Here is a 144,179-nt window from a genome sequence, read left to right as displayed (position 1 = left end):
CCTTCATGGTAAAAGCCCTACAGAAACTGATAATATAAGGAACATATACCAACATAATAAAGGCTATTTATTACAAACCTACAGCCAACATAATACTAAATGGGGAAAAACTTGAAGATTTTCTGTTAAATTCAGGAACAAGAAAAGGATACACACTGTCCCCCCAACCTTTTATTTAATATAGGACTGAAAATCTTAGCTATAACAATAAGGTAAGAGACACTCACAAAAGGGATACAAATTGGAAAAGGTCAAATTATCCTTATTTGCAGATGGTATGATTCTATGCATAAAGGACCCTAAAGACTCTACCAGCAAACTGTTAGAGCTGATAAACACTTTAAGCAATATAGCAGGATACAAAATAAATACACAGAAATCAGTAGTTTTCCTACATACTAACAACAAGCATGCAGAGGATGTAATCATGGCATGTCTCCCATACACAATTGCCTAAAAAAATAAATAAATAAAGTATCTCATAATAAACCCAACCAAAGAAGTGAAGTATCTCTACAATGAAAATTTTAAAACACTCAAGGAAGAAATTGATGAAGACACTAGGAAATGGAAAGACACCCATGTTCTTGTATTGGAAGAATCAATATTGTAAAAATGTCAATCTTACCAAAAGCAATCTACACATTTAATGCAATCTCCATTAAAATTCCAATGGGATTCTTCACAGAAACAGAAAAAAATCCTAAAAATTATGTGGAAGCACAAAAAACCTTGAATAGCCAAACAATTTTGAACAACAAAAATAAAGCTGGTGGTATCACCATACCCATTTTTAAGCTACATTACAAAACCATAATAATAAAAACAGCATGACACTAGCACAAAGACAGACCCATAGATCAATGGAACAGAATAGAGGAGCTAGATGTTAATCCAGGCAGCTACAGCCATCTGATTTTCGACAAAATCTCCATATACATAACTGTATAGAGAGGGAGAGACTAGAGAAAAGACAACCTCTTCAACAAGTAGTGTTGGGAAAACTGGATATCTATATGTAGAGGGATAAAAATAAATCCTTGTCTCTCTCCATGCACAAGAATCAAGTCCAAATTGACCAGAGACCTTAATATGAGACCTGAAACACTGAAACTGCTTGGGGAAAATTAGGGGAAACCCTTCAACATATTGGCATAGAAAATGATTTTCTGAATATAACCCCAGTTTCTCAGGAAATAAATCCGCTAATCCACTAGGACCTCATGAAATTACAAAGGTTTTATACAGCAAAGGACACTGTGAATAGAGCAAAATGACAACCTACAGAATGGGAGAAAATCTTTGCCAGCTATACATCTGACAGAGGATTAATATCCAGAATATACAAAGAACTCAAAAATTTAAACAATAAGAAATCAAACAACCCAATTAAAAAAAATGGGCTATGGAGCTAAATACAGAGTTCTCAAAAGAAGAAATACAGATGGCATATAAACATCTAAAAAAGTGTTCTACATCTTATCCATCAGGGGAATGCAAATTAAATGAAGAAAAAAACATCCCAAGGTCTTAGCTACCACTGGAGATGTTTGTAAGTCCAGCCACTCAGCTTTAGAGATGGTATTCTGAAGGGCTATGTTTTATTGCTTCTTGATAATGAATCCAGTTCTAAAAAGAAAAGAGTAACTTTGTCCACAAAGTATAACTAAAGTCGGGAGTTGGCATCCGTTGGAGACAAAACAAAGCTGACTTGTGCAAAGTCCTCTCTCTGGGATCCACCTATCACAAAGCTTTACACCAGCCCAACCTTCTTCCTATTCCTCTCTCCATCTGGCTTTCAAAGTCCTGCCCAAGCAACGCTTCTTTACCTGCTGGGCTGTGACTGTCACAGCATCCACAGCACTCAGCTCTGGCTTTTCATCAGCCAGTTTTGACTGAAGCCAGCAGGCAACTTTCTGTGATCCCTCATCTCCCAGGTGTGCTTTGCCAATTTTGGAAAAAAACACCAGAACACAGGTAAGAACAGAGCCATTCAGTCCTCAGTGATAATTTTAAAAATACTTTAAAGAAGTTGGGTTCCAGCTTGGGGGCCCCAGAAGAAAGTACCTTTATTTCACATACAATAGAGACTTGGGTAATGAATGATCCAAAGCCCTCATGCCCCTACAGAAAGTCTTGTTCCTCCTCAATGAGACACAGCATTGAAGTAGAAATGAAACTCTATATCTAATGGGCTAGGAGAATGGAAGAATGTATTTAGGAAACATTTGTTCCTTACAATCCCATTTTTCTGCAGGAGCTGGGCAGAGGGACAGATAGGGGCTTTCTGCTATAGAGGGGATTCTGATTAGCTGTCAGAGCTTAACCAAAGAGTGATAGGCAGGCTCCACATCTCAGCCTTGCCACTTACTATCAAATGACATAGCCTTCTAAGTAAAAATACTTCTTGTACATATTGTAAGATTAAAATAAGAAGTTCTATGCAAACTGGTTATCATAGATTAGCCCTTTAATAAATGATAGCTATTGTGCTGTTAATACTAGTAAGCAAAAAATAGTTAAAGACATGTTTATTCTTTTTGGGGGGAGGAGTGCTATGCAGAGTCTCACTCTAGAGCAGAGTGACCTCAAACTCATAGTGATACTCCTGCCTCAGCCTCCTGAGTGGTGGAACTAAAGGCATGTGTCAGCACACCTGGTTGCCATTTGTCTTTGTTTAATTGACAAGAAAAAATGACAGATGTGCCTGGCATGGTTGGGCACAATTTTAATCCCAACAATCGGCAGGCCAAGGTGGGAGGAACACTGAGTTTGAGACCAGCCTGAGACTACATAGGTCAGGGTTAGAGTGATAATTGCACCTTCCATGTCAGGGCAGGTTAGTTTTGATTGATATACCCTTGGTTGGCTTTATCATTCTTAAATAAGCTGTATTTTGTGGTTGACTTTTGTTGCTTTTGATGTTTCCTGATTTATAGTGCATTTTGTCTTTTTCTTGTGTTAATTCTTCCAGGCAGAGTGTCACTGGGCACCAGGCTGACCTGGAACCCATTATAGACCAGAAATTTCAGCCTCCTAGTTGACAGGATTACAGATGTGGGGCAACACACACACTTGAGGATTTTGATTTCATTAAATTATCTGTTTGTTTTAATCCCAACTCTTGTATAAAAATTCCTTGAGCTGTTTTTGGTTGAGTATATATATTGCTCCACTAAATTTTAAAATTTTCCTATATTTTGCTCCACCCAACCTACTAGAATACTTCAATATCAGGCAAACTCAACAACGAGGGCCACTTCTGCTGTTACTCTGAAAGAAATAGAAAAGGCACACCCGGCACCTTAATCTCCTAGCCTAAAGATATAATGCTTGATTTTCACACCTGAGAATATTGCAAATAATTAGGAAACCCAAATTAATTCATTAATTAATTCTCTACATTATAATACAATAAACACAAAAATACACTATATTTCCACCCAAAATTATAAATTCATCAAAAATGACCTCCAGTAAGACTGATTTAGATGAAATGCATAAGAAAAATTCCAAAAGAATGATTATATCTATGTTCAAAGAACTCAAAGGAATCAAACAAGAAAACCAACTGCTGGGGGAATCCCAAGAGAACACAGGAAACAAACTTAATGAAATAATGAGGTCAATATAAGACATGAGTAAGGAAAGAGAAATAATGAAGAAATAGCAACCAGAAATGCTAGAAATGCAAAACAGAGTTAAGTTAAATATTTCTATTTAACTCTATAGAAAATCTCACCAGTAGAATGAATCAAGGAGAGGACAGAATTACCTAAACTAGAAGTCCAGGTAGAAGATCTAATACAGTCCAACAAAGAGAAAGACAAACTAATAGGAAAGCATGAATGGGAATTTCAAGATATTTGGGATATTATGAAAAGATCAAACATACGAATTCAAAATATAGTAGAGGCAAAGAATTTCACTTCAAAGGCATAGGAGGTATTTTCAACAAAACCATAGAAGAAAATTTCCCCCAAATAGGGAAAGAGATAACAATACAGATACAGGAATCCTCTAGAACACTAAACAGACAGAACCTCTCTTTGCCATATTATAATTAAACTACTAAACACACAAACCAAAGAAAATATGTTGAAAGAAGATAGACAGAAACATCAAGTCATTTAAAGGCAAGTCCATCAGGATCACAGCAGATTACTGAACATAAACTTGAAAAGCCAGAAGGGCTTGGAATGATGTATTCCAAGTTCTGAAAGATAACAAGTGTCAACCAAGATTATTATATCCTGCAAAGCTATCCATCCAATTTGACGGAGAAATAAGAACATTCAATAATAAAAACAGGCTAAAAGAATATATACAATAAGCCAGCTCTACAGAAATACTTGAAGGGATCCTTCACACTGAAGAGAAAGAAAAACATGCACATGAGGAAATAGGGAAAATAAACCATACTCAAATAATAGTTAAGACAAGAGAGTAAAGGAAAACAGGATGCACTACAAAACAAGAATGGCAAGAATAAATACACACATTTCAATAATAGCTCTTAATATCAATGGTCCCAATGCACCAACTAAAAGACATAGACTTGCAGACTGGATTAAAAGGTAGGATCTATCTGTTTGTTGCCTCTAAGAAGCTTACCACTCTGGAATAAAAATTGTTAGAGCCACAGGTTGGGACAACATGTCCAAAAATCATTGCATACCCCCAAAAACTGACAACCCACAACCCCATGGAGAATACATGCAACCCATTAAGGAGGGCCCTCAGTGGAATGGGGACAGGGATGAGGAAAGTGTGGTACAAACACATGATGTATCTATACTAAATATGTCTAATAATAATGATAATGATTAAAAACAGAAGAAATTTTAAAAAAGAAACTCACCTCTCCATAAAAGACAGACACATCTTGGGGTGACAGGATGGAAAATGGCATTTCAAGCAATGGGCCTAGAAAACAAGAAGCTGTTGATATCCTAATATCTGACAGGATACACTTCAAACCAAAATTCATGAGGGAAGATAACAAGGTCACTTTATATTGGTAAAAGGAACACTTCTACAGGAGGATATTACAATTTTAAATACATATGCACCTAACATGGGTGCTCCCACTTTCATAAAACAAACACTATTATACTGAAGGTCACAGATAACACCAAGCACAATTTTGTAAAATTGTAGTGGGTGAATTCAATACCCCACTCTCACCAATTAACAGGTCATCCCAGCAACAAATGAACCTAACAGATTTCTAAGGAACATTCCATCCAGATGTTATAGGATACACATTCTTTTCAGCAGCACATGGAATATTTTCTAAAATAGACCACATATATTTGACACAAGGCAAAATTTAACAAATATAGGAAACTTGAAATAATTCCTTGGACTCTATCTGATCACAATAGGATTAAACTACAAATCAACAACAAGAAAAACTGTGGCACATACACAAAATCATGGAAACTAAACAGTACACTACTGAATGGGGTCATTGAAGAAATCCAGAAGGAAATCGAAAGATGCACAGATTCAAATGATAATTGTTGGGCCTTGAGAGGCCCGGACGTGAGGTCTGGTGGAAATTCCTAAGCCTAGCTAGTTTGGCAACCTGCCTCTGGCCAGCTATGACTCAGCAAGACGCCTAATGGCCTCTGGCCTGCTACTTCTGCATAGAAAGTTAGAGTTCTTGCATGCGCACTTAGAACCAATCATTCCAAAAGTCACGGTATGCTATTGGCCCTTACACCTTATCCCCTCCTGAGATCCCCGCCTTCATTCTCAACATTATATAAACACCTACTTGTTACAATAAAGCGAGTTCCTGCTTTGACAAGACTCCCAGTGGGTGGTATGTTCCTGGCTGTCTACACCTCCTCCTCAACCCCTTGGGAGGAACCAATGGGCCTGGTCCTTCCTCAGTTCTACCTGCTGGGGGAGCCTAGCAGATAATAATAATACAACATACTAAAACCTTTGGGACACGATGAAAGCAGTCCTAAGAGGTAAATTTATAGCTTTAAGTGTCTATATTAAGAAATTAGAAAGGTTGCAATTAAACAACTTAATGCTTCACCTTAAGTCCTTGGAAAAAAGTAGAGCAAGGCAAACCAAAAATCAGTAGAAGAGGAGAAATAATAAAGATTAGGCAGAAATTAATGAAATAGAAACCAAATATATATAGAGATAGAGATAGAGAGAGAGAATCAATGTGGGCTGGAGAGATGGCTTAGCCGTTAAGGCACTTGCCCGCAAAGCCAAAGGACCTCCATTCAATTCCTCAGGACCAGATACACAAGGTGGCACATGCTTCTGGATTTCATTTGCAGTGGCTGGAAGCCCTGGTGTGCTCTCTCTCTCCTTCTCCCTCTCCCCTCTTTCCCTCTCTCAAATAAGTAAATAAGAATGAAATTTTTTAAAAGAATCAATGAAAAAAAGCTGGTTCTTTGAAGGAATAAACAATGATAAAGAGCAAATCTAAGGAACAAATCTGCCCAAAAGAAATAGAAAAGAGACACAAATTAATAAAGTTAGAGATGAAAACAGCATCATTATAGCAGATAACAACAAAATTCAGAAAATTGTAAGGGCATACTTTAAGAACATATGCTCCCTAATGTTGAAAATCTGAAAGAAATACATGATTTCCTAGATTTATATGACCTACCAAAAGTAGCATTTCAAATCAATAGAGAAATGGGAAACATAAACCATTCAATAAAGTATATTTATTCATAGGCTGTGTGGGTGTGTGTAAGCCCATGCTTATGGGTGTGCAGATGCATGTACATATGGAAGCCAAAGGCCAACTTCAGTGCTGTTCCTTAAGTGCCATCTACCTTCTTACTAAAAGAAGTTTTCTCATTGACTGAACTAGCCAAGTAGGTATACTGGCTGGCCAGTGAGCACCAGGTATCTGCCTGACTGCATCCCAGCACTAAAGTTACAAGCATGCCACTTCTTCCAGCATTTTTGTGTTAATTTGAGTTCTGGGGACCATACTCAAGTCTTAATTTTTTTAAAGGCAAGCCTGTTGTCAACTGAGCTATCTCCCCAGTTACTAAACAAAGCTTTTATTTTTATTTAATTATGTGTATTGTGGGTGTGCATTTGCATGTGTGTGCATGTATGGGCTAGCCAGGGTCTCTTTCTACTGCAAATGCAGGCCAGACACTTGCACTGCTTTTTAAGTCTGGTTTACATGAGTGGCTGGGGAATTGAACCCAGGCTAGTCTTTTTAAGCAAGCACTTTTAACCACTAAGCCATCTCTTCTGCCCTTCCATAAAGATATTTAAACATTGACTGGCATGTGAACAAAATATAGCTACAGGCTTCCTTAGTTTACCTATTAAGATGAATTCCTGGTGAATCAATGGTTGAAAGGCAACAAAAAAAGTCAAAGGGTTGAAGAAAACTGCCTGAGTTAACTTATTTCTGTGAGAATGAAGAAACTGCAAAAGTGAACACAAGTGCCATAAACTATACATGAAATATTGAGAACTTAGAACATATATTTATACATTTTATTTCATAATAAATATGCCATAAACAATTTTAATAATAAATTCCAGAAACACAAGTGCAATATATGACATGACAAATGGCCAGCTTTATTAATTAGAAATACCTCACATAAAGTAGTATAAAAACACCTGGCTGGTTAGCTCAGTTGGTTAAAACTACAACTGCCCCGATATAAAGTATGTTTACAGCTGAAACTTCACCTTTAAGGAAAGGCTTTCTGTGGAGCAGCAGAAGGGAATAGGTGGTGCAGAGGCTAGAACTGAGCTAGCAGCTCTGCTTCTATAATTGATAAGCTTTCTACTGTCAGTAAAACCCATTGTCTCATATTCCTCATTCCTCTAAACCAGTTCTAAAGGTATAAGAGGGACATGGTGTGCTACAGTACAATAGAAAAGTAGCATAGGTTTCAGGATGGGTCACTGTTCCAGCCTTGTTCCTTACTAGTTGGTAGAGAATTAGAGAAATGCCCCTGCCTTCTGAGGTAAGAATGAGTATCCCTTAATGCACTTAGCTGCTCAGGTGCTCCATGGGAACCGATCAACTGTGGCCAGCAATGAAGTTGTATGATGGTTAATCTCCATTGTCAACTTGATGCAAGACTAAGGGGTCAACAAGTCTTACTCCACAGTTTCAGAGAGCCACTGTAGTCAGGCAATGTGTAACAGGGTCAGATTCCCTGCAAGGAGCTCTAAGAAGCCACTATGTGAAGTTATGAAGATACAGACTGAGTGGCAATGGAGACCCCTGGATGATGGAGAAGGCAGGACCATGTAACCTCCACAAGGAAAGCTACAGGAACAGCCCAAGTGAGAGGCTATGTGTGCTCCAGACCAGACATACAGAAGTGGGGTAACCCAAGGCCTTTGGAGCCTCAATGATTCCATCACAAGTCTCAAATGCTGGTTTAGTTTTTTGTTTCAAGTCTTAATTTGGTCCACTCTTTTCTTGTTAAGCCTCTGTTCCTTCTTTTTAGATTGGAAATATTCACTCTGTTCAATGGCTGGAAGTATGCAACTTGTTTTTTTGAAGTTACAGGAACTCAGACTTTGCTTGACTCTCTACAGAGACTCTTCACTTGACACTTTTGTACAGAGTTAGAATTATTAAAGACTATAGGGACCTTTGAAGTTGGACAGAATGTATTTTGATGGCCAAGAGCCTATGGGTCTAAGGAGTAGAAGATTATGGCTTCAAAGTGAATGTTTGAGTGTCAAGTTGACAAGAGGTAAACTTGTGATAGCTCATATTGATTGTCAACTTGACAGAATTTAGAACCACTATGGAAACAAATCTCTGGGCATGCTTCCAAAGAATTTTCTAGATTAGGTTAATTGAAGTGTGAAGACCCACTGTAAATATTGATAGTACCATCCCACAGGCAGGGGACCCAGATTAAACAACAAAGAGAAGGTCTGTTGAGTGCTACCTTTCATCCATCTGTGCTTCCTGACTGAAGATGTGATGTGACCCACATTAGAAAGGACTTGGGAAGTAGGTACCCACTTGCTGTATAGGTATCCCCTTACTTTGAGGAAAATTAGGCTGTATCTATCAAAACCTTAAGTATACATTCCCATGTCATGTAATATTCCTTGCAGATATTGTCTCAAATATTTCAAACATATGCCCAAAGATATCCTTTACAAATAAATCACAGTGACTATATAACAAATACATCACATCCACTCAAAAATGGAGAAGGAATAATAGAAGGAAAAGATGATGACATCAAAAATATAAGAGAGGCTGATTGAGAGGGGGAGGGAATATGATAGAGGGTAGAGTTACAAAGGGGAAGGTGGGGGAGGGAATTACCATGGTTTATTGTCTATAGTTATCAAAGTTGTCAATAAGAAAAATAAAATAAAGAGAAAGAATAATTGAGAGGGGGAAGGGATATGATGGAGAATAGATTTATGAAGGGGGAAGGGGGAGAATGATCATGGTTTATTGTCTATAATTGTACAAGTTGGCAATAAAAAAAAATTAAAGAGTAAGTGGCCCTTGGGATTCAGATTCCCTGACTTTGCGCCCCCCCCCCATTATCATAGGCACATTGGGATCACAGGTGTGTGTGCCACTTCGCATCTGGCTTATATGTGGGAGTTAAGAGAATTAAACATGGGCCAGTAGGCTTTGCAACCAAAAAAATGGAGAAGGAATATCTATAAGTACTGATATTTGAATATCTAGGAACCACATCTAGTTTTTTTAAGATGCCACAAAACAATATGGTCATAATACTCTTTTGTATAAATAAAATAAAACAGAAAAATGATAGATAGCTGGATTACAGAATAGATATATACATACATGAAACTCTTTAAGACACTAGAGAACTACTGACAATATTTAATCTTCACAAAGATGAGTGGGAATGGAAGCCAGAAAATTTAACTTCTATACTACATCTTTTTATGCTTTTAATTTTTCTTATTTTTATTTGTCATTTAATACTGATAAATTTATTAGCTCATAAAATTATGTTCATTTTTTCCTTCTACACTTTGGGGACTTTTTGACCAGAAATAACATTATTACTGGGTTAAGGCTATGAAGTCCTTGGGTTTGTACATACATTTGGTAAACATGTGTTGAATAAATAGACCATGTCATTCCAGGGACTAGAGACATCAACACCATAAGATACAAACCATCTATGGATAAGCCTATGGCTTTATTGATAGGGGGAAATGCCCACTAAGTGACTTACTGACTAAAGACACAAACTTCAATCATGGAGGGAATTGTAAAGTATCATGGTGATGAGAAAAATATAGGTTATGTCTACCACCTTGGTTGCTTAAGAAGACACGCATTTACAGAAATTATCCTGTCCTATTAAAAGTGGCCATTTTTATTCCACTGGTTGTTAACCTACACAGTTACCTCAGGAGAAACACCAACAGTCTGGATTGTGGACCCAGGTCAAAAAATCTCTACAGTATTAACTATGTCTTAAAGAATGAGCAGGTTTGTATTAGTCTAAAAAACAAAAGACTAGGCAGCTTAAACAATAAAAATTATTGTGTTACAGTTCTGGAGGTTGGAAGTCAAGATCAAGGTGTGGGCAAGTTTGGTTTCTCTCCTTCACTCTCCTTGACTGGTAGATACTACCTTCTGATAGACTTCCTTATGCATGTCTGTGTTCAACTTCTCTCTTCTTAAAGAGCCATGCTACACAGGATTAAGACTCACCCTAAAGACCTCATTTTAACCTAATCACCTCTTAAAGGCCCCGTCTCCTAATACAGCCATGTTCCAAGGTACAAGGGGGTAGGATTTGAACATATAAACTGGAACTTGGGACAGGGAGGTGCACCACACAAAAAGATATTGGCATAACTAGACAGTGGCCCAGACAAAGGAAAATGGTATCTTAAGACTGCTATTCAAGCTATACTTTCTCTTGACATTTGACAAATCAACTTTGAGCTGTTTCCTATTCAGCATGCTCTATACCTCTTGCAGCAGAGAGCTAAAAGTGGGACACTTTCATACAACCCTGAGCAAGAGTCATTGTCTTCATTTCCCTGCCTAATTCAGAGAAGAGCTCAGCACTTGTCTGGGAACCCTAACTGTTGAATTCTCAGGAAAAGTTTCTGTTCCCATCATGAGTGTCACAGTTGCCACCTCAGTTGGTTCCAATTCCAAGTTAGAAGTCCTGGGTCCAGCCACTTTTGCTTTAGAATCATGGTCCCACCTTGAAAGAACATGATTCCATTCACACTCAAGTCCTAAACAGCTCTTCTCTCAGGTAGTACCCTGTGGTACCCACCCTAAACTACCACCAGTGATAGGCACTGAAGATGCACAGGTAAGGCTCAGCCCTTCATCTCAGGAGTGTCAATCTTCATACAAGACTCTTAACAACAGAGGGAATCAAATTTCCTGGGGATATGGCTATATCTCCAAAAATTTACCTATCCCCTTACAGCAGTTTTTTGAATGGTTTGGTTTGTTTATTTCCCAATGTACACTTACCTACAATTATAGGCCTGCCCTATAACTGAGAGATTCATTTCATCCAACTGCATTTTCCTTCTGCACTTAATAAGGAAGAGGAAGTCAGTGGGAGGCTCCACCTGGCCCTCTCTTCCTCTGCCCATGCATCTGTTCACAGGCTCTACCTCTGTGTGCCCAGGTAAACAATTCCTTAATCCTTTTGTGATTGCACACGAATGAGCTTATCTCCACCAATGATGAAAGCCTGTAAACCCCCAGGTAACTGAGCAGTAAGTCTGGCTTTCACTGGAAACATTCCCATCATGAGAGAAAATAGTAATCCCTACAGGTGTCCCAGAGGTAAGTCAATCCATCCCAACAGGTGTTCCCCCTAAAAGGAACCAATGGCAAGGCAGCTGTGATCTGTGACTAGCTCTTTCCCAAGGAGAACGCAGGTCTGAAATGGTATTAGAAAATAGTATCCAGAGTATGTGTTCCCAGGGTCATTGCCAGACAATTAAGTACAGATCAAGTCTACAAAAGTGATTGTTTTCTTAAGAATTTCTCCAAGGTTGAGTAAAGGCTAGTGAGCAATTCTATGACTGCAGAAGAGTTTCTGAGCTGGTCTCACCATTGCATTTCTGTCCCTTACAAATAATTCTCTAGTAGCAACCTGTACAGTGGAAAACAATGGGCCCTGTTTTTACCCATGGGATCTAAACCCTTCAAAAAGAACCTTCTTGATTTAGAATAAAAGCCAAACTCTCCCAGTCCCAACATCTCCTTGAGCTGCCTTTCTTAGCTTATCCATACCACCAACACCTCACGACCACACAGATTCAAACTTCTTTTGTGTCCAGGAGCAAGTCAAACCCCAGGCTTAGGATCTGCAGCTATCTCTGGATGGAAACCATTTACCAAAGCTTTGCACCAACCTGACACTCTCATGTCTAAATTCCAGCTGCCTCAGAGTTTCCCTTACTCCTAATGCTCACCCACTAATTTCCATCACTAACTCTATTTTTCACACAGCATAGCACCTGCTGCAATCTTGTTTACTGTTACTTATCTACTTGCACTGAATAGGAGGCTTCTTGCCACAACATCAACACTCAAGCAGTGGCCACCACATAGAAAGTACCAGCATTGTTGTACAGAGAGGTAGAGGTAGATGGAAGGGTTGTAGGTAAGAGATAGAATGAAGACCATGTGTCTACCTGTTGCATTTGACAAAAAACTGACTTGTTCTCCAGTTTTGAATTATCTTACTAAGTTTATATCCTCTCCATTTCACTCCACTCTTCCCACAAGCTCAATATTTTTAAATGTGGTCCACATGTGAATGGCAGTCTGGTCTACAGTTGTCATTTCCCCCTCAGGAGTCTACTTTCCCTCCCATTGGCTAGTCCAACTAGAAGTTCTAAGGCATTTATATGGGGTCAGAAGAAATACAGTTATTAAAAGTTTTATTAATAATTTACAACTAAATATGTAACTTCTGCATAATAATTACCTAAGTTCTAGGTACAGCCATCACTAGTTGGTAAATATTAATAGTGTCACTCACAGTCCAGAACACAGTTTCCAAAAATTACCAAGAGAAAATACATTATTTCTTCCACCTTTATTTCCCCCAGTATAAATAGAAATTTGGAATAGATTGAGATCAAAGACCTATACTTAGAATTTAAAGTCTTAAAGCTTTACAGCAAGAATCTTTTGAAGACACTTGGCATAAAAACATGTTTAAATATAACTTGGTAGGCTCCATATATATTAGTTTAACATGTAAGATTTTGAGGTATGCTGGGCATGGTGGTGCACGCCTTTAATCCCAACACTCAAGAGGCAGAGGTAGGAGGATCACTGTGAGTTCAAGGCCATCCTGAGACTACATAGTGAATTCCAGGTCAGCCTGGGCTAAGGCGAGACCCTACCTCAAAGACAAAAAAAAAAAAAAAAAAAAAAAGATTTTGAGGTACAGTTAATTTGGACAACCGTGCTTGTGTTATATTTTAAACAATATCTCCCTCTCTCTCTGTCTATCTCTCTCTCATTCTCTCTCTCTTTCCCCTTTTCCATGCTGCAATAGGCAGCTCAATGTGCCTTGGTCTGTGACTTTATAATTCCCACTACTGAAGAAATCTACTAAACCCCACTACTTCAGGATTTTGATAAGGAATACTAACTACCTCCTCCTCATCAGAGAAACAAAGACATAGCATTCCAAGTCCCACTTCCTTCAAGGAGTTTAACAAATATTACAGATAACTGAACACCAATCAGTGACCATAAAATCTCTATCCAGAGAAAGTGTAACTGCCATCATGTAGGCCAGGGTCACAGGTGTCCAGCTCTCCCTTTCATCACACATGTCCCAGGGAAGGCTCCTCCCTCACAATGCAACACCCTCACCACATATCTTCCCCTATGGGGCAGCTTGAAGCCTCCTTCCCCAAGCTTTGGACCCTGCCATTCTCTCACCTAGTGTTAAGTAAATTTGAGGGCTCTAAGAAACAATTCATCTCAGAGTCCTCTACTGTTAAACCCAAACTTATAGTATCCTAATCTAAGTTCCTGTAAAATCTGGAGAACCAAATAGATCAAATGATTCTGGTTTCATATATTTAACACAAACATCAAGTTGCACAAACACCTTTGCAAAAGAGATCTATCTCTCCACTGTAGAGAGAATTGCAGTGGGCAAGAGGCATTAAGCCTCAGCTCCCTAGGTTCATGCCTAGTCTAGATATCTAATTCCAGCTGGATTCAGAAATTCTGAGATCTTAGATTACCCAGAAAGTCATGCCCACCTTTTTTACATTGGTGCTAGGGATCAAATTCATTTCTTTATCATGCAAGACCTCTTACCCATTGAGCCATCTCCTCAGCCCGGATCACATTCTTTTGACCAAAAAATGAAAACATGTAACAACACAAATCAAAAGGATTAAAGAAAATTAAATCTATAAGATACTCATGATTTACCAGGAGGAAATAGCCTCTCTTTGTGGGCCTCAGCAAAGCCCATCATCTTCCCTTTCATATGGTGAATCTTAAGGAGGGAAACAATAGTGATTCTTGTTCCCTCTTTTCACATGGTATTTCTATGGTGAACAAGTTCTCACTGGTCGTTTTCTTTATCTCCTTTTGTTTGCTATGCAGGGTGGCTGTGTAGCCTGATCCAGGGACCGCCTTAAGCAGGTTCCTATATCTAGGGAAAGGACAGGATTAAGGCAGAAATTGCCTGCTTCTTCTGCAGGTGGCAAGTAGCAGCAGCAGTGGAGAACAGAACACAAGAGCTAACCTGGATAGATCAAGAGTCTACAGACAATAAAGTCATCTAAGGACAGCCAGCAGGAAGCAACAGTCAAGGCATTGAAAGCCCCTCCCCCGGAATCTGGTGAGTATCACTCTCTCACTAAATGTTCAGATAAGCCTCTCTCAAGAACAGATAGCAAGGTCAGGAAGAAGGGAAGAGGTGCCCTTCTTCCAGCATAGAACAGAAAAACATTGTTTCAAAGATGAAGTGGGGATAAAAACTCTTTGTCTTTGTTTGTTTGTTTGTTTGTTTGTTTGTTTGTTTCTTTCTTTCTTTCTTTCTTTCTTTCTTTCTTTCTTTCTTTCTTTCTTTCTTTCTTTCTTCCTCTCTTTAATTTAACTTTTTGCCTCTGGTCCCAAACTTTCCAAGGCCTCTTTCTATTGGTTTCAGGACAGCCTTATTAGATTCAAGATTGACAGAAATCCCCCTGAGCAAGAACTGTGAGGTCCCTCCCCTATCTGCTGAAAGGCACTCAAGTTAATGACATCTACCCTAAAATAGAGGATCTGCTCAGTGAAGAGAACAGACAAGATCAAGCCCCATCTGTATCCTCTGGACAGGAGATCACCATTGTGCCAGCCTTGCTCCCTGGTCATAGACAAATGTCAATTTGTAAAGTCCCACCAGTGATTGAGGAGCCCAGGCAATTTAACTATAGTATCCTAGCCAGGCACTAAGGAGCAAGGTCTTGCTTCCTTCCCGGGTGAAAAAGATCGCTTCCTCACACTCATTCCCAGAAAGGGCTTGGACCACAGCTGCAATCACTAGGATCTAACAGCCTGGGTTTATTGGAAAGTCTTACAAAGCTCTTCAGGAAGTGTGAGGGCATGTATTCAGGTGGCCCTGGGGCTCTACAGCCTTGGCCAGTTGCCATGATATTCCAAGAGCATAGGAGAAACTGAAAAGGGGTCTTCTTCAAGTACCCAGATCTGAGACTAAACAGGCTCAGTTTCCTTGAAAGCTTCAACCTCCAACCCAGAGACAAGTTGAACTATTGAAAGTCCCCTTGAGAACCAGAGCACTACAGTATGAGCTTGTCTCATGGAGGCAGGACCTTGTTGCTTGGCATAATCAAGTTCATGGACCTTCCTGTGACCTCCCAGCACCTCTGGCCTCCACTGAGATAATAACCTCAGGGACAAATGCTGCCCCTGAGGTGGATTCCAACAAAGAGTTGAGGGGCCCCGCTCCTTAAATACCTGTCTAGTTGCCCCATAGGACCACTGCAGTTACAATTTTAGGATCATTCACCCTACCTCACAGAAGTGCATAAGGACAGAGTAAATAGGTGGGTTAGGAAGCAAGACATATCCCTAGCCTCATGGGGTACATTCACATGCCCTCATGTTACCATGGAAGATAATTGGGTCCAGGAGTACCAGAATTATTGCACTTAACACAATAAAGAATTGGCTTCGCCAGCAACCACCTTAACCACTAACCCATTTCTCCAATCCTGGAAGCTTTAACTCAGAAAATAAAAAAGGTGCCTTCCTATATAATGGGTAGATAACCAAGATTAGTCAATTAACAACATAAAATAAATCAGGCCCTCACTCTGTCTACCAAACCAGCCATAGTGGCACTGAGCTACTGTATGTTTTTGAAGCTGATAGGGTCAGAGTCTGGGTGCTGGAAACCCTAACAAGCCAGACTTGACCGCCCATCCTCAACAGGCCAACTAAAGGTAAAATAGGAAACAACAGAAAAAGATGTTTTCAGTGTAACCACATTGGGAAGAGGAACAAATAAAGAGATCCAGTGACTCCTGTCCCCCAGGTCCATTTTCATGGTCCTTACATGAGGATTAGGTTGAAAAGAAGGCAAAGGGTACATGTAACTAAGTAGTCCTAGTCGAAGCATGGTCCCATCCATCACTGACCCATCATTGTCTAGGCTCCAGTCTCTCCTGCAAGGTGATCTAAAAAGGTGCCAACTGTACAAACTCTCTGCAAGACAGGTTTTTCTCTGGCTGAAGCCTTTTCCTTCTCCCAGCATGAGGGTCCTGGGAAAATTTCAATGTCTTGGGGATCATTGTTTCAACATTTCAACAGTCTGAGAGCAGAAAGGAGAGGCACAATGTCTTCATCCCAACTTGGCATAATGTCTTCATTCTTTCCAAGAATGTTACATGCAGACATGGTTCAGGCTGTAAAAAAGCTAAAACTAGTTTGCTGATAGATTGCTAGAGCAAGGTTTGCTTAGGTATCATTATTTTTCTATTTCATTGAAATAATTTTTCTAAACTTAATATGTTTATATTCACTATTAATTTAAGGGCTTATTTCTTGAGGAATATAGTATTTAACTTTTAACTTGTAAGAACCTAAAGAAAATATTTCAAATATATATCCTGGATGTCCCTTTTTGCTAGTTTGTAGAATGTATTTTACTTAAGTCAAAAATAATAGATTAAGGAACATCTAGTTATGATTATAAAACAAAACAAGCTACTTGAAAAATCTCCCCTAAGGACTATTTGCAGGGCTTCTGGGGGAAGAGTAGACATTTTTTTCAGTGGTGTATTGGTTAAGTTGCCCATGAGTCTATAAATAACTTCTCACTCATGTTCCCTTAAGTAATCCTAATTAAGCTCATTTATTAATGTATTAGTTACTTTCTTGTTGCTATGACAAAAGACATGTCCAGAAACAAATTAGGGAAGGAAAAGATTTATATTTCAGCTCACAATTTCAGAGTCCATTATGGTGGGGAAAACATGGAAAGAGCAGGAAAACAGTATCATATCTTCATATGATCATGGAGAAAATGAAGAGGTGTGATGCTCAGCTACCTATTTCCTTTCTATACATAATTAAGGACCTCCAGCCCATGGAATGGTACCATTTATGGTTAGGGGATGTCTTCCCACATTGATTAATCCAACCTAGAAAATCTCTAACATGTCAAGAAATTTGTTCTCATAGTGATCCTAAATCCTGTCAAGTTGACAACCAGAGATTAACTATCACAAATCTATCCCTTTTCAAATTCAAAGTCTCATCTAAGATAGAACTCAATCTCTTCATTATGAGTACCATAAAATCAAAACACAAGTTACATCCTTCTAACATATAGTGCTACAGAATAGACTTCCCTATTCCAAAAGGGCATAGCAAAAATGATCATGCCAAAGACCAAAGCCCAGCAGAGCAAACACCAAATCCTGAAACCGCATGTCCAGCAGGTAGGATTCATGATGAAATCCTCTGGGATTCAAAAGGCTTAGATAACTCTGCCCTTTGGTTGTTATGGCTGTAGCCTCCCTCACAAGCCAGGTCTACCCTGAGCCCACAGGTTTTCTTGACAGATGTCCCATGGTTCTGGCATCACTAACATCCTAAGGTATCCATTGCAAATTAGGGCTCACTTTCAGAGCTTCACACAGTGACTTCATGGGGTCTCCTGGAAGGGATGCCAACCCTGCTTCACATTTCTTGGCCTAAGTGGCCCTCAGGAACCTTGGTGCAACACTCTGCTTCCTATGTCTTTCATTCTTCCAAAACCAATACCATGTGGTTAGTGCTGCCAAGTTGGGATGAAGACTGGTACTAAAATACAACTGTAGCATCCTTTGTGTGCTGACCTTGAGAAGCAGGGAACTCCATTGGCACTTTTCTTTCAGGTCTTTTTTCCTTCAAAAGGGAATTTGCACTCATCTTAGATTGAATCTTCGATGTATTGGGGCTTGCCCTCAGGCCATCTTTCCCATTGATCCAGTGCAGAGCAATTGGCTTACCTTTAACGTTAGTCATCTCTTTAACAATTACAAGCTAAAGAAACTGAAGTTTCTGTGTCTAGAATTTAAAACTTGCTTATATTTCTTCCAGTGCCAAACTTCACATTTTTCACATCATTTCTCTTTATTTTTCTCTCTTTCACTACAGGTCAGAGTAAGAGCAACTAAGAGAAGCCACACCACACAGAGAATATCACATAAATTGCCTCTAGCCCAGTTCCTGATAGTCCTTTTTACCTTCTGTAACCTCATGATCCAAGCCTCAATAGTCTACATTTCTATCATCTTCTGGTTTTCCAAACTCTCACCACAATGGCCCTTTGAGCTATGTTTCTAGTGTTGTAAGGCTTTTCTAGACAAAAGTTACAAGTACTTCCACATTCTTCCTGAAAACCACATGGTTATTTTAATCACAGCTACAACCCCACTTCTCAGTGACAATTTTCTATATCAGTTACTTTCTCATTACTATTATATAACACCCAACCAGAAGCATATTATGGGCTTACAGGTCCCAAGAGTAGAATCCATTGTGGCAGGGAAAGCATAGTAGGGGCAGAAACCAGCATTACATCTTCATATCAGCAGGGAGGAAATAGGACAAGCTGATGCTCATGCTCAGATAGCTTTATCCTCTTTGTATAGTCCAGGATCCCCAGCCCATGGCATGGTGCTACCTGCAGTTAGTGCGAGTCTTTCCACCATAATTTGTCCAATCTAGAAAATCCCTGACATTAAAGAATTTGTTCCCATAATGACCCTAAGTCCTGCCAAATCAATAAGTAGAGGTTAATCATCACAGTTAACAAAAAAATGAGGGATCAGTGTAAGTAAGAATGGATGGAAGGAAAGAAGTTACTGAAAACTTGGAGTGTCTTTGAGAGCAATGGAGTTTTTCCCAGGTCTTAGTAGAGTTGCAATGTGGGAATTAGAATGCCAGAAGCCCCCAGTCACATAAAACTTCCACTGGGTAAATGAATTCCCCAAACCATAGAGGGTAAAGTTTAGAAGTATTTTATTATAGTTTATAAAGCTTAAGAGAAGGAAAAAGTCCAGAGCTCCTCCCCAGGAGGCAAGAGGGGGTTCCCATAAATGGAGAAGTCCACATGGAGGCCCTGATTGGGATCTTTTATGGGACTCTACTCGGTGGAGGCTGAGTTGGTAAATTCAGCCCCATTTCAGGTGTTTAGGTGCCACCAGGTTTCTAAGAAAGAGAATAACCCCATTTATATTCCTAGGAAAGGAAAAGATAAGGAAACACCATATCTCATACTACATGTTGAAGAACCTTATAATCTTATTTACATCCTTATGTCTGGTTTCAAGAGAAGAAGTAGAATTCAATTAGGGAAAAAAAGAGATAAAGAAAAAAATAGATCTTATGCCATATGTTCAGGTGCCTAGTAATCTGATTCATATCTTCCTGTCAGGTTCAAGGACATTTCCTCTTCTAGTCAAGGGAAGATTTATTCACTTTGATGCCCTGTTACCCTCAGCTGCATTAGCAATTTCTATCTCCTGTTCTTTATCAGAAGGAAGAAATAAATGAAGGAAGGAAGAAAAGAGAGAGATCAAATTAGAAAAGGTACTATTTGGAAGAGAAAAAGCAGTGGGAAGGGGATTAGAGAAAGTAATGGGGGGTGAATATGATGACCAAAGTCCACTTATACATGCATAAAATTTTCATAATGAAATCCATAATATATATACTTAACAAAAAATCTTTAAAATACTTTTATTTATTTATAAGCAGAGAGAGACAGAGAGAGGGAGAGAGAGAATGAGTGTGAATATGGGTGTACCAGGGCCTCTGGCCGCTGCAAATAAATTCCAGATGTATGTGCCACTTTGTGCATCTGGCTTTATGTGGGTACTGAGGAATTGAACCCAGGCTGTCAGGTTTTTGCAAACAAGCACCTTTAAATGCTGATCCATCTCTCCAGCCCCATAACAAATCTTTTTGAAAACAGAAAAATCTTCCCAGTGTGGGGACTTATGCCTTTAATCTCAACACTCAAGAGGCAGAAGTAGGATGATCACCATGCATCTGAGGCCAGTCTCAGACAGCCTGGACTAAGGTGAGACTGCACCTTGACAAAAACAAGAGAAAAATCTTCCCAAGACAAACACCAAGAAGCTCTAGATAGGTATATTGAACATCCTGCTAAATATGGAGTTGATTTTGAAGAGAGAGGACATGCCTAGGTTCCCAGAAAGAAAGAATGCAGCACGTATAACAGTTGAAAAGCTGCCGTGTGGGTAGGATAGATGAAATGCCCAGCTGGAATTTTAATGCCTGTGAAAGTCAGCACAGAAGAGCCTAGGCTCTTTCAGTGAAGGGAGTTAGAAATGAATAGCCTAGTTCAAGCCTGTATTCTTCAGAAGTCCTAGACAAAAGTGGCCCCCAGGTTAAGAGTGAAGATGCTTCACTGTGCCATTAAGGGCTATAGATTAAAAGAAAAAATTCCTGCACAACAGAGTAAGCTGTATAACTCACTTGAACCAACAACCTAAAAGACAATAATGAACATAAAAAAATGAATCACAAGTTAGTAACATCCCAAAGCCACCAAGCATGTCCTGAACTTCTATGCAGACATAAGCCCTAACCAGGCTATAGTACTCTCACATTTATCCTGCAGAAATAAACTCACTTTCCAAATCAAAGCCCCACTCTAAATAGTGGGCAGAAGAAAAAATATACAACATATTAAGGCTTCCTAAAATAGTGCAGAGTAGTGGCACATGCCTTTAATAAAAGCACTTAGGAGGCAAAGAAGGATTGCAAGTTTGAGGCCAGATATAGCTGTACAGTGAGTTTAAAGCCATTCTAGGCTACATGGTATGATGCTGTCTCAAAAAAAGTTATAATAGGGCAGAGGAGATTCCGCAGTGGTTTAAGGTACTTGCTTACAATGCCTGACAACCCAAGTTTGATTCCCCAGTATCCACATGAAGCCAAATGCACAAAGTGGCACATGTGTCTGGGGTTTGTTTGCAGAGGCAGGAGGTCCTGGTACACTCATTCTCTCTCTATTCTCCTTTCTCTCTCTCTCTCTCTCTCTCTCTCTCTCTCTCTCTCTCTCTCTCTGTCTCAGTGTGTGTGTGTGTTGAATAAATAAATATTTAAAATAAAAATAATGGGCTGGAGAGATTGCTTAGTGGATAAGCCTAACAACCCAAGTTTGATTCCCCAGTACCCACATAAAGCCAGATGTACAATGTAGTGCATACATCTGGAGTTCATTTACAGCAGCTTGAAAAGCCCTAGTGCACTCAGACTCTCTGTCTATGCCTCTTCTCTCTACCTCTCTCTGCATGCAAATAAATAAAATATAATAATAATAATAAACTCCTAAAATTTCATGTAGTGAAATATGAATAACATTGACATATGAACAAATGGACATAACCAAAAAACTTATTGATATAAATGTATGGAGAAGTATATGTCCTAAGAAAGTAAGTTACAGAAATATATTCTTTTTTATTTTTTTTAATTTTTTTGTTCATTTTTATTTATTTATTTGAGAGTGACAGAGAGAGAGAGAGAGAGAAAGAATGGGCACACAAGGGCTTCCAGCCACTGCAAATGAACTCCAGATGCATGTGCCCTTTGTGTATCTGGCTAATGTGGGTCCTGGGGAATCGAGCCTCAAACCAGGATCCTTAGGCTTCACAGGCAAGTGCTTAACTGCTAAGCCATCTCTCCAGCCCCAGAAATATATTTTTAAATAATCTATTTAGGATGCTTTTTAAAACATACATCTTTCAATGCATTGTACAACTAGCAAAACCCTAAAGGAAATACAAAGAAATAAAAAACAAGTACAAACACCCTGTGATGGTAGGGTTCTCATCACACCAGGGGCATGGGGCCAAGAGACAGACTTGGGGAGTCTGATCAGAGAGCTAGCTGTGAGAAGATGAGATAAAGATAAAGAGATAAAGATTCCAGCCTTAGTGAGGACATGACAAGAAAGGAGGAAAATTCTCACTATAAATTTGAAATCATAAGTTTACCATCACATGCCTAAGCTCACATTCATATTAATAAGCAATATGATGAACAAATCAGACCTTTGTTCTTTTTATATCTCTTTCTTTAGAAAATTTTAAGCCTACAAACAGTGGAAAGATTAGTAGAAAAGAAGGCAAATCTGCTCCTAGACTCACCAACTGTTATTTCACTTCAAGCTCCCCCAGTCCTTCCCCCATGTTTATGCACATGTGCATATACATATATATGTACATGTATACCTACATACATGTGCACTATCCTGCTAACCAAGCAGAATTTTTTTGTGGTCATTGAGACACTGGCCCTACATACTTCAGCTGAGAGCTCTAGTAATAGAGACCTTTCCTCCCTTGTCACCATTAAATATGCATGGCATGGTCAACTGCCCCCAGTGTCTGCTAAAGCATTCCTTATATTATTTCAAAATCCAACTAGATTCTGCCTTCTTTCATTGCAATTGCCTATATGTCTTTAGCTTTTTCTAATTAGCCTGAGCCATTTTGTTTTCTTTTATTTTATATTGATATGTAATGTCTCTTTATCTGGGTCAGATATCTCAAACTCTGTACTATATATACTCTGTATCTAATTGCTTCTTCATATTCATATTCAGGTTAAACATTGCCACTAGACTATTTCACAGGCCATGGTGTTGATATGTGATTGCATCATATTGGGCATGATGTCAGGGACTCCTATTACCACAGATACTAGATCAGAACACCTGGTTAAAATGAGAACCTCCAGCTCTCTTCATTATACTGGGATATTTTCCCCTCAATAATCTGAAGCTATATGATATCATGTTTCCTTTCAATACTTTAATCAATAGTTGTTTTATTTCTTCTACCTTTCCTTGAAATCTAAGGGGAAAAGAAACAAAATATTTTAGACACTAGAGAAAAAGATTGTTTAGCTATTTAAAAAAAAAAACTATTTGAGGGCTAAAGGGATGGCTTAGTGGTTAAGGTGTTTCCCTGCAAAGCCAAAGGATTCTGATTCGATTCCCTAAAACCCACATAAGCCAGATGCACAAAGTGGCACATGCATCTGGAGTTCGTTTGCAGTGACTGGAGGCCCTGGTGTGCCCATTCTCTCTGTCTCTCTGTCTCTGTCTCTGTCTCTGTCTCTGTCTCTCTCTCTCTCTCTCTCTCTCTCTATCTCACTATCTTAAATAAATAAAACTAGGCTGGTGTGGTGGCTCACACCTTTAATCCCAGCACTCAGGAGGCAGTGGTAGGAGGATCACTGTGAGTTCTAGGTCACCCTGAGACAACATAGTGAATTCCAGGTCAGCCTGGGCTAGAGTGAGACCCTACCTCAAAAAAACAAAAATAAATTAATAAATAAAACATTAAAAATGAAAAAAATAAAAAACTTATTTGAGAGTGTGGATTGCTCTGTAATAAAAGAAAGAAGGGAAAAAGGGAGGGAGGGAAAGAAGGAAGCAGGAAGGGAGACAAGAAGGAAGGAAGGAAATAAGGAAGGAAGGGAAATTCATACCAAAAAAATGAGAAAAAATGGAATAACAAGGTTGAAAATTTAAAGGCCCAGAAAGTACTGTGTAAATATTTTGAATATTAGTTTGGATTCAGGAATAGAAGACTCAAACAGTTTCTTGGGCCCAAAGATTTTATTTAATGCCAGATAAGAGAAGGGTTGAGAGCAAGAGGAAAGGGACTCTGAATCACCAAGTAGAGAAAGGAAGTGATTTTAAGTCTCTTTTGCGAAGAGGAAGGAGCACAATCTTATACTGTGCTTCATGGAGTGTGTGGGAAATGACTCAATCCTAAGTGATAAAGTTGTCTGGACCCTCTATTGAACTTTTTCAGGAAGTAAGACTTAGAATGTTTGTTTCTATTCAAAGAGATGGGTGATGACTAGAAAAAGTGGAATTCTTCCTTTCAACCCAGGTGCCCCCCAAGAGACCACTTATATTCCCATGACTCAGTCCTGACACCTCCAATGCCATGTCAGGGGATTCAGAGCTCAGTAAAATGTTGGTTCGGGGAACTTTCACAGCCTGTGGCCTCTATGTGTGCGTGTGTGCTATTGGAGCTGTCATTATGGACTTCCAGAAAGATTTCTGTGTCACTGAAATGTCCATGCTGTCTGATAGGGGAACCCCAGCAGGAGTTTAATGATGTCAATCTTGTTTCTGGGGTTCATTTTTGTGGGTTCTTAGTCTTGTTAGTAAAATAAGTTAGAAATAGGCTCAGATGGAAGCTTAAGGACAATTTTATTGGCATTTTAAAGAAAAACAACAGGGAAGGCATGCTATAAATCTTGGCAGCTACTGGGAGGATGGTGGATCTTAATAGAAATGATGGGAAAACACAGAAGGTCAGGGTAGCAACACAGGCAGCCTGAGACCCTCTGTGACTCACAGTCTCAAGAAACTCAGACCAAGTGTCAAGGAACTATAAGCTAAAACTCAACAGAAAGAACACTGCAAGGCCATGGAAAAGAAATTGAATCATATTTGCACAGCAGTCAGACAGCTAAAAACCTGGTAGGAACCAAAGTATACACAGAAATTTCCATACAGATTCCAAGTCAGACCCAATGCTGGCAAGAGCTTCACAGAGATTGGACCAGTATTCCTGAGGGGACCCTGCCTGAATTCACAGAGAAATAGCCAGATATCAGACGCTGCCTGTAAAGCCAACAAACCTGGACACTTATTGATAATCCTGTAAACCAAAAATAGATTCAGAAGGGAGGATAAAATCATTCATCTGAAAAGAATCCTAGCAGAGGAGTCAATATTCCAGGAGCCAGGAAAGGAACACAGAAAGAGTTAAGAGCCAATAATCAGGCCAGTCAGTTTTCATATCCTATATCTCTACTCAGCTCTCTCTCCCACTACAGCTATTCCATCCTTAATACCCAATGCCATTTTAGCAGGCCAACTTGGGCTGCTACTGTTACCCCCCCTTTTTTTTTTACTATTATTGTTATTATTATCATAATCATTGTTATTAGTTATATCTTCTTTCATTTTGGCTTTTTTGTTTTGTGTCTTCTTTTCACTTCTCTCTCTTCCATTTTACTTTTTCCTCTTCCAAAGGTTATAGTCTAGTCTGATTTGTAGCATCTCCATGCCTCTGCCTCCTAAAAGATGAGACTAGTCTATATTATCTAATAACATATGCTTCTCTCACATATCTCTCTTGTTCTAACTTTAGCCAAAATTCCTTCACCTACCTAGTAACTTTTTGCTCATACAACTGCCACTTCTATTTACATTCCCCTCATCTACTTTCTCAATAGCATCCCAATACTCATTACTAGTCTTTTTATATTTGTTCCCAATTTTTCTTTTTTTCTTCCCATAATACCCACATTATGACACAGACTACTATCATGTCCTTTTACTCCCTAAAATGATTAGCACTTAAGGGTGATTCTTTTCCAATAGACTATTACTCTATGGTTATAGTGGGTCTATTGTTGTTATAAATAGTAGTATATTCTCAGAGAAGGGTAGAGCATGATGCCCTGAACACCAGCATGGTACTGGCACAAAAACCTACATGTAGGTCAATTGAATAAAATAGGGGACTCATATATAAGTTCATGAAACTATAGTCACCTAATTGTTAACAATAATGCCAAAAGTAAACATTGGAGAAAAGATGCCTTCTTCAACAAATCATGCTAGTTAAACTGGAGAGCTACATGTAGGAAAATGAAACTAGATCCTTCTTTCACTCTATACAAAAACCAGCTCTAAATGGATCAAGAACTTCACAATAAGACCTGAAATTGCTAGAGAAAAAAGTAGGATGTTTACTACCAGAGAAAGGCATAAGGAAGAACTTACTGAATAGAATTCTAATCACTCAAGAAATAGGCCAACAACTGAGAAATGGGAACTCGTAAAATTAAAAGGCTTTGGTATAGCAAAGGAAATTGTCAAATGAGTAAAGAGGCAGCCTAAAGAATGAGATAAAATCTTTGCCAGCTATACACTTAGTAGAAGATTGATATCTAGAGATACAAAGAACTCAAAAAACTAAACATAGAGAAAACAAACAACCCAATCAATAAAATGGACTGTGGAACCACTGAACAGAGAATACTCAAAAGAAAAATTACAAATGGCTAATAAGTATTTTTGAGCATTCAATATCTTTAGTCATCAGGTGAATGCAAATTAAAACCACTTTGAGATTCCATCCCACCCCAGTCAGAATAATTGACATCAAGAAAGCAAATGAGGGCTGGAGAAATGGCTTAGTGGTTAAGTTACTTGCCTGTGAAGCCTAAGGATCCATATTTGATCTCTCTCCAGGTCCCACATGAATGTAAGTCAGATGCATAAAGGTGGCACAAGTGCGAGGTCTCACAGGCACACTAGGTGGCATAAGCGTCTGGAGTTTGATTTCAGTGACTGAGGCCCTGGCACACCAATTCTCTCTCTCTCTCTCTCACTCTTCCTAAAAAGAAGACAGAAAGAAAGAAAACAAATGACAAGCAATGCTGATAGGAGGTTGGAAAAGGTGAACCCTTATTGACTGTTGGGAGTGTAAACTGATGCAGCCATTATAGAAATCATTGTGGGGATTTCTCAAAAAGCTAAAAGTAGATTACCATATAACTTGGTTTTAACTCTTGGACATACACCTAAAGAATTCTACATTGTGCAACAAAGATGCATCCATGTTCACTGATGATCTATTGGTAATAGCTAGGAAATGTGATCTGCCTAGATGTCCATCATTGTGGTGGTTTGATTCAGGTGTCCCCCATAAACTTAGGTATCCTAAATGCAAGTCTCTCCAGCTGATGGAAGTTGGGAATTAACACCTCCTGGAGCCAGTGTATTGTTGGGTGCAGGCTTATGACATTATAGACAGTGTCCCCTGGCCAGTGTTTGGCACACTTTCCTGTTGCTATTGTCCACCTTATGTTGGCCAGGGGGTGAGATCCACCCTTTGCTCATGCCACTGTTTTCCTTACCATGTTGGAGCATTCCTTGAGTCTGTAAGCCAAAATAAACCCTTTTTCCCAAAAACTGCTCTTGGTCAGGTGATTTCTGCCAGCCATGTGAACCTGACTGCAACAGTAATGTTGGTAATGAAGAATGGTGTCTCTGTGACTTTTGGCCTTTGGGAGCTGATTTTCAAGAGGAATGTGGATGGATTTGAAATACACAATGGAATTGTATTCAGCTGTTAAGAAAAATAAAAATTGCAGGAAAATAAATGGAACTGGAAAATACTAAACTGAAATAACTCAAGCACGAAAAGACAAATGCCACATGTTTTCTCTCATATACAGATTCTAGATTTAGATTTGTGAATTTAAGTTTTAGTGAGTCCAGGAAATCAAAAGGGGCCATGAGGTCCTATACAAAGAGGTAGAGAAAGAAGTTTGGGAGGGGTGATATAATATATGTTATATGAAGGAAGATTGGGGAATAGTGTGAGAAAAACTTTAAACAGAGATGAGGCAGTAGGCTAGAGGAGAGGATGGGGTGGGAGTTGATTAACCTGAACTAAAGACACAGTGTGGAAACCTGTGACTTAAGCTAATTAATAATGTAATTTTTAAAAAGAGAGAGTTCAGACAGACGGACCCCACATGGGTGGATAATGCTGCTCCCAGAATCCATAAGTTGCTATAGGAAGACCACAATGCCAGGAGTGGGATACCTCCCAGTGAGTTGTTGGTCAGGGAGATCCTTGAGGCCCCCAACACAATAGAGGTTACTGCCACTACTCTTGGTTTTCCACAAAACTAGATGGTGAGTCCCTACTGCTGAAGAAACCACATGCTTCAGTTGCAGAACATATAGAAAGCAAATTGGAATTGAGCTAGAAGCTTTCCTGCTGATGGCTAGCTTTGATAGTGCCAAAAGGTGCTATGCAGGCTTCTGAGGGAGAAAAAATATCAGCATTCTTATCCAGCTGCAGATCCTGCATGCTACACAACCAACCTTCCAGGCAAGTTATGACCACTGGTGTCATAATGATATGATTATTATGGGGTAACCAACTGCTTTCTGATTAGATTTGAGGCCCACCTACCAAAAGGATTTCATGTCTGGTACTATGAACTTGGTCAAAAGGCTTTGGCTGAGAAGGACATAGCCTGAGGCATTCTCCTACTCTTGTTATCCTAAATTGTCAGTTTGCCGAGCTGCCTTCTAAATATTATTTCTATGCCTATAGATTAGTTCTGCTCTCAGTTTCTACCATAGAAATTTCTTTTTGCAATGGGCAGAAGTTAATGCAAAGATGTATATGGGTCCAAAGTATTGAGAATAAGTGACTATTATGTGTCCAGTTTTAAAGGAGACATCTATATCATCCCTTCCAAGGCTCAAGGAACACCCAGGAAGAGGGCATGGAAAGATGTCAAAGCCAGAGGATGGAGAGAAGTTCTTTGGAATGCTGTTACCTACATATAACATAGTCATTATACTTGTGAACACAGCTGTGGTTTCCTGCACAAATTAGAGCCCATCAACATTCCATAATGGATAGGGGATGGGCTCATGATATCACCCATCCCTGAGACGTTATTGACAATTAATGGTTGCAAGGGAAAAGAAAGTCATATTCTTCATAGTCTGGTAACTAAGTTCCCCTATGCTTGTGCAATCATCACCAATTTAACTCAATGGGCCATAAAAAGAAAGACATTAAAGGGAGGAAGGTACTAGTTGGAAAGAAGGGGTTTATCAGGACTGGGATAGGAATAAGAGAGTATAATTGGGGATGAATATGACCACAATACATTATGTACATGTATGAAATTGTCAAAAATAGAATACCAGATATTGGTATTGTCTAGTGCTTTTGTTTTTCTTTTTTGCCATTCTAAACCTGTTTAGTGTTATCTTATTTTGGTTTTACTTTGTATTTCTCTAATAATTAATGAACATCATTTCATGTGCTTTTTTGCTCTATTTTGTTTGTTTGTTTGTTTGTTTTGGTAAAGGGACTAATATTTGGCTCTTTAAAAAATCTTGTTTATTTATTGCCTACCTCAAAAACAGGCTACTTAAAATGCTTTCAGTACCCACAGTTTTCACTTTTTCTGCTAAATAAATACTGAGCATGGTAATAAACTCCAACAATGTATCTCTTCTATCTCAGAGAATGATTTTCTAAATCTATTCTAAATATTAGAAATAACACTAGTTCGCATTTCCTTGAAGTACCTGCCAAGTCCCCATTCTAAGATGTCCTTGGAGAAAATGAAAGATCTCCACCTGGATGACCAGTGTCTGCAGCCGGAAACCAAAGAAGTGGATGGGATCCTCATGTCCAAGATGATAAGTGATAACTGGGACAAAATCTGGAACTTCCAAGCAAAGCCTGATGACCTCCTCATTGCTACCTATGCAAAGGCAGGTGGGTGTGAGGAAGTAGTGGCAGGTGAAGCCACTTTCTCAGAGCTGATTCCTGAAGTGGGCCTCCTATTTCAAAAATCCCAGAGCTTTACCAGGACTGATTCCTAGGAAAAAATGCACACCAGACCTGCCCATGAGTGTCAGTGCCCAAGCTTTCAAGATCCTTCTTTAATTATGTCGCTGGGGGAGAGAGATAGACCAACCATCATAAACCTGAATGAATTAAAAATTGATGTAAGAGCACAGACTGAGAATTATTACAGAATCCTTAGGGTAAAACCTGTCATCCAGGCTCTCCTGAGTATCCTCTATTAACCCTCCTGCATTTCCTGTGCTCTCTACACAGTAAGTGCTCCTCTTGGTGGCCCAAACCAACAAAAGCCCATGTGCTTGTGATGGTGCTAAGAGCTGGGTCAATACCCAGGGCAGGGGGTTCCCTTATCAGTGTCCTATAGAATTAAGAGGAATCTATGAGGAAATGTTCTGGAAAGACAAAAGGCTTATACAAGTGGGACACTCAGGGGATCACCATAGGAATGACAGTGATAAATGACCAATGGACCTCACACATATCTGTTTTCACCATCCCATACAGTGTGACCCAGCCAGGTGAAGAATTATAAACAGTCACCAGTTTGGTCATTTATCTCACTCAGTTAAAGAGACATCATACACCTAGATTGTGCAGGATTTGAGGAAAGGGCCACCTATCAAAGGCTCTGTGGTTTCTGTCCTTAGGTGCTAAGCTGCACCTTGGCCTCTCTGGCTCTAGGGCTCAGCATTTTCAGGATGAAGAAGTTGGATAGGGGCTTCTTCTGGAATCTTCTGTTCCTCAAGACTCTTCATTTCCACCTGGTTTGCATTGGACATGAACTGAAACCTACACTGGCCCTCAGAAATTCTGGTCCCAAACTAACTCTTGCCCACATCTCTTGCCACATATCAGCCTCACATGAAATTATATATATTTTTTTCTCCCTACATGGACTATCCCTACTCCCACCCTTTAAGAATCCCCTCATACTACAATTGGATCCTTAGTACAGTGGGTATTCATTCTATTGTGTTTATACTCTTTATTCCAATGCCATTTTGGTTCTGCTCAATTGAACCTCTTTGACCCTTCATAGTAAATCAGTCTCCCTCCTTTGAACTTCACCCAGCACATTCCTCATCAATATATTTTTTCCTGTGTACTATTTACCTTTGGGCTGTGTATATGCTTCCTGTATCAGTTTGCATCAGGTTTAGCTATAAGACATGGAGCCACCAAAGTTAGTAAAAAAGAAAATGGACAATGAGCATGCTCTGCTTTTTGCCTAACTTTATGTCCATTTTCACTCTTCTCCTGTGTCAGAATTTAGATTAGCTATAAGCATCTAGAGACCTAAAATTAGCACAGAAGAAAAGAGCCTATGTGTTGGTAGTCCAGAGCAGTCCTGGAGTTCCTAACTTTCTACTCTACCATGTTCAGATGTGGCTTTAGATTTTATGCTCCAGTATGACTGCTGGGAGGGCCAGCATTCACATTCACATTCCAAATATAAATAAGAAGGTAGGAAGGAAAGAATGTAGTTATTTGAGCCAAGCATGGTGGCACAGCTTTTAATCCCAGCACTTGGGAAGCAGAGGTAGGTGGATCGCCATGAGCTTGAGGCCATCCTGAGACTACATAGTGAATTCCAGGTCAGCATGGGCTAAAGTGTAAGCCTACCTCAAAGAAAAAAAATACAGTTATGTTGCTATTGCAGATTTTCTTACTGGAAAGCCCTTGTCTTGTGACTAGGGAAAGTTAGCCAAACAGACAATGAGGAATAAGCAAAGCAAAGGAAAGTTTGTGACTCCAGAGAGCAACTGGACCTGCTCACCTGTTCACACAAGGTGTAAAAGCAGCTAGGCAGGAGTTTGCCAAGTTCACCTGCCCTTGATTCCTATTGTCCTCCCATATGGGACTCTGGCCAAAGAAGAAGAGGCACTGGAGAAGGTTTGCTCAAAATTATATGAACTTTGGACCACAGGGTATCTTAGGGTGACAGGGTTTATTCAAGTTTCCTTGTGTCCATCTTGGAATCCTCTGTTCTTTTTTAGATCTCCACAGAAAGAAGCTGAGCCCAAACTATTTCAACCTTAATGCCATCCATCCATTGACATGTCTCCTAAAATATGCTGATGCCCTGTAATCTACTCCTTTTCCAAACTGACCACTACTCCATTGACCCATTTGCCTCTTAGCTTTAGTGCTTCCTGTTCCTTCTTTCTTATTTCCTTCCAGAAATCATCCGCCTCCTCCTCAGTCTAATGTTTTGCTATCTTTTGATTAGAGGGGAAAGCTGAGAGAAATGTATCTTTCTCCTGAAGAAGATGACCAATGACATCAGTGGGACATGCTTCCAACAACTTACCCAGGAGAGGGTATCTCATTCCCACAACCCCTGCTAGAAGTCAGTAAAAAGTATTGATCTAGGCCTGGAGAGATGGATTAGCAGTTAAGGCCTTTGTCTGTGAAGCCTAGGGGCCCATGTTCGACTCTCAAGGCCCCACATAAGCCAGACACACAAGGTGACACAAGCGCAAGATCGCACGTGCACAAAAGGTGGCACACACTTCTGGTGTTCAGTTGCAGTGGCTGGAGGCCCTAGTATGCCAATTCTCTCCCTCTCTCTCTCTCTCTCTCTCTCTCTCTCTTCCTCTCTGTCTCTCCCTCCCTCTCTCTCATTTGCTCTCACTTACTCTCGCTCATAAAAAAATACAAAAATGTATTGATCTATTTTTAATGGCAGCCCAAGCAAAATGACAGCCAGACTTGATTCCAATGTGCACCCAGAGTACACACATAGATTTTGTCACCTGTTGGCTTCTGAACAATGTACTCCTCCACAAAACCAAGCTCCAAAGAAATTTCCCCAATAAGTCATGAAAACAAGCAAGAGGGTGATGTTTTCCTGTGAACTGGATACCAGCACAAAGGGGAAGGAGACCAACGCAGAGAAAAATCAACTCATGAAAACAAATTAAAATAAATTCAATAAACAAAGTACTATGAAAACCCAGAGCCCTCAGGGGAGGAGTGGGAGGAAAAGAGCAAGAGGAAAGTGCTCCATCCTTTATCGCCTCCACTGGCACTGGGCAAAGCCCCCAACACATCCCCGTGTCCGTGAGGGAGAATGCCTCTCTTATTCACCTCCAGAGAAGAGTGTCCTTAGATAGGAATTGGAACCATTAGGCTGCATCTGGAACATCAGGTGTGGGCAGGCTTAGCAGTGAAGATCTGCAAGTAGCTGCACTGAAGGAGAGCCTTCTGGGGATATTTGTATATTACCCCATTAAAGGGATAACTGTTCCTCTTACTTCCTTATCATGTGTTTAGGTGAGAAGTGGGGAGAGATAGTCTCTTGACCAGATGATTGACAGGTACAGTTGGATTAACCCTTAAGGAAAGAGTCAGCAATATGTCTTTGAAGCCTTGTTTTGGATAACTTAGAATGTCATGTCTCCACCTAGAGCCAGGGGCAGAACATATGCTTTATTCCTTTGGCCATGAGGAAGTATCTTTTCCATTAATGGACCTAAACAAAAGCTCTGATACCTCTCTGTTTTTGCCTTTCCTGAAGTATTTTAAATCCTATTGAGGGACAGTCATGATGCTTTCCTGTTTAATGTTACTAAGAAGACAGAAGGTGCTATCCATCCTTCATGACTTCCAAGCCCGCCAATATCTGTCTAGGCACCTAGCATTACCTTCCTCTAAAAACATCTTCCCAAAAGTGATTGGTCTAACTATATCTGACTATAAGAAAGACTAAAAAAAAAAAAAAAAAGTAACCTTTAATACAAGCTAAAAGTTTTTAAAATTTGAGAATCTCTTAATTTGAAAGAGAAGAAATCATCTATAGCCATACCACCCTGAATATGACTAACCTTATCTGGTCAGTGTGGATGGTAGATAGGTAAGAAGCAGTCTCTGGAACATCACCTCCAAAAGCTGTACTGAGCACGAGTGAGCTCACTCATCTTGTCAATCAAGCGTCGCCTTTAAGGAGAAAGCCCTTTCTGAGCACGAGGGGGAAAGAAGAGAAGTGCTATAAGGAACTATACATCACAAGCAGGCAGGGCATAAGAAAGGGCAACCAGTGCTCAGAGGAGAAGCCAACACATCCTGTGGGGTGATCCTAGGCCCTAAAGGTGAGCTAATCCTGCCCAGAATTCAGCAAGTATGAGTGTAGGTGGAAATATTAAGGATGCAAGAAATGGAATCAGTTTGTGCCACAAATGAGCAGGTAAGCTGACCATAACTAATGCTTCCAGGTACCACCTGGACACAGGAAATTGTAGACATGATCCAACATGATGGGGATGTGCAGAAGTGCCAACGGGCCAACACCTTTGACCGGCACCCTTTCATTGAGTGGACTTTGCCTCCACCACTCAACTCAGGTAAGGTTGCCAACTGGGACAAAGGAGACATGATCTCTATGCAAGGCCAGGTTTCACCCAAAAGGAAGATGATCTCTACATTTGCCTTTTAGAAAGATTTCCAACAGGAAACAGAAAGGAGAGTGAAACCACGTGGCCCTTGTGACTTGGCAGCACAAGGCACGCAGCCTGAGCTGTGCTTAAGAATCTGAGTGACATGTAGAACATGGTGAAGGGAAGGGCTATAGTTGGGATCCTAGGCAAACCCAAGTCCACATGGTTAAAGCTTGCTCCTACAGAGGAATGGTGGAGGCAATGGGACTGCAGGAGGTGGAGCTAAGAGGGAAGTCATTTATGATCCTGCCCTTTCAGGGCACAGTGGAATCAACCTCAGCCCACTTTGCTCTCTGTGCCTCTTGCCTCCAGCCATGAGGTGTTTTGCCCTGCCACATGCTCCTGCTGTGATATTCCACCTCACTACAGCCCAAAGCAATAAAGCCAATAGCCACAGACTGAAAATTCCAAAGTTGTGAGCCAAATTAGAACTTTTTTCTCTGCAAGTTGTTGATCTCAGATGCTTATTAAAAAACAGAAAACTAGCTGGGTGTGGTGGCGCATGCCTTTAATGCCAGCACTCGGGAGGCAGAGGTAGGAGGATTACCATGAGTTCGAGGCCACCCTGAGACTACATAGTGAATTCCAGGTCAGCCTGGACTAGAATAAGACCCTACCTTAAAAACAACAACAAAAAAAAAAAAAAAAAAAAAAAAAGCAGGAAACTGACTAACACAGTAGAGTGAGGATATTCAGCAACTAGTGACCTAGAACCATGTTTCTTATACAGTGGAGTAATACTCAAAAAACAAAGAAGGACACTACGTTGAGATAAGTAAGGCACAGAGGAACAAATACTGTATGTTCTTGCTAAGAAGTGGAAGATAAATTTAATTTTACATAAATATAATAGTAGTCACAAAAGGCTAAGAAAGAGAGCCACAAGAAAGTCAAATAACAAACACCAAGACAGGAAGAATGGGTCCTTGTACCCCTATAGCATGTCAGAGTGCATGATTTCATTACATACTGTAATAGAAGAACAGAACTGGTAGAATGAGTATGAATTATAAAGAGGATTTATTAAATTAGTTTACAGCACATGGGTTGGGTATCCAATAATGGCTATCCACAGACTGGACAGTCAGAGAACCCAGTAGCTGCTGCTCATTCCACAAGGCTGGATGCCTCAACTGTCACGATCTGCTACTGAAAACTTGGGGGATTCCTGGAGATCCTCTAGTCTTCAGTCTAGGTTACAAGGTTGTTGAATCTGGGTTCCAATTTCCATGAAGCAGCAACAAGGTAGAGGCATGCACCAGTGAGCACTCAGTGGTCATCCAGGCAAAAGACCTATGTTCTCTTAGAGTTTTTAAATATAGTGTCCACTTCTGGAAGGGCTGCCCACTCTGGGAGAAGGTTTTCTTCATTTGGGGAATCCTCCCTGAAAATGCCTTTATAGACCTGTCCAGGAGACATGTCTCTTATTTGATTCCTAATTGATCAGGTTTACATTAGAACTGAACTTGATCTGGCTTCAAGCTGAGTGGGGTCATCAGGTGTAGCAGTCGGGATACCTCTCTAGTGACTCTCTCTAAGGGACCTTGAAAGTGCATTGGCATTGTGCAAGAAGACAGTCCGGGATAAAAATGTTGGGGAGAAAGAATACAACAAGAAGACAAAAAATCACTGTCCCAATTCCCTAACAGTAATTAGTTATTTAGTCAGAGGGGATAGATTGAGACAGTTTATGGGTGGCAGGGTCCCAAAGTGAATAGCTTCCCCTTGACTAAATGTAGAAATTTTCCCCAGGCCTCTAGGGTAAAAATCTAGGTAATTTCACTTGACCACAGGTCAGAAATCTCAGAAGAACTTTTTCTTATCTCTGCCCCCTTAGAGAACCTTCCATCCCCTTCCACGAAGGTTCTTCCTTGAAAAATTAAGATTTCTGGGAAGATTTCTGTTTCCCAGAAATCTTGACCCCAGATACTTGACATCAAGACTAGACTGGTGAGACCAGGTGCCCATTCAGGGGGCTCACATTTAAAAAAAAAAAAAAAAAACCTAACCTAAGTCTTGAAGTGAGCTTTTAAAAGTTCATCTTGCCCACTTGGAAAAGAGCTATATCTTCTTTCCCTTAAGCTCCCCTTCTCTTAAAGCTCTCCCTCCTAAAGCTTTAAGCCATATTAAAATCTTCTTGAACCTTATCCTCTGGCTTGTAGATTTCATTCACTGAATTGTCAAAGACATCATATATATATATGTATGTATATGCATATATTCATACACATTTCAAAATTGGTCATAATTCTTGCTGTAAAGTAAGTTCAAAAGGAGAAAATGCAAAAATTAAGTTGGAAAAGTTTTTATATAGGAATATGGGGTGTCTTTGAAAGCTACAACGTCATTCCTAGCTCTTAGATAGGCTTTCAACTCAGAAGTTAGGGTGCTGGACACTTACCGCCACATAAAACTTCCACTGAGCGTATGGCCTCCAAGTTCTTACCTCGTGAGTAAGATAAAAAAAAAAAAAAAATCCAGGGACCATAGAGGGTGAGGCATAGAAAACAATTATTATAGCTTTTAAGAGAAGGAAAGAAGACAGAGATTCTGTATAGCAGGAAGGGTCCCCAAAATTTGGGTACCATTAAGCAAGATGTACTTTAGGAAAGAAAATAAAGCAGAAAGTGCATATGAATTGGGGTGTTAGGGGTTTAGGAAAGTCCTTGAATCCCAAACCCTGTGTTCACGTTGGCATTTAACCAAAGAATTGGGACAAATCAAACTGAGAAGGATAATTCTTAAATTATTATATTTTTTGAGAAAAATACAAAACCAAGGGAAGGAAAATAAAAATGTCTGCATAGGGCTGGAGAGATGGCTTAGCGGTTAAGCGCTTGCCTGTGAAGCCTAAGGACCCCGGTTCCAGGCTCGGTTCCCCAGGTCCCACGTTAGCCAGATGCACAAGGGGGCGCACGCGTCTGGAGTTCGTTTGCAGAGGCTGGAAGCCCTGGCGCGCCCATTCTCTCTCTCTCCCTCTATCTGTCTTTCTCTCTGTCTGTCGCTCTCAAATAAATAAAATAAAAAATTTAAAAAAAAAAAAAAGAAAAGAAATGTCTGCATGGTCTCAGAGCTCATGTGGTGGGCCTGGAAAAACCATGGAGACAGAAAAAAAAAAAAAAGTACAAAGAGCTCCTGCCATGTGGATGGCAGGAGTGGGTAAAGAGTCCATGTCAGAAGTTAGGGGATTCTTACCAGAACTTGGAGGTTCACAAGTGGTCAAACAGCCCAGAGAGTTTTCCCTCCCCTCACAAATGTATTTATAACCTTATGGTGGTAGGTTCTACCTTCCGGTGAGCCAGAGGGACAACTGATTGGTCTGGGCTAGAGGCTGGCTCAGGAAGAGTCTGGCCATGACATCAAGTTCTGGGGTCTAAGCTTGACCAACCACAATGTCAGGATTAGGCTTGAATCCTAGAAAAAGACCTCCCTCCCAGGGAAGGGCTCCAATATGGAGAACCTGGTGTAGGGAACTAGGCAAGAAGTCAGATAATCCTTTGATCTCTAGCAAGTGCAGCCCTGCTTTCTACTTACTTTCAGGGGCCACCGTAACTGCCTAACAAAGCTACTTGACTTTCTCACATGAGTTGGGAGGGGACCCAAGTTGGTAATCCACATGTTAACTTGGATCAGTGTTTCTTATAACCTTGGAGATGTAAATTAGGTATCAGGTTGGGATAAGTTTTCTGGTTCCAGTTAAATATATGGCGAGGGCCTTGATTGATTTGTGGGTCAAGGAAAAGCGGGCAGGCTCAAAATAGTAAGGCTTGGAGGGCTCTGGTGCGGCGCTGCTGGGCCGGGTGGCCGAGCTCCGTGCCACGGCCCGTGCGCGGCCTCCGCGGTAGCCCCGGCGGGGTGGACGGTGGCGACGCCCGAGTCCGCCAGAAGCCGCCCTGGCGAGTGCTCTTCTTTGGCACGGACCGTTTCGCCCGGGAGGCGCTGCGGGCGCTGCAGGCCGCCAGAGAAAGCGAAGGAGAGCTGATCGAAAAGCTGGAGGTGGTCACAGTGCCATCGCCATCCCCAAAAGGACTGCCGTGGCATATTGAATGTCCATCCCAGTTGCCTCCCAAGGTGGCGTGGTCCTGCCCCGATAATCCACACGGTGCTTCATGGAGACGCGGTGACTGGAGTAACAATCATGCAAATTAGACCTAAAAGGTTTGACGTAGGCCCAATTCTCGAGCAGAAAACCATTCCTGTGCCTCCCAGGAGCACTTCCAAGGAATTAGAGGCAATGTTGTCAAAACTCGGTGCCGACATGGTACAGTCCCTGCTCTTCCACTTCTTCCCATCATTTACTTATCTCAGTTTTGAAAAATTTGCCTGAAAGTCTGAACAATGGAAGACAGCAGCCAACTGAGGGAGTGACATATGCCCCGAAGATTTCTGCTGGCACCAGCTGTGTAAAATGGGAGGAACAAACTTCCGAACAAATACTGAGACTTTATCGTGCCATTGGAAGTATAGTTCCATTGCAGACACTGTGGATGGAGAATACCATTAAGCTTCTGGATTTGGTCAAAGTTAACAGTTCAGTCCTTGCAGATACAAAACTCCCACGACAGGATATCATTCCAGGATCAGTGGTGTACCACAAACCATCACAGATGCTGCTGGTTTTTTGCAAGGATGGATGGATTGGTGTTCGATCAGTAATGCTTAAGAAAACACTAACAGCTACTGATTTCTACAATGGATATTTGCATCCATGGTTCCAGAAGGATTCCCATGCTCACCCGAGCCAGTGCAGGTTTCAGACTCTCAGACTTCCAACCAAGAAGCAGCAGGGGAGAAAAATTGTTGCCATGCAACAGTACATCAAGTAGCTAGAAGGAAGATGCACACGGAAGCATATTACCTATTTGTAATTTATTTAAAGCCTTACTTATGAGCAACTACCTTGACTTCCAAAGATAATACTTTTGGAGGAAGAGAAGATTGTCAAAAAAGATGGAAGCCTCACTCTACATTTCCTGTGTGTGACAGTAGTTTAAAAGCAACTTTTTCTACTTGAATAACAAAAGAACCTTAAATAATTTTGTATTTATAGGGCCTGGATGTGGTGGCACATGTGTTTGATCCCAGCACTCGGGAGGCAGAGGTAGGAGGATCAGTGTGAGTTCGAGGCTACCCTGAGATTACATAGTGAATTTCAGGTCAGCCTGGGTTAAAGTGAGATACTACCGTGACAAACAAAACTTTGTATTTATATTGTCCAACTCAAGATTTATGTTTTTCCTAAAAGCAAGGGCAGGTATGTGTATGTATGTGTGTGTATGTATGTTCAAATATATAATTTTACATGTGTAAAAAAAAAAAATAGTAAGGCTTTATTGGATAGGGGGATGAGCTGTTCAGTCCACATGCCAGGTCTGATTTCTAGGAAAGGGGAACTCCTTTAAGGAAAAAAGATAAGGAGGGGCTGGGGAAATAGCTTAACAGTTAAGGTATTTGCCTGCGAAGCCTAAGGACCCTGTTTCGATTCCCCAGGTCTCACGTAAGCCAGATGCACAAGGAGGTGCATGCGTTTGGAGTTCGTTTGCAGTGGCCCAAGGCCCTGGAGCACCCATACTCTCTTTCTCTCTGCCTCCTCTTCTGTCACCCTCTCTCAAATAAATAAATTAATTTTAAAAAAAAAGGGGGGGGTAAGGAAAACACAGACTATCCCTTGCAGGACTAAGGACATTTCTTGATTTTAGTCAAGAAAAAAAAAAAAAAGTTCACTTTCAGGGCCCTGCTATCCTAAATTGCCTAGCCAATTTCTATCTCCTGTTCTGCATCGGTTTATTATTCAGTTAATTTAGCAGCTCCTGGAACAATTTTCTTTCACCTTGTGCTGTTTTAAAAATAATATAGCTGGTTATAGTGGCTCCTGCACTTAATCCCAGCACTTGATGGGGGGAGGTAGGATGATTACTGTGAGTTCAAGGCCAGCCTGGGTTACAAAGTGATTTGCAGGTCAGCCTAGGCTATAGTGAGCCCTGCCTCCAAAAAGTAATCCAAACCAAAGCTGGTAATAAATAAGCCAGGCATGGTGGCACATGCCTTTAACCCTAGCCCTAGGAGGCAGAAGAAGGAGGATAGAGTTCAAGGTTAAGGTAGGCTACAGAGTGAGTTTCAGGTCAGCTTGGGCTAGAGTAAGACCCTGCTTCAAAACAAACAAACAAAAAGTATTAAGGACTAATTAGCTTATAGTTAGTAAAGAGTTAGTATTTTTTCAAAATTATACAAATCACAATAGAGTTTTCAGCACTCTTGTTTCTCCATCCAAGGACTGGCATACGAAGTGTTCAAGGCCTGTCATACCAATAGTACAACCCAAAACTGTTCCCAGAAGAGCATGTAGAAACTGTTGTGAAGAGCCATGGAGCATTGCTCAACTCAGGTAGACTTAGTTTAGGGGATTAGAACGCTGGATACTGCTAAAACTCCCCAGCCAGTGGCTCTTGAGTTCATTGTTGCCCAGTTGTATTGATCAGCAAAGGAAGACACAGAAGGAGGGTTTGAAAGCAAAGGTGATTTGAAACAAGTAAAACAAACTCCCCATAGAGGGTAAAAGACTCAAAAAGAGTTAGTAACCAGCACTCAATACTGAAGTGGCTTTTATAGACTTGGAATGAGCCTGAGTGGTGACTCATATGGAAATCAGGCATTGAACAGGTACAGATGTGGTAAGTCTACTGAAACATATCTGTGGGGCTCTGGTTGATGAAGAGGTGAGCCCACCAAAATATCAGGAAGTGGAGAGAACAATGCACAGAGGCTGGTGGTCAGTCAGCATGCAGTTATCAGCCTCTGTCTGGATAAGTCAGAGATTTCTCAGAATTTCAGACCCTGGAATGGAATTGCCTTATTGTCATATTAGTTAGGACATCAGGGCAAATCAGTATATACCTCAAGGCCCATGAACTTAAACTATGCACAATGCAAGCTACCAAGCTCTTAATCTCCATCAGAACAAGCCAATCACCAAATAGCTCATAGTAGCCCAAAAACAAACAAGAAGGCAAAGTTCAACATGCACAAATGAGGGGAAAACTTACCAAGGGTCAAACTTTCTCACTAATCCAAAATAAAGTCCAATTAGTAGTTTTTCTGCTTCATAAAACAGGTTAAAAGCAAAAAGTGATGCTGGCTAAAGCGTAACTATTAAAATGTCACAGAACTAAAAAATTTTTCAGCAGCTGATTGTGACCCTTCAAAATCTTTCTTCTCTATCCAGGGTCAACTTTCTGTGGGTGGCAGACACCCCAAAAATGTGTCTTTTTCCTTGCTTTGGTCCACCAAAATGGTTACTGGAGTTAGAGTCAGAGCCTGTGACCTGGCCTGGCAGCCTTAAGTCTCAGCCACACATCTTCAGCAAGCCAATTAAAGGAGCCAAATTAATAACAAAAAGCAGAAAAGGATGATTTATTTAATTTGGCCACATTGGGAAGAGACAAAAAGATCCATTGACCCCAAACTTCATCTTTTAGGGTCCAGATAAGAGGTTTGGGTTTAAGTAGAGGGCCAGAGGTATACATTGCTAAGTCGTCCTGATCAAGGTGTTTTCCAGCCCATCATTATCTGGGCTTCAGTCTCTCTTATAAGGTGGTCTGACAAGTTGGCAGCACCACATAAAACCTGGTACTAGGCATTGGCTTTTTCTCGCAGCACAGGATACCTGGGGGAGTTTGGGTCTCTTCAGGATCCTCATTTTAATGGCCTAATAGCCAAAGAAAATGGCACAAGTGGCTCTTTAGAATACCTTTCTTCCTGTTCTCACATTTATAGATCATAGGCATACTTCAACATTCCTGCTTTCATGAAGTGCTTGGGATTGAACCAAGGGCTTCATGTATGCCAAGCACTCTACCAACTGAGCTACACCCCCTCAGCCCCATTAAGAACATTATTTTATACAGCAAATCACTGCAGTAGAATAGTCTCAGAGTGAAAAGATATAGACTTTGAAATCAAATAGTCCATCTGGAAATGTTGGTTTGCATCCTTATCTGGCCATGGACAAATTATTAATACCTAACATTTCAATTACTTTTAATAGATACAACCTACCACTAGCACCACCCTACGGAGCAAGGCTCCTTGGAAGGCATTTAAGATACAAACTCTAATTTCTGAAAACATTTCTTCACCTGTAAAATATCTGATATGTATTTTTTTTTATTTTTTTTTTATTATTTATTTATTTGAGAGCGACAGACACAGAGAGAAAGACAGATAGAGGGAGAGAGAGAGAATGGGCGCGCCAGGGCTTCCAGCCTCTGCAAACGAACTCCAGACGCGTGCGCCCCCTTGTGCATCTGGCTAACGTGGGACCTGGGGAACCGAGCCTCGAACCGGGGTCCTTAGGCTTCACAGGCAAGCGCTTAACCGCTAAGCCATCTCTCCAGCCCCATCTGATATGTATTTTAAAAGCTATTACTGAAGTGACTAGCTATTCCAGAAACATTTGCTGAAAGGTTTAGTATTTCTCCCATTGAAACTGGTTTGGCACAGTTATAAAAATCAATTAGCGATGTGTATATATTTCTGGGTTTTCTATTGTACTTTTTTTGTTTTGTTTTTTCGAGGTAGGGTCTCACTCTAGCGCAGGCTGACCTGGAATTCACTATGTAGTCTCAGGGTGGCTTTGAACTCATGGTAATTCACGTACCTCTGCCCTCCCAAGTGCTGGGATCTACTGTATTTTTTATGGTAGTTTTATAAATTTTGAAAAAATATTTCATTTATTTATTTGTTTGCAAGAAGAGAGAAATAGAGAGAGAAGAGAGAGACAGAGAGAGAATGGGCAAGCCAGGACCTCCAGCCTCTGCAAACCAACTCCAAATGCATACACCACTGTGCATCTGGCTTTACTTGGGTACTGGGGAATGAAACTCGGATTGTTAGGCTTTGCAGGCAAGCACCTTAGCTGCTGAACCATCTCTCCAGCCATATAATTTTTTAATGAAACTTATAAGACCCCCCCCTCCAGTTTTTCTTCTTCTTCAGTATTGCTTGAGCTTTTCTAGGATCTTTGCATTTCTATATAAATTCTAGAATCAGTAACCTATTATTAATGTGTTTCCAGTTCCCCTTGTATCTGCTAAGGATTCTGTTTTCTATAAGCGATTGGTTATTTAGTACATGAATATTCATGAAGGTTATATTTGACTGTTATAATGGGGCCTTTTCATCTCCTGTGATGATGCTGTTTTTTCCTCAATGTAGGATCTCACTCTATGCCAGGCCAACCTGGACTTCACTATATAGACTCAGGGTGTTCTTGAACTCACAGCAGTTCTCCTACCTCTGCCTCCCAAGTGCTGGGATTAAAGACATGCACCACCATGCCCAGCTTGATGATGATTTTTTGTTGTTGTTGTTAAATAGAAACTTCATATGGACAGATCATGTGCTGGTACCATTCCCCTCCTCCCTGCCCCCGCTCCACTGATGGCCCTCCTCAGTAGAGTTACTGGTATTATTCACCATGGAGTTATGGGTTATGAGTTGTGAAAGCAACAGTCAGTCATTGTGGGTTTGGGGGGCAATGCCTTTTGATATTCTTCACCCTGTGACTCTTACACTTGTTCCACCCCCTCTTCTGCAATGTTCCCTGAGCCTTGGTGGGTATTTTAAAAGTCACTTTAGTGTTGAACAATCAGCAGCTTCTGAAATTCTGCTTTGATCCCTTTTGAATGTTCTCAGTGTCTATCACCACCACCCTGGCACAGGTTGTCAGGCTTGCTTGAGAGCAGCACTCTTATTTAACTCGCCAATTTCTCTGTGGTTTCACCTGGACCTAGCTAATGTGCTAGAGGTGGCTCATCTCATGATAGGAAGTCAGCTGTCTTTTCTTGTCATGCTCATAGACTTTAGTTATCTGCTGCCATCTGTGAAAGAAAAATACATTTTCCATCGTACGGTGAGAACAGCATAGGTTGAAGGGGATAAGCATAGTTAAAAGGGAGATTTTGATGGGTGTAACCTTTCTTTTGGCCAAAGACTAGTGGGAGCTTCCCACTGGAGTCCATGACACTCGTCCCCATTAGATTTTGACTTGATTCCAAGTACCAGCTATAAGTTCCTTCCCACTGAGTGGGTCTCTTAACTGATCAGAGAGCCACTGGTTACCTGCCTTGCCTAGAAGCCACTACTGCACAGGTGTGTATATCCTGTCAGGCTGTTTGATTTTGTAAAGCAGGGTCCCCTGCATGTTGTAATGATGCTTTTAGGGTTGAATCCTGCTCTATCTGATGGCACCAAAATCCTACTGTTGTATAGTCTTCATTTATATGTCTCCATCCACTCTTGATTTTATTCAAATTTATTGATCAATAAAACATCATTTTATTTTTTATTTCCTTTATTAATCATTCTTGTTTGAGCAGGTCTCTTAAAATTTAAACCCATTCACATTTATGGGTATAACTGATACATTTGGTCACAATTATCATAGATTCATCAATTTCATGTTGGTGTGCAGACTAAGTAACATTTGTAATGTTAATTTAATGTCTCTTTTGCATTTTTCTTTCCTTTCCTTGTTATTTTTGGAAAGTATATGTAGGGTTTTTTGGTTTTTTTTTTTTAGAGAAATGTTCTTAGTGGGGATAGGAAAGATTCTTTTGTCTAACGTTTATTTGTACATTGTTGCCTTTTATGAAGCCTTATTCCTTTCCCTTTTGCAACCTTGTCCTGCTAACTTCTAAAGAGTCCTTTAACTGACCATTATTTACACAGCAACCAATGGCTTATTCAAGGCTCTAAATTGTATTCTATTTCATTGGAACTTACCATATTTATGCATCATTCTTCAATTTATGACTTCACACCTTGTTAATTGCAGTTCCAGTGGACCATAATGTGAAATACTCATCAGTGCTTTTGGTAAAGTTTTCTTTTGCCTTCTATTGTGTTTATTTCTGTCAAGAACATTGCTCTGGAAGGGTACATTTCTACTCTATTTCCTAAGTGTATGCACATTTCATAAATTTTTCTATGCCTTGATACTTGGAGTATAGATCCTCTGAATACAGTATCTCTCATCAACACTTCCTTTTGTAATGGCTTCCTAAAATGTTGCTCCGCTTGTTTCTTTTTATGCTTCTTGTTTTAGCAGTCTGATGGTAGTTCTATTCTCTTAACTTTATGAATTATTTCTTTTACCTGGAAGCCCGTAGAAGTTTTTTCTTTATCTTAAAATACACTACATTTGTCATGTCTCAGAACTGATCATTACAAATCAACTTTTCTGGTGTCCAAATGTTATTTATATATTGAAGTCTTCAAAAACAGTTTGTCAAAGCTAGGTGTGGTGGTGCACACCTTTAATCCCAACACTTGGGAGGCAGAGATAGGAGGATTACCATGAGTTTGAGACCAGCCTGAGACTACATAGTTAATTCCAGACCAGACCGGACTAGAGCAACACCCTATCTCAAAAAAAAAAAGTTGGGCTGGAAAGATGGCTTAGCGGTTAAGCGCTTGCCTGTGAAGCCTAAGGACCCCGGTTCGAGGCTCTGTTCCCCAGGTCCCACGTTAGCCAGATGCACAAGGGGGCGCACGCATCTGGAGTTCGTTTGCAGAGGCTGGAAGCCCTGGCGTGCCCATTCTCTCTCTCTCCCTCTATCTGTCTTTCTCTCTGTGTCTGTCGCTCTCAAATAAATAAATAAAAATTAAAAAAAAAAAGAAAAGCATTTAAAAAAAAATTTTTTTGTCAGACTCTATCCCACCATTCTGACTTATTTCTCAGGAACTTCAGTTTGTGCCTCTTTACCTTTCTTCAACATCAGCCACTTTCTTCTCATCTTCCAATTTCTTCATCTCATTGTCATCCTTGTGGTTGCTTTCTTGCTTTCCTTTACTGACTTCTTAAAATATTTCTACGTATTTGTGTGAGACAAAGAGAAACAGAGAGAAAGAGGCAGACAGAGAGATAGAGTAGGGTGCACCAGGGCCTCTTGCCATTGCAAATGAATCCCAGGTGTATGCACCACTCTGTGCATCATGCCATCATATGAGTGCCTGATAGACAACAGAAATTAATTTCTCATGATATTAGAGGTTGGGGAATCCAATATTAAGGTGTTAATAGATTCAGTCTAATGCAAGTCTACTTCCTCACAAATAGCTGAGAGGCCTAGATGCAGAGAGAGCTATGGACTATTCAGACATGTCTTATGAGGGGAAGAAAGAGCTTTGCCTGGGCTGGGGTAGAGGCAGTTTATGTGACAGTTGGCTTTGTGACATGTTTTGGAAATGGCCACTGGGCAATGTGAGGCAGGGTGGTTGGAGTCCCTGAGGAGGCCTGATGGAGCCATGACATAGATGAACTATGGGTTGAAGTATATATCTCAGGATTTTAGACATGCCAGGACTTCAGAACAGCCACCAAGGACAGCTGCCAGTTCAGGATGGAGATTTTTCCTGGGCTGTGGGCAGCCTAGCTAGAAGGGCAGAATTGGAATCCCAGATACTTTGTTACTGGTTGCTGGACAAGAAACTACCAAACTTGATTATTTACCCTGCTCATTTTAGATCTTACATTGGTTCAATGTTTCCTTGCAACATCTTCTTTTGCAGTTGGAAGGTTTACTCTGTATCACGAAGTATATGTAACTTGGTTTTTGGTTTTATAGACTCATAGTTCACAGACTTTGGACTACGGGGATGTTTAAACAGTATTGGGATTGATAAAAACTATGAGGACTTTTAAGTTGGAATGACTACATTTTTATATCACGAAATGGTCATGAGTTTATGTGGGCCAGAAGTGGAATATGGTGGTTTGAATTACATGTACCCCATAAGCTCATGTGCTTTGAGTGCTGGATCCCTAGTTGGTGGCAATTTGATAGGTAGAGCCTTGCTGGAGGTGTGTTGATGGTGGGCTTTGAAATGCTATAGCCAGATGCCCTTGTCAGAGCTTGGCTCACTCTCTGGCTATTTCCCACCTGCTGAGGCAGATTATGATGTTCAGCCTCTACTCTACCATTTTTCCTCTATCATCATAAATCTTCCTCTTAAGACTGTAAGCCAAAGTAAATCCTTTCTTCCCATCAGCTGCTTTTGGTTAGGTATTTTGTTCCAGCAACACAAAGGTTAACTATGACACTTGCAAAGTCTTCCAGCCCAGATTCAATTTCCAAAACACCCACATAAGCTAGAAGGATACAATAATGACATGTCTAACATTTTTTTACAGTAGCAAGAGGCCCTGGTTCATGCATACACACATGTAAATAAATAAATAACTTTTTTTCATTTTTTTGAGTCAAGCCCAACAGACTGGCCTTTTTATGCAAGAGAGTGAGAGAGACTTGGTATGCCAGGGCCTCCAGCCACTTGTAATCAAACTCCAGACATGTGTACCACCTTGTACACATGTGCAACCTTGTACACTGGCATCACCTTGTGTATCTGGCCTATGTGGGATCTGGGGATTTGAACATGGATCTTTAGGCTTCACAGACAAGTGCCTTAACTGCTAAGCCATTTCTCCAGCCTGATAAATAATTTTTAAAGAATTTTTTTTTAATGTGCCAGATGCCAGGCATGGTGGTATATACTTTTAATCCCAGAACTTGGAAGGTAGAGGTAGGAAGATCATCATGAGTTGGAGGCCAGCCTGGGACTACAGAGTGAGTGCCTGGTCAGCCTGGTCTAGAGTAAGAACCTGTCTCAGAAAAAAAAAAAAAAAATGTATCAGAGCAGACAGTACACCCTAGTCACAGATCAGGAGTGGATGTGATTTTTAGCTTTGAAAATAAACATTAAAGGGAAAGATGAAAGTCTTAAGATGTAGTTTCTAGGGTTATAGGGGTGTGTCTGTCTCCTGTTCCTCATTTCAGGAATAGAAAAAATCCAAAGAAAAATAGCCAAGGGCTTGTTGGTCCATAGTTGTCACAAGGGCTTGTTGTTATTGAATGGTTGTCACAACCTCAGATCCTCCCAGGCATCTTCACCTGCTCACACAAGCTCATACCAACACTCAACAGACAAGGGAGCAGTGTTGCCCCATAGTTCACAGGACCTTGTTAGTGCTTTCCTGAGTCAACAGGAAAGCTGCTATCAGGGAGGGGCACACAGACCTATCACACCGTGTTTTAGGCTATAGTCCACCATTGACCAATATATTTCCCAGTGTTTGACACAACATTGTATCCACATAGCTGAGGAGAAACATCTGCCTAAACACTATGGCCTCATTTCCCAGGTCTGGATCTGGCTAACAAAATGCCTTCACCTAGAACCCTGAAGACTCATCTGCCTGTTCAGATGCTGCCACCTTCCTTCTGGAAAGAAAATTCAAAGGTATGGCAAGCCCATTCTCCAAGCCCAGTTTCAATCATTAAAATAAAAATAGCCAGTGAAAATACAAGGTAGGCAATGGCATTACCCCAAGGCCCACACACTCCATTCTGTACCCATCTTTCCTTCAAAATGTTATTGCTGTGTACTTATTGGAAATCTTCAGACAAATTATTCTGATTTGTTCAAAGAGAGTGACAGGTGAAGCAAAGCAGGGATTTCTTAAGAAAGGCTGAGCCTAATTTGGGTCCTCTAGGAAGGGTTAGATATGAATGAGATCTGCTGGGAGAAACCTGCAAAGGGAAAGGTTAAATAAGACAAGGAATAAGCCAAGTCATGAGGCCACGATGCAGGTCTGACTCTGTGAGGCAGAGTACAGGAATCCTGGTTTCCAATACACAGCTACACTGAAGCCCTGGGCAGAGCTCAGCCAAACTGCCTAGAGTTCTCAAGGTAAAGCCAGCCATCAGAAAGTATTATCTGGCCCTCGATGTCCCTGATGTGCTTTCCCAGCTAAGAGAAGCCCTTTGGAAAGGTTGTCTTTCCCAGGACATGGTGGTGGATTTAGATTCTAGCAATTGAGGGTGTCAGTCACAGTCTCCACAGCCAGAGACCGGAACAACCCATTCTCATGCCACCAGTGGGCATATACACCTTGGTGTCCAAAATCTGATGTTATTCCCTTGGGATGATCAAGGGTGGGTAGGGGAAAGGGAGACCAAGAAAATGTCTCTCAACTAAGGAAACAAAGAAGAAGCAAAGAAGGGGCTTGCACACATTTCAGGCCCATTTAAAAGAATCAGCTATCCAGTTAGATAAGCTTCATCACCGGGCTCAGATATGCAGGGAGTGACCCAATTGGCTGGTGGATCCCACAAGTACAATGACTTAGGAAGGGTGCACTCACAGGGAAAAAGCCCTGGAAATCAGGGAAGAAACAGGAAGCTGTTGGTGAAGAGGTGTGAGAAAAGTTGTTGTTTTCAGCCATCTTGGATGAAACTGAATCAAACACAAGTTCTAATCCTATCAGGGAAGACAAAGTGGCATCCATGTGTCTGTATGCCAGTCCCTAGCTACCTATCAGGAAAAAGCTACCTTGCTCCTAATCCATAATACCACTAAAGTGAAATACTTGACACAGGCAACTGATGAAGTAAGGAGAAGTTTATTTTGGCCTATGGTTCTGAATGTTCATGTCCATGATTGGGCAGCCCACTTGTTTCAGCCTCTGGTGAGAAGAGTATGTCATAATGGGAATGCATGTCAAAATGAGTAATTACATCTCAAACTAAGAAGGAGAGAGACTGGGGTATTATAGGTGATTGTCTTGATCATAGAAAGTACATGTGCACCTAGTTCCTCCAATAAGATAGCCCAAAGTTAGACAAAAAGCTTTCCAAGGACATGGACATCTGTTCTGAATGTTGATATATTCTGTCTTCTTTTCTCTCTGCCTCTCACTCCCTTTGTTGGATCAATGTAGATTATCTATGTGGCTAGAAATGCCAAAGACTGCTTAGTGTCTTACTACCATTTCTCAAGAATGAATAAAATGCTGCCTGACCCTGGCACATGGGAAGAATATATTGAAACATTCAAAGCTGGAAAAGGTAAGTGAAAGAAAACCATGTTCCACTTTCCTAACTCCCTGTCTACTGATATCAGGAAAGTTTTTCCAATGGACGATTGTATCCCTCAAGGTCCTTTGAGGAGGATGGCCTAATCTGACTAGTGACTTTAACAAAGACACTACTGACAAAGCTGTGGGCAGAGTTTGGGAGAGCCAGCAAGAGCTAGTGAAGGATTCTGGGAGTACTTGCCCCTGGAGATATCAGAGGGCCTCTTACAGGAGCTAAGGGCAGCAGTCAACCACAATGAGACAACAGGGAGCATACCAGGTAAATAAGTGTGCCATCCTCATTTTCTTCCTGCCTTTGAAAGCCTTCTAGTGCCCTTTGGAGCAAAGTCCAACCACAAGCCTGAGGTTAACTTACAGAGCACTAGGTACTGTGGACAAAACAGAAGGTGGGATTGGCAGAGCCACCAAAAGACAACTGGGATATTCTACTCACTCCAATTCACCATCACAAAGAGCAAAGGTACACAAATACCAGGTAGTTAGACATTTGTACAAGTGGAAGTCTTTTTTAAAACTTGGACTTTTAAGCCAAGTGTGGTAGTGCCCGCCTTTAATCACAGCACTTGGGAGGCAGAGGCAGGAGGATTGTCATGATTTCAAGGCCACCTTGAGACTACAGAGTGAATTCCAGGTCAGCCTGGGCCAGAGTGAGACCCTATCTTGAAAAAAAAAAATCTTGGACTTTTAGGAAGTAATATGGTGCTTCACATTAATCTATGCACCAAGTGGTGATACAAGAAAAATACAGATTTAGAATCCTTTGCCAGATACAGTCCTTCACAGCAGAGAAATTTGAAAGAAGGGAGTATAAACTAAGGAATCAGAATACACACATACACATACATACACACATGCACACTAAGCCATCTCTCCAGCCCCAGAATATTTTTTTTAATTTTTTTGTTCATTTTTATTTATTTGAGAGTGACAGAGACAGAAAGAGGCAGATAGAGAGAGAGAGAGAATGGGCGTGCCAGGGCTTTCAGCCACTGCAAACGAACTCCAGACGTGTGCGCCCCCTTGTGCATCTGGCTAACGTGGGTCCTGGAGAAGCGAACCTTGAACCGGGGTCCTTAAGCTTCACAGGCAAGTGCTTAACAACTAAGCCATCTCTCCAGCCCCCCAGAAAATTTTTTAACATCTATCTAAATGAGTTTAAAAAAAAAAAAACTCGCTTCTACAAATAAAATCTGCTCAGGACCTTTGTGTTTTTTTGTATTTATTAAATTCCCTAAGTGGGCGGGGGGACTGGAGAAATGGCTTAGCAATTAAGACACTTGCCTGCAAAATCTAAGGACCCAGATTTGATTCCTCAGAATCCACCTAAGCTAAATGCACAGGGTGGTACATGTGTCTGGAGTTCATTTGCAGTGGCTAGAGGCCCTGGTGCACCCACTGTCTCCCCCCCCCCCTCTCTCTCTCTCTCTCTCTCTCTCTCTCTCTCTCTCCCTGTCTCTGTCTGTCTCTCTCTCTCTCTCCCCTCTGTGTGTGTGTGTGTGTGTGTGTGTGTTTGTGTGTGTATGTCTTGCTCCATCTCCCATAAATAAATAAAATAAATAAATAAATAGAAATGAAATATTTTTAAATGCCCTGTTTTATTTATGTATGACACTGATATCCCATCTCTCTCCTCAGTGTTGTGGGGCTCCTGGTATGACCACGTGAAGGGATGGTGGGATATCAAAGACAAGCACCGCATACTCTACCTCTTCTATGAGGACATGAAGGAGGTGAGGGACAGTGAAATCTGAATTGTTTTGTTTTGTGGAAGAGAGGAGAGAGGGGTAGGTTCAAGAGAAAAGTGCTAAGCTGAATGTCCTTTGGGTGAGAGCTTTATTAACACTACAGATATGGAGGGGCTCCATGGCAAGAGAGGCTTCAGCCTCACCAGACAAAAAGAAGTCTCTATACTTAAAGGTTCTACCATAAGGAGTTGGCTTAGTTAATATGCAATCTATGTTATGTGCCTGCTGTCAGGTTCCCTACAGTTCCAGGGTGGCAGAGGGAGGAAGAGGATGTGGCTCTTTGGGATTGCTGTGGGGGAGCAAGGCTTCAGGGTCTATGAGGCTCTTCGCAATAGTAGGGTATGACCTGCCAACTCTTGACAGCATCTGAGGGGAGAGAAATTTCAGGGGTGTGGCAGCTGGTCTGGGAAGCATTTTGCAGCAGTGCCTTGAGGGTCTAGGTTCTAATCTCCTTCACATCCTCCCACATCAGCAGGTGTAACCAATCCCAATGAGGACTCTGGCATATACTTGCCAGCAAGAGACTCTTTAGGGCACTCTGCAATTCAATTTTTTTTTAATTTTTTTATTTATTTATTTGAGAGCAACAGACACAGAGAGATAGACAGATAGAGGGAGAGAGAGAGAGAATGGGCATGCCAGGGCTTCCAGCCTCTACGCGTGCGCCCCCTTGTGCATCTGGCTAACATGGGACCTGGGGAACCGAGCCTCGAACCGGGGTCCTTCGGCTTCACAGGCAAGCGCTTAACCGCTAAGCCATCTCTCCAGCCCTCTGCAATTCAATTTTATCTTAGAAGCTCTATCTACTTGCTTGGTCTTCAAAGTTTTTGTTTTAGTTTCCAGTTTACAGAATATCCTTCTTCCTCAAGAAATGCACATGCTTTATTACCAGAATTTACTAGATCCTGAAGTTTATGAGCCCACTTCTTGACCTATAGAATAGCTTATGGCAATCTCGAGATTGCTGCAAAGATTTATTCCATCATATTTATAAAGTGCATGTAGTTGTGTTCAAGTTAAGCTTTCTTCTCTCTCTTCCACACCCCAAACCTCCATCACTACCTGAAGTCTAGTCTATGGAAACATTGGCAAGATTAAACTCATATATTGGGGTGGTGAGCTGACCAATCCCTGTCATTGTGAATGACCACAGATCCATTCTCATGACCCTGACCTACTATATCAGTATGAAGCTGTCCAAAGAGATTTAACCAGAAACTGAAACTCCTTCTATGTTTTTGTATCTCTTTTATCAGAAAGAAGCAGGATCAGAGATTCACATCTTTAGGTCAACTTGAGATCATTTTTATTCATACTTTTATGAGCTGTCTGTTAATCACAGAATCCTTTTGCTGTCTCTTAGAGCCCATAAGTAAGAGTTAATAATATTAACATGGCCTCTGCTTTGTGCAATCATCATACAATCTTCTCTGACACCTAGGATACAATTCCTCCCCCAGGGCATCAGGTGCTCTTTTTAGAAGCAGGAATCAAGAGCACTTGAGTCCTCTCTTGCAGGGTGATATCCTTGAGAGAAGTAGCAAGGACTGGGACAATCAGTGCCCTGGCTCTAGTATCACTTGGGAACTATTTGATCTCTTAACATATACCTCTCTAATCATTGTATATCCAAACAGAATACCATTCCTAATGGAGGATCAATATTATTTATTTTGTATAACTATTCCATACACAGAACCCTAAGAGGGAAATTGAGAAGATAGTGAAGTTCCTGGAAAAAGACATATCAGAGGAAGTTCTTAATAAAATCATCTATCACACCTCCTTTGATGTAATGAAGCAAAACCCAATGGCCAATTATACTACTTTACCTTCCAGCATCATGGACCACTCCATCTCCCCTTTCATGAGGAAAGGTAGGTGAGATTAATAAAAGAAACTAAAAGAAAAATTGACTAAAAGCAAAATGTCAGTTCAGTACAGAAAAATTCTGAGAAAGATTTCTTTCTTTGTGGGAAAAAAAAATGTATTAGAGGGAGGTTAGCACTTCATGCAAGAGCACGGCTCGGTCACAAAGCTCGAGTAGGGCTTTGGCTTCCTTCCAAAGGAAGTGGGGAAAGTTTCATTCCACATGACTCAGTCTCCTCCATGGAGGCACCAGATAGGACCCAAGTCCATAATCCATTTGGTCTAGGACTGCCCTGTAAAGTGGGGAGGGGGAATTTCTGCTACAGCAGGGGTCAGGGTGAGGGTGAGGCATGAAGACACATAGATAAGACAGTACATTATAATTCTAGATTGCTTCAGCTTAGGGCAACAAGGAGGCTGTTAAGGTAACCTTATATGTTCTAATAAGATTTACACTGAGGGACAACAAATGAGTCATTGTGGTCCTACGGCCTGCTTCGATTTTCCACTCACATCCCATGATGCCTTGCTTATTCTGTACATGTTTGAAGAGGCAGCCGGTGTGTCTGCCCAGCAGGTACAAATCCTATAGGAACATAGTCCTTCCTGCCTCCATGCTGCAGCAATCCCTGAGACTTTGCCTTGTTTCAGGGATGCCTGGGGATTGGAAGAATTACTTTACTGTGGCTCAAAGTGAAGATTTTGACAAAGACTACCAGAAGAAAATGGAGGGGAGCACCTTGACTTTCCGTACAGAGATCTGAGAGCAGTGGAACAGGTGGAGGTGAAAGCCCCAGACTTTCTGACTAGATTTTATATATTTAAGCCTCACATTTAAAGACACTTAATACCTTTCCTCTAGTCATTAACTGGCACACAGTACCTGTAGGTCCTGTGCCACCATGATAATACTTCATCAAAATGTAATCAAAATAAATCTTCAATTGAGTTATGTGTTCATTCTTATGGACACCCAACACATAATCATGCATTTATCTAAACACAGGCAACATAAATGACACTTAATCTCTGGCCTATGTCTCCTAGTGGCAAAATTCCTGAAAAGAGCTTAAATGAGAACAGGGTTTCATTTTAAGAGAAAGTGAATAAGAAAAGCAAAGAGAAAACTGAGTGTAGTGACACACGCCTTTAATCCCAGCACTCTGGAGGCAGAAGTAGGAGGATCACCAAGAGTTTGAGGCCAGCCTGGAGCTACAGAGTGAGTTGCAGGTCAGGCTGGGCTAGAGTGAGATCCTACCAAGAAAATAAACAAGGAAAAATAAGAAAAGAAAAGAGAATGTGGAACACTGTCCAATATGTGAAAGAGAACTTGTTTTCATTCTTAGAAGTTATCTCATTCTGTTTGTGCTATTATATAGTAACTCTTAGACAATTTACAAAGAACATGCAATTATTTCCTACGATTCTGAAGACTATGAAGCCAAAAGGCTCTTGTGTTCAATGGCCTTCTTATTGTACTTTTCCATGATGGATGGTGTGGAAGAACAAGAGATCAAAGGAGATCAAATTCATCCCTTTATCAGGAACATGGCTCTGAGATAACTAACTCACTTTTATGGTGTTGCCATTAATCTATTCATGAAAGTCAGGTCCTAGTGCCATAATTATGTCTACTGAGGCTCCACCTCCCAACCTCATTCTATTAGGGATTCAGTTTCTAATACATAAACTTTGGTAGGCTCGTTCAACAATAGCAATGGTCAAGAATAAGACATATGGAGCTGGGCATGGTGGCGCACACCTTTAATCCCAGCACTCGGGAGGCAGAGGTAGGAGGATCTCCGAGAGTTCGAGGCCACCCTGAGACTACATAGTAAATTCCAGGTCAGCCTGAGCCAGAGTGAGACCCTACCTCGAAAAACCAAAAAAAAAAAAAAAAAAAGAATAAGACATATGGCCCAGTTCTTAGAGACAGTAGATTATGTGATATAGAGGAGAGCATGAAGATGAGAATCCAGTAAACCAGGTCTATTCAGGATGACTTTGAATGAATGAATGAATGAATGATAGTGGCCACTAGTCTAGTATGGCATCTCCTTTTTTTTCTTTTTTCCTCTTTTATTTCTAAAGGGAGAGTCCTCTAAGCCCTTCTCCACCTTTTTATAGAACTCCCTAGCTCCCCTCAACTGCTTCCAGAAACTTCTGGCTTTTCATAACTGAAACATGATGGCAGAAGCAAACATCTATGCTAGTAGTGACCCCCCAGTGGATCCCCTTAAGCCTCGGAGAAAGAGCATGTTATCCTTTCACTGTAGCCAGATTTCCACAAAGGGTGAAAATTGCTCAGTCACTTCCTCCCTGATAATGAATTCTACCTGTGTGCACTTAACCCCAGAGAACAGAAATCTAATCTTAATTCCAAAGCCAGGTGTGGTCAATGCTACCAAATGTAAATACATTAATCATAGCCTTGATAAGATAGTGCTGGGAAAGGAGTCTGTTAAGAAGAAAGGCACAATAGCCTATTAGCAACAGCTGTGATAAGGTGGGACCAATATGCCTCCATGGAGGGTCCTGGTAAGAGGCCCTCTCAGAAAAACCAGTTCCTGAGCTCAACCTGCAGGACTTGGTTACATACGGTTTGTCTTTAAAAGCCAACTGTAAGTAATTAGAGTAAGACAGCCTGAAGCCTTCCTTTAATGAACCACACTTAAACATTAAACAACAAAAAACTATCTACCATGAGATGTCACTCCACATCACTTGCCTTAGCCCAGAACTTATTATAGAGGAGGTAATGACACAACATTGCTCTCAAGGCTAGCCTGAAACCAGTTCCAGGGAAATGGCCACAGACACTATAGTCACCCAAACCTCATAAAAACAGAAATCTAGAGGCTACAGAGAAAGTAACACTAAATCAGATCTCTATCTTGCCATCCAAAGCTCAGAGAGTATTGTGGGAAAAGGGTTAGAAAGATTATAAGAGCTCAGGGTGGATGGGAATAGCCTGAGAACCCATGATTCCCTCATCCCTGCAGAGACTGAGCCCTCTTGGTCCCCACAATAAATACCAATAACCTCACTGAAGACCGTCAGCAGAATTGGGGTGGGAGAGAGGGAGTCTATATGTGCATCCTTTTCATTAAAAAAAAATTTAACCTAGCTACAGATGATTGGGCTTCTGCGTGAGAATGAAAATACTTAGTAGCAGAGGCCAGTAAAAAAAAAATTTAAGTGAAAATAAAAGATATGTTAAGAATAAAAAATGCTATTAATTTTGTAATGTGGGTAGATTATTGGACTTTAAAAGGTAGTAATAAGTTTTAAATGAGCCTCACTAATAAAATAAATGTTTTATTTTGTTTTAAAGTGATACCAGTTTGGGGCATAACTTAGTGGTAGACTGCTTGCCAACATACATGAAATCCTGATTCCCTCCCCAGAACCACAAAAAATAAAAAATAATAGTGGTCCATACCCTGAACTATAAAATTGCCTTTTATTCCCAACATGAGATCTCAAGGATGAGAGAGTAATCCCCACAGAGGCTAAAGATAAAAGAATTTAGCTCAGACCTTCCTCTGGCACTTCATGGCTGTGCCAAGAAAGTAGAAGAGACTGGGCTGGGTAGATTGCTCAGTGGTTAAAGAGGCTCGCTTACAAAGCCTGATGCCCAGGTTAGAGTCCCCATTGCCCACACAAAACCAGATGCACAAAGTGGCACATGTGTCTGGAGTTCACTTGCAGTGGCTGGAGGCTCTGAGATGCCTATACTCAATCAATCTCTCCCTCCCTTTCTCTCTCCCTCCCTTTCTCTCTCTCTCTCTCTCTCTCTCTCTCTCTCTCTCTCTCTCTCTCTCTCTGTGTGTGTGTATGTGTGTGTGTGTGTGTATGTGTGTATCTTCCTCTTTCATTCTGTTTCTCTCTCAAATAAAAATCAAAACAAATACTTGAGATAAATAAACCCCCAAACAGAAAAGGTTTATTTTGGCTAAAAATTTTAGAGGTTTCAGTCCAGTCACTTGACCCCACTGTTTCTCATGTCTGTCGAAGCCTAGCACATCAGAGTGGGACGATGTGGTAGAGAAGGCTACTTCATGGCAACTGGGAAGTAAAGGAAGAGAAAGAGTTGCAACCTCAATAACCCCTTCAAGGCATGGTCTCAATGACCTAACTTCCTCCCACCTGGGCCCCATCTCGTAAAGGTCCCACCACCTCCCAATAGTACAATAGGCTTGCAACCAAGCCTTCAACACATGCCCTCTGGAGAATGCTGATCTGAACTGCAGGAGCAGCAAGGGGCATTTCTCCAGCCGGTTCCACTACTCTCCACTTACCAGGAAGTAAAGATACAGAGGCTGGGTTTAAAACGTACAGTGATGGTATTGAGAAGCCTGGACTAGGGAAGCAGCTTGCTCAAGTCTGTGCTCTGCTGCTGCCATCTGGAGCCACTGATATGACCCTCAGATCTCTTGGAGTCCTCATGGCAGGGAAACAGCAGCAGCAGCTACCAGGGTTGAAAGAGCAAGAATTGAAATGCTAGAAATGTGTTAGGCATGTCATAAGACATTATCTTATCGTCACTAATATCATAGTAAGAGGAATTTTAATTTAAATAAAGGAAAGAACTCCACTACACCACACTAAAGCAGTTTATATACTGGGACATAACTTCCTTGAAGAGCATTACTAGGTATTCAAAAGAGCCACTCAGTCCAATTAACACCCACTTCCAGAACACATGTGAAAAGATAAAATGCCAGTCTATAGGGCCCTAATTCATGTTTGGATGGGCAGGAGCCATAACAATTTCTGGAGCTCGACTGTCACCCTCAGAAGTCTCAGAATAACTGAAATAACTACAGGGGCAGCTACCAAGAGCTCATGTGCTCCATCAAAGCATGTCAGCAAGACGTACATCGGCATGTAACCTTTCATTTTGGTTATCTGTTCTTTACATGTATCTGTCCTTTGGTTTTGGATTCAGAGCTAAAAAGTATTAAGGAAAAATATTCTGCTCCAGAGAAAATATCATTATATTCAATTGCAAAGAAACATGAATTCAGTATAAAATGTGAAAAACAAACACAAAAAAATAAAGAGTAAGTACCATTGGATCCCAGTTTCTCATCCTCAGTAATATTTGGCATGTTCACCTTGTTGATTATAGGCATGCTAGTGGTTGGTTGTAGTAATAAATTATGATTTGAAACTTAATTGGATGCTTTGAAATTAATTGATTTAATTAACTAACTTAATAGCCTTCTTGGGAAACTACTGATGCTGGTATCTCTGGGTATGTACTGCCATGTTGTCACTTGTGAAATGCACACTTGAACCTTTGCACATTTTACATGAGACTGCCAGAAGCACCTTATATGATATAATTATTTATATTTATTATTATATATTATATATATATATTATTATATATTATTGTTTTATTGGTGTTGCAGTCAGATTCACATTGCTGGTAGAAATCACCCAATCAAGAGAAGCTTGTGAGAAAAAGAGGTTTATTTTGGCTTATAGGCTCAAGAGGAAGCTCCACGATGGCAGGAGAAAACAATGACATGAGCAGAGGGTGGGCATCGCCCTCTGGCTCACATAAGGTGGACAATAGGAACAAGAATGTGCCAAACACTGTCATTGGGAACCTGGCTGTAACACTCATAAGCCTGTCCCCAAAAATACACTCCCACCAAGAGGTGTTAATTCTCAAATCTCTATCAGCTGGGAACCTAGCATTCAGAACACCTAAGTTCATGGAGGACACCTGAATCAAACCACAACATTCCACCCCTGGCCCCCATAAACTGATAACTATGATATATAATGCAATGCATTCATCCAGCTTTTAAATTCCCTATAGTTTTTATCAATTCCAATGATGTTCATACATCCCCATAGTCCAAGATCTTTTAGCTGAGCCATAATACCAAAAAATAACCTCAAAAAAACCCATAATATCTCAGACTAAACATTCACACTGCAAAAGATGGCATTGGGCATAGCAAAGAAATACTCAAGCAATACATGATTTAAATAGGGCAAATACCAGACTCTCTAGCTCCAAGTCCAATAACTCTAGCCGGTGACAAGTGTCCAAGTCCGATAATTCTAGCCAGCAACAAGTCTCTGGAGTTCCAATTCTGCCCCTCCAGCTAGGCTACTCCCAGTCCTAAAAGACTTCATCTGAGGCTGGAAGCTCTCCTTGGCAGCTGTCTTCTGGTCCCAGCATCTCCACTGGGTCTTCACTACAATCCACAGCTCATCCTTACTGCTCTATCGGGTCTCCATGCAGGCATCTAGCAAACCTGCTTCACACTGCCCATGGCCATTTCCAAAACACAAGACTATGTTGCAAACTCAATGACCCTCTCTTTCCTGCATTTCTTACACTCCACAATAGGGTGCCAATTTGTTAATGGGGGGGTGGAGAATAAAGCAGATTTTTAAGAACAGGACACTCCTTGAGCACTCAGGCCCCTCCAAAACAGTCTACCTTCTTCCTGTTTTACCAGTGCAGGTCAGCAGGCCCAATCTCAATAGTTGTTATCTCTCAAACAATTTGCAGGTGAACGGGCAGAAATTTAAGCCCAAAGATTTTTTTTTTTTTCTGTGCCATATCCCTCTGCTCACACCAGTTCATTTCTACACAAAGTAACCCTGCACAACTTCTCAGGACACGGGCATAACAGCAATCTCTTCACACAAACTGCCTCTAGCCCAGTCCAAGCAAAGCTCTTTCTCATCCTCACCAGCCAAACCTCACAGTCCATAGTTCTTACTGCATTCAGGTCTTTCATCTCTAACCAGAATAGCCTCTCAAGCTGTACTTACAACACTGAAAGCCATCTCTTAGGCCAAGGTTTCAAATACTTCCACATTCCTCTTGAAAATCAGCTCCAAAAGGCCAAAGCCACAGTCAGGTGTCTAGAAGCTCCTTGGTACCACTTTACTGTTGCAGTCAGTACACATTGCTGGTAGAAATCACCCAGCCAAGAGCATCTAGTAGGAAAAAGAGGTTTATTTTGGGTTATAAGCTCAAGGGGAAGCTCCCCAATGGCAAACAATGGCATAAGCAGAGGGTGGACATCACCCACTGGCCCATATAAGGTGGACAATAGGAACAAGAGAGTATGCCAAACACTGGCTTGGAGAAACTGGTATAACACTCATAAGCCAACCCCCAATAATATGCTCCTTCTAGGAGGTGTTAATTCCCAAATCTCTATCAGCTGTGAACCTAGCATTCAGAACAACCAAGTTTATGGGAGACACCTGAATCAAATGACCACAATTGGTATATGTTCACTTTCCATACTGCTGGGTTTCATAAGGACATTTTAGTCAGTAGGGCTTTGGGGGAAGGTTTTGACCACTTGTTTATCACAAATGTCTTTTCCCAGTTTATGGCTTGCAATTAGTTTTAGAAGCTGAGGTAGGAGGATCGCTGTGAGTTTCAGGAAGTGTTGAATTCCAGGTCAACCTGGGCTAGAGTGAGACCCTACCTTGAAAAAAAATATTTAAGATGGGGAAGTCATGAAGGAGGGGCTCAACTGGTTCTTTCAAGATGTCATATATAATCCTCCCATTTTTTTGCCTTTTAAAAACTTTCCTTTGGAGAGACTTCCGGTTAAGATGGCGGCGTAGGTACCACGCCAAAGCAGCCTGGGGGGAAAAAAGACCAAAAAACCTCAGCAAAATACACACTTTTACTAAAAAGTGAGGTGTATAGGAAACTGAAGCAGCAGCGGAGAAGTAGGAGAGATCCAGAGCATCCAGAGCCTGCACAGGCCAGCAAAAGCAGCCCCGGCAGCTCCGCCAACCGCGGCAGCGGCAGCAGGGCGCACCAGAAAGCCGCCAGACTTGGCTCCAGCCACAGGAAAAGCCAGGTGCGGGATTTTCCCCTCACACCGTGCTCTCCGCAACTCAGGAAACGTGAAGGGAGAGCGGCAGTGAGCAGCGGAGGAGCAGACCGCGAGGTAGAAGAACACATGGAACAGCGAGACAACCAGAGCAGCCGCGGCTCCCTCCCCTCCCCCACTGCCTGAGCCCAGCTCCAGCGAATAGAGCAGCGTCCCAGGACACAGCCACGCCAACTTGGGCTGACAGCGGGACCCAAGCAGGAGCAGAGTTCGGCAGCAACATCAGCAGCTCCGGAACCGGTACCAGCGGCCCCAGCAGCAGCAGACCCAGGAGCAGCAGCAGCAGCAGACCCAGGAGCGGCAACAACAGCAGACCCAGAAGCAGCAGCAGTTCCAGCAGTGGGGGTGCTGATCTACAGGGCCACAGTTGCCAGGCTTGGTTTGCCCTGCAGGAAAAGCCAGTGCCCAGCTCCAGAAATCACAACAGCAGCCCGACGACCCAGGCAGCAACTTGACTGAGACCAAACTCATCCAAAAACTTTCCTTTACCTTACCCTTTTTTTTTTTAATGTATTCATAATTTACTGTCACATGCATTCCTAGTCCAGTGCTCAGCTATTCCCAAATAAATACCATTAGCAGGGAGTCTCTCTCTGGTTAGTATTAACTTGACTGCAAATAATGGCATGAGGACTTGCTGTCTCTAACAGATCCACAGCTAATTGTTGGGACACTACCTGCTCCTTCCATTGAAATACCAGCAGCACTGCAAATCCAGCTGCTTCAACTTGTGGGCCTGCTTCAGGACTCTCTGTTGTGTTTCATTGGGACTTTTGTCCTTCCTTGCACAAATGCCATACTTTTTTGAGGGGTGGGGGTATGGTTTCACTCTAGTTCAGGCTCTCCTGGAATTAACTATGTAGTCTCACGGTGGCCTCAAACTCACAGTAATCCTCCTACCTCTGCCTCCTGAGTGCTGGGATTAAAAGCATGCACCACCACACCTGGCTTCCAAATGCCATACTTAATGTTCTTTTATAATAAGTCTTGATAACAATTCATGGAAATTCTCTGGCTTTGACCATCCTCAACATTGATTTGCCTATTCTACACTTTTTACATATTTTTATAAATTTAAGCTTCTCAATTCTAGTGTAGAAAAATGCTGACAAGTTTTACAAAGACTTTGTAAATTCTGGCTCAATTTCAACACAATAAACATCTTTACCTTATTGATATTTCTCTCTCTCTCTCTCTCTCTCTCTCTCTCTCTCTCTCTCTCTCTCTGTGTGTGTGTGTGTGTGTGTGTGTGTGTGTGTGTGTGTGTACAGTATGTATGGTGTTCTGTGTGTGTGATGTACTGCATGTGTGTAGTATACACATATATGTGTGCACATGTGCATGTACATCCTGTGCACACTCAAGTGGAAGCCAGAGGAGAATGTCAGATGTCATCCTCTTTTTGCTCATCTACATGTTTCCTTGAGACTAAGTCTCTCACTCGACCTACAGCTACCATTTTTGCTGGGAATTTTTTTTAATTTATTTGTTGTTTGTTAGGATTTTTGTTTTGCTTTGTTTCTACCATCAGCAAGCCCCAGCAATTTTCCTGTCTCTGCCTCCTGACTAGGGTTTGACACATGTGTGCCCACAACCATCTGTTTATGTAAGTGCTAGAGAATGGAACATGAGCAGTCTCAGTCACTCAGGCTGGCATAGGAAGAGCTCTTAACCTCTGAGCCATCTCCCCAGCCCCACATTACTGAGATTTCTAATGTTTCAGAATGGCATATCCCACCATTTATTCAAATATTTTTTACTTTATCCTATAGGCCATATAGCTTTCTGCATAGCAGTGTAACACATGCCACTTTTATTTGATGCTTTGGGATGCTAAGAGTGATATTGCTTCAAATTATTCATCATCTGTTGTCACCAGTACATAGTGTGGATAAGTAAACCACACTGAGTACCTACACATATAATATAGCAGACAAACTATGATAAACCCATCACATAGGCTCATGTTTTACTGTCTTGCAATGCAAACCAAAATAAAATGAAAAAAATCATATTTATACATGTAGCAGCCTAAAAGACTAACAAACACAATTTGGGACAAAAGATTAGGACAAGGACAGTATAATTTCATTTTATCTTATGTACATTAAATTGAACCAAATAAAATTGTAGTTTTAAGGGTAAATAGTTAAATATCAATATTTCATCTGGCTCAATATAATATAATGTTCATAAATATGTAACAATAGTCAGTAATATAGAGGTCAGAATAGGGATGACTTGAAGGGAAGAAGTTACCGAGGTGTTGATTATGTCCATCACTTCTTCTGGCTGTTCATATGCACTTGTGACATTTTAATAAAGCTGTATTCATCGAATTTGCACATCTGTGTGTGTGTCTTATGTAATTTACAAAGCTTAAAACAGACTCCTCATCTTGCCTTAATTACTGTGTTAGTGATCTTTCCATCACTATAGCAATACTAAAAAAAAAAAAAAAAAAAAAAAAAAAAAAAACTTAAAAAGAAGGAAAGTTTTGATAAGCTCACAGTTATAGAGGTTTCAGTCCATGATTAGTTGGCCCCATTGCTTTGGGGACTGTGAAAAGGCAGCACATGGTGGGAGTATGTGGCAGAGGAAACTGTTTACACAACAGAGAACAAGAGACCATCACTCCACAATCCCTTTCAAGGACAACAAGTCACATAAAACTTCCTAGTAGGCTCCTCATCCTTCCACTCCCCCCTCAATAGCACCAACCCAGGGTTCAAGCCTTTAACACAGAGGCTTTGCAAAGATCATTACACTCATGAGCTCATAGTATCTGTGTTTACCTACACAAGATTAGCCCTGTCACCATTCCATCATGGATGTGGAGGGGCTCATGAGGTCCTGTTGAGAGCTGCAGCTGCTCTTTGACCTTGCGAGCTAAGGATATCCTTCTGCACAGTTGCTTCTTTTAATAAATGAAGGGGGAGATGTCGGGAGCTGCAGGGGAGCTGCAGCTGCTCTTTGACTTCAGGAGCTACAGGTGGTCTTTAACCTCTTAATACAAAGGCCTTATCCTACAGCCTAGGTGAGAAGGCAGCCCAGGTGAGAATACACCAGTTACAAAGGCATTATTTAACATAAGGCATAGGTGCCTGATAGAGGGGCGTTACCCCATGGCCCTGGTAAAGCTGACCTTAGGCACATAGGCATTGTCGAGAAAGTTCTATCTTTCGTATATAAGCTTGTGCCAGCCTGAATAAACCTGAGCCTTGATCAGAACTTGTCTTGGCTCCATTCCTTGTGTTCTTGTCTCAGATTCGTTCCCACTCCCTCCTTTGGGGTCTGTTTGACCTTCGTGCTGCAGGCCAGCACAAGGTCCCACCCTTCCCCAAGGAGCTATTGATAGTTAAGGATACCTCAGGAGGAGGAGGAGTCATTTTCTGCATGTTGTAGCCACTGCCAACCATGCTCATGCAAATAATCTAATTAAACTCAATGAATCACAAAAAAAAGACATGAAAGTAGGAAAGGTACTAGTTGAGAAGAAGTTCAGTGGGAGTAGAAGGGGGAGAAGAAAGGACAATGGGAGTGAATATAACAAAATTACATTATATATGTACAAAATTGACAAGAATATATATAAAATAGCCAAACTATAGAAGTTGTGACCTGGGAATATTAATTGCCAAATATGTTTAATAAATATTAATTATCAGAAAAGAGAGAGAACCAGGCATGGTGGTGCATTCAGGAGGCAGAGGTAGGAGGACTGCCATGAGTTCAAGGCCACTCTGAGACTACAGAATGAATTCCAGGTTAGCCTGGGCTTGAATAAGACCCTACTTCAAAAAATATATATATTATTCAAAGAACTCAAAACATTAAATAATAAGAAATCAAACAACCCAATTAAAAAATGGACTATGGAACTAAATAGAGAGTTCTCAAAAGAAGAAATACAGATGACCTATGAACATCTAAGAAAAAAAAATGTTCTACATCCCTAGTCATCAGGGAAATGCAGATTAAAACTACATTGAGATTCCATCTCACTCCTGTCAGATTGGCTACCATCATGAAAACAAATGACCATAAATGCTGACAAGGATGTGGAAAAAGAATGCAGTGGGAATGCAATCTGGTCCAGCCATTGTATAAATCAGTGTGGAGATTCCTGAGACAGCTAAAAATAGATTTATCATATGACTCAGCTATACCACTCCTAGGCATATATCCTAAGGACTCATTGCACTACCTTAGAGATACTTCCTCAACCATGTTTACTGCCACTCTATTCACAGTTGCTAGGAAATGGAACTAGCCTAGATGTCCCCCAACTGATGAGTGGATAATGAAGATGTGGCACATTTATACAATGGAGTTCTACTCAGTGATAAGGAAAAATGGAATTATTAAATTTACAGGAAAATGAATGGATCTGGAAAAGATTATACTTAGCAAGATAACCCAGGCCCAGAAAGTCAAATGTCACATGTTCGGTCTCATATGTGGATCCTACTACAAATGATTGGACTTCCATGTGAGTAGGAATAAAACTTAGTAGCAGAGGCCAGTAAACTAGATAGGGGATATAAAAGGAAGAGAAAGGGAGGGGCTTAATAGGATGGTATTGTATCTATGAAAGTAGAAGAACTGATTAATGGGGGGTGAAAAGGCCTAAATGGGGTCAGGGGAAGAGATTGAATAAAGGAAAGGTAGAGGGAGTGCTAATCAAAATCTAAGAGTATATAAAAAAGTCATATGGAAACCTACTTTTTTGGACAATGGAATACACAGGAACCATAAATTGTTACTAGAAAATTTTCAGTGCCAGGGATAAGATACCTTTGAGTGAGTTGTTGGCCAAGGAGGTCACTGATACCCTAAAGACATTATAGGTCATTGCTGAGGCTCTTGGTTTCCCACGAGGAATAGATGGTAAGACTATTTTTGAAGGTTCCACATACTTGGGCTGCAATCCTACTGAAGCTAAGCTGAAAACCTCTTCCATGTAGACCAGCTGACAGAAAGCTGGGAAAAGCTATGCTGCATGTAGTTCCATGGAGGAGAGAGAAATTACCAGTGGAGATACTCAACAGTGGACACTGCAAGCCTTAAATTTGGCCAGCCAGTCCAAATAAGCCAGTGGGTGCAATAGTGGTATGTTTATTTATGGGGGAAACCACTTTATAGTTGGACTGGAGGCCTACTCCATGGGAGGGAATACATCCCTGATACCGAAAACCTACAACAGGGGTAGTCATGAGCACTAGGGATGCAATTTCTGCTGCTGTCTGGCTAAATGTATATACTATGCTCACCAAACTGCCAAGTAAGCACTTCTCTTAATGTTCATAGCCATATACTAATGCTACTCTCACTTTTGGTTAGAGAAGCTTCTCTTTTCAGATGGCAGTGACCTTGGGATGATTCAGAAGGCACCATGGTGCTGAGAAGAAGTGACAGAGGAGTGCTCAGCACTGAAATATCTCTTATCACATCTTCCAAGGCTCAGGGTCCATTACAGAACAGGTAGTGGAAAGAATGTAAGAGCCAAAGGAAGGGTAAGACTCCTTACAACATGCTCCTCCAGACACAAAATGGCCTGGATATCCATGACCACACAATGCCTGACACTACCTATACCAGACCATCATAATAGGAGGAAAAGATCATGACATCAAAATAAAAGAGAGGAGCTGGGCATAGTGACACACACCTTTAACCCCAGAACTTGGGATGCAGAGGTAGGAGGATCACTGTGAGTTCAAGAACACCCTGAGACTACATAGTGAAATCCAGCCTGAGCTAGAGACCTTACCTCAAAAAAAAAATTAATAATAATACTAAAAGAGAGACTAATTGAGAGGGAGAGGGGATATGATGGAGAGTGGAGTTTCAAAGGGGAAAGTGGAGGGAGAGGGGGAATTACCATGCGTTATCATCTACAGTTATGGAAGTTGTAAATAAAAAAAATTTTTTAATAAAACTGAAATAAAATAGTGACGTATTTTTCCAGATGCAAAATTGCCAAAAAAATAAGTGACTGCTGTGTGCTCAACTTCAAACAGGGCATATTCCAAGTTAGCCTGGACTACAGTGAGACTCTACCTCAAATATAGAGGGGGAGTCTGGAGAGATGGTTTAGTGGTTAAGGCACTTGCCTGCAAAGCCAAAGAACCCAGGTTCAATTCCTCAGAGCCCATGTAAACAAGATGCACAAAGTGGCACATGCATCTGGAATTCATTTATAGTGGCTAGAGGGCCTGACACACCCATTCATCCTCTCTCTCTCTCCCTCTCTCTCCTCTCTCTCTCTCTCTCTCTCTCTCCCTCCTCGCCCCCTCTCTCATACATAAATATTCAAAAATATTTTTAAAAGATAATTCAGGGTTGGAGAGATGGTTTAGTGGCTAAGGTACTTGCCTGTGAAGCCTAAGAACCAAGGTTCAATTCTCCAGTACTCACACAAGCCAAATGCACAAGGTGGCACATGCATCTGGAGTTCATTTGTAGTGGCTGGGGGCCCTGGTGCACCCATTCTCTCTCTCTCTCTCTCTCTGTCTGCCTCTCTGTCTCTTACTTTCTCTCTCAATCAAGTAAAACAATAAAATATTTTGAACAAAAATAAAGAGAATTCAAATATTCAGGAGTTAAAGTCATCATCAATAAATCACTTCTTCTGGGTTGAGAATTTAGCTCATTGGGAGGACACATGCCTAGAGCAAGAGCCCTGAGTTTTGTCTGCAGCACCAAAAAAGGGGGGAAAAAAGAAGAAAAATGCTCTTTGTTCCATGGAGGGCTTATTCAAATCAAAAATATAGAAAGCCATTGGTGTGTGGAACAGAGTGAACTGTGAAAGAGATCTGTGCAGGCAGAGTAGGTAAGTGCTGTGTGTCCCCACACCAGGCCCATGGGAGGGTAAGGTGCTCTTTCCTTCATCTCTAGCCTACAAAGTGTGGGTTTCAAAACCTCATTACTGAGGTGCCCTGAGCATGGGTTGCCCAGTGGACTATAGGTTCCAGGCCTCACTGAGGAAAACTAGAGAACCAGACAGGACTACTGGATTTGTATTACTCTATAACCCCATGGGCAGGGGAACAGAATAAAGATATATGGATGTTTTCGCTAAAGCAGGGCCACTGGAGAAAGACACAATGGGGCTATCACAGTGAGGAACTAGGGCTGAGGGTAAAGATCTGACAGAGCATGTGTACCCAAGACACCAGTGAGGTTACTGAAGATGCACAAGCCTCCAACACCTACACCCAAGTGCTAAATCAAAGGGCACAAAAGAACCCAGTCACATTAGCAAGTTAAATGTATTATCTTTATTTCTGCTGTTAGAATGCCTGGGACAGGCAAATTATAAAGAATAGAGATTTATTTCTTATAGTACTAAAGGCAGGAAGATCCAAGATCTGGCCCCCTCCAACGTCAGCCCCTTGAGTCCACCATCCAGGCAGGTCTCTGCCTTATACATCCGAGCCTGATGGCAAGGCTTATTCTAACTGGATGTCTGACCCGTATAAATGGGCCTGATGTGTGTGAGTGTGTGTAACTCTTGGCTATTCACCTGACTCTCCTGGTCCCTGCTTTAGGCGTCTCTCTCCATCCCAGCTTGGTATTTGCTTGGGCATTGTCCTGTTTGTTTTCTATGTATATTTTGTCTCTTGATGCTTTACTGGTTTACTACATCTGTAATCTCTCTTTTCTTCTTTGCCTTGGCCCCCTTCATCCCATGATTCTGCTTGAACATCAGTGTGTAAGTGTCTTTCCCTCTTCCCAGATTGGCTGGGAAGAGGGGGCACTTCCTGCTGCTTGGGTGTTTTCCTGCTTGCTTCCTACAAGTATTTTGTTTCTGAATACCTTCTTGCTTTGTTACATATATGATTTCTCTTTAAGCTCAGAGCCATTCACAAACCTATGTCTTAGTCTTTTCTGACCCCTCTGTGAGTGTGAAGGTGAAAGGAATCTCTTGACCTGGACTTTCACATGTGTGTGGTGTGTGGTATGTGTGTGTGTGTGTGTGTGTCCACCCGTGCTCTCTTCAGAGGCTTCTTCCCTGGATATTTCTCCATGTGAAGAGGATTCTCTCCATTCTCCCCTCTCTCTTTCCAGCCAGGCAAGGAGGAAAATTTCCTTATGGCTTGAGTCTTTTAGCTAGCAGTCCCCTGGATCCTAATTCTCCCTAAAATAAACCTCATTGTTCATAATTTACTCTTTGTGGCATCTTTTTTTTTTTTCAATCCTTTGCTAAAATAAAATAAAGACTCAAAAATTGGGGCCCACAGGCCTGGGATCTCCTGCATCTTTATAGAATTTAATCCCTCCTTGGACCCACAATCTTGCATCAGAAGCCTCTTGACATTGGGCCACAGATAAACAGAAGGATAACATATGGAAGAAACAGCTATGACCCATGCTTACTAACTACAGTTGCAGGCACTGTGGGTTTATCCCATTAACAGTTGCCCTCAATAAATATCTGTTAATTAAATGACCTTGCTAGGGGGAAGGAAGAGTCCAAGGCAAAAGGAGTTATGTGTGAAGATGGCAGTATACAGTACAGGGTGTCTCCACACAGACACCCAAGCAGACAGGAGGATATGAGGGACTTCATCTGCAGAGAGACTATGAGCTAGTTAGCATATTGCTAAAAGATGACAACACTTGAGAAAGTGAGCTGGAAGAAAAGAACAGTTGCTTACAAGTACAAAAAGAAAATCCCTTTTGAAAAAGAGAAGGAAAAAGATGTGTCAGTCAGAAAACATTAAGAAAGACAAAATCCTAGAAGATATGACAAGGTTTTGTGGGTGTTCTTAAAGCAAGCACTGGTTTCTGAACAAGGCTGAGAGCTGGCAGAAGGAATTAACATGTGATATGCTTGTTTTCCAACAACACTTGAGAATCTATTCTGCCTCCATGAAAGTATTTTTGTGTAGGACAGGTAAAGTGCAAATACATATGTAAGCCCCAGACATTTGTTTCATCCCTTCTGTATGAGAGGAACAAGAAAAAAGAACCAGCAAACATAAGTACTTACTGTGTATTAGGCAGGGTATATTCATATAATCGTAAAGCATAAGAGGAGACAGTATGCCCCACATTTTAGAGATGTGTGAAGTGAATCTCAGGCTAAGAAGATCCCCAAAGGAGGAGCCCATTTGGAGCTACATTCATCCGGCCCTGAAGCCAGCTTTCCATTTTCCCCATTACTGAACCCACATCCATTTACTTGCCACTGCATGGGGGTCCAGTGAATTAAAGAAAAGTTGTTGGAGAAGGTGAAAGATTTATTCAGCTAGCCAGAAAAACTAAGAAAATTTAACCCAGCACAAGTTTTAATCTCCTTTTCTCTGCACAGGAGTGCAAAAAATAGAGCTTAGTCAGAGAATGCTGACACTTGGTGGCTGGACAGCTATTTAGCATCCTCAGTCTTGAAAAGAGAAGAGAGAGATGGGTAAATTATCTGCATTGTGCTGCTTTAAATAACTAATGAGGGCTGAACTTAGAAAGAGACAGGCAGTTTCTAGCAAAGGGCAGAACATAGAGGCTGTGGGACTAAGTTTGAACCATGAGCATGGCTATACGCTAGTCACAGCCTGGGGAGGGAAGCCTGGACACTGAAATCATGGGGATCTGCTACAGAGCCAGGAAGCTGAGGCGCAATGGGTCAGTAGGTGATCACAGAGGAAAGAATAGGATGTTCATCTCCACGCATTTATCCAAATAGCCTTGAGTCAGCAAGAGCTTGAGGGAGATTTACAGAGTGATAGAGGCTACAGTTGAGCAATCAGTATACAATGAGGGCAGATGACTGGGTTTGTTTCTGGAAATCCTTATTGTGTCAGTTTGGTTCTAGCTCAAGTGCCTGCTTCCTTCTAAAGGTTAGGTACCTCTGGCACAGCAGTAATTTGAGCCTCTGTGGTTGCCACACCCAGAAGTATTGCCCCGTGTCCTTGGAATGTACTTTCTGTGTCCACTGAATTCCTAGAGGGACCTTGGAACTGCAGACTCTCCGCTGGAGCCTGAAGGTAAGAACACAGCTTAAATGAAACGTTTTGTCTTAACTCTTGGTGTGTGTTTAGTCTGCAGTCATGCTAAATGTTCCTAAAAAGGCAACTACTCAGGGATAGTTTGTGTGTCATTTGCCCCACTCCACAAATGGCAGGAACCACAGCAAGAAAGGGTGGCAGCCGGAGGTGAGAAGGACTTGAAATTTGTCTCCTGGGAGCTGGAAGATCCCTCTACTCCCCAGCACCACCTGCTGTGTGCACCCTCCTTCCCTAGAGCTTCAGCCAGGTCCCAACTGCTCTGTGTGGGCCCCCAAGACAGCAGGATGGGGGCAGCAACCACTGTACAGTGAACAGCAAGCTCTTGGCAACAGATGCAGATTTGGGTGGCTTCTCCTTCTCTCTCACACGTGCATGCTGTGTGTGACCCATTGGTCTCCAAGTGGCCTTCCACACCTGTGCTTCTTGACTTACAGTGGGGTTACATCCTGACAAACCCAGCAGAAGTGGGAAATATCATAGGTCTAAAATGTGTTGAGTATGCCTAACCTCCCCACCCCGGCTGCTCAGCAGCACAGCTGCTGCGGGGTCAGTTGTGATCACAGGCCCCTCACCTGCTTCCCTCTGGCCAATACACTGCCACACCACCCTCTAGATTTCATATTCTGTATTCATGATTTTATTACTAAGTAGAAAACAATGCAAAACATAACACGTGATTATGATACATACATATGTCCTTGTATATATCACATAGGCCAGGGTAGGTCAGGACAAAATGGGGTTACAGCAGGAGAGCAACAGAGGAGTCATCCACATTCCTCAAGAAATTGTTTAGCCATTATCCCTCCCCTGCATAACAAGGCTCCAGGTCTAGATTTTATGCCCCTTTATCTCTCACTGGGTCACTTCTGGTCTCACCTTATGGCTAATGTAAAGAACAGAGATTTACTGCCCCAACAAAGAAATTCCTTCCCTTCCTCACCTTCCCCAGCTGAAGAGCCTATAAAGCCCACTATCTGTGACCCCAAGCTGACTGCTCCACTCTTGAGAGGCAGTCCAGGCAGCTCATGCCCCTCTCCCCTGGGAATAAAAACTTCCATCTTTGACTCAGAGTGGTCTCTATGGTCCACGGTCACTCCTGAACTCCATACATGTGGTACCTGACTCGGATAGGAAGGCTTCTTCTTGCCTTCTTAGGCAACCAGACCTCCTTTTCTCAGACTGGACCACCAAGCTGTCATTTGACCCTCTGAAGGCCTCATACCACCTCTCTCTAATACAGGCTCTCACACCCACCATGATTCAGCCTCACTGTGCTTTTCTCTGTCGTCTCCTCCCTCCTTCTTGGTAAATGTCCCTTTTTCTCTCTGGTTGGCCTATCTTGGGTTTCATCCCTTCTAGTGGAAGCCATGCCGGCAAGCCAGGCTACACCCCTCAGCTGCTAGGCCCCAACCCCAGGGTGGTCTACAGAATGACACACTCTGGACACCTTGGGTCTCTTGCTCTCTGGTCTATTGTACCCTATGGGGCACCTTTTGGTTTGGTGGCACCATCTTGGGACACCCCCCTCCCTGCTCTCCCTCTCCCTCCTGAGCTCTCATCTTCCACTGCCAGCAGCTTTCACTGTCGGGAGCACAGTCATCCTCCTTGCCCACTAACAGGCTAAAAAGCTGACAATTGCGACCTGTATGGCCTCTGTCCATGCGAGAGGTGCAAGCCCCGTTCACCCTGATGGGCCAGGGGTCATATTGGTGTTCTGTATAAACCCAGCTTAAGCTCTGGTTTATTTTTCTCTCACCCTTGTTTTGCTTTTTCCCTGCTCCTTAAGAACTTAAAGCCTCTATGACTCTTGGACGACATCTTTATCTTTCTCTGCAACTCTGCTTGGCCACATCCATAATCTGGACAATAGGTCCAAATGGCCTGAGAATGATACTTTTGATTTCCAAATTCTCACTGACTTAAAACAAACTTCTTCCAATGTGCAGACAAATGGTCTGCAGTACCCTATTTTTCACCCTTTATGCAAGGCCTTCTCTCTGCTCTACCTGCCATTCTCACCAGGTCTTGGGCAAGGACTCAGAAATGTGCTCTCACTCAACCCCTCCCCCATACTAGTCCTCACCCTCTGCTTTTGACCCTGACACCACAGAGGACCTTGCCCCAACAGTTCCTTCAGCTCCCTCAGCCTTTCCTGACACCCTGCCTGGTAACACGGTGTGCTTTTAGTCTCCAGAGTTGTAAATAGAATAGAAATTTAACATGGGAATGCATAACTTCTGAAAAAAATGAATGACTGAATATGTGAAGGGGAAATGGTTGTCTAGAGTCTATATGAAAAGTGCACTTAAAATGAATGTATGTGTATGTGTGAATATGTACATAGCTCACAGCCCTAAGGCTGCAGAATGATTTCTATTCTGAGCAGTGTCATTTCATTGTGGGGATGTTTTCCACAAAGCCATTGTACCAGACAGCATAGCCAATTTTTACTCTTGAGTGTCCCCCCAGAAGGAACACTTTTTAAGATCATAGAAAAAAATACAACATTCTCCTACTCTTAAATAATAAACTTGTAAAATGACAGGATTGAAAAACAGACTATAGCCCTGAGGGAACTCTCCCTTTGCTGATTCTGTCTGTGTAGTGAAGTTTCACAGGCCCATATCCCCTGCATTTCCCATCATTCATATTTGGATACAGACTTAGGGCCAGTGTTTTTAGCAGGACCACTTCATAAATGGTGTATTTTCTACCAAGGAGCAAACAAAGGGGTGAGAGCTAACTTGATGGGTAAAGTGCTTGCTACACAAGCATGAGAACCCAAGTTCAGATGCCCAGTTCCTACATAAAAGCTGAGAGCATTGGCACATACCTATAGTCAGCACACAGCACTGGGGATGTAGAGCCAGGAAATCTTTAGGGCTTTCTTGCTATCTTGTCTTGCTGAATCAGTTGTTCCAGATTCAGTGAGTGACCTTGGCTCAAAATAAGGAGAGCGATTGATGCTGACCTCTGGCCTCCACATGTACATGTACATGTGCACATATACTTGTACACACACCAGTGCCAACATACGCATGCACAGCACACTCTTGTTCACATGCACAAAAGAGCCAATGATGTGTGATTGTTTGTGTTTGTGGTTTAGAAGCCATGAATATTAAAGACCCAGATTTTTTTTTATTATTTATTTGAGAGAGAGAGAGAGAACGGGTCTGCCAGAGCCTCTAACCACTGCAAACGAACTCCAGATGCATGCGCCACCTGAGTCCTCAGACTCTTCAGGCAAGCACCTTAACTGCTAAGCCATCTCTCCAGCCTAAAGTCCCATATTTTTGTACTCATTAAGGGTTTCAAAAGAATATTACTGTTCTATGATATTTTTCTTTTATTTAATAGAATGATTCTATAAAGACAATGTTCCTTCCTATATTATTTGGTCATATATTTGTACAATTGATGTAGAAAAGCCAGGAGAGGGCTGGAGAAATGGCTTAGCAGTTAAGGCATTTGCCTGCAAAGCCAAAGGAATCCAGTTTGACTCTCCAGGACCCATGTGAGCCAGATGCACAAGGGGCATGTGCATCTGGAGTTCATTTGCAGTGGCTGGAAGCCCTGGCCTGGTGTGCCCATTCTCTCTCTCTCTCTCTCTCTCTCCTTCAAATAAATAAATAAAATTAAAATATTTTAAAAAAGAAAAGCCAAGACAAACCACTAATTGTTTCCATTTACTTACCAATTTTCAAAAGAAACAGTTGGTTTCTGAGCTCAGAAAAAAAACATCCATATTTGTCAGCTCAGATTGTCATAACAAAGCACCACAGATAAGATGGCTTAAACAACATTCATTTTTCCACAGTTCTGGGCAAGAAGTCCAAGATAAAGGTGTCAGCAACATTGATTTCTCCTCAGCTTGCAAATGGCTACTTTCAACTGTTACCTCATGTGGTCTTTTCCTGTGTATCCCCAGTGTCTCTTTGTGGGTCCAAATCTGTTCTGTCAAGGACCCCAGTATAACTGGATTATAGTTTACCCTATAGGGGAACAATTTAATCACCATTCTAAAGCCCTGTTTCCAAATAGTCACATTCTAACACACTGGAGATCAAAGCTAAACATTAATTTAGGGGCACACAATTCAGGACATTATGACATTCAATGCTACTTTTTTGTATGCATTTTCTATTGATGCATAATAAATTACTACAAATTTAACAATTTAAAGCAACATGAGCCAGACATGGTGCACACCTGTAACTGCAGCACTCAGGAAGCAGAGGCTAGCCTGGTCTACATGGTAATACATAGTATGTCCCCATTTCTAAAAAGCTAGAGAGGCGCTGGGGAGATGACTTGGCAGTGCTTGCTGCTTAAGCATAAGGACCTCTTGGGCTATATACTGCCATGTTTAACTCCTTAGCACCCACATAAAAAACTGAGTGTGGCCACACATGTCTATAACCCCAGCTGGGAGAATTGCTGGGGCTCACTGACAGATGGCAGCTTCAGGTTGGAGAAGAGACTTGTCTCAAGGAAATAGTGCATGAGTGATAAGAAAATGACTCTCAAAGTTCTCCTTTGGCCTCCCCACTCACACATGGAGCACATCCATCTGAACACACAAGTGCATATATCATATACCACCACCACCCCCACAGACACACACACACCAATTACCTCATTTGTTTTTTCATTTTGATTTGGTGTTTTCAGACAAGCAGACCAGGCTGACCTCAAACTCACAATCCTTCTGGCTCAGCTTCCTTCATGCTGCAATATAACTCTGTGCCACTACACCCTGCATATTGGCTTCTGTAGGTCAGAGCTCTCGGCATTATATTTCCCTCTGGAGATGATGGAATAGAATCCCTCCCCAGCCCATCTGCTAGTTGACAGCATACAGTTTCATGCAAGTGCAGGACTAAGGTCCTTTCTTTGTCTACTAATAACTGGGCTTCATCCTTTACTTACAGAGTTCAAGCCTTGGCACCTTTTCCCCTTTGTCTCTGAGCTGTCAGTGGTCAGCAAGTCACTCATGTTTTAAGTCCTTTCTCCTTTTCTGACAAGGTTCCAAATGGTTCTGCTCCCTCCTGCACTTTCACCTGCCCTTGTGCTTACATTGGGCCACATAGATAATCTGCAGGGATCTCTTTGCCATAGGTCCTTGACTACAATACCATTTGCAAGTCCCTGTGCTATGCAGTGGTACCTGTAAGAGATTAGGGTGTAAATGTCTTTGGGAACCATTATTCTGCACATCACAATCTTCATTTGAAAAGGACAGAGAGGGGCTGGATAATGGCTCAGTGATTGAGTGTTTGCCTGAACAAGACAGAGATACACCAATACAATAATAATTCCTGGGTGATAAGCTTTCTCTTACAGGCTTATTGCAAAGGTATTTGTTGTTGTTGATTTGAGTTTTGCTTTGTTTTACAATACATACATGAATACTCCCAACTTATAATAAGACAATGCTAAAAGAAAGATGGTCAAATTTGTAGATAGATGCTTGCTGCAATCCTGGGCAAGTCATTCCCCATATGACCCTCAGCCTTCTCATGTTTCTAATGGTGATAAGGATTTCCTCCTGTTAAAATTATGGGATGAATTAAAAGAGAAAGGGGAAGCCTATGGAAGACCTCACAGGAAGGGTTAGTGCTCCAAACTGAGCATGATGACAAACAGCTGCAAGCCCATCACTGAGCAGTAAAGGATTGTGAGTTCAAGGCAAACCTGGGCTGCATAATGACTTCTAGACCAGCCTGAGATCTGTAAAGAGACCCTGACCAAAAGAAGAAAAAGAGATGATATTACTACTCCTTCCCCCCTGAAAGTGATACATTAGAGACTTGGAGTATCATCCCAAGTCTGCTCTCTCTTATATAATAATAGCTGCTGCTTGTATTTGAAAAGTTTCAGGAATAACTTCTTTTTCATTTTCCGAATACATAGTCTCTACTCTAAGGAGTCAACTGTCTCAGAGAGTCAGAGCTACCATGAAAACTAGCCTGGCTGGGCTGGACACTTTGTCATCTCCCTCACTCTCTAGAGTGGCCAGGCTAGCTTCCTTTATTTAATTGCTATACATCATTTAATTTTACATTCTCTATAAGGACTCTTCACCTCTATTGTTCTGTGGCTGAAATTATTCAGGAGTTAAAATTAGTTCATGTATATATTCACTGAACCCAGCACCGGGTAGTAGTCACTAAATGTTAACTTGTAACTATTATCATTGCCTTGTTAGCAATGGTAATAACTGTAGTCTGGAATTACGGTAGCCATTATTCTTGAGCAATAGTGGCTCATTCCTCCTGCCCTCTTCTTTTTATGCAATTAAGACTTATCTTGGTACAACAATCAGAAACAATCAGACAACCAATCCAAAATTTGCAAAGGAATTTAATAGACATTTCTACAAAGACGAAGTATAAATGGCCAATAAACACATGGGAAGATGTTCACTTTCACAGTCACTGGGGAAATATAAATTAAATCAATTGGGATGACCATTTAAAACAGAAAATATTAAGTGTCAGTGACAATTCAGAGAAATGATATAGTTAAGCACTGCTGGTGGGCATCTAAAATCATGCAACCAATGGGGAAAAGCTTTAATAGTCTCTTTCAAACCATAAACAGGAAACTGGGGAGATAGTTCAGTGGTTAAAGCATTTGCCACACAAGCATGAGGATTGGAGTTTAAAACCCCAGCATTTATTGAAAATGTTGGGTGGGTGTGGCATTCTACCTATAATCCCAGCACTTAGGAGGCAGAAACAGAGGATCTCCTGGAGTTAGATTAACCAAATAAACAAGACTTGGGTTAAGTGAAAGACCCTGCCTTGGTAAATATAGTGTACCCTCACACACACATGTACCTGCACATACATGTGAACATGAATGCACGTATTTATGAGCACCATAGACATGTATATGTAAAAACCCATGGAAACATGTTCCAGAAATTATATTTGGGGCATATAATCAAAAGTAAGAATAACAAGAACTCAGAGAAATATCTCTACATATTTGCAGCAGTATCATTCACAATAAACAAAAGGTAGAGGCAACCCAAATGTCCATTGCTAAACAAAATATACATATACAAAGTATATGTGAGCATGCAATATTAGCTTTAAATAGGAAGGAAATCCTATAACACGCCATAACATTACTGAACCTTGATTCTATAAAAATAAGCCAGTCACTGGAAGACAAATATGATTTGCTTATATAAAGCATGAAGATTTCAGAGATAGAAATGAGAGTGTTAGTTGACAAAGACTCAGGGAGGGAGAGGGGCACTGAGTGTTCAGTATATACAGTTTCCATCTGGGAAGGTGGAAAGGTTCTAGAGATGGAAGGCAAGGATGGATGCACAATAGTGTGGATGTAATTAATGTCATTGAACTGTACTCTTAAAAGTTAAAATTTTTAAAAATGTTAAAATAGTTGTTTTAAGTTATATATATTTTACTAGTGTTTTTTTTAATCTGTTCTGCTTTCTTCCCCTAGGGAGCTTCCACCCTGAGACAGTATGGCCCCAACCCCAGAATTGAGCAAAGATGTAAAACTGAAAGAGGTATCAGGGATCCTCCTGCAGGCTGCAACTGCGGATAGCTGGAGCAAGATCCAGACTTTTGAGGCCAAGCCAGATGACCTCCTCATCTGTACCTACCCTAAATCAGGTGACTAGAAAGGGAGACAGGGACAATCTGGCCTCTGCCATGCACTATCAGTGGGCAGCTGTGAGCTGTGCCTTTGCTATTCTACACTCCCCAGAGATCCAACGTCCTCCTGTCTTGGCTAATGGGATCCTGGCCAAAGAGAAGATTAAAGCCAACACCACCAGGCTCCACATCCCTTATTCAGGACACTTCAGCAAACATTAACAGGTTTATAACTCTCATTTCCTCTTCCCTCAGGGACAACATGGATTCAGGAAATTGTGGACATGATTGAACAGAATGGGGATGTGGAGAAGTGCCAGAGAGCCATCATTCAACACCGCCACCCCTTCATTGAGTGGGCACGGCCTCCTCAGCCCTCAGGTGAGAGCCCCAGACTTCTTTGGTCTACCTTTTGCCTTTCCTGTATCTGCCCTTACTCTCTCCCTCTTGTCTCTTCATCTCATTTACTACCCCACTCCCAAAAAATTTAAATCACCAAGGAAGAAGGATGTATGTGAAGGTCCAATTCTGTTAATTTTCTTCTTCTCCCTCCCTCTGGTCATGTTTAACTCTAGAACACAGAGAAGGTGCAAAATTTTATTCATCAACAATTCACACCTTTTTCTCTCCATACCTGACAACAGTCTGGGGTTTCCAGTCCAGAACAGTGCCTGATACACACACACACACACACACACACACACACACAAATGCAATTGGAGCTGATTATTTCTGTTCAGTAGAAAAGCCTTTTCCAGATAATATTTAACCCAGAAATTTCTCTTCACATGAAAAAAGGAAGAAAGGGAGGAGAAGGGGAGTAAAAGAAAATGGTGATGATTAAATGAAGAAGGAAAAAAGACAAGGGGGGAAAGGAAGAAGGAATATAAAGAATAGGAAGAAAAGGAGGAGAAAAAGAAGACAAAGAAGGTCAAGAAGCAGCTTCTCAAAAAGACAACACTGCAGAGTGCTGTATGGTAGAAACAGGAATGCTAGAAACTGGTGCTGTGAAAAGGAAGTCAGTGCCACTCTAGTGGTGAAGTGTAGTGCTCTTGGAGCAATCACTGTCAGGATCTGCTGCATCCTTCCAAATGCCTGGACAAGATGTTCCTGATTAGATGTGCATAGGTCCATATGGACAAGAGTGTCTTCAAGTCAGGATGCTCTTACTGCTCATCTGGTTCATCTAGCTCTAGAAATTTCTGGCTGTTCAGGTGGCCCCATGCTTTGCAATCTAAAGCCTGGTCCTCCTCTGCTATGAACTCTGTAGGGTGCTGACCACACCAACTGCACATTGAGTTTCTGTGTGCACTCGGTATCTTCCATTTTGTTAGTGTCTTTTCTGACCCTTGGGCAACAGGATGGAGTGATTAAAGGCATCCAGAGTTTAAATCCTCACAGCATCATTCATCTTATAACCTTTGCCAAGTTACTTAACCTCTTTGTTTCCTCAGCCACAAAAAGACAATAGAAAAATGCCTACCTCAGTGCATTGTTGGAAGGATTAAAACAGGACCTGGCACACAGAAGAAACTGTTACATGTTATTACTTGCCACCTCTTCAAGCTAAGTCTCTTCTCCCCAAGATGACAAGTGTCTCTTTACCATCTATTCTTGCTTCTGTTGCCTCACCTCTGACAATTTAGGTTTCAGAGCCAAAAAATTTCTTTTTTCTTTTCTTTTGTTTGTTTATTTGTTTTTTGTTTTGTTTTGTTTTTTTACATGGGGGCTGGGGAGCCAAACTTAAGTACTCAGGCTTGAATGGCAAGCACTTTAATCCACTAAACCAAGCCATCTCCACAGCCCCTGACATGAGAATTCTAATAAGATGTTCATCACAGAGAGGTACACACTGTCAATTGCTAAAGCAACAAAAACCAGAAGAGAGCTTCTCTCAGGTCAGCTCCAGCAGCTGTGGAATTTGGAGAATGCATAGTGGCCAGTTTCCCAGACTGGGACTTCCTCACAAAGGCACAGATGGCTGTTGTGAACCAAGGTGCCTGTGTCCTAAGAGTAACAACTTGTCACATACAAATGGATTCTGGGTGGAGACTCAGCTGTACAGAGATTTTTTTCTCAGGCAGATGGTCCCTCTCACAGAGATGAGGACCCCCAGGAGGAGGTGATTGCAGTAACAGAGTATGCAGGTGAGGTGACAGTACAGACCATCCTCAGAGGGCTGTGGGCAACTTCACAATAAATTAGCTTGTCAGTCTCCCTCCCAAGCTCCACTCACCTCCAACCAACTCTAGCTACAAAGCTGCTTCACAACAAGAAATCAAGTCTGTGACCCGATGAGAATGGGCTTGGAAAGACTTACAGCCTACTCTTCACTCTGGACACTTAAGGAGATCCCCTTATGTTCTTTTGAGCCTGATTATGCATCTAAAGGACATTTATGATGACTCAGTGTGAGCTGCAAATGTTTTCATAATGTCCAGGCTACCATACAGCCAGCAGTTGAGATTCCTGGAGAGACTGTGGAAGATTATATGGTACCACCAAGGTGCAGAGATGAACTCAGGATTGGAGGACACACACATGCAGGGGCCTCAAGCAACAGGATTCATGTGAACAAAGGATAACAGTAGGAACAGGAGAGGAGGTGGGAGCTGAGGAAAGAGATTAGAAGCAGGACAGGTTTGTAGAACTTGTTAAAGAATATAGGCTTAAAAGACCTTCATATATGGCTTTTAAATTTTCCTTTGTAGTATTAAAATGATTTCTTACTTAAAAAGCATGGGGGAGATGGAGAGATGATTCAGCAAGTAAAGACACTTGCTTGCAAAGTCTGGTGGCAGAGGTTTGATTCCCCAGTATGCATGTAAAGCCACATGCACAAAGTGGCACAGTATCTGGAGTTCGTTTGCAATGGCAGGTTGCCTGTTGTACCTATCCCCACCCCACCCCTACCTCTTTCTCTCAGTCTCTTTCAAATAAATAAATAAATAAAATTTTAGAATAATAAATAAAACTATGGGATTATTTTATCTGCCCACTTACTAGGCATATGTTCAAAAGAGCTAGAGAAGAAACTCAAGCAGATATTTTACACAATATCCATAGCAGCATTATTACTATATAGTTAAGGAGCGTACATAACCCAGGTGTTCATTAGTAGATGACTGGACAAATAAAATGTGGTATGTACATATAGTAGAATATTATTCAGCCTTAAAAGAGGAAGAACTTCTGGCATGCAACATGACATAAGTAACATGAAAACAAAGGTAAATAAAAAAGGAAAGAAAATGTGATTCCCTTTATATGAATGCTTAGAGTAATCATAGAGACAGATAGTAGGCTCAGAGAATAATTGTGGAGTTGGTAAAATGGGTATAGTTTCAAGGAAGATGCAAAATTTCAGGAGATGGACAGTGGTAATGTTTATCATACCTACTACTTTCTCATTGCTAGGACAAAATACCCCTCCAGGAGCAGCTTAAGGAGGGAAGGGCTTTTTTTCGGTTTGCAATTTTGAGAGGAAGTGTTCATCATAGTGGAGAAAGCATGGTAGGAGCAAATAACCAGTGTCACATCTTCATATCTGCATGGAAAACGTAGAAAGCACAGGACTGGAGAGATGGCTTAGTGGTGAAAGCACTTGCCAGTGAAGCCTAAAGACCCAGATTCAATTCTCCAGGTCCTATATAAGCCAGATAAATCTGGAGTTTGTTTGCAGTGGCTGGAGGCCCTAGTGCACCTATTTTCCCTCTCTTTCTCTCTCTCTATCTGTCTCTAATAAATAATTTTTTAAATCTTTTAAAAAAAAGAAGTTAAAAGTACAAAATTACCAAGGGCTGAACTATAATACTTCAAGGCCCACCCCCAGCAACATACTTCCTCCATCAAGTCTCCCCACCTCCTAAAGGTTTCCACAAACTTTCCAAAAAGCACCATCAACTGGAGACCATGTATTCAAACCATGAGTCTATGGGGGACATTCCACCATTAAACCTTCACATTCCTGGACCACATAGACTCTGGGCCATTTCATGATACAAAATGCATTCAGTCCAATTTTAAAGATCCCCATAATTGGTTACACCATAACAGTCTTGCTGCTATTGTACCAGTGGGCAAGTCTTACTTGCACAATTGGTAGCATTACACCTAGAGTCTACAGCTAAAGCTAAGTAAGACTGTTTATAACAGTTCTCTCCTAGCAATCTGAATGACACTTCCAGCACTATGAGTCACCCAATAAAATTGCTCACTCAGGCTCAGGTGGATCTTTTTGCAGGCAAGCTCTCTATCAGGAGGGCTGCCCCTGGGCTGGATGGCTCCGGCTGCAGGTCTATACTGGCTGGCAGCTAGCTACTCAGCAGAATTGGAGGAGAGGGATGTTACTGTCAGCCTGGTATGTAGTTACCTATCTATCTATCCAGGACTTGACACTGGTAGTTTGGCTGGGTATAGGAGCCACCCTGGAATCTCTGTCTATGTACCTTTGTTCCTCTATTCTCTCAAACATGGCTGGTACCCTGTCATCTTCTACTGCGTTTTAGTAATGTAGACATTTATTCTTCAATTACTTTAAAGGTGTGGAAAAAGCCAACGCAATGCCAGCTCCACGAATTCTGAGGACCCACCTTCCTACTCAGCTGCTGCCACCATCTTTCTGGGAAAAGAACTGTAAGGTATATCAGCAGTACTTGCCCTAGGGGAAGAGGTAGGAAGCTCACCCCGAGCCAGGCTTCCAAAAGCCTGCTCAGAATATCCTCCTTAACATCTTTGTTCCTCTGTCACTGAGTGCTGACATCTTATCAGTAATAGGGACAAATGTAAACTTACACACTCAGCAGGAAGCTCCCCTGGACGGATTCAAACAAGTTGTGAAGACATAAGCCAGACTCAGTTTTTTGGATGTAACAAAAACTATAAGACAGTGAGCATTTAGTTTTCAGCAGAGTTGGCTGTGCCAGGAGGTGAGCAGGAACATAGGCTCATGAAATACAGCAAAAGGAAAAGAGTGAGCAAAAAAAAAAAACCTAAAGATTGTTCAAAATAGTAAATTAATGACCAGGTAGAGGCACCCTTTAGAACAGTACGTACTTGGCCTCAGTAACCTCTGGACTTGTTTTGCTTATTCTGGAACTTTGTCACCCATATCTAGTCGGTTTCTCCCACACAGAGAGCACTGAACCATGCTAGGAATGTACAAGGACAGAATGGCCCTGCAGTAAGTAGAGACAAGGGTCCAGGATGAACTACATGGTGAGAGAGATACTGTTTTCAGAAGTGGGAATAAAAGAAAAGAAGTATAAAAAAATTTGCTGATACCAGGTGTGGTGGTACACATCTTTAATCCCAGCACTTGGGGGGGAGAGGTAGGGGGATTCCCATGAGTTTGAGGCCACCCTGAGACTACATATTGAATTCTGGACTAGCAAAAGACCCTACCTCAAAAAACCAAGCAAAAAAATGCTAGATAAGTAATGGTAATTTGTATTTGTTTCCAAGATTATTCAATCACTTCAGCTTTAATGCCTACAAATGGATAGGGTCAAAGCTGGGGCACAAGCATCATGAAGAGTGAGAAATGAAAGCTGGGATGCCAAGAGGTGGCATCCTCCCTGGGGATGTGGAAGAGGCAAAGGAAACCCCAGACAAGCTCCCCAGTATACACTCCAGCCTCCTCTACTTCTACTTGCACTGTACAAGAAACTGCAAGCTGGGCTGGAGAGATGGCTTAGCGGTTAAGCGCTTGCCTGTGAAGCCTAAGGACCCCAGTTCGAGGCTTGGTTCCCCAGGTCCCACGTTAGCCAGATGCACAAGGGGGCGCACACGTCTGGAGTTCGTTTGCAGAGGCTGGAAGCCCTGGCGTGCCCATTCTCTCTCTCTATCTATCTGTCTTTCTCTCTGTGTCTGTCGCTATCAAATTAAAAAAAAAGAAAGAAAGAAAGAAAGAAAGAAAGAAAGAAAGAAAGAAAGAAGCTGCAAGCTGACCAGTCAGCATATGGTGGCCCTCCCACTACCACAGTCTCCAGCACACATGGCAGAAACATGCACAGATCTTCTCTCGAGGGACACAAACTCAGCATAGGCCCCAGAACCTCCACTTGACCCTACATTACAAAATACACAAAGGAAGTGACTATTATGAGAGTCTAGAAAAATACTAGCTCTGAAAAACTTCAGACAACAGAGTTATCATGTACAGAAATAATAAAAGTTGTACAAACAGTAAAAGGTTGTATTGCAGTCAGGTTTGCATTACTGACAGAAGAGACCAGACCAAGAGCAACTTGTGGGGAAAAGGGGGTTATTTTGGCTTACCAACTTTAGGGAAATCTCCATGATGACAGGTGGAAACAATGGCATGAACAGAGGGTAGACATCACCTCCTGGCCAACACCAGATAGATTAAAGCAACACAAGGTGTGCAAAACACTAGCAAGAAAAAGCTGCCTATAATACCCAAAAGCCCACCCAGAGCAATGCACTTCTTCCAGGAGGCTTTAATTCCAAAATTGCCATCAGCTGGGGACTTAGCACTTAGAGCACTTAAGTTTATGAGGGACACCTAAATCAAACCACCACATTCTGCTCCTAACCCCCATAAACATGATATAAAATACAATTTAACCCATCTTTAAAAGTCCCCATAGTTTTTATCAATCCCAATGATGATCAAACATCCTTGTAGTCCAAGATCTTTTAACTGAGCCAGAATAAAGAAAAAAAAACCATAATAGCACAGAATAAACATTCACACTGAAAAAGATATCATTGGGTATAGTAAAGAAATATTCAACCAATACAAGATTTAAACAGGGGAAACATCAAACTCTGAAGCTCTTGGCCAACAACTCTAACCAGTGACAGGTCTCTACAGTTCCAATTCTGCCCCTCCAACTAGGCTACTCACAGTCCCATCATCCAGTTTCAGTGGCTCTCCTTGACAGCCATCCCATAGTCATGGCATTTCCACTGGGTCTCCACGGCAACCCATGGTTCATCCTCATGACTCCATCAGGTCTCCATGCAGGTATTCCAACAAGCCTGCTTCGCAATGCCCATGACTATTTCCAAAATACAAGACTGTGTTGCAAAGTCAATAACCCTCTCTTTCCTACATTTCTTATACTCCATAATACCAGGTGGTGTGCCAGATTGTTAATCCAGAGGAGGGGGGGGGAAATAAAGCAGATATGACACTCCTTCAGCATTCAGGCCCTTTTGAAGACTCTGCATTCTTTCTGTTGTCCCAGTGCAATTCAGCTGGCACAGTCTCAGTGGTTGTAAGCTCTCATAAAATTACAGCTGAGACTTCCAATTAAAATGGCAGCATAGGTACCGCACCAAAGCAGCCTAGGGGGGAAAAGCCAAAAAAAAAAAAAAAAAATCAACAAAACACACACTTTTACTAAAAAGTGAGGTGTGTGGGAAATTGAAATGGCAGTGGAGAAGTAGGAGAGATCCAGAGCATCCAGAGCCCACACAGGCCGGCAGAAGCACCTCCAGCAGGTCCGCAGACTGCGGCAGTGGTGGCACACTAGCCAGATGCAAGGCTCGACTTGAGCAGCAGGAAAAGCCAGGTGAGGGGAGTATCCACTCACACCGAGGCTCTCCGCAAACTCAAGAAATATGAAAGGAGAATAGCAGTAAACAATGGGGGACCAGATCACAAGGTAAAAGTACAAGTGGAACAGCTAGAGAACTAGAGCAGCATTGGAAGCCTCCCCTCCCCCACTGCCAGTCCCAAGCTCCAGCGAACAGAGCAGCGGTTCAGGGACCTGGCCACACCTAGTTGAAGCAACAGCAGGACCCAAGCGGGAGCAGAGGTAACTGGGATTACACCAGGGAAGGGTCTCACCTGGTCACAAGCCGGCATGGAACCCTCAACAGACCAAAAACCTTAACCTCATTGTTTTCAGGATTAAGGGTGTGGGTGGGGCACAACACACCTTAAGGGACAGTTAGAGGATCTGGTTGTCATAATACCTACTCTTAGATAAATATTCTGTGTTGTTTTTCATTGAAAGTATACATTGTTTAGTTAAATTTTAGAAACTATCTGTATTTGGTTCCACTCTTCCTACTTGAATACTGTCACAGCAGGCAAACCCAACACCTAGGGTCACTTTTGTAGATACTCTGAGAGTCTTGAGAGCCACACCTAGAGCTTTAAGCTCCTTCCCTAAAGTTATATAACATCAAATTGACTGATACATCTAATAATACCCAGCTAGCTAGAAAATCCAATCATTAAATAATGCAGGATGCAAAAATTATATACATTATAACACAAGAAACACCAAAAATCACGACATTATAAATCCACCAAAAAGAATTAATACATCAGAAATGACCTCCAATGAGAACAAGTTAGAAGAAATGCCTGAGAAAGATTTCAAAAGAATGATTGTAAATATGTTCAAAGAAGTCAAAGAAAAAAATCAAAGGAATGAAAGAGGAAATCAAAGTATTCAAAGAAAACACATGACAACAATTTAATGAAATAAAGAGGTCAATACTAGAAAAGAAAGAAATAAGGAAACAGAAATAATGAAGATAAACCAGTCAGAATTACAAGCAATGAAGAACACAGTTAATGAAATAAAAAACTCTGTAGAAAATCTCACCAGTAGAATGGATGAAGAAGAGGACAGAATATCTAAGCTAGAAGACAAGGTGGCACAGTCCAACAAAGAGAAAGACAAACTTATAGAAAAGTATGAGTGGGAATTTCAAGATATTCAGGACACTATGAAAAGATCAAATATAAGAATTCAGGGCATAGTAGAAGGAGAAGAATTCCACTCCAAAGGCATAGTAGGCGTTTTCAACAAAATCATAGAAGAAAATTTCCCCCAAATTGGGAAAGAGGTGCCAATGCAGATACAGGAAGCCTTTAGAACCTCAGCCAGACAAAACCTGCAAAGAACCTCTCCTCGCCATATTATAATCAAATTTCCAAACACACAAACCAAAGAAAAAATATTGAAAGCAGTTAGAGAGAAAAATCAAGTTACCTACAAAGGCAAGCCCATCAGGATTACAGCAGATTACTCAACACAAACTTTAAAAGCCAGAAGGGCTTGGAGTGATATATTCCAAGTTCTGAAAGATAACAACTGTCAACCAAGGTTACTTTATCCTGAAAAGCTATCCATTCAAATAGATGGAGAAATAAGGACATTCCATGACAAAAGCAAGCTAAAGGAGTATTTGAAGACAAAACCAGCTCTATAGAAAATACTTGAAAGAATCCTCCATGCTGAAGAAAAAGGAAAGCACACATATAAGGAACCAGGAAAAAACAAATACTCAAATACTAGTTAACACAAGAGAGCAAAGGTAAAATCAGAAGAACTACAAAAAAATGAATACACCTTTCAATATTATCTCTTAATATCAATGGCCTCAATGCCCCAACCAAAAGGCATAGGTTTGCAGACTGTGTTAAAAAAGCAGGATCCACCGAGCATGGTGGCGCATGCCTTTAATCCCAGCACTCGGGAGGCAAAGGTAGGAGGATTGCCATGAGTTCAAGACCACCTTGAGACTCCATAGTGAATTCCAGATCAGCCTGGGCTGGAGTAAGACCCTACCTTGAAAAACAAAAAAAAAAAAAAAGCAGGATCCTTCAACTTGTTGCCTCCAAGAAACCCACCTTTCTACAAAGGATGGACACTATCATAGGGTGAAAGGTTGGAAAACAGTGTTTCAAGCAAAAGGACCTAAAAAACAAGCAGGGGTTGCTATCCTAATATCTGACAAGGTAGACTTCAGTCCAACATTAGTTAAGAAAGATAAGGGAGGCCACTTTATATTGATTAAAGGCACCCTCCAACAGGAGGACATTACAATCCTAAGCATATATGCACCTAACATGGGGACCCACAAATTCATCAAACAACTGCTATTAGAACTAAGGTCACAGATAACACCAAACATAGTGGTAGTGGGGGACTTCAACACCCCACTATCATCAATTGACAGGTCATCCTGGGAAAAAATAAACAGAGAGGCATCTGGACTAAATGAGGTCATAGAATGAATAGACCTAACAGAAACATACAGGACATTTCATCCAAATGCTGCAGAATATACATTCTTTTCAGCTACACATGGAACATTCTCTAAAATAGACCATATACTAGGACACAAAGCAAATCTTAACAAATACAGGAAAATTTAAATAATTCCCTACATTCTATCTGACCATAATGGAATCAAACTACAAATTAATAGCCAGAAAGGCTATAGAGCATACTCAAAATCATGGAAATTAAACAACACACTATTAAATGATGAATGGGTAAATGAAGAAATCAAGAAGAAAATCAAAAAATTTATAGAGTCAAACCATAATGAGAACACAACATACCAAAATCTCTAGGACACAATGAAAGCAGTCCTAAGAGGTAAATATATAGCTCTAAGTGCCTATATAAAGAAATTAGAAAGGTCTCAAGTAAATGACCTAATGCTTCACCTTAAAGCCTTGGAAAAAGAAGAACAAGGCAAACCAAAAATAAGTATATGGGAAGAAATAATAAACATTAGGGCAGAAATTAATGATATAGAAACCAATAAAACAATCCAAAGAATCAATGAAACAAAGCTAGTTCTTTGAAAAGATAAACAAGATTGATAAACCCTTAGCAAATCTGACTAAAAAAAAAGAGAGAAGAGAGACACAAATTAATAAAATTAGAGATGAAAAAGTTAACATCACAACAGATGCCAAAGAATTTCAAAAACTCATAGAGAAATACTATAAAAAAGTATGAAAATCTGAAAGAAATGGATGATTTCCTTGATTTATATGACCTACCTAAATTAAATCAAGATGAGATTAATCACTTAAATAGAGCTATATCAAGCATGGAGATCCAAGAAGTTATCAAAAATCTCCCAACTAAAAAAGTCCAAGCCCAGATGGATTCACTGCTGAATTTTACCAGACCTTCAGGGAAGAACTAACACCATTGCTTCTTAAGCTTTTCCATAAACTAGGAAAAGAAGGAATCCTACCAACTTCCTTCTATGAAGCCAGCATCACCCTGATACCAAAAGCAGGCAAAGACAGAACAAAAAAAGAAAATTGCAGACCAATCTCCCTCATGAACATAGATGCAAAAATTCTCAACAAAATATTGGCAAACAGAATACCAGAATATATCAGAAAGATCATTCACCCTGACCAAGTAGGCTTTATCCCAGAGATGCAGGGTTGGTTCAATATATGCAAATCGATAAATGTAATACATTATATAAATGGTTTGAAGGGCAAAAAAATCACATGATCATCTAATTAGACACAGAGAAAATGTTTAACAAAATCCAACATCCCTTCATGATAAAAGTCCTACAGAGACTGGGAATAAAAGGAACATATCTCAATATAGTAAAAGCTATTTACGACAAGCCTACAGGGCAACATATTACTAAATGGGGAAAAACGGGAAGCTTTTCCACTAAAATCAGGAACAAGACAAGGGTGTCCACTGTCCCCACTTTTATTTAATATAGTACTGGAAGTCTTAGCCATAGCAATAAGGCAAGAGATGCACATAAAAGGGATACAAATTGGAAAAGAAGAGATCAAGTTATCACTATTTGCAGATGACATCATTCTATACCTAAAGGACCCTGAAAACTCTACTAGCAAACTGTTAGAGCTGATCAAAACCTACAGCCATGTAGCAGGATATAAAATAAATATACAGAAATCAGTAGCCTTCATATATGCTAACAACAAACACACAGAGGATGAAATCAGAGAATCACTCCCATTCATAATTGCATCAAAGAAAATAAAGTACCTTGGAATAAACCAAACCAAGGAAGTAAAGGATCTCTACAATGAAAACTTTAAAACGCTCAAGCGAGAAATTGCAGAAGACATTAGGAAGTGGAAAAACATCCCTTGTTCCTGGATTGGAAGAATCAATATTGTGAAAATGGCAATCTTACCAAAAGCAATCTGCACATTTAATGCAATCCCCCTCAAAATTCCAAAGGCTTTCTACATGGAAATAGGAAAAACAATCCAAAAATTCATTTGGAATCACAAAAAAACCTCGACTATCTAAAATAATACTGAGCAACAAAAATAAGGCTGGTGGTATCACCATACCTGATTTTAACCTATACTACAGAGCCATAGTAACAAAAACAGCATGGTACTGGCACAAAAGCAGATATGTAGATCAAGGGAACAGAATAGAGGACCCAGATGTAAGTCCATGTAGCTATAGCTATGCCTATCAAACTGCCCAGTAAGCACTTCTCTTAATATTTATGCCCTTATATTAAGGCTACTCTCAATTTGGATAGAGAAATCTTCTCTTTTCAGATGGCAGTGACAGTGACCTTGGGACAACTCAGAAGGTATCATAGTGCTGGAAAGAAGTGACTGGAGTACTGAGTTACATCTTGATCCAAGGCTCAGGGTCTAATGCAGAAGAGGTGGCGGAAAGAATGTAAGAGCCAAAGGAAGGGTAGGACTCCTTACAACATGCTCCCTCCAGACATAAAATGGCCTAGATATCCATAACCTCATAGTGCCTGACACTACCTACATAAGACCATCATAAGAGGAGGAAAACATCATGACATCAAAATAAAAGTGAGACTGATTGAGATGGGGAGGGGATATGATGGAAAATGGAATTTCAAGGGGGAAAGTGGGAGGAGGGAGGGTATTACCATGAGATATTTTTTATAATCATGGAAAGTGTTAATAAAAACTGGGAAAAAAATTACACCTGAATGAACAGCAGTTTCAGCCCCAAAATTTCACTTTTTCTGTGCCATATCCCTCTGCTGACAGTCTGTTTCTATACAAAGCAACCCTGCACAAGTTCTCAGGGCACAAGCATAACAGAAGCCTCTCACACAAACTGCTTCTAGCCCCAGCCAGGAAAATTTTTCTCACCCTCATAAGCCAAACCTCACAGTCCATAGTTCTTACTACATTTAGGTCTTTCAACTCTGACCAAAATCGTCCATCAAACTTTACTTACAGTACTACAAGGTGTCTCTTAGGCCAAGGTTTTAAATCCTTCCAGGTTCCTCTTGAAAATCAGCTCTAAAATGCCCAAAGCCATGCAGTTAGGTTTTTAGCGGTAATGATCCCACTTTTTGGTACCAACTTTACTGTTTCAGTCAGGTTTGCATTGCCGACAGAAAACATCTGGCCAAGAGCATCTTGTAGGGAATAAAGGGCTTATTTTGGCTTACAGACTGGAGGGGAAGTACCATGATGCTAGGGGAAAACAGTGGCATCAGCAGAGGGTGGAAATCACCTCTTCACCAATAGCAGGTAGATAAAAGCAACAGAAAAGTGTGTCAAACACTGGCAAGAAGAAGCTGGCTATAATGCCCATAATTCCATCCCCAACAATACACTTCCTCCAGGAGGCTTTATTTCACAAATTACCATCATCTGGGGACCTAGCATTCATAACACCTAAGTTTATGGGGGACACCTAAATCAAAACACCACAGGTTGTATCAAAAATAAAGAAGTGGACTGAGGAAATGGCTTAGCAGTTAAGGTGTTTGCCTGCCAAGCCTAAGGACCCTGGTTCGATTCCCCAGGACCCACATTAGCCAGATGCACAAGGGGACACACACATTTGAAGTTCCTTTGCAGTGGCTGGAGGCCCTGGCACTCCCATTCTCTCTTTCTCTCTATCTGCCTCTTCCTCTCTCTCATTCTCTCTCTCAAATAAATAAATAATAAAATATTTTTTAAAAATAAAGAAAGAGGGGCTGGACAGATGGCCTAGCAGTTAAGGTGCTTGCCTGCAAAAACAAAGGATCTCGGTTCATTTCCCCAGAAGCCACGTAAGCCATATGTACAAGGGCCACATGCATCTGGAGTTTGTTTATAGGGCTAGAGGACTTAGTGTGCCCATTCTCTCTCTCTCTCTCTCTACCTGCATATTTCTGTATTTATCTCTCTCTCTCTCTCTTTCTCTCTCTCTCTCTCAAATAAATAAATAAAAATAAAATATTTTTTAAAATAAAGAAAGAAGATGCTAGTAGAAGCAGAATTGTCAAATAAATGGAGTTTCTAGAACTGAAAATATATACAATCACTGAAGATTAAAAATCAGAACTAGGCAAATATAAAGAATAGGTACAGCCTGGAGAGATGGCTTAGCGGTTAAGTGCTTGCCTGTGAAGCCTAAGGACCCCGGTTCGAGACTCGATTCCCCAGGACCCACGTTAGCCAGATGCACAAGGGGGTGCACGTGTCTGGAGTTCGTTTGCAGTGGCTGGCTGGAGAGATGGCTTAATGGTTAAGCACATGCCTATGAAACCTAACAACCCAGTGTGACAACTAAAATTTCCCCAAATATTGCCCTATATTTTCTAGTGAGCAAAATCATCCCTAATTGAGAATCATTATGGTTTTTAAGATTATCTATTTGCATGTGTACATATGTATATGTGTGGCCTCTTGCCACTGCAAATAAACACCAGACACTTGTGACTCTTTTGTGTCTGGCTTACAAGGGTGGCTTATGTAGCTGACTTGGGAACTGAATCCAGACTGGCAGGCTTTGCAAGCCTTTAACCACTGAGGCATCTCCACAGTCCCAAGAACCAATATTCGTTTTCTGTGTTTTTTTTTTTTTTATTAAGAAGGAACTTTGGACAAACCATGTGTTGTTACCGTCATTCCCCTCCTCCTTCCCCCCATTCCACTGACAGCCCTCCTCAGTAGGGTTAATGGAATTCACCATGGGGTTATGGGTTATAAGTTGTGAGAGCAGCATTTAGTCATTGGGTGTGGAGAGACAATGCCTCTAGATACTCCCTCCCACCCTGTGGCTCTTACAGTCTTTCTGCCCCCTCTTCCACAATGTTCCCTGAGCCTTGGCATGTATGTTATAAGTCTATTTATTGTTAAGCTCTCAGAAGCTTCTGAATTTCTGCTTTGATAGCTTTGGAAAGTCCTCAAATCTATCACCATTAATTACCCAGGCACAGGTTGTCAGGCTCAGCATGATAGCAGCACTCTTGCTTAACTCACCAATTCCTGTATAAGAACCATTATTTTAAAATGAAACTCACAGCACTGAAATGGCTGGTCATGAATCCAGGACAAGTACTCTTTTGGATACTTTAGGACTAATACTTGAGACATGAAATAGAGAACCTATCTCATTTTAACTAATGAGACAAAAAGTCAAACTTAGTTAAAGTAAAAAGTTGAGAAGAGGAAGGAAATGAAGCAGGTTAAAACAAAACCTAAGGAAATGCTTTTCAGGACAGAGCCCAAGTAAGTAGAGATGGGAACAGCAGAGTTGGGACATCATGGGGAAAATAGTTGTTTTGTTGTTCTGTGAGCCAAACAACTAACCATGAAGCTATCCTGCTTCTAGGAAGCCAAGCTAAGAAATCTGGAAGGCCCATCACCATATATGTGAGAGTTTCTTAGTTGGGTAGCATGTTTTAAAGGAAGATTTTACTCCTGGTACTAAATGGAAAATCAGAAACTGGGTTGATTGATGAATTAAGAGGGTTAGAAATGCAACTAAAAGTTTACAAAAACATACAAGGCCAAGTTTTATTGCCAACACAGGAGAGGTGAGCACATGTATGCAGCCATCCTCAAGAGGATTCAACCCAAGGGAACTCGTAAAACTCACATTTTATATCATCTTTCATTCATCTCTCTTCTTATTCCAAAGTTCCTTTATGTAGCTCGAAATGCCAAAGACTGTATGGTTTCCTACTACCATTTCCAAAGGATGAGTCAAGTGCTTCCAGATCCTGGTACCTGGGAAGAGTATTTTGAAACCTTCATCAATGGAAAGGGTAAATAAAATGCACTTCTGGGCTACAGAGAGATGGTTCAGCAGTTAGGGAACTTGCCTGCACAGCCAAATGACATGGTTTTGATTTTCTAGTATGCACATAAAGCCAGGTGCACAAGGTAACACATGTATCTGTAATTTGTCTGGAGTGGCTAGAGGCCCTGTCCATTTTTTTTTCCTCTCTCTCTCTCTCTTCTTCACTCCACACACTGTCTTCCTCTACTTGCATATAAGTAAGTATTTTTTGTAAAAAAGTGTACTCCTGTGTTCTCACTTTAGTGAGGATCCATTGAGGGAACCACACATGAAATTATTTCCTGAGAATATAATGTGCCTCCTTAGATTTGTCTAACCATTGACGGGAGCCAGATGAACAGTCAGCTGCTTCATAGTGAAGACCTACATCCCTCAGGAGGCATCTCCCCTTTTATTCAAAGCATTAATTCTTGGGCTGGAGAAACAGCTTAGTGGTTAAGGTGCTTGCCTGTAAAGCCTAAGGACCCAGGTTCAATTCTCCAGGTCCCATGTAAGCCAATGCACAAGGTGGCACATGTGTCTGGAGTTCGTTTGCGGAGGCTAGAGGCCCTGCCATACCCATTCTCTCCCTCTCTCTCTCTCTCTCTCTCTCTCTCTCTCTCTCTCTCTCTGTCTGTGTGTGTGTTACAAATAAAGATTAATTAATTTTTAAAATTTAAAAAAATCCTTAATTCTGAAATGTCTCACCTATAGGGCCAACCTCATTCCAGAGTATGTTACTGTCCTGCTATGAAGGTATATGTGGTTGTATATAATAACATAAAGCAACTTTAGGTAGCCTGTTAAGATAACCCCAAGACTATCCAAAAACACATGACTTCAAAATCAAAGAGCTCAGAACCTTGAGGATATATCTGATCCGGGGTTTTATCTTCCATCTCTCCAGTACACTTCAGGTCAACAAACCTTGACCCTCAGAAGATTTTATGTCTACGAAAACTGTTCTTTTGTGTCTGTTACAGTGAGTTGGGGATCCTGGTTTGACCATGTGAAAGGATGGTGGAAAATAAGAGACAAACACCAAATTCTTTTCATCTTTTATGAGGACATAAAGAGGGTAAGCAAATAAATGCATCATACTGGGGCATCAGATTTTATTGTGATTCTAACCCAGTCCCATCAGACTGGACTTCTGAAAAACATCTCTGGAAGAAAGGAATCACGTCTTTCTGAAACTCTTCCACTTCAATCCAATGTTGTCTTTACCCCAGGACCCAAAGCATGAAATCCAGAAGGTGATGCAGTTCATGGGAAAGAACCTGGATGAAGCAGTGCTGGATAAAATTGTCCAGGAGACGTCATTTGAGAAAATGAAAGAAAATCCTATGACAAATCGCTCTACAGTCCCCAAGTCTGTCATGGACCAGTCCATTTCCCCCTTCATGAGAAAAGGTTTGTAGGACCTCTTTATCACTAATTCTGAGGCAAGGCATGTCAACTCTGCATATTACCTATTTCTAACAAGACTGGGGTTCCCCCCACCCTGTGGAACAACCAAGTTCTACAAACAACAAAGAAAATTCAGTATTATAAATAAATAGGGACAGAGCCACTATTAGTACAGACCTCATGCAAAAACTAAGGACCTGGGAACTCAGTAACATGAAGCTGCTGGAAGCCACAGCTGTTTGCTTCTGCCCATGTCTATGCCTACTTCCTCTACCGATCAGCATCCTGTCTCTCCATCTCTTGTGTTCTTTTCCCTACTCTATAGCCTCTGCTTTCTCCTCTTCTGCTCATAACTTAGTCTTGATCATGGCCCAAAGTGTTCCACATTGTGACTTTCAATGACTATTGCTAAGAACCTCCTTCTTCTCTTTTTCTTTTTTTACTAAACGTTTATTGACAGTTTTTATGTATGTACAAAATGATTTTTTATTATAGTCCCCTCACCTCCCTCTGTATCCTCCCCATAATCTTTCTACTGCACCCTTCCTTCCTCCAACTACTCCCTCTACTATTTTTTCATTTCCTTTTTTTAATTAATTTATTAGTTTTCTTTTCAGCAAATACATATTTTTTCATTTCTTAATTATAAACTTTACTGTATAATCCTATTGGGTGTTGTTCATATGTCCATCAGGTTAGACTCTTATATCCTCTCTCACCCAGGCCCAATCTTTTCAGGGTCCTTCTCAGTGGAGATATTAGTGTTCCCTGTGGGGTCATGAATGCATTAGCCAGTCTCTTATGGCTTTATGTTCAAGTTCCCAAAGGAGGAGTTCTAACTGTCCTACCTCATCAAGTTTTAAGGAAAAAAAAAAAAAAAAACTTCACCACTTTATTCAAAAAGTTATACATTAAATAATTATTTAAAAATTAAATCAATATAGATTTCACTGTTTGACAAAGTTTTCCACTAAAACCCCACTCTCATGAAAAAAAACTAAAGACATAGTAGTCTCTTCCTCTCTGTTTTAAATATATATTATTTTTAATGACCATGAAACTGTTTGAACGCTGCTTTGTAACATCTTTTCTTTTTTGTTTATTTTTTGCACAAGTATATTTATTCCATTGCACTTTCCAACAAGAACCTCCCATGCTATAGAACCTACAATAGTATCCAATGCTCCTAAATAAGTCAGTTTTACCTCCTTTCTCTTTAGATAATCAATGGTGAGAATTTGCCACATAGTTTTCTTCAGGCCCATATATACTCACTATTCTATGCACACTTTTTTGATTGGTTTGTTTATTTGACCCATAGAAACATAAAGATATACATACTACGATAAAAACTTGCTCACTAAAAGACAATATGTGGTTATAGTATATACCTTTGCCTACCAGAATGTGAGATATCCCTCCAGAGCAAGTCATAAAGATCCATATATGTTGTAGTTACCTTCTCATTGCTGGGATAAAGCACCTGACCAAAAGCAGCTGATGGGAGGAAAGGATGTATTTTGGCTTAAAGTCTCAAGGACAAGCTTCATGATGGCAAGGGCAAACATAGCAGAAGCTGAAAATCACCTCTGCCACAGCAAGTGGAAAATAGCGGCAGGAAAGTGAGCCAAACTCTAGCAAGGGGTAGCTGGCTATAACACCCCTAAGCTTGTCCCCAACAATACATCTCCTGCAACAAGGCTCCACTTCCCAAATTGCCATTAGCTGGGGAACAAGAATTCAGAACATATAAGTTTATGGGAGACATCTGATTGAAACAACCACAAAGCACATCACAGTTTTAAAAGGTAACAGGTTATACCAAAGCATGCATATATTTATATATAGATATAGAAAGATAGAGAAAGACATACCATAATTCACAGAACAATTTCTCTAATGATAGAAACTATAGATACTAGGCTGCTAAAGTCACTTTCTGGCAAAGCCTTCCAGCCTGGGTCTGATTCCCCAGTTCCCATATAAAGCCAAACACACAGTAGAGCATGTAATCTGGACTTTGCATCCCCAAGAGGCCCTGACATGTCCATACTCACACATTCTCTAGTTCTCTCTTTCCTCTCAAATTAATAAATACAAATATGTAAACAAAAAAAAACTATAGCTACTGTTGTTTTTAATTTTGTCTTATAAATAATGCTTCAATGAACATTTTTACACATAATTTTTTAAATTTATTTTTTATTAATTATTTTTATACTCAGTGAATACAGTCAATTTGGTACCACTGTTAGGCTCGTTCATGTCCTACCCCTTCCCCTGGCCTCTCTTTATTGAGGTATGTGGGTCATGCATTGTGGAGTTAGCCCACAGTTATAGGTAGGAGAAATGTCTCTGTGTATCATGACCCAACATGTGGCTCTAACATTCTTTCCGGCCCCTCTTCCGCAAAATTTCCCTAAGCCATGTTGGGTTCATTTTTGATCTGCTTCAGTGATGAGGTGTTGGGGGCCTCTGGGTCTCTGGATATCTGATTTGGTAGGAGTTGATTTTTCTCTGTGTTGATCTCCTTCACCTTGTGCGGGTAACCGGTTCACCAAGAAAACAGCACCCTTGCTTGTTTCACCAATTGTTCTTAGTTTCAGCCGGGACCCTTTTGAGGTATGATGGGGTGGCTCTCTCCTTAGGATCTGTGTCCATCTAAAAAAGAAAAGGAGATTCTCCAATGGAGAGTAAAGTTAGCACCTGACAAATGAGATAACCCTTACTTTTTCATTGAGAATTTAATAGGTGTAGGCCCTCTTGTAGCCCATGATTGGTGGTAGCATGACATTGGAGAGTGGGCTCATGTTTTGATATGGTTCTGACTTGTTTCCCAGCTCCAGCTATGGGTCCCGTACCACTGAAGGGATCAGTTGGCTAAATCAAGAGCAGTTAGTTTCCCATCATGGTTGTGCACCACTATTGCACTTGTGTGAGCATCACAACAGGTTATTTACTACTAAGTAGGTTAGACCATGAGTTGCTTGGACAGATATTGGTCATTTTCCCCCAGTCGCCCAAGTAGCACCTTCTGGCACTAGACACGCTGACTGTCTGGGGACTGACTCTCTTCTAGCTTCCAACCATGCCATTCCATTTTACCTGTCAATCGCATATAGTGTCTTCAGCAGTAGGGTCTTACCACTACCTTTGGTGGGTCATCAAGTACTCTGAGAGAAATTTGTCTTTCTTTTAGGATACCTTGTAGGTCTCTCTGATCAAAATCTCTTTGTGGATGATAGCCGCATGCTGGTACTAGGAGTTACAGATCAGTGTCCACTAAGAGGACAAAAAAGATAACTAATATAAAACAGTTAGAGAGAGAGAGAGAAGCTGTAGAAGATTAAGGTTAGTTTTCATCATACCCTCTCCAGTGTCTCGTGGCTCAGGTATTCCCTCTAATGGCCTGGTGAAGGGTCAACCATTTGGTCTGCCTTTTAGGATGCAGAATTTTATGGTACCATTGCCATTTGGGTCTAGATTTGTATTTCCCACCCCTCCCTCATCCTTCCCTCCCTCCCTATCTATCCTATTGTCTAGTCCCTGAGATGCATGCTGGGTATGTGGGAATCTTGGGTAGATTCAGGTTAGGTGCTATAAATGAGTGACACTACGTAGTAATTTTCTTTCTGTGATTGGGTAAGTTCACTGCAAATGATCTGTTCCAGGTCCAACCATTCTTCTTCAAATTTCATTGTGTCATTTTTTTCTTCATGCTATGTAGAATTCCATTGTGCAATATATCACATCTTAGTTATCCATTCTTCTAGTGATGGACAGATGGGTGGATTCCAGCTCTTAGCTATTACAAATTGAGCTGCTACAAACATGGTTAAGCAAATCTCTCTGGTCTGTGGTTTAAAGGTTTTAGGGTAGATGCCCAGTAAGGGAATAACTGGGTCTGTTGGTATCTCTATAGTCAGCTTTTTCAGGAGTTTCCATATTGCTTTCCAAAGTGGTTGTACCATCTTACATTCCCATAAACAGTGAATGAGTGTTCCTATTTCTCCACATCCTTGCCAGCATTTATTTTCATTTGATTTTTTGATGTTTGCTATCCTTAGTGGGGTAAGGTAGAATCTCATTGTTGTTTTAATTTTCATTTCCCTGACAATTAGAAATGATGAACACTCTCTTAAGTGTGAGTTTTCTATTTGTATTTCTTCCTCTGTGAACTTCCTGTCCAGTTGAGTGACTGTTTAAGATTGTGAGCTACTTGGGTTTTGTTCAGGAAGTCTTTCTCCATTCTTATATCATGGAAAGTTCCTCCTATATGTTCTTCCAGTAGTAGCCAAGTTTCTGGTCTTATATGGAGGTCTTCGATCCATTTGGACTTGAGTGTTGTGCATGGTGAGATGTGTGGATCAAGTTTCAATTTCCTGCATATGGTTATCCAGTTGGTCCAGCAACATTTGTTGAAGATGCTGTCTTTTTTCTAACCTATATTGTTAGGGCCTTTGTCAAATATCAAGTAGCTGTAGTTGCTTGACCCAAAGTCCGGGTCCTCAAGTAGATTCCATTGGACTACACTCCTGATTGTATGCCAGTACCACGCTGTTTTTATTACTATGGCTTTGTAATATTGCTTTAGATCAGGTATGATGATGCCTCCAGAGGTATTTCTTTTTATGAGGATATGTTTGGATATCCAAGGCCTTCTGCACTTCCATATGAAATCTGAGATCATGTTTTCTATCTCTGTGAAGAACAATGTTGGGATTTTAATTGGAATTGCATTAAATTTATATATTGCCTTTGGTAGGATTATCATCTTCACAATGTTAATTCTGCCTATCCAGGAGCATGGGAGATCTTTCCATTTACTCAATTACTCTTCAATTTCTTTTGTGAGTGTTTTTATGTTTTCATTGTGTAGATCTTTCACTTCCTTGGTTAACGTTATTCCAAGGCATTTTATTTTTTTGTTGTTATTATTGAAAATGGGACCATGTCCCTTATTTCTTTCTCTGTATTTTTGTCATTTGCATATAGAAAGGCTACTGATTTTTGTGCATTGATTTTGTATCCTGCTACTTTGCTATAGGAGTTAATCACTTTCAAGAGTTTTGGGATGGAGTCTCTTGAGTCTTTTATGTATACAATTATGTCATCAGCAAATAGAGCTTACTTAACTTCTTCCTTTCCAAATTGTGTCCCTTTTCTTTCTTTCTCCTGTCTTATTGCTTGAGCTAGGACTTCCAGTACTATATTGAAGAGCAGAGGTAAGAGTGGACACTTCTGTCTTGTTCCTGATCTCAATGGGAATTCCTCCAGTCTCTCTCCATTAAGTTTTATTTGGGCCTTTGGTGCTTTATATATTGTCTTTATTATGTTAAGATATGAACCAACCATGCCAGTTCTCTCCAATGTTTTGATCATGAAGTGATGTTGTATTTTGTCAAAGGCCTTTTCTGCCTCTATCACAATGATCATGTGGTTTTTGTGTTTAACATTGTTTATGTGGTGTATTACATTGACAGATTTTCATATGTTGAACCATCCCTGTGTTCCTGGGATGAATCCCACTTTATCAAGGTGGATAATGCTTTTGATGTGTTGTTGGATTCGGTTTGTGAGGATTTTGTTCAGGAACTTTGCATCTAAGTTCATCAGGGAAATAGGCCGGTAGTTTTCTTTTCTTGTCGCATCTCTGCCTGGTTTTGGAATTAGGGTGATACTAGCTTCTTAGAAGAAGTTGGGGAGCTTTCCCTATTCTCTAGTTGTGTGGCAGTTGAGGAAGACTGGTTTGAATTCTTCCATGAAGGTTTGATATAATTCAGCTGAGAAGCCATCTCGTCCTAAACTCTTCATTTTGGGGAGGTTTTTTATTACTTTTTCAATATCGATGAGTGTGATATGTTTGTTTAGGAGATTAATCTCCTCTGAGTTTAGCTTTGATAGATGGTATGTGTCCAGGGATTTATCCATTTCCTCCATATTATACAGTTTTGTAGAGTAGAGGTTTTTGAAATAAGTACTGATAATTCTCCCAATTTCACTTATGTTGGTTGTGACCTCTCCTTTTTCATTTTGAATTTTATTAATTTGAAGCATCTCTTTTTTTCTTGATCAAATTGGCCAGGAACTTGTCAATCTTGTTTATGTTTTCAAAGAACCAGCTCTTTGTTTTGCCAATTGTCTTAATTATTTTCTTAGGTTCCAACTCATTAATTTCTTCTCTAATCTTTTTTTTTTTTTTTTTTTTTTTTTTTTGGTTTTTCGAGGTAGGGTCTCACTCTGGTCCAGGCTGACCTGGAATTAACTCTGTAGTCTCAGGGTGGCCTTGAACTCATGGCGATCCTCCTACCTCTGCCTCCCGAGTGCTGGGATTAAAGGCGTGCGCCACCACGCCCGGCACTTCTCTAATCTTAATTAATTCTTTCCTTCAGGAGCTTTTTGGGTTGGATTTTTCTTGCTTTTCCAGTGCCTTTAGGTTGATGGTTAGGTTATTGATTTGGGATCTCTCTGTCTTGGTTATGAAGGCATTTAGTGTTATGAATTTTCCCCTGAGGACCACCTTCATTGTGTCCCATAAGTTTTGGTATGATGTGTTCTCATCGTCATTCATTTCCACAAATTTCGCAATTTCATTTTTTATTTTGTCAACTATCCATTTATTGTTTAAAAGTGTGCTGTTCATTTTCCAGGTGCCGATGGAATTCCTGGTGCATATTTTGTTGTTAATTTCTAGTAATATACAATTGTGATGTGATATCATGCAGGGAATTATGTCAATCTTCCTAAATATATGGAGGCAGGCTTTGTGACCAAGTATATGATCTATTTTAGAGAATGTTCCATGGGCTGCTAAGAAGAATGTATAGTCTGTGGATTAGGGATGGAATGTTCTGAAAATGTCTGTTAGTCCTAAGTAATCTATGTTTTGTTGAGCTCTCTTACTTCCTTGTTGAGTTTCTGTTTGGATGATGTGTCTATTACTGATAATGGTGTATTGAAGTCCCCAACTATGATGGTGTTTGTGGTTATTTGTTTTATTGTCAAGTAGGCTTTGCTTTATGAACTGTGGTACCCCTGTGTTTGGTGCATACAGACTTATGGCTGTAATATCCTCTTGATGGTTCATTCCCTTGATAAGTAGGATGTGGCCTTTTATGCCTTTTTTGGTTATTTTTTATTTGAATTCTATTTTATCTGATATTTATATAGCTATTCCTGCTTGTTTCTTATTCCTGTTTGCTTGGAATATTGTTTTCCACCCTTTTACTCTGAGGAGGTGTCTGTCTTTAGTGGTGAGGTGGGTTCCTTGAAGACAACAGATTGAGTGGTCTAATTTTCTCATCCATCCTTTTAGCTTGTGTCTCTTGATGGGTGAATTAAGGCCATTGATATTAAGGGTAATGACTGCGAGGTATGATTTGATCCCTGCCATATTGTGTTGGTATATGTGGTTTGGTGTTTTCATGGACTTTGAAGATTTTTGTGCCTTCTCTGAGTTTGGTTATTGTGATCTGCTTTGTGTAGGCATTTAAGGTTGATTATTTGATTCTTCTATGTGGAGAATTTCCTGAAATACTCTCTGTAGGTTTGGTTTTGTGTTCATATAATTGTAAGGCTGAGTTTTGGCATGGAAAGTTTTTCTTTCACCATCTATTATGAGGGATACTTTTTCTGGGTAGAGTAGTTTGGGTTGAAAGCCATCAGTTCTTAGACTTTGCAGTGTTTCATTCCAGGCCCTTCTGGCTTTCAGGGTTTCCATTGAGAAGTCTGAAGTAATTCTGATGGGGTTACCTTAAAACTGATGTGCTACTTTTAGGATTTTCTCTTTGATGTCAGTGTTTAGAGTCTTAATGATAATATGTCTTGGAGAGTTTCTCCTTTGATCCAATCTGATTGGAGTTCTGTTAGCCTCTTGTATCTTTTTTTTTATAAGTACATATTTTTTTTAATTAATTAATTAATTTATTTATTTGAGAGTGACAGACACAGAGAGAAAGACAGATAGAGGGAGGGAGAGAGAATGGGTGCGCCAGGGCTTCCAGCCTCTGCAAACGAACTCCAGACGCGTGCGCCCCCTTGTGCATCTGGCTAACGTGGGACCTGGGGAACCGAGCCTCGAACCGGGGTCCTTAGGCTTCACAGGCAAGCGCTTAACCGCTAAGCCATCTCCCCAGCCCTTGCCTCTTGTATCTTGATGGGCCTTTCTTTTGGAGAGTGGGAATGTTTTGTTTGATTATTTTGTTAAATAAGTTCTATATGCTTTTGGTCTGAATTTCTCCTCCTTCTGGTATTCCAAAGATCCAGGTATTAGGACGTTTAAGGGTATCCCACAATTCCCTCATGTTCTGTTCACAGAAATTTTTGAACTTATTGAAACTTTTGAACTCTCGAACTGTTTCTTCCATCTTGTCTTCCAGATCAAAGTTTCTATACTCCACATGGCTGACTCTATTCTTGAGAGCTTCTAGAGAGTTTGGGGCTTGTTCAATTAGGTTTGCATTTTCTACTACTTTTCTATGTATAGCTTCCATCCCTCTGTCAAGCTCCCTTTTCACATCATTTTCTGATTTTTCTTGATGCTTCTTGGAATTCATCTTTGCATTTTCTTATGTTTTCATTTAGCATCGCTATTTGATCTTTGAGGTCCTCTTTTTTTTCACTCTCCTTCATATATCTTAACTGTTTTTGAATGCCTTCCATTTTCTTATCTATTTGGTCAGTCTTGTGATGGCAGCATCCACATGATTATCAGTCCTTTGTTGTTTTTTCTTTGTTGTTCTACCAGTAGCTTGGTCAAAGTTGCATTGCTTATAGCTTCATTTTTGTGTTCTGATCCTAATGTCTCTTCTATGTTTTGATTACAGATGTTCATTGTAGGACTGGGTGATCTAACTGGATTTACTTGCATTTGATTTTTCTTGTTATTTCTTTTGTGCTGTGGTCTGCCCATCACAGTGTATGGGCAGGGAGAGTAGGACTATGGTCTTGATGGGCGGAGGAAATGGTGCCTCTTGGGGGAGCTGACCTGGGCTAGCCAGCAGGCAAGCAGATGGGCCAAGTGGTCCTGAGCTAAGATGTGGGTGGGTGGATCAGCCTGAGCTCAAGCACTTGGGAAGCTGAAGCAGCCTGAGGCCGAATGCCGAAGCAGTCTGAGCTCTCACTTGGCACGATGCCAAAGCAGCCTGAGCTCCTTTGTGGTAGGGGCACCAAAGTTGCCTGAACTCTCACTCAGTGATGTACCAAAGCTGTCTTGCAGAGGGACACTGAAGTACCAAGCACCGAAGCAGCCTAAACTTGCATGTGGTGGAACACTGGGACACAGAAACAGTCTGAGCTCACCCACAACAGGACACTGGTGGACAGCTGGCATGGCAGATAGGCAGGGGGTTGCCCCTGAGCTGGTGTATGTGGACAGGCAGAGTAATCCTGAGTTTGTGTGGGTAGGTAGAATGGGCCTAAGCACACTCATGAATGGGTGGCAGCCAGATCAATAATTGGGCAAATGGGCAGAGCAGGCTAAGGTTGCACAAGCAGGGATTGGCGGCACATGTGTGGCAGGAAAATGTATCAATGGAACCAGAGCTCCAGTGGGCCAGTGGGCAGAGCCTGCCCAATGTTACGCGTGGGCAGGGGTAGCAGGGTGATCACCCCTGTGGAGTGAGGCAAGTGGAACTATGTTGGCCTGGGTCCCCTTTCCTACTGTAAGTGCAGGGGTATCCTGAAGCTGGGACTGTGGGTACAGTGGCTCCTTGGGGGGGTTGGGGGACTGGTGAGCTACACATGAGTGAGGGAATCAGTGGATCCCTTTTATTCCCCTTTGTGCCCTCCCACTGGCAATCTATTAGAGATTTCTCTGTCCTAAAAGACCCAGTGAATCCTTAATGCCTTGCCTTTCTTTCCCGGGGATTGCAGCACAGTTAGGTGGTTGCCATCTTAGCTGGAAGTCCTATACATAAAGTTTTACTTCTGTTGCATAATTTTTCAAAAGTATTGATTGGTGTTACAACTTGTATTTCCATATCTCATATTATTTGATTACTGTTTGGTAAAAAACAGCACCTCATTCTGATTGTCTCCAAATTCTTCTTAATTAAGTTATAATCTGCATACAAAAAGTACACAGATTGTAACTCAACAAATTCTAATAAATAGATTCAGACATATAACCAGAACTCCAGTTAAGACTTTCTTCACTCCCAGGAAGTTCCCTCTCTTACCCTTCCAGTCAATCTCTTCCTGCAGAGAGGACCACTGTTCTAATTTCTCACTTACATTAATTTTGCTTGATCTTGGATGTCATATACATGGAATCTCACAGCATTTAGTTTCTTAATGTCTAGAGTCTTTAGCTGATATAACATCTTAAAATTCCTTTGTGTGGTTGTGGGTCTGTAGTTTATTCATGTTCATATCTGTGAGTATCCAACATATGAATGTACCACTGGTAGGACCAAGTCATTCCAGGTCACCAGCTCCCTTGAGCCAGATGTCCACCTAATTTAAAGCTAGCATCCTTGTACAGAGCCCTGTATGGCTCCTTTTCAAAAGAGAGCTAAGGTGGGCTCAGGTCCATTGAAAGGGATGTGTTTGTTGATAATCCACCTCCCAAGTTGGCACTCCACTCTGCTCAGGAATCTTTCAGTCAAAAGTTGATGTTTCTGTCTGGGTTTATATCTTCTAGGAACTGTGGGTGATTGGAAAAACCACTTCACTGTGGCCCAGAATGAGAGGTTTGATGAAATCTACAGGGAAAAGATGAAAGGAACCTCAATAAGATTCAGCATGGAACTCTGATTGGGATGTAAATGAAAAGACCACAAGAACATAGATGCTGTCTTCTATCCCAAACCCTCAGCCAAAAGTAACTTGAAATCATACCATAAGTGTAGTTGATTTTGATAGCAACTGTCTTTGTAATTATTAACAGTTTGTCACAACTTTGTGAAAATTAGTCATGTCAGGTACTTCTGGTCAAGATGGTGTCCACCTAACCATGCTATACCATCCAGGGAAGAAAGGCAATATGTTGAGGGTTCATTGGGTCTTCTATGGGTAAGCGGATGCTAATAGACCTCCAGTGGAAGGGCACAGAGGAGAAAAGTAGGTAATCCACTGATTCCCATGCTCTGGAGTAGCCCACCAGTCCCCCAATCCCCTCAAACAGCCATCCTAGTGATAGTCCAGCTGCAGGTTACTCCTGCACTATCCACAGGCAAAGGGACCCAGGCCAGCAGGCTAGTGTAACTCCACACATGGCTCCAAGTTTCTGAACATCATCCCACTTGCCACCCCCCACCCCCCTGGGTAGACCCAGGCCACCAGGATAGCAGTCCCCCAGAGGACGTCCATGCCCCCCCCCCAGGCAATTCTGCCATCACAGAGCTCCACACGAGAACTCTGCCATCCCCCGCACATGTACAGAGCCAGCAGGTTAGCTTCCCCCAGGGGACCACCACATGCGAACACCATCCCACTCACCGCCACCCCCACCTCCATACGTGGACCCAGGTCAACAGGCTAGTGCTCCCCCTGCTTCCACCAGGGACCTCAGCATCCACTGCCTCTCCATGCATGGACCCAGGCCAGCAGGCTAGGGCTCCCCCCTCTCTAGGATCTCCCACCACAGGGGACCTCCATATCTATCCCACCCACCCCCCCCCCGTGTGTCACCTAACCCACAACAGTTCCATATCCTGCCCTGCCCTGTCACAGGACCTGTCAGTCCCATCTACCCCCTGCCACAGGGTCCCAAGGGACCCACTGTCCCATACCTTCAGCCTTCAGTATCTCAGATCCACCACACATTCCCATCCTCACCCCCTCCACAGCCCAGCCACACCACCAGTATGTTTTGTCCCATTCCCTCATCCCCATCCCCTTGGGCCACCTGACCATGCACTCCCATACCCCAAATCATGGAACAACAGGCTCCTTCATCAGTTCTCCAAGCCCCCACCAGGTAGCAGGTAGGCCCCATTGCCATCAGAAGCCTAGTGGAAGTAAACATAAAAGAGAATGATTACTGAAGACATTTCAAGGTTAGACTACAACTTCCTCCTAAATTAAATAAAACTCCTACATTGTGATGGGCAGACCATAGTGCAAAATGAATAACATAAAAAAAATCAACTGCAAGTAAATCCAATAAGATTTCCCAGTCCCACAATGAATGTCTCTAATCAAACCATAGAAGAGACAATAGGATCAGAATCCTAGAATGAAGATATAAACTATGTAACCCTGACCAAGCAAATAGTAGAACTTGCAGAAAAGCAACAATAATCATATGAATGCTATCCTCAATAGATTAGACCTAATAGAAAAAAAAAAGTGGACCTCAATAACCAGCTGGCTAAACTCAATGAAGACATAAAGAAATACAAGGATGCCAAGTGTGGTGATGCATGCCTTTAATCCCAGCACTCAGGAGGCAAAGGTAGGAGGATTGCCATGAGTTTGAGGCCACCCTGAGACTACATAGTGAATTCCAGGTCAGCCTGAGCTAAAGTGAGACCCTACCTCGAAAAACCAAAAAAAAAAGCAAGGATGAATTCCAAGAACCATTAAGAACGTCAGAAAATGATGTGAAAAGGGAATTTGACAGAGGGATGGAAAGTATACATAAAAAAAAAAAAACAGTAGAAAATACAAACCAAATTGGGCAAGTCCAAAACTCTATGGAAGCTCTCAAGAATAGAGTCAGCCATGTGGAGGATAGAAACTCAGAACTGGAAGAAAAAAACAGAAGAAACAGTTCATGAGTCCAGAAGCGTCAATAAGTTCAAAATTTTTTTGTGAACAGAAAATGAAGGAACTGTGGGATACCCTTCAACATCCCAACATTTGGATCATGTGAATGCCAGAAGGGGAAGAAATTCAGACCAAAGGCATGGAGAACTTACTGAACAAAATTATCAAAGAAAACTTTCCCACTCTCAAAAGAAAGGCCCATCAAGTTACAATAAGCTAGCAGAACTACAAACAGACACAAACCAAAAGAGAAATCCACCAAGACATATTATCATTAAGACTCTAAACATCAATAACAAAAAGAAAGTCCTAAAAGCAGTTAGGGAGAAACCATACATCACATTTAAAGGTAACCCCATCAGAATTACTTCAGACTTCTCAATGGAAACCCTGAAAGCCAGAAGGGCCTGGAATAGAACACTGTAAAATCTAAGAACCTATGGCTTCCAACCCAAACTACTCTACCCAGAAAAAGTATCCCTCATAATAGATGGTGAAATAAAAACTTTCCATTCCAAAACTCAGCCTTACAATTATATGAACACAAAACCAAACCTACAGAGAGTATTTCAGGAAATTCTCCACATAGAAAAATCAAATAATCAACCTCAACTGCCTATAACACTCAGAGAGGCACAAAAAGCTACAAAATCCAAGAAAACACCAAACCACATAAATCACTACAATATGGCAGAGATTACATTAAACTTCACAGTCATTACTCTAAACACTGATGGTCTTAATTCACCCACCAAGAGACATAAGCTAACAGGGTGGATCAGAAAATTAGACCCCTCAGTCTGCTGTCTTCAAGAAACCCACCTCGCCACTAAAGACAGACACCTCCTCAGGGTAAAAGGGTGGAAAATGATATTCCAAGCAAACAAATAAACAAGCAGGTATAATTATACTAATATTAGATAAAATAGACTTCAAACCAAAAGTAATCAAAAAAGACAAAGAAGGCCACTCTTTACTTACCAAGGGAATTATCCAACAAGAAGATATCACAATCATAAATCTTTATGCACCAAATACAGGTGCTCCACAATTCATAAAACAAAACCTACTTGACAACAAAACAGAAAAAACCATCAACATCATCAAACTTGGGGACTTCAGTACTCCACTATCAGAAATAGATAGAACATCCAAAGAGAAAATTAACAGAGAAGTGAGAGAGCTCAACAAAACTATAGATCAATTAAACCTAACGGACATCTACAGAACATTCTACCAAAAATCCAAAACACATATTATTCTTAGCAGCCCATGGAACCTTCTCTAAAATAGACCATATCCTAGATCATAAAGCCTGCCTCCCTATATTTAGGAAGATCAACATAATTTCCTGCATGATGTCAGATCACAATACTATATTGCTAGAAATTAACAACAAATGATGCACCAGGAATCCCATCAGCTCCTGGAAATTGAACAACACACTTTTAAACAACAAATGGATAGTAGATGAAATAAAAAAATAAACTGTGAAATTTCTATAAATAAATGACAATGAGAACACATCATACCAAAACTTATGGGATACAATGAAGGCAGTCCTCAGGAGAAAAATCATAGCACTAAATGTCTTCATAACAAAGACAAGGAGATCCCAAATCAATAACTAACCATCCACCTAAAGGCACTGGAAAAGCAAGAAGAATCCAACCCAAAGAGCTCCAGACAGAAAGAAATAACATCAGAGCAGAAATTAATGAGTTGGAAATTAAGAAAACTAAAGAAACAAAGAGCTGGTTCTTTGAAAAAATAAATGAGATTGACAAACCCATGGACAATTTGATCAAGAAAAAAGACACTTCAAATTAACAAAATTAGAAATGAAAAAGGAGAGATCACAACAGACATAAATGAAATTGGGAGAATCATCAGGACTTATTTCAAAAACCTCTACTCCACAAAACTGGATAATATTGAGGAAATATATGAATTCCTGGACACATAACACCTACCAAAGCTAAACTCAGAACAGATTCATCTCTTAAACAAATCTATCACACCCATCAAAATTGAAAAGGTAATCAAAAACCTTCCCAAAAAGAAGAGTCCAGGACCAGATGGCTTCTCAGCTGAATTCTAACAAACTTTCATGGAAAAACAGAAACAATCTTTCTCAAACTCCTTATATGAAGCTAATATCACTATAATACCAATACCAGGCAGAGATGCCACAAGAAAAGAAAACTATAGGCCTATTTCCCTGATGAACTTAGACGTAAAGATCCTGAACAAAATCCTTGCAAGCCAAATTCAACAACACATCAAAAGCATTATACAGGGCTGGAGGGATTGCTTAGCAGTTACAGCATTTGCCTGCAAAGCCAAAGGACCCAGGTTCAATTCCCCAGGACCCACATTAGCCAGATGCACAAGGGGTTCACACATCTAGAGTTCATTTGCAGTGGCTGGAGGCCCTGGCGTGCCCATTCATTCCCTCTCTCTCTCCCCCCCCCCCTCCATCTCTCTGTCTCTCTCCCCCTTTCTCTGTCAAATAAGTAATTTTTTAAAAAAAGCATTATATACCTTGATCAAGAAAGCTTCATCCCAGGAACGCAGGGGTGGCTCGACATACAGAAATCTGTCTATATAATACACCACATAAATAAGCTTAAACCCAAAAACCACATTTTGATAGATGCAGAAAAGGCCTTTGACAAAATACAACATCATTTCATGATCAAAACATTGGAAAGAATAGGCATGGACAGTTCATATCTCAACATAAAGGCTATATATAAAGCTCCTAAAGCCCAAATAATACTTAATGGGGAGAGACTGAAGGATTTCCCATTGAGATAAGGAACAAGACAGGGGTGTCCACTTTCACCTCTGCTCTTCAACATAGTACTGGAAGCCCTAGCTCAAGCAATAAGACACAAAGTCATGACAGTGATTAACCTACACTTTTCAGTTACAACTCTGAATATCAATGGACTCAATTCCTCATTCAAAGAACACATGTTAACAGGATTAGAAACATGATTCATCCATTTCCTGTCTTCAAAAAACCCACCTTACTGTTAAAGATAGATACCACCTTAGGGTAAAAGAATGGGAAAAGATATTCCAAGAAAATGTAAATAGGAAAAATGTAAGTGAGGCTATATTAATATAAAAGAGTATTTAAACCAAAGTAATCACTATGTAGTAAATTATTCTTTTTGTTTTTGTTTGTTTGTTTTTTGAGGTAGGGTCTCGCTCTAGGCAAGACTGATCTGGAATTCTCTATGTATTCTCAGGGTGCCTCAAACTCACTGTAATCCTCCTACCTCTGCCTCCCAAGTGCTGCGATTGAAGTTTACCACCAACACCCAGCTTAAACCAAAGTAATCAAACAAGATAAAGAAGGCCACTTCATACTCATCAAGAAAACCAGTTCACAAGGATATTATAATCATAGATATATGCATCAAACACAGGTTCACTAAATCTTATAGAACTGAATCTATTAGACATTAAATCATATATAAATCTCAACAGCCTTCATATATTAATTTAACAGTATGAAAAACATACTGAGAAATAAATAAAATAGTCCCACTTATAAGAGCCACAAAAAAGTTAAATATTTTGGAAAATCCCTAAACAACAAAGTGAAAGTCTTCTATAATGAAAATATTAAACCATTGAAGAAATAAATTGAGGAAGGTATGAGAAGGAAAGATCTCCCATGCTCATGGTTTGGGAGAATTAATATTGTGAAAATTACCATACCATTCCACTGAGGGCCTGGGAAGCATTACAGAGGAAGGGGCAGATTAAATATGAGTGCTGCTTTCATTGCTCCTCCAGTAAGGTGGCAGTAAACATTGAGGAGACTCAAACATCATCAAAGCAGAAAATCAGAAGCTGCTGAATAAAGGAGATTTAGAACACACCCAAGGCACAAGAAACGTTGCAAAACAGTGGAAAGAAAGAATGTAAGGGCCACAGGGTGAGAAAGATGATTGTGAAGCACTGGCCTCCCCACAGGAACTGTCTAGTGCATTCATGACTTCACAGTGACTACTGACACCCCCATTTAGGAGGGCTCTCAGTGGAATGAAAGTGGAGAGGGGCCAAAAGAAGAAAATTCAAGGCTGGAGAAATGGCTTAGCGGTTAAGCACTTCCCTGTGAAGGTGAAGCCTAAGGACACTGGTTTGAGGCTCGATTCCCCAGGACCCATGTTAGTCAGATGCACAAGGGGGCGCACATATCTGGAGATCATTTGCAGTGGCTAGAGGCCATGGCACACCCATTCTCTCCCTCTCTCTCTCTGTCTTTCTCTCTCTCTTCCTTTCTCTTTCTGTCACTCCCAAGTAAATAAAAAAATGAACAAAAAAAAAAGAAGAAAATTCAATGGGATTTCAATTCACTATGTTCATACATTCCCACTAAAATTTTTTTTTTTTTTCATTCATTGAAAGAGAGAGAAAGTATGGGTGTACCAAGGCCTCTTGTCACCACAAGTGAACTTCCAATGCATACATTACTTCATGCATCTGGCTTTTTGAGGGTCCTGGGAAGTTGAACCTGAGCCAATAGGTTTTTCAAGCAAGCACATGTAACCACTAAACCATCCTGTGCCCCTAAAAAATATTTTAAAAAATAAGTATCAGAGGGGCTGAAGAAATGGGTTATCAGTTAAGGCACTTGCCTGCAAAGCCAAAGGACCCAGGTTCACTTCCCCTGGCTGCACATAAGCCATATGCACAAAGGGATGCCTGCATCTGGAGCTCTTTGCAGTGGCTGGAGGCCCTGGCATGCTCATTCTCTCTCACTCTTCTCTCTCTCTCTCTCATAAATAAATAAAGATTAAAAAAGTAAAAACTGAGTATTGGCTTGTACTTTTCTTTGGTATTTTTTTCAAGGTAGGTTTTTACTCTAGCCCAGGCTGACCTGGAATTCACTGTAGTCTCTGGATGGCCTAGAACTCACCTCACAGTAATCCACTGACCTTTGCCTCCCTAGTACTGGGATTAAAGGCATGTACCACCATGCCAGGCTAGGGGCTATACTTTTAATAGACATTTTAGTGTTTTTAGAATTAACTCATGATTGCTGGCATATTTCTTTCTTTTTATTTTTTTGTTCATTTTTATTTCTTTGAGAGTGATAGAGAGAGAAAGAGGCAGATAGAGAGAGAGAGAGAGAATGGGCGCACCAGGGCCTTCAGCCACTGCAAACGAACTCCAGAGGCATGCGCCCCTTGTGCATCTGGGTAACATGGGTTCTGGGGAATCGAGCCTTGAACCAGGGTCCTTAGGCTTCACAGGCAAGTGCTTAACCACTACGCCATCTCTCCAGCCCTGCTGGCATATTTCTAAATACAAAGTTGAATAAAAGAAAAGTTTTAGTTATGCCATTCCTTCACTAATCATTCTTATTATTTCTTTTTTTTTTTTTTTTTTTTGGTTTTACGAGGTAGGGTCTCACTCTGGTCCAGGCTGACCTGGAATTAACTCTGTCATCTCAGGGTGGCCTTGAACTCATGGCAATCCTCCTACCTCTGCCTCCCAAGTGCTGGGATTAAAGGCGTGCGCCACGACGCCCGGCTTTATTATTTCTTTACACCCATGACTAATATTGAAAGTAATTTTAGTGTAGGGAAAATACATGGAAAAATATGTCAGTCAGTCTAGGGAGATAACTTCATGGATAAAGTACTTGCCTCACAAGCAAGATGTGGTTTGATTCAGGTATCCCCCATAAACTTAGGTGTTCTGAATGCTAGGTTCCCAGACGATGGATATTTGGGAATTAATGCATCCTGGAGGCAGTGTATTGTTAAGGGTAGGCATATGTATATTATAGCCAGTTTCCCCTTGCCAGTGTTTGGCACACTCTTCTGTTGCTATTGTCCACCTGATGTTGGCCCTCTGCTCATGCCGTCATTTTCCCCTGACATCGTGGAGCTTCCCCTCGTCTGTAAGCCAAATAAGCCCTTTTTCTCCCACAAGCTGCTCTCGGTCAGATGATTTCTGGCAGCAATGCAAACCTAACTGCAACAGTAAAGTTGGTACCAAGGAGTTGTGTCATTGCTACTCGACACCTGTGTGGCTTTTGGTCTTTTAGAGCTGATTTTTGAGAGGAATGTGGAAGGATTTGAAACCTTGGCCTAAGAGATGCCTTGCAGTATGGTAAGTACAGCTAAGTACAGCTTGATGGACCATTTTGGTCAGAGTTGAAAGAACTGAATTCAGTAAGAACTGTGGAATATGAGTGTGGTGGTTTGATTCAGGTGTCCCCCATAAACTTAGGTGTTCTGAATGCTAGGTTCCCAGCTGATGGAGATTTGGGAATTAACACCTCCTGGAGGGAGTGTATTGTTGGGGACGGGCTTATGGATATTATAGCCAGTGTCCCCTTGCCAGTGTTTGGCACACTCTCCTGTTGCTGTGGTCCACCTTATGTTGGCCAGGGGGTGATGTCCACCCTCTGCTCATGCCATTGTTTTCCCCTGCCATCGTGGAGCTTCCCCTCGAGCCTGTAAGCCAAAATAAATCTCTTTTTCCCAGAAACTGCTCTTGGTTGGGTGATTTCTACCAGCAATTGCGAACCAGAGTGCAACAATGAGGTTTGGCTTGTAAGGGTAAGAAAGAGCTATGCCTGGACTGGGCTAGAAGCAGTTTGTATGAGAGACATGCTTTTATCCCTGAGTCCTGAGAACTTATGCAGGGTTGCATTTCATAGAAATGGACTGGTATGAGCAGAGGGATATGGCACAGAAAAATTGAAATCTTTGGGCCAAAACTGCTGCCCATTCAGCTGCAATTCTATGAGAGATTACAACCATTGAGATTGGGCCAGCTGATCTGTATTGGGACAACAGAAAGAATGCAGTCTTTTGAAGAGGCCTAAATGCTGCAGGAGTATTCTATTCTTCGAAGTCAGCTTTATCCCCCCACCCCACCAGATTAACAAATTGGCACCTATGATAGTTTGAATAGATGGCCCCAATACGTTCAGTGTTCTGTTAGTTTGTAGTTTGCATCTGCAGCCACCTGGCTGGAGGAAGTGTCACTGGGTGGATCTTTAGTTGTGGTGGTGGGTTTGAGATTTCATTCTAAAGATATGCAAAGTGTGCCTATCTAGAGTTCCTGAAGTATGCTGGGCTGTGTGGCTTTAGGCTTGTGCTTCTCTTTCTGTGTTTGGTCCTGTGAAAGCAGACAGCTTCTTCTACCATTATGGAACTTCCCCTGGATCTGTAAGCTTCAATAAATCCCTTCCTCCATGACTGTGCCTGAAGCTGTCTGCTACAGCACCCCACCTGGTTTTGTGGAGTATGAGAAATGCAGGAAAGAGAGGGTCATTGAATTTACAGCACAGTCTTGTGTTTTGGAAATGGCCATGGGCAATTTGAAGCAAGTTTGCCTGCATAGAGATCCGATGGAGCCATGAAGATGGAACATGGGTTGCAGTGGAGATGCTGGGACTATGAGACTGCTGCTAAGGAGAGCTGTCAGCCCTGGATGAAGTTTTCCAAGACTGTGAGTAGCCTAGCTGGAGGGGTGGAATTGGAATTGCTGGTTAGAATTATCAGACTTAGGGACTTGTCACTGACAAATTATTATTGGACTTGGAGCTACAGATTTGATGCTTGCCCTGTTTAACTTTTATATTGATTGAATATTTCTTTGACATTTCTTTTCAAATGTCATCTTTTTTAGTGTGTTATTCTGTACCATTATGGGTTTTTTTTTATGGCTCAGTTAAAAGACCTTGGACTATGAGGATGTTTGAACATCATTGGGATTGATAAAAACTATTGGGACTTTTAAAGTTGGATGAATGGCTGGGCACGGTGGCACACACTTTTAATGCCAAGCACTCAGGAGGCAGAGGTAGGATGATTGCTGTGAGTTTGAGGATACCCTGAGACTGCATAGTGAGTTCGAGGTCAACCTGGGCCAGAGTGAGACCCTACCTCAAAAAACCAAAACAAACAAACAAACAAAAAAAGTTGGATGAATGCATTGCATTTTACATCATAAATGGTTATCAGTTTATGGGGCCCAGGGCCAGAATGTGGTGATTTGATTCAGGTGGCCCCCACAAACTTAGGTGTTCTTAAAGCTAGGTTTCCAGATAATGGAGATTTGGGAATTAACATCTCTTAGAGGGTAAGCTTATGGGTATTATAGCCAGTGTTTGGCACACTCTATTGCTATTATCCACCTGATGTTGGCCAGAAGGTGATGTCCACCTTCTGCTCATGCTGTCATTTTCTCCTGCCATCATGGAGCTTCCCCTTGAGACTGTAAGTCAAAATAAATCCTTTTTCCCACAAGCTGCTCTTGGTGAGGTGATTTATGCTAGCAATGCAAACCTGACTGCAACACATAAGATCTAAGTTAGACCCTGAGCACCTACACAAAATGCCAGAGTATGGTAGTGCATGGTTTTAATCTCAGCACTGGGAAGGCAGAAATAGGTGGACCCCAGGAGCTTATTGGCCAGTTAGTCTAGCCTAACTGGCAAGTTTCTGGTCAATAAGAGACCTTGCTGCAAAAAGAAGTGGATATGTGAAGCTGTTTCTGGCCTGCATATGTACTAACACACACCCATACAAACAAGCATGCACACATGAATGTACACCATACATACACACATGCAAAAGAAAGAAAAACCTAGAGTAAGACTGGTCCCAAATCACAAACAGTATTCCTATATTCTAATTAACTCACTGGTTTGCTGATTGATTGGTTTAAAGTATGGTAAAGCTGACCTTATTCAGTACATCACAAGGTGTAGAGACCATGACAGTAGGGTATTGCAATAGGAAAGAGTATGCTAAAATGCTGAAATGCAGCATGAGCAAGTGGGAATTTATTAGCCAAGAAGTAAGGTAAGCCTTAGCATACTAGAATTACTAAGAGGATATATAAGGGGTAAATGATGTTTATTAAAAAAATCCCAGCATTCAGGAGGCAGAAGTAGGGGGACTGAAGCAAGTTCAAGGCCAGCCTGGGACTACAAAGTGAGTTCCAGGTCAGCCTGGGTAGTGTAAGACCCAATATGTAAAAAAAAAAAAAAAAAAAAAAAAAAAACACCTGAATTTTCCAACAGAAAAGGTTTAGGATGCTGAGTAAAATTTGGTCATTTCCAGTTATTATAAATTCTTTCTTTTTCCTTTTCACTTACTAGCTAAAAACCAAATATAACAATTTAGAGATGCAGCATTTGTTCTAGAACAACCCAGTCTTCACATATGAGGACTAGCCTAAGATATCATGAGACCAAAAAAAGAGAGACAGACAAATCCAGACACTATGCACTCACTACACTGGGGAAACTGACTATGTGGTCCTTGGCAGCAGCAAGACCAGTTGCATTCCTATAATTTGGGTAAGAAAAAGGGGTATATTTACAGGTTATGAGAAAAGCTATTTCATCCAAGGTAGAATATACTTGCTCACCCTAGGCTAACATCAAAACATCAGACACATTCCTGGTACTGCATACCACTATCCTGGTTTTGTCTATTAGAGTTTGCTGGAAAACTATGCAAGAATCACTAAGGGCTACTTTGGAAGGATCGTACTGCAGTTTTTTCAAAGAATTTTGAATTTTAATGCTATGATATTATATAGGACCAGAGGTTTTTAAAATACCTACAAATCACAACTGCGTTCAGGTTTCCAACATACCAATGGAAATTGTATTACAACCAGAACACTTTAAAAATGTCCACAGTGATAACACAATGTTTTTTAAAAATATTTATTTACTCATTTAAAAGAGAGATAGATAGCTAGAAAGAAGAATGGGCATGCCAGGGCCTCTGGCCACTGCAAATGAACTCAAAACAGATGTACCTTGTGCATCTGGCTTTGTGTGGGTAATGGGGAATCAAACCTGGGTCTTTAGGCTTTGCAGGCAACTGCCTTAACAACCAAGCCATCTCTCTAGCCACTAAAGCAATGTTTTGCAACTTGAGTAAAATGGGATCAGATACAAAAGAATTTTACTTCTAGTTTCAGGATATTCAATATTGATGTAACAAGCCTTAGAACACACCCTTTGTTGCAGTTACCTTTTTTGTTCCTAGGACATCTGACCAGAAACTGCTTATTGGAGGAAAGGGTTTATTTCAAGCTTACAGATTCCGGGGGAAGTTTCATTGTGGCAGAAGCTGGCTCACTTCAGCATCCACAGCAGAAAGAGAACTGCCAGCACCAACAAGCACAAACAGCCAGAGCTCAAACTCAACATATCTTAGGGATGGACTCAAGATTCACCCCCAGTGACATGCAGAATTAAGTAGGAAGCTTAATCAAAAATACATGAGCCATGCCGGGCATGGTGGCACACGCCTTTAATCCCAGCACTCAGGAGGCAAAGATAGGAGGATCGCTAATGAGTTCGAGGACGGCCTGGAACTACATAGGTCAGCCTGGGATAAACTGAGACTCTACTTCAAAAAAAAAGAAGAAGAAAACATGAGCCAGGAATGGTGGTGCATGCTTTTAATCCCACTTTTCAGAAGGCAAATAGGATTACTGTGAGTTCAAGGCCAGCCTGAGACTACATAGTGAATTCCAAGTCAGCCTAGAGCAAGACCCTACCTCGAAAAACAAAACAAAACAAAAAATACCTGAGTCTAATCTGGGCATGTTGGTTCATGATTTTAATCCCAGCACTTGGCAGGCAGAGGTAGGAGGACTGCAGGGAGCTCAAGGCCAACCTAGGACTACAGAGTGAGACCTAGGTCAGCCTGAACTAGAATGAGACCCTATCTCAAAAAAATTTTAAATATATGTGGCTAGAGAGATTGTTCAGTGGTTAAGGTGCTTGCCTGCAAAGCCTAATGACCAGGTTCAATTCCCCAGTACTCAGGTACTCAGGGGGATATACATTTTATTCAATCACCACACCCTTATATGTGTCAACACTCATAAAGGAACAATTTTAAGATTTTTCTTTTCTGCTAAAAAGAGTTATAACCATATTTCATTCATTTGTCTATCTTTAGTAAAATACCAATTGTATTTCAAACCCTAGAGGAATGGTGAGGACCATGATAAGGGAAGCCCTTCTCTTGTGCACTTGACATTGTTCTGTGCAAGACAAATACTAATTCAGTGATGACACATAGTCCCCATTGCAGAGAATGTCATGAAGAAAGGCCACAGTCTTTTGGGCCTGCTTGAGGACTAGAAGAAAGGTCTGTCTATGAAAGGTAAAGCAGAGAGCTGTAAGAGAGCCAGCACAATGAGGGGTGGGAGAGAGGCAGACAGAGGTAGTAGAATCACACAGGGCCTGGATGCCCTTGGCAGAGCTGCTGGTCTATATCTCAGAAACAGGGGGAAGCCACCAGAGGCTCAAAGAGAGAAGAGGAAGCCTTCAGACTAGCACTCTGACATGCCCACTATGGGTGTGCTGCCCAGTCAGACTGTGTGGGAACAAGGTTGTTTGGTCAGGGTAGTCCTGGCACTAGCCCAGTTGAAGTGCCAGAAGCTGTGGTGGGAATGGAGGTCATCAGGGCTATAGGAAGAGAAAGAAATTAACTTTCCCTATAGACTGTGCCACCTGGTTACTAAAGCAGTAGCTAATATTAGAGATGAGTGAATTGGACTCTCACTTGTCACTCTTTTATATTGACTACATGGAGATTTCTCCATCACCTCCTCTGCTAAGTATTCTTTAAAATTAGTGAGAAAAGGAAGGGAGAAGACCTGGGGGTGTCAAACCTTTGATCTACAAGTAAACTGGACAGAATCACGGACCTTTCTGGAAAGGAAAACATGAGCTGAGATAGTAACAGAGTCTCCATCATGTCTTTTCATCAGACTCAGCAATAGATCTGATCCAGGGGGACACAGTGTAGTCAAGATCTCACTGTGAGATACAGGGCCAGTCTCACCCAGGTGGGCTTCTGAGATAAGAAGCTCAAAGAGCCAGACAATTATGCAGTGGATGCTGGCAAGGAGTGATAGGGGTGGTTTGCTTGACTTGATCTGGGCAGTGGCATAGCTAGGGCAGCAAAACAGAGGCTGGCCTGGGACCACTTTGCTTGATCCTCTCCTGCCTCTCTCCCAAGCCACTCAGTCCCCATCTGGACAACATCAGGATCCATCATTTTGAGGACACTGATGTTTTGCTTTGTTGGATTTTTCTTTTTTTACTTTGTTGGAGTTTTGTTTGTTTTGGTTGTTTCCAGTATGATGAAATGCTGAGGACTGAACTCAAGTCTCGTACTTGCTAGGCAAGTGACCTACCAGTCATCAATATCCTGAGCTCTCAGATCATTTTGAAATGGAAAACAGGAAGAGCATAAACGAAAAGCAGGTCACATTTAGAACTTCCTAAGGCCAGGTAGGGTGGCAAATACCTTTAATCCCAGCACTTAGGAGACTGAGGTAAGAGAATCACTGAGAGGACTTCCGGTTAAGATGGCGGCGTAGGTACCACGCCAAAACAGCCTGGGGGGGGAAAGACCAAAATAAACTCAGCAAAATACACACTTTTACTAAAAAGTGAGGTGTATAGGAAGTTGAGGCGGCAGCGGAGAAGTGGAAGAGTTATAGAGCATCCAGAGCCTGCACAGCCGGGAACAGCGGCTCCGGGCCGCTCGGCTACCCGCCGCAACCGCGGAGCGGCAGAAAACCGCCAGGCTCGGCTCGAGCCGCAGGACAAGCCAGGTGCGGGATTTTCCCCTCACACCGCGCTCTCCGCAACTCGGGAAACGTGAGGGGAGAGTGGCAGTGAGCAACAGAGGGAGGAGCAGACCGCGAGGTAAAAGCACACGATACAACCAGAACAGCCGCGGCTCCCTCCCCTCCCCTGCCGCCTGAACCCAGCTCCAGCGAACACAGCAGCGGCCCGGGACCCGGCCACGCCAACTTGGGCTGACGGCGGGACCCAAGCAGGAGCAGAATTTGGCAGCAACTTCAGCGGCTCCAGCACCGGTACCAGTGGCCCCAGCAGCAGCGGACCCAGGACAGCAGCGGCTTCGGGGTGAGCAGCAGCGGTGGACACGACAACGGCAGCTTCAGCAGTGGTGGGGGCTCCGGCGGAGGCACCTACAACAGCTGCAGAGGCGGCAGCGGCTCAGTTTGCCCCGTAGGAAAAGCAAGTGCCCAGCTCCAGAAATCAGAACAGCAGCCCGACGACCCAGGCAGCAACTTGACTGAGACCACAATCACCCAAGGTAACTGGGATTGCACCAGGGAAGGGTCTCACCTGGTCACAAGCTGACTTGGATACCTCAACAGACCAGAAATCTAAACCTCTTTGTTGATAGAGGATCTGGTCATTATAATAACTACTCTTGCATACATACTCGGGGCTGTTGTTGATGGAATGGGTACAGTGTTTAGCTAAATTTTAGAATCTACCAGTATATTATTCCACTCAGCCTGCTTGAATACTCCCATAGCAGGGAAACTCAACCCCTAAGAACATCTTTGTAGATACTCTGAGAGTCTTAAGAGCCACACCTAATACCTTAAGGTCCTACCCTGAAAATATTTTACACCAAATCAATTGATACAGCTAAGAATACACAGCTAGCTAGAAAATCCAAGCATTAACTTAATCCAAGATGCAAAAATATATACATTATAACACAAGAAACACTAAAAAGCAAGACGATATAAATCCACCTAAAAGTATTAATGCATCAGAAATGTCCTCCAGTGAGAAAGAGTTAGAGGAAATGCCTGAGAAAGAGTTCAAAAGAATAATTATAAATATGTTCAAAGAGGTCAAAGAACACATGAAAACAACCAAAGAAGAAATCAAAGAGGAAATCAAAGAGGAAATCAAAGGAATCAAAGAAGAGGCAGGACACCAATTTAATGAAATAAAGAAGGCAATACAAGACATAAATAGAGAAATAGAAATAATAAAGAAAAACCAGTCAGAATTATTAGCAATGAAGAACACAGTTAATGAAATAAAAAACTCTGTAGAAAATCTCACCAGTAGGATGGATGAGGGAGAGGACAGAATATCTAAGCTAGAAGATCAGGTGGCAGACCTAATGCAGTCCAACAAAGAGAAAGACAAACTTATAGAAAAGCACGAGTGGGAATTTCAAGATATTCGGGACACTATGAAAAGATCCAATATAAGAATTCAGGGCATAGTAGAAGGAGAAGAATTCCACTCCAGAGGCATAGTAGGCATCTTCAACAAAATCATAGAGGAAAATTTTCCCCAAATTGGGAAAGAGATGCCAATACAGATACAGGAAGCCTTTAGAACCCCAGCCAGACAAAACCCAGAAAGAAACTCTCCTCGCCACATTATACTCAAACTTCCAAACACACAAACCAAAGAAAAAATATTGAAAGCAGTTAGAGAGAAAAATCAAGTTACCTACAAAAGCAAGCCCATCAGGATTACAGCAGATTATTCAACACAAACTTTTAAAGCCAGAAGGGCCTGGAGTGATATATTCCAAGTTCTGAAAGATAACAACTGTCAACCAAGGTTACTTTATCCTGCAAAGTTATCCATCCAAATAGATGGAGAAATAAAGACATTCCATGACAAAAGCAGGTTAAAGGAATATCTGAAGACAAGAGAATCACTGAGTTTGAGGCCAAACTGGGCTACAGAGTGAGTTCCAGGTCAGCCTAGGCTAGAGTAAGACCCTGATTCAAAAAAAAAAAAAAAAAAAAAAAGATGAAGAAGAAAATTCCTGGGCTGGAGACATGGCTTAGCAGTTAAGGCACTTGCCTGCAAAACCAAAAGACCCAAATTTGATTTAGCAGGACCCATGTAAACCACATGCATAAGGTGGCACATATATCTGAAGTTTGTTTGCAATGCCTAAAGGCCTTGGTGTGCTATTCTCTATCTGTCTCTTTCTCTCTCAAATAAAATTAATTAAATAATATAAAAAGGAAGTTCCTACTTCAGAATTAATACTTAAATAAGTTTTAACAAAATAATACAATGTAGGGCTGGAAAGATTGCTTATCAGTTAAGGAGCTTGCCTGTGAAGCCTAAGGACCCAGGTTCAATGCTCCAGGTCCCACATTAGCCAGATGCACATTGTGGCATATGTATTTGTAGTTCATTTGCAGTGGCTAGAGGCCCGGGCACACCCATTCTCTCTCTCCCTCTCTCTCTTTCTCTCCCTCAGTCCCTCCTGTCCTCTGTCCCTATGTATCTAATAAATAAAATGATTTTTAAAACTTTTTTTAAAAAGAAAGAATACAGTGTGGTGGGATAGGCCTGTAATGCCAGCATTCAGAATCCAGAGACAAGAGGATCACAGCTTATAAACTAACTACTTTTTAATTTGATTGAACTCCCACTCTATGGGAGGGAATACATGCCTGGTACTGAGAACCTAATCAAAAGCCTATGGCAGGGGTGGTCATGAGCCTTAGGGGTATAAAGCCTGCTCTTGTGTGGAAAAATGCATATATTATTCTCACTAAATTGCCCTGAAAGTACTACACTTAATGTTCATATTCATATATTTATGCTACTCTCACTTCTTGTTAGAGAAGCTTGTTTTTTCAGATGGCAGTGACTACTGGGATGACCCAAAAGGCAACACAGTGCTGAGAAGAGGGGACAGAGGAGTATCCAGCACTGAAACATCTCACACCCTCCAAGACTCAAGGTCCATTGCAGAAGGGGTAGCAGAAAGAATGTAAGAGCCAAAGGAAGGGTACCACTCCTTACCTACAACTGTCTGGACAGAAATTGGCCTTCATATTCATGACCTCACAGTGCCTAGCAATACCTACACAAGACCCTCATAATTGGAGAAAAAGATGATGACATCAAATTAAAAGAGAGACTAATGGAGAGAGGGAGGGGATATGATGGACAACAGAGTTATGAAGGGGAAAGTGGTGGAGGGGGGGGAAATACCATGGTTTGTTGTCTGTAAGGATAGAAGTTGTCAATTTTATACACACACACACACACACACACACACACATAAAATATACACACACACACAAAGTGAAATAAAAACGTCACACCAATAGAATGAATTGAGTGACTATAATATCTAAACTAGAAGACCAGGCAGCAGATCTAATACAGTCCAACAAAGAGAAAGACAAGCTAATAGGAAGGGAATGAATGGGAATTTTAAGATATTTGGGACACTATGAAGAGATCAAACAAAAGAATTCAGGGTGTATTGGGAGAATAATTTTACTCCAAAGGAATAATAGATGTTTTCAATAAAATTATAGAACAAAAATTCCCCAAATACAAAAAGAGATGCCAATAGAGATATTTTGTGTATGCTCTGTAGGTTTTCCTGTTGCTGATTTGTAGTTTAATACCATTGTGATCAGATAGAGTACAAGGAATTATGTCAATTTTTCTGTATGTTAAGATTTGTTTTGTGTCCTAATATATTATCTATTTTAGAGAATGTTCCATGTGCTGCTGAGAAAAATGTTTATTCTATAGCATTTGGATGGAATGTTCTATAGATATCTGTTAGGTCCATTTGTTCTATGACATCATTTAATCCAGATGTGTCTCTGTTTATTTTTCGTATTAACTATTATTTGAGTATGGTTTATTTTTACCTGTTTCCTCATGTGTTTGCTTTCATTTCTCTTTAGCATGAAGGATCCCTTCAAGTATTTTCTGTACAGATGGCTTAGTGGTCATATATTCCTTTTAGCCTGTTTTTGTTGTGGAATGTCCATATTTCTCCATCAACTTGGATGGATAGCTTTTCTGGATAAAGTATTCTTGGTTGGCAGTTGTTATCTTTCAGAATTTGGAATTCATCATTCCAAGCCCTTTTGGATTTTTTTAAATTTTTTGTTTGTTTTTATTTATTTATTTGAAAATGATGGACAGAGAGAGAGTAAGAGGCAGATAGAGAGAATGGGTGTGCCAGGTCCTCTGGCCACTGCAAACGAACTCCAGATGTGTGTGCCCCCTGTGCATCTGGCTAACATGGATCCTGGAGAATCAAACCTTGGACCTAGGTCCTTAGGCTTCACAGGCAAGCACTTAACCGCTAAGCCATCTCTCCAGCCCCCTTTTGGATTTTAAAGTTTGTATTGAGTAATCTGCTGTTATCCTGATGGGCTTGCCTTTGTCATTTGATTTTTCTCTCTATCTGCATTCAATATACTTTCTTTGATCTGTGTATTTAGTAGCTCAATTACAATATAGTGAGGAGAGTTTCTTCCCTGGTTTGTTTTGTTTGTTTGTTTTATTCCTGTTTGGTATTCAATAGGCTTGCTGTACCTCTACTGTCATAGAACAAATAAACCTAAGAGATATCTACAGAACATTCCATCCAAATGCTGCAGAATACACATTCTTTTCAGCAGTAAATGGAAAATTCTCTATATTAGGACATAAAACAAATCTTAACAAATACAGAAAAATTGAAAAAAATACTTGTACTCCATCTGATTACAATGGGATCAAACTACAAATCAGCAACAAGAAAAACTATAGAGCATACACAAAGTCATGGAAATAAACATTACACTGCTGAATGATGAATTGGTCATTGAAGAAATTTAAAAGGACATCAAAAATTCGTAGAATCAAGCCAGGCATGGTGGCACATGCCTTTAATCTCAGCACTCAGGAGGCAGAGGTAGGAGGATTGCCCTGAGAATACAGAGTGAATTCCGGGACACCCTGGGCTAGAGTGAGACCCTACCATGAAAAATAAAAAAATAAAAAAATTCATAGAATCAAATGACAATGATAACACAATATCAAAACCTTTGGGACACAATTAAGACAGTTCTTAGAAGAAAATTTATAGCTTTAAGTGCCTATATTAATAAACTAGAAAGGTTGCTAATTACCAAATTAATGCTTTACCCTGAGGCCATATAAGAAAGAACAAGGCAACCCAAAAATCAGTAGAAGGAAAGAAATAATAACGATTAGGGCAGAAATTAATGAAATAGAACCCCCCCCAAAAAAAAACAACACAAAGAATCAATGAAAGAAAGAATTGGTTCTTTGAAGGATAAACAGGATTGATAACCTGTAAGCAAATCTGACCAAAATAAAGAGAAAAGAGACAGAAACTAATAAAATTAGAGATTAAAGAGGCACCATTATAACAGATACCAATGAAATTCAGAAAGCCATGGGGACATACTTTAAGAACATATCCTCTACTAAGATTGAAAATCTGAAAGAAATAGATGATTTCCTTGATTTATATCACCTACCAAAGTTAAATCAAGATGAGATCAACCACTTAAAAAGACCTATAACAAGCACAGAGATCAAAACAGTTATATATAAAAAAAAAAAAATCTCCCAACTAAGTAAAGTCCAAGCCCAGATGGATTAGCTGGTGAACTTTACCAGACCTTCACAGAAGAACTAACACCAATATTGCTCAAACATTCCCATAAAATAGGAATACTACCAAACTCCTTCTACCAAGCCAGCATTACCCTGATAACAAAACAAGACAAGTACAGAACAAAAAGAAAAGAAAAGAAAAGAAATGAAACGAAACGAAACGAAACGGAAAAGAAAAGAAAAGAAAAGAAAAGAAAAGAAAAGAAAAGAAAAGAAAAGAAAAGAAAAGAAAAGAAAAGAAAAGAAAAGAAAAGAAAGGAAAGTTGCTGGGCATGGTGACACACGCCTTTAATCCCAACACTCAGAAGGCTGAAGTAGGAGGATCCCAGTGAGTTCAAGGCAAGCCTGGGCCTACAGAGTGAGTTCCAAGTCAGCTTGGGCTAGAGTAGGACCCTACCTTAAAAAAACAAATAAATAAGAAAGAAAGAAAATTATAGACTGATCTCACTCATGAACACAGATGCAAAAATTCTCAACAAAATATTGGCAAATAGTCCCTAGTTAGCCCACCTAGTACTGGAAAGCATGACATGAACTAGTGGGGTAAAGTGGCCAAAAACAGTGTGAGCAAGCAGGGGTCAAAGCTACTCAGAAGCAACCAGTATTGCAGGAAGTATACACCTATGCAATGGTGGCACACAGCCTTGGTAGGTAACCAATGGCTTTCTAATTGGCTAATAGATCTGCTCAATGGAAAGGAACCCATATCTGTAACTGGTAACCAGGTCTGAATCATATGAAGACAAAGATTATATTCTCTAATGTCAAGCTCCCACTAGTCTTTGGCTAAAAGAGGGGATACATCCATCTAACTCTCCCTAAATTCATAACAGTTATCCAATTTAACCTAGGCTGACTTTACTCTCCATTGGAGAATCTGTTTTTCTTTTTTAGAAGGTAGTGAGACTTGAAATAAACCACCCCTCACATCTCAGTCAAGGCCCAGGCAAAACCACAAAGGAAGTAGGGAGATGAGCAAGAGTGCTGCTTCCATGGTGAGCCTGACAAGCAGCACCAAGCTGAAGGAGACAGATGCTGAGGATACTCAACACATACCAAAAGAGAAATCCAGAGGCTCCTAAGAGCTCATCACTGAAGTAGACTTAAAACACATCCACCAAGGCTCAGGGAATTCGGGGGAAGAAGAGGCAGAAATATTGTAAGAGTCAGACGTTGGGACATCATGCTCAGAGGCACTGCCTCCTCCCAATAACTGAAAGCTACCCCCACAATGTATAACCTATGACCGCATGGGGAATACCAGTAGCACCACTGAGGGAGGACCCCCCTGTGGAATGGGAGAGGGAGAAGGGAAAAGATGGCACTAACACATGATGTATCCATACAAAATGTGTCCTTAATAATAATACACATATAGGCAAACAGAATAAAAGAATATATCAAAAAGACTGTTCACCCCTACCAAGTAGGCTTTGTCTCAAAGATGCAGGGATGGTTCAACATATGCAAATTGATAATGTAATACACTGTATGAATGAACAAAAATCACATGATCATCTAAATAAATGCAGAAAAAGCATTTGACAAAATCCAACATCCCTTCATGGTAAAAGTCCTACAGAAACTGGGAATAGAAGGTACATATCTCAATATAATAAAGGTGTTTTATGACAAACCTACAGCCAGCATGATACTAAATGGGGAAAATCTTGAAGCTTTTCAACAATAATCAGGAACAAGTCAAGTGTATCCACTGTCCCCACTTTTATTTCATATAGTACTGAAAGTTCTAGCCATATCAATAAGGCAAGAGCCACATAAAAGGGATACAAACTGGAAAGAGAGAGATCAAATTATCATTATTTGCAGATTATATGATTCTATACATAAAGGAGCCTAAAGACTCTGCCTGCAAACTGTTAGAGCTGATAAACACTTTAAGCAATGTATCAGGATATAAAATAAACACATAGAAATCAGTAGGCTTCCTGTATACTAACAATAAACATGTTGAGTATGAAATCAGAGAATCATTCCCATTCATAATTACCTCAAAAAATAATAAAATACCTTGGAATATATCTAATCAAGGAAGTGAGCTGGGCATGGTGGTGCACGCCTTTAATCACAGCACTCAGGAGGCAGAGGTAGAAGGATCACCATGAATTAGAGGCCACCCTGATACTACATAGTGAATTCCAGGTCAGCCTGAGCCAGAGTAAGACCCTACCTCGAAAAACCAAACAAAACAAAACAAAAAAAAAAAAAAGGAAGTGAAGGATCTCTACAATTTAAACTCAAGACAGAAATTGCAGAAGACACTAGGAAATAGAAAGACATTCCATGTTCTTGGATTGGAAGAACCAATATTGTGGAAATGTCAACCTTACCAAAAGCAGTCTACACATTTAATGCAATCTCCATTAAAATTCTAATGGCACTCTTCACAGAAATAGAAAAAAATAATCCTAAAATTCATGGGAAAGCATAAAAAAACCTCAAATAGACAAAACAATTTTCAGCAACAAAAATAAGGCTGGTGGTATCACCATACCTTATTTTAAGCAATATTACAGAGCCATAGTAACAAAAACAGCATGGTACTGGCACAAAAACAAACATGTAGATCAATTAAACAGAATAGAGGACCCAGATGTAAATTCAGGCAGCTATGGCCATCTGATTTTTGACACAAATGCCAAAACTACTCATTGGAGAAAAGACAGCCTCTTTAACAAATGGTTCTGGGAAAACTAGATATATATCTGTACAAGGATTAAATAGATCCTCATCTCTCTCCATGCACAAGAATCAAGTCCAAATGTATCAATGACTTTAATATTAGACATGAAACTTTGAAACTGCTAGCAGAAAAGTAGGGAAACCCCTTCAACATATTGGCATAGGCAACTACTTTCTGAATATAACTCCAGTTGTTCAGGAAGTAAAACTAATCAACCCTGGGACCTCATGAAATTAAAAAGCTTTTGTACACCAATGGACACTGTTAATAGAGCTAAGAGGCAATCTACAGAATGGAAGAAAATTTTTGCCAGCTATACATCTGACAGAGGATTAATATCCAGGATATACAAAGAACTCAAAAGACTAAATAATAAGAAATGAAACAACCCAATTAAAAATGGACCATGCAACTAAATAGAGAGTTCTCAAAAGAAGAAATACAGATGACCTATAAACATCTTTTAAAAAAATGTTTTACATCCTTAGCCATCAGGGAAATACAAATTAAAACTACTTTTAGATTCCATCTCACTCCTGTTAGAATAGCAATCATCAAGAAAACAAATGACAATAAATGCTGGCAAGGATGCAGGGTGAAAAAGAAGAACCCTTTTACACTGTTGCTGGGAATGTAATCTGGTACAGATGTTGGAAATTAGTCTGGAGGTTCCTGAGACAGCTAAAACTAGATTTACAATATGACCCAGCTATACCACTCCTAGGCATATATCCTAAGGACATGTCTCACTACGTTAGAGATACTTGCTCGTCCATGTTTATTATGGCTCTATTCACAATAGCTAGGAAGTAGAACCAGCTTAGATATCCCTCAACTAATTGACAGGGGGAGGAGATATGATGGAGAGTGGACTTGTAAAGAGGGAAGTAGGGGAGCATAGGGAATTATTATGGCTTATTGTCTATACTTACAGAAGTTGTCAACAAGGAAGGGCCAAGGGGAGGGGTTAGGACATGGATGAGCCTAACAATGGTACCAAATTGACTGTATCCCCTGAGTACAAAACTAATTAATAAAAAAAAAATTAAAGAAAAAAAAGTGTTGCAATTAGCTTCAAGTTGATGCACAAAAACCCAACCAAAAGCAACTTATGGAAAGAAAGGTTTTATTTTGGCCTACAGACTGGAGAGGAAGCTCCATGATGACAGAAGAAAATGATGGCATGAGCAGAGGGTGGTTATCACCTCCTGGCCAACATCAGGTGGACAACATCAACAGAAGAATGTGCCAAACACTGGCAAAGGAAAGCTAGTTATAACACCCATAAGCCTGTCCCCAACAATACACTGACTTCAGGAAGCTCCAATTCCCAAATTGCCACCTAGCATTCACAACACATAAGTTTACGGGGGACACCTGACTTAAACCATCACAGAGAGGAAGGGTGATGGGGAGTTGGGTGAGCAGTTAAAGGCACTTACTTGCAAAGCTGCTACCCTGGGTTCAATTTCCCAGTACCCACCTAAATCTAGATTCACAAACTGTTACATGCATCTAGAGTTCATTTGCAATAGCAAAAGGCTCTGGGTCTTGCCCCTCCCTTTCTCTCTTTCTCTCTCTCTCTCTCTCTCTCTCTCTCTCTTAATCTTTCTCTCTCTCCTCACTTTCTCTCTCTCTCTCTCTGTGTGTCTGTTTCTTTCTCAAATAAATATATTAACAAAAAAAGAAAGAATGATTTCATCTTACAGCTCCAGGTCCATCAAGCAAGGAAAACATGACATTAGGAACTAGTCACATTCAGTTCAACAATAAGGAAATAAGGCAGAGAGAACTATAGATGCTGTTGCTCAGCCAGCTTTCTCTTTTTATACAGTCCAATACTACCAACCTACAAAATGGTGCCATCTACCATCAGGATGGATCTTCTCACCTCAATTGGTCTAATATAGAAAATCTCTAACAGACATGCAGGATATTTGCTTCCATGGTGATTCTAAATCCTGTCAAGTTGACAATCTGAGATTACCATCACACAATGTTCTAACAACTTTTTATCATCAAAGAGTCATGGCATGTAGAGATCAGACTATGTTCTACTCTAAGTTACTCCATACTGTGTGTATGTAACAAAGAGTTCAGGCTATGCCTTGCCCTAGGTAATTTATTTTTCAAAGCAGTATGTGGCTCCATTTTGAGTGCAAATGCAGAGACAGAATGCCTGCATCTCACTGTATATGTGACATTATTACCTGCACAGCACTATCCATGAGGCACAGACTAATGAAAAAGTACCATCTATGAACTTATAGATGTAGATTAGGAATATAGGAACACATGGGCATATTAAGAACTTACCAGTAAAGCCAGGCCCAAGAACTTACTGAACACATCAGACCAACAAATGATACAATACCCTCAACTGGATCCTGTAATGAAGACAACTAATGATGCAATGCTGATGGTGCCAAACTCATTACCTGTCATCTGACCACTCCATGTATACATGAAGGAACTGAAAGGCAGAGAACTGTCCCTGGAGTTTCAGCTTGGTCCTCTCTGCAGATGTGGCCTACTCAAAATGCCCTCTGTCCATCAACCTGTTGGTACCTCATGACTTTGTCTATGCTTCTGTACCTGTGCAGTTCAACTCATCCCTGTGGCTCAGCTGGACTTGTGACTGAAGCTCAACTGTGATAAACCTCTAGCAGCTCTCCAGCTGGATCCCTTCATGTCTAATCTACCTGCCAAGATTCCCTTGGTATCTGTTGCAGTTACCATTTGCTGTTTCTACACACCTAGGGCCAAACTCAACATCTGTCCCCAGTGACATACCTCCTCTAGCAGGGTTCTGCATGTTAGAGACTTAAGTAGGAAGTTCAATTTTAATCAAAATGACTTCAGTCTATAGTATAGGAGATAGAAATTGGCTAGGCAATTTAGGGATGACAGGACCCCAAAGTGAATAGTTTTCTCTTTGACTGAAGGAGGGAACTGTCCTTGGCCTTCAGGGGGAAATCTAGATCATTACACTTTGCTACAGTTCAGAAACTTCAAAAGGATCTGGCCTTTCCTTATCTCTCCCCCCTAGGGAATCCTTCCTTTCTCCACTCAGAAGACCCTTCCTAGAGGATTAAGATTCTAAGAAAATGGCCCTTTTCCAGAGATCCTGACAGCCAAGGTTCTCCCCCTTAGAAAGTCTGCCTTCCCCTTCCTACTGAGACCTGAGGCCAGGACTACAGGGGCAAAACCAGCTGCCCACCCAAAAGCTTCCCTCCCTCCTGAGTCTCCACGGAGGCTTTTCAAACCCCATCTTGCCTCTCTGGGGAAGAGCTCAACCTTGCTTTCTTCTTTTACATTCTTGGCCTAATTCCTCCCTCTCTTCTCCTTCCTAAAGCTTTAAGCTATAATAAAATTTTCCTGAACCTTATTGTCTGTGAATTCTATTCTTTTTTTTTTTTTTTTTTTCGAGGTAGAGTCTCACTCTAGCCCAGACTGACCTGGATTCACTATGTAATATCAGGGTGGCCTCAAACTCATCCTCCTACCTCTGCTTCCCGAGTGCTGGGATTAAAGGTGTGTGCCACCATGCCCGGCTGGATTCCATTCTTTTAATTTATAAGACAAGGATCTGAGGACACCCCAAATTATCAGTGCATTGGCTTACAGGGAACCCCAAAATTCCTATATCAAGTCTATGGGGTCCATACATTCAAACCACCTCAGCATCTGTAATAACTCTCTACCTCCAGTAAGACTTCTTGAACTTTTTGAACTTTACAGTTTCTTTAACCCTTTGTAAGCATTCTCTAAGCTACATATATGCATATGTAATAACTATAATTACTATGCAGTGTGTGACCTGAAGTTAATATGAATTATTAATGTTGGAATTAAAGGGCTGGAAAGATGGATTAATGGTTAAGGTGCTTGCCCACAAAACCTAAGGACACAGGTTTGATTCCCCAGTACCTGTGTAAGCCAGATGCACATGTGTCTGGAGTTCATTTGCAGTGCCTGGAGGCCCTGGCACACCCCTTCTCTTTCTCACTCTTCCTCTCCCTCAAGTAAATAAATAAAATATTTTACAAAAGAAGGATTAGAATTATAGAAGCTGTGGAGTTTGTTTGCTGTGGCTAGAGGCTCTGGCATACTCATTTTCTACCTGCCTCTTTCCCTCTCTCTCTCTCTCTCTCTCTCTCCACCCCCTTTCAAATAAATAAATATTTCAAAAAGAAAAAAGAAGCTGTGTTTGCCAATGACCAGTTATCTAGAGAAATCAGGATTACTTGGAAAATTAAAGCAATAAAACCAATATATCTTGTGAATTTGCTATTTAATAAATTCTGACATTGCAAACAAAAACAAATATGTCCATCTCTGTTTCTGACATAATGCATATAAAACTGAGGACTAGAGAAATTAATAGTATATTGAGAACAAAGACACAATGACTAAGTCTTTCTAAGGAAGTTATTGCCTGATGATGTTACTATATTTGGTTTACTAAAAGATGTACCATATTAGGGCTGGAGAGATGGCCTAACAGTTAGGTGCTTGCCTGTGAAGGCTAAGGACTCCAGTTCGAGGCTCGATTTCTCAGGACCCACGTTAGCCAGATGCACAAGGGAGCGAATGCATCTGGAGTTCATTTACAGTGGCTAGAGGCCCTGGTGCACCCATTCTCCCTCTCTCTTTCTCTCTCTCTCTCTCTCTCTCTCTCTCTTTCTCTCTCTCTCCCTCTTTCTCTCTCTGTTGCTCTCAAATAAATAACTAAAAAATAAACAAAAATTATTAAAAGATGTACCATATTAAATCAGTAGATGGTGGTTCGTCACATCCAAATGTGGATTAGGACAAATGATTAGAAGCCCTGCCTTTCTAAATTCATGATCATGATTGGATGGTAGTCTAATTCCAATCACTAAGGGATAGCCCATGAGCCAAATCTATACCACCATGAGTTAAGTTTTATTGGAATACAGACATATTCACTCATTTAATTCATTTATGTATGTTTCTGGCTGCTGTTGCACTACAATAGAAAAGCTGAGTTGTTGGTAATAGAGACTAATGGTGAAGAAAGCCTAAAATATTGGTTATCTGGCCCTTTACAGAAAGGGACAGAGAAAAATTGAATGCAATAGGGCCTTCTGCCTCTGCAAACAAACTCCAGATGCATGTATTTATGTGGTTTTATGTGGGCACTGGGGGATTGAACCTAAGCTATCAGGCTTTTCAAACAAGAGCCTTTACCCATTGAGGCATCTCTCCAGCAGCCCCCTGCTTAGCTCCCTAAAGCAGAAAAGAATTAGCATTACTAATGTTCAGGGTGGGGAAGAGACAAGAACAGTCTGAAGGCAGATGCTTCCAAGGTGATATCCTAAGTAAGCCAGTAGCATATAATTCCTTCAACTATAATCCTGGAACTTTAAAACAGCCTTAAAAAGATTTAATGTCCATGCCCACTCTCCCTTATTCCCTGCACTAATGCCCAATTCCTTACTCCCTTTTGTGCTCCCAGGATCTTGACTACATCCTGTAATGTGCCTCCTTTCTGAGTTGACTAATGATCCTAACTTTCTTCCCCATAAAATATTTAGAAACTACCAAGGGAAATTAGCACAGCTGATTATACTGGAATGGGCTAGCTTTAGATGGAGAGAAAAGAACCATTTATAATGAACTTGAACAAAAGCAATCTTGCTCTTATACGGAGGATATGAACAGATACTTTTTTTTTTTTTTTTGCCAAATTGTCTAAGCAACACCCAAGAATCTACTGAGATATCCATGTTCTGAAATGATAATAGAATACCAACAACGTGGGGTGATATTGTATGTAGAAGACAAATAAGCTCATAATTTAGGCTATATCAAAGAAGTTCTTAATCTAAAATGTAAGACCAGCATTATCTCAGAAGTCTTGGGAGCCCTCTACTGGTTATTTTTGTAGTGATTTAGAAACCTTAAAAACACTGATTAAAAAAAAAAAAAAATGGGACAAGTTCCCAGCAATCCTGAGAGATCCATTCCACCAAATGGCAGGTTTCCCAAAGGACTAGAACTGGAATTAGCCTGCCTAATAAGTGACATTTTGAAGTGTCAGCCATGGCTAGGTATAGTGACCCACTCCTTTAATCCCAGGACTTGGGAGGCTGAAGTAGGAGGATTGTCATGAGTTCAAGACCATCCTGGGGATACAGAGTGAGTTGCAGGTCAGTCTGCCTTGAAAAAGACAAACAAAAAAACTCTCATTTTGCCGGTTGTGGTGGCACACGCTGGTAGGATATTGCTGAAGAGGCGGAGGCAGGAGGATCAGGAGTTCGAGGCCAGCCTGGGCAACACATTAAAGCTAGGCATGGTGGCACACGCCTTTAATCCCAGCACTCGGGAGGCAGAGGTAGGAGGATTGCCATGAGTTCAAGGCCACCCTGAGATGACAGTTAATTCCAGGTCAGTCTGGAGCAGAGTGAGACCCTACCTCGAAAAAAACAAAAACAAACAAACAAAAAAAAAAAAAAAACCTCTCATTTTGAGCTAAGCGTGGTGGCACACACCTTTCATCCCAGCACTCAGGAAGCAGAGGTAGGATGATCACTGTGAGTTCAAGGCCAGCCTGAGACTACATAGTGAATTCCAGCCAGCCTAGGCTGGAATGAAACCCTAACCTACCTCAAAAAAAAAAAAAAAAAAGCTTCATTTTATTGACACTATTTACACAAGACCTAAATAATAGATAGGGAGAAATGATGACATCAAAATAGAGTAGGGCAGCCAGGCATGGTAGTGTACGTTGTTAATTTTAGCACTTAAGAGGGAGGTAGGAATATGGCCATGAGTTTGAGGACAGCCTGGGACTCAGGGACTGCTCAGTCCGCGTGGCCAGATGCCTCAGCAGTCCCAACCCAGCACTGCAGATGGTGCCAGAAGGCCTGGAGGCTTCCTGAAGAGCTGGTGGGTTTGGATCCACATGGGTCTTCAGTTGATGCTGGTCTTCAGTTTGTGCTGGTCTTCAATCCACACTGGAAGGCAGCAAGAAGCTCTGGTAGCCAAGTGGGAAGGAGGAAGGGGTTTTTTTCACCCAGAGCTTCCTTACATATAGTGCCCCTCTGAGAAGGGCTGCCCCTCTGGGGAAATGACGTCTTCCTTCAGTTAATCCTTCCTGGAAGCAACCTCAAGGATCCACCCAAAAGGGATTTCTGTGGATTACTAAACAGATCAAGTTGACAACACCTTAACTATCACACATAGCATGTGCTTTTAAGACTCTGCCCAAGACTGAAGTATTTCTTCATTCAATTAAACTATGTTCTTTATGGAGCCTGCTTCTTCTCTCTTGATACAATTTCTATTCATTCACCTTTTATTATGTTCTGAATCTGGAATGCTTCCCCACATGTTCAGGTTCTGAATGCTTGGTTCCCAACTTGTGGTGCTATTTTGAAGGTTGTGTAACCTCTATGAGGTGGGCATGGCTGGAAAAAGGATGTTACTTAAGGGGTTCTAACAGGGTTTTAAGAGTTCAGAAACAGTCTTTAAACTCAAACCCTGAGTTGGTGTCTGTTTTAACCAAATAATTGGAATAAAACAAGACTGAGAAGGATATATTTTGAATCATAACATGCTTTTATTCACAAATATCAGGAATGAGAGAGAGAGAAACCCACATGGTCCAAGAGCCCGTGTAGGAGTCTAACTAACATGAGCCCAGGAAACAAAAAAAAAAGAAAAGAAAAGAAAAAGGAGATTTTTCTAAAAGTCATACATTTGCAAACAAATCTAAAGGCCATAAAAATAGAATCAAAGAAATATCCCTTCCCATTTTGGCAGCTGTGGTAGTTTGAATGTATGTCCTCTAATAGACTCAGGAGTTTTAGCCAAGTTTGTAACTTGGATTTCCAGCTGCCTGGCTATAAGAGGTGTCACTGTAGGGTGGATGTTGGGGGCGAATCTGATTTCCAAAGGTATAGAGTGCTTGAGCACTGCCTGGATTCCCTATCGTTTATGCTGCTGGTTTTGCTCTTGTTTGCGATGCTGGCTGGTTAGAGGTGGTTTTCTCTCTGCTGGAATCTGTGAAAGGGAGCCCATCTCTTCAGCAATTATGGAACTTCCCCTGGATCTGTAAGCCTGAATTAAAATCATTCCTCCCATAAATTATGTCTGCTTAGAAGTTCATCCCACCAGTATGGAACTGACTACAATAGCAGCCAAGCTGCCAGAGTGGGAAAACATAGTCTTTCAGGTGCTGTAATCCAAACAGAAATATGAATAGCCAAAGAGCCAGAAGCAGAACCCTCCCCAGCCCTCAGCCCAGATAAAACTATTTATTTGGACTTAGGAAATTGTCTGTGGAAGAGGTTGGCAAAGCTGTGTGAGGTGTGAAAGTTAAATGGCCTGGAAAAGAGCCAACTGGTGCAATAGTGGCATGTCTGTTATGGGGGAAACAAACTACCCTCTAATTGGACTGGAGGCCTGCTCCCTGGGAGGGAATATACCCATGATACTGAAAACCTACAACAGGGGTAGTCATGAGCCCTACAGATGTAATGTCTGCTGGTATCTGGCTAAATGTATATACTATGCTCATCAAACTGCCCAGTAAGCACTTCTCTTAATGTTCATACCCATGTATTAATGCTACTCTCACTTTTGGTTAGAGAAGCTTCTCTTTTCAGATGATGGTGACCTAGGGATGACTCAGAAGGCACCATGGTGCTGAGAAGTGGCAGGGGAGTGCTCAGCACTTAAATATCTCTACCATACCTTCCAAGGCTCAAGGTCCATTGTGGAAGAGGTGGAAGACAGAACATAAAAATCAACAGAAGGGTAGGACTCCTTACAACATGCTCCTCTATACAAAAAATGATCTGGATATCCATAACCTCGCAGTGCCTGACAGTACCTACACAAGACCATCATAATAGGAGGAAAAGATCATGACATCAAAATAAGAGACTAGCCGGGTGTGGTGGCACACGCCTTTAATCCCAGCACTCAGGAGGCAGAGGTAGGAGGATCGCCGTGAGTTCAAGGCCACCCTGAGACTACAGAGTTAATTCCAGGTTAGCCTGGACTAGAGTGAGACCCTACCTCAAAAAAAAAAAAAAAAAAAAAAGAGAGAGAGACTGATTGAGAGGGGGAAGGGGTATGATAAAGAGTGGGGTTGCAAAGGGGAAAGTGGGGGGAGGGAGGGAAACACTATAATTATGAAAGTTGTCAATTAAAAAAATACTGAAAACTTTAAAAAAAAATTGGGCTGGAGAGATGGCTTAGCAGTTAAGCGCTTGCTTGTGAAGCCTTATGACCCCAGTTCAAGGCTCAATTCCCCAGGACCCACATTAGCCAGATACACAAGGGGGCACATGCATCTGGAGTTCGTTGGCAGTGGCTGGAGGCCCTGGTGAACCCATTCTCTCCCTCCCTCTCCCTCTCTCCCTCTCTTCCTCTCTCTCTCTCTCTTCCCCTCCCTCCCTCCCTCCCTTTCTGTGCCTCTTTCTCTGTCACTTTCAGATAAATAAATAAAAATAAACAAAAAATGTTTTTTTAAATCATCCAACTCTAGAGATAGTGGGGTTTTTTTTTGTTTTGTTTTGTTTTTTACTTTTTTTTTAAGTTAATTGGCCTAGGCTCAGAGAAGGGGTCCACCCACACCTGGGTGAAATGTATACTAGAGAGAAATCTGATTGGGTGAGACAAGCAGAGGCTAAATTCCAATTCTACCATTGAGGAAGGCAAGCGAGAGCATAATGTAAAGTTTCTTTTGTGAGCCTTCCCTATCTAATTACCTATCTATCAAAGCTACCTCTCAGAGCCTTAGCAGGTTATGTCCACTCCTGATTCTGGCCTGCTTTCTTTGTCTCTTACTGTGCCTATGTGAAGTTTCCACTACACTCTATCACCACCATGAACTGAAATATTCCTACTATGCCTTCCCAGCTATAATGGACTGCAGTCCTTTGAAACCTTGAGCCAAAAGAAACCTTTCCTCCCTTAAGTTGTCTCTGTCAGATATTTTGGTTACCATTATGAGAAAAGTGATTAGCATGTCAAGGCCTTGTTGAATTATCAATTCCAATCTTCTCTATCACCACTACCTCTAATTACATTAAACACACACACACACACACACACACACACACACTCACTACTGGTAGTCTGCAGGGCAATCAGGTGCACTGGTTAAGAGCATAGGTTGGTAAGCTTTTTATATAACTATTTTAGTCTTTATGGGATTTATATAATCTCTCCCATGTATTTTTTGCCCTTTTACAAGCCTTTATGAATATGAACACCATCCTTGGTTTGCTGACAATACAAAATTAGGCCCAAAATTAACCATAAGGCCACGATTTGCTAATCCCAAGCTAAGAGATTGTTTGAGTTTTGGTCTTGGTTCTTATGCTACTTAGCTCTCAGATCATAAACAAGTCACTCAATCTCTCTGTGCCTCAGTTTCCTGTTGGGAGACAATTCTCCAGGGTCTCATTTCTGAATGCTCCAGGTTAGCCTTGCAGGCATATTGGTATAGGTACCTGGGTTAAAAGAGAGAGTATCCCACTGGAATGAAAAGCAGTTTTAGTGACTATCCACTAACATAATGGTAATATAGCCATATAGCCTGCTTAAAGAGCCCTATAAAACATTCAGGTTCCCTGAGTTCAGTGCTCCAGATCCATTTTAGACTGATGGGACTGAAAGGGGCAGAAAAAAAATGTGTACTGAGCTACTAGCCATCTTGAATCATGACTGCTGTTTAGCACTTGGTAGTTATAGGCCTCCAGCCACCAAAATTGAACTCCAGACACATGTGCCACCATGTGTGCTTGCGTCACCTTGTGGCGTGTCTGCCTTACATGGAACCTGGAGAGTCAAACATGGGTCCTTAGGCTTCGCAGGCAAGCATCTTCACTGCTAAGCCATCTTTCCAGCCTGGAACCTCTTGTTTTAATAAATACTGTTGTACTTTTAAATAGATGGTTATACATACACCCTCTAATTCCTCATTTTCATACATATTTCACACTAATGCATCAGGCTTCTGTCCTTTGCTGTGTACCCCAGTACTGCTTTAGTGGGAGTGAAGGACCATGCTTGGCTTTGAAGACTTCTAACTCTGTATCATTTGGGGGGAGAAGGGTTAAGGTAGGGTCTCACTCTAACCTGGACTGATTTGCCACTCACTCCATACTTCCAGGCTGGCCTCAAACTCATGGCAATTGCCCTATCTTTGCCTCCCTAGTACTGGGATTAAAGGTATGTGTCACCATACATAGTCTTTGACAGTACAATCATTGATTATGGAAATGCTCTCATCCCTCAGCTTCTCTGATAACATTCCAGATATCCCTCCTTTCTTTCTCATCTGCTGCAGAAGTACATTATCACCAGTTCTCATCTTCTTTCTCAGCTTCTTTTAATCCCTTTTTTATGTTCCTGTGCTTGTGTGCGCACGTGTGTGTGTGTGTGTGTGTGTGTTTCATTCTGTTCACCATTCAATAGCTTTTATTTTCTCTTTTTTTGTTGTTGTATTTTGTTTTTCAAGGTAGGGTATCACTCTAGCTCAGGCTGGCCTTGAACTCACAGTGATCCTCCTACTTCTACCTCCAGAATGCTGAGATTAAAGTCATGTGCCACCACACTGGCTTCCATTTTCTTTATATGTGTGGTGGTCTGATTCAGGTGTCCCCATAAACTTAGGTGTTGTGAATGCTAGGTTCCCAGCTGATAGATATTTGGGAATTAATGCCTCCTGGAGGGAGTGTATTGTTGGGGGCGGGCTTATGGGCTTTATAGCCAGTTTCCCCATGCCAGTGTTTGGCACACCCTCCTGTTGCTGTGGTCCATCTTATGTTGGCCAGAGGATGATGTCCACCCTCTGCTCATGCCATCGTTTTCCCCTGCCATCGTGGAGCTTCCCCTCAAGCCTGTAAGCCAAAATAAATCTCTTTTTCCCAGAAGCTTTTCTTGGTTGGGTGATTTCTACCAGCAATGTGAACCGGACTGCAACAATATGCTAATGAGTCTTAGATATAAATCTTCAAGCTAAATCTTATTTTTGAGCCTAGCAGAGTACTATTTGGATATCACATTGGCATCTCAAACTTGGCCTTCTAAAACTGAACTTACAACCCTCCACCATTAAGTCTATTTTGTCTGGTTTCTTATTTTATTAAATAGACCATCAGTTGTCAAAGCCAGATGTCCTTTTTCATTTCCAACAACATACTGACCATGCCTAATATTTTTTTTTTCAGTATAGAAATAATGCCTTTTAATGGATTCAATCATGAGTAGATCAGCCAAGCATTGTGACCTGCTTAGGTATGCAACAAACAAAACAAAGCAATAAAGACAATGCTATTTCATATAACTGCCAAGGTCTAATTGATTACCACTGGAGCTCCAACAATGCTATTTCAATAAAGTAGGCCTGCAGTGAAAATGAAAATTATATTTAAAAATTTCCCATAACATTAAAACAGAAGATTATTTTTCAGTAATTAATGTTTTAAAAATTCCCACATTTACTTGACATGGTTTTTCAAGAGATTTTCAGTGGACTGGGAGGATCTCGGCAATTAAGTTCAGTTTCATTTAGTCTCTGGACATAAAAATGCATAGGGAAAGTTGATGCCCATTTCCAGAACTTATGACAAAAACAGAAAGAATAACTTGTTTTCTGTTGCTGTTCCATCTGGGTCTCCACATTTCCTCAGGGGGAGCTTACATGGCTCTCAACAAAGTGGGGGATGACAGCTTAAAATCCACTGGAAGATTATTCTTTTTTATGGTTTTTTTTTTTATTTTTTCGAGGTAGGGTCTCACTGTAGCCCAGGCTGACCTGGAATTCACTGTGGAGTCTCAGGGTGCATGCCTAATATTTCTTAAACCCTTCTACTTCTTTCCATTCCAATTGAGTGGGACATTTTTGGTTTCATACCCAGTATCAATTTCTGCTTCTTTCTTCTTAATAGAACTCAATTCTTGTATCCATTCTCCATGTAGACCATGTGGCTAAGAGAAATCTGGCCCACCCTGTCCCCAGGAGTCAGCCTAACTGGCTAAGGACATTGCTGCTCCCCTGAGCAGTTGGCAGTGTGGGAATTTCTGCAGAATGTACTTTGGCCAATAAGAACCATGAAGAAGTATATAGAAAATGCTGACTTACTTAAAGAACTTTCTCACTGTTCTAGGAACTCTTCAAGAATTAACTTTCTAGCTTCTTCTGCATATTTCATGTATAGAATGTAGGATTTAAACCTAGTGTGGCAATTTTTCCACCATGCATGTCCTAAGAATAAGATAATAAAACTAAGAAAGGATAGGCCAAGAGAAATTCAGTCCTTACCTCTCCAGATCATAAGTAATCCCTAGAAAGTTAAATACTATTCTACAAAAGCACAAAGCTATAGATGTAAAATATAATACCAATATAATCAAATTAGTCGGATTTAAGAATGAAGGAGCTCTTGATGACCTCAGTTTGATCCCCAGCACCTGTATAAAAATCCAGGCATGGCTGCATATCCTATAGCCCTCTAGTGCTATGGGACAGAGAAAGAATTCTGGGGTTCACTGGTCAGCCAGTCTAACTGAAAAACAGTGAGCTGCAGGTTCAGTGAGTCTATTTCAAGAAAATAAGGCACAAGAGCACTAGAGGACACCCGACATCTTCCCCTGGCCTGTGTAAATGAGAGTGCACATCTGCACACACATATGCATATACCACACACACTACCCATACAAACCAAAGGGAAAAAAGATTTAATAATAAGCATCCAACA

General features: G+C 41.1%; 2 protein-coding genes across 3 annotated transcripts; both read left to right on the top strand.

Annotated features, from left to right (window-relative positions):
- The first annotated feature begins 29,726 nt into the window (after positions 1–29,726).
- On the top strand, positions 29,727–54,739 carry LOC101602661 (sulfotransferase 1C1). Its single transcript, XM_045147619.1, has 7 exons — positions 29,727–29,898; positions 34,203–34,331; positions 48,628–48,725; positions 50,206–50,332; positions 51,997–52,091; positions 53,803–53,983; positions 54,627–54,739. The coding sequence occupies exons 1-7, from the start codon at positions 29,727–29,729 to the stop codon at positions 54,737–54,739; spliced, it is 915 nt and encodes a 304-aa protein (XP_045003554.1).
- Positions 54,740–71,206: 16,467 nt separating this feature from the next.
- On the top strand, positions 71,207–107,645 carry LOC101597951 (sulfotransferase 1C2). Of its 2 annotated transcripts, XM_045147816.1 has the most exons (9): positions 71,207–71,285; positions 71,713–71,859; positions 79,366–79,538; positions 79,776–79,901; positions 84,063–84,160; positions 95,183–95,309; positions 96,307–96,401; positions 96,556–96,736; positions 107,376–107,645. In XM_045147816.1, exons 3-9 carry the CDS (start codon positions 79,388–79,390, stop codon positions 107,486–107,488), a joined length of 891 nt encoding a protein of 296 aa, XP_045003751.1. In that variant the 5' UTR covers positions 71,207–71,285; positions 71,713–71,859; positions 79,366–79,387; the 3' UTR covers positions 107,489–107,645. The 2 variants fall into 2 exon arrangements, with proteins under 2 accessions (XP_045003751.1, XP_004651856.2); XM_004651799.2 differs by lacking the exon at positions 71,207–71,285 and having other exon boundaries at positions 71,372–71,859.
- Positions 107,646–144,179: the final 36,534 nt, after the last annotated feature.

The sequence above is a fragment of the Jaculus jaculus genome, chromosome 4 (assembly GCF_020740685.1).
Source record: "Jaculus jaculus isolate mJacJac1 chromosome 4, mJacJac1.mat.Y.cur, whole genome shotgun sequence".
Lineage (NCBI taxonomy): Eukaryota > Metazoa > Chordata > Mammalia > Rodentia > Dipodidae > Jaculus > Jaculus jaculus.
The sequence above is the reverse complement of the archived record's forward strand: the minus strand, read 5'-3'. Positions and strand labels throughout refer to the sequence as shown.

Bases quoted from the DNA above. Each gene is read 5' to 3' on its own strand.
- LOC101602661 (XM_045147619.1), top strand. From the start codon at position 29,727: ATGTCCTTGGAGAAAATGAAAGATCTCCACCTGGATGACCAGTGTCTG. The intron at 34,332-48,627 runs GTAAGGTTGCCA...CTCATTTCCCAG, and splicing joins GCCTCCACCACTCAACTCAG to GTCTGGATCTGGCTAACAAA. The intron at 52,092-53,802 runs GTGAGGGACAGT...TTCCATACACAG, and splicing joins TCTATGAGGACATGAAGGAG to AACCCTAAGAGGGAAATTGA.
- LOC101597951 (XM_045147816.1), top strand. From the start codon at position 79,388: ATGGCCCCAACCCCAGAATTGAGCAAAGATGTAAAACTGAAAGAGGTA. The intron at 79,902-84,062 runs GTGAGAGCCCCA...ATTACTTTAAAG, and splicing joins ACGGCCTCCTCAGCCCTCAG to GTGTGGAAAAAGCCAACGCA. The intron at 96,402-96,555 runs GTAAGCAAATAA...TCTTTACCCCAG, and splicing joins TTTATGAGGACATAAAGAGG to GACCCAAAGCATGAAATCCA.